Genomic DNA, 137451 nt, shown 5'->3' with positions numbered 1-137451 from the left:
TCAGTCCTGATAACCAGTGTTAGCAGCCATTATTGGAAAGTGTTACCAGATGCTGCCAAACCTGACCATCACTAGGCAGGTAAAACAGTTTTTTTAGCCGTTACCTCAAATTTAGCATTAATACGGGAACATGAACAGAAAAAAACATCAAAATTGAGAAAATGTTTAATAACCAAACAATAAGGTTATTTCTGAAATATGTCAACCATTGTCAACTTTGTCTTTGGTTGATACTGGAATATCCCAATCAATGTACCTGCTGAAGAAACACAAGATCACATCATACTTAACAGGGCTAAAGACAATAATGCTTTGCTCTCCTGTGAATAACCAGGTTCTCTAACTCAGTTATTCATTTCTGCAGGAAGGTGCAGGTTTGTATGTATCTAGGTGCAACGGAAACCTAATCCATCAGGGCAGAACAAGGCGGGTGGGCCTCGGCTGTCTGACGATGTCCAGACACCTCTCTGACAGCGGAGAGTTCATTTCTGACACATGGGTTAGCAGCAACACTAGCTGGCATTGAGGGCCAGAAAACGAAGAAACGAGTCCTATCCATCTAAGAAAATGGTGAAATGAAAGAGTTGGTTGTTGTAGAGAGTGTTTAAATCATCTGTATCAAACCGTAAGCGGTGGAAAACCTCAAATAAATACTGTCACGCCACTTTACCTTTTAAAATGTCTACGTTTGCAGCATTGCCACTTTTAATCAAGAAAAAAAATTAAGCCTAGATTTCATTTGGTACATATATTACAGGTTCTTCACAAAGTTATATAGATAAAAGCAGTTCCTTATTAGTGCTGAGTCTCCAACAGATCTTTAATTGTCATATCAAATGTCTGCAGTGCCTCTTAAAGTCTCTAAGACTTAACAGGAGCACATACTCTCTTTGTCCAGACCCATCTGCTAATCCACACAACCAGCTTCCTACTGCAATCAGACCTTTTTAAACTTCACAATTTCGGCAAGATGGCCGACTCCGCTGCTTTATTTCAACCTCCCGCTGACCACAAATAGGTCTAAATCGGCCCAATTACTTAGTGCTTCCTTAAATGCTCCAACCAGATTTACTGATACATGCCAGCAGTGGCTCTCTGATAGTTGTCTGGTTTACCTGTTGTGTTGTTGTGAGCGTGATGTTTCATTGGGGAATGTTGAAGAACAGCTCTGCGATGTTTCCATTATACAAATGTGCATCCAGTAGATGGATGTTATGCCTGTATTCCACCTTGTGTTTTGCTTTCAATCAACTTCTTCCCACAATATGTAACATGTAAGCAATACAAAATAAATTTTCTATTAACACTCAATCGGAGAAAAATGCCATCATACTACATAAAACAAGCAAACCACTGAGAGACAGTGAGGGTGACAGATGAGACTGTCCTCTTTGAGTGGGCTGGCATATGGCAATAATCAGGGAAAGTGAGGGTCTGCTGGCCCAACAGTAATTAGCAGACGACCTCATGTTCATGTTTCTTTTAATAGCTCAACACAGCCCAGTGTGGACTAAAAATAAACAGGGTAATTTGGGGGCGGCAAGGAAGGCCATCATTTGAGGGCTCTGCCCTTTGAACCCGGGTCAGAACCCATATAGAGGTGTTCATGTGGACCACCTGTACCCCTATGGGTCGCTGGGGAAAGGAGCTGTTTTGTGTTTATGTTAGGGGTCAGCCACAGAGGCAGCCCACTCTAGGGTAAACCTATATGTGAGTAAACAATGTCTATTTATATCAGAAGGAGCCTTGCTGCATTTTAAGGTGTCCATTCAAAATGATCAAAAACTTATGATGCAGCTTTAGTAAGAAAAGGCTTATAGTTTACTGAAATAAAACACCTGTTAAAACATGACTAAAGATGACATAATATAACATTAAATAAAAAAAACGTACATCTAAGAATAAACCAGTATGCTCAGTTATTATAGTTTTAGTTTTTGTTTGTTTTTAATATTTGCATTTTTTCCTGCTCTAAATGTTAACTTCTTGATGTAAACATTCATTGTTTCCTAACCTTTCTTTAACACCTAAGCTACCAACATTCTGGTAGATTTCTTTAGGTCTTTATTTATGGTCTAAAAGTCTGAAATGCACTAAACAAGTGAACTAGAAAAAATATTACACAATAAGTTTTTGTGGGTCAACAAATAAATTCTAGAAGCGTGTGTTTAGAGATTTTGCAAGTTTCCAAATCTTTAATCAGGTCAGAAATTTCAGATTGACTCAGACAGACATGATGCATGGCACCAAGATGTTTTCCCCACAATTCCCCTCCCCGACCAAATGTGTGTTTTCTCTAAATTACCATGGGAGGGGAATTCAAAGTCCTCAGCTTCAGCCTGGCTCTGTTTCTTTGCACTGGCTAGCGGTCCTGCACAGATGTTCACATTAGTCCAAGAACAACAAGAACAGCTTTTCACACCTGGCAACTCTCAAACAGAACTTGGCACCAAAGAACCTGTAAGGTTGTCCCAGAATGACCTTTGACCTCTAGTGATGTCAATGATCCTCTTGACCAATTAGATGCTGGAAGCTGCCCTTGGACTTGCCTGGTCCCAGACACAAAGACAAATGATTCTATCAGATTAAATGTTTTTTAATGGCAGACAGAGAGGCCAAATGTGGGTCTTTCACTAAAAGCCACATGTGCATTTCTCTGGTTATCTTTCCAAATGAGGCTCATTTGGTGAATAAAATCCTAAACTCTAGCAGTAGAGAGATGTAGATGTATAGAAAAAAAATCTTGTTTGCTATGTCAGGGACGGCACTCAAGACCAACAGAGTAACAATTCACTTCCTTAAGTCAATATCACTCCATCATAAACATGTTCTTAAAGTTGATTGACTATGAGAATAACTGGCAGGCATAGGGACATGGAATCATATTATGCGGCTTTGAATATGAAGCAGATTAAGGGCATATGTTCTGACCTCAATTTGCCAAAAGAAACAGCAAGAGCAAGCCACACATCCAGAGCCCTCGCTATTTTTAAACCCACATTTGGACTCTGTGCTTGGTGCCTACCACAGTAAAGGCTGCTGGAGACATTATTGAAGCAAACACAAAGACAATGTCCCAGAGAATCAGGCTTCAAAGCAACAACATGGTCAAAATTGTATTTTGAGTACGGCTCTGGGCCACACGCTAGGGGCTAGACCTCATGTAACGGCTCGTCTTGATGATTTTTCACATATATGTGCACAGACCTGTGATCACTCAGCTATACTTTTATTCAACAAGGGACTTGCAGGGTCCTTCACCTGGCAACGTGTTGACCTGGTCACTCTGGTGGGCCCCGCCAGAGGTTTAATGCCGACCTCAAGAGAAGAAAGACCCCTGCGCCACTTATGAAGCGTTTGTTCTTCCTGTCAGCCTTCAATTGAGGATAATTGTCTCTTTTAGATCTGAGGGGCCTGTGATCTGCCATCCGCTAAGCCCAAAGGAGGTTGTTTCACTTCAGTTTGGATGGTAGATGATGGTAAAGACAGTCCCAGATTCATCAAGGAATTCCTTAATACTAATGTAAATGGACAGAAAGCTTTATAAGAAAATTAATATGCTCTAAAATTGCCCAATTTCTGACAGAGTGACAATGTGGAAAATATTCTGCACAGTAACAGAACAGGGCTTCTGACACCAGAGAGGCCTTCCTTCTCGTACACCTGCAGCTGCTGAGGTCACCTAATCAACTCCCAATGGCAATCCTGTAGCACAGCAGCTGTGCACCAGAGAGAGCTTCGTGCTGGAAATTAGCATAAGCTGAGCCTCTCAACTGATTGTTGTGTCTGGACAACACGAAGGCATGAAAACTTTCAAACTCGGCTCAAAACGTTGCATCGGCTCTCGGGAGTTACACACCCACAAAACATGCAGCGCGTCGCCCACCCCTTCTCCCCATCTATCACACGCACTGTCTAAGTGTGGGCCAGTGCCTCATGTGGCGACAATGTGTGCACTATGCTATGGTAGCGGAGGCAGCAGTCAGTCTGTAAATGGAGGAAGTGGTGCTGTATACCCTGGAGGAGTAGAGTCCCGGAGAAGAATGTTTATCCTGTCCACCGCCTTTGATCTTTTACTGGTAATCACTTCCTGCACACTGTACATGAACTAGGCAGATCTGCTCTGCAGTGCCGTGCTGTGCTGCTAGTGACACCACAGAGGAAGAGGAGGGGCTGCCGTTTTCTAAACACTGGATTTAACTCATGCAATAAATGTTTTGACTGTTATAATACCAAAGTTGACTTATAACAGAATTACACACATTAAGCTCACCGCAGGGTGTAGGATGCAGTAAGAGATTTGTCGAAAAGTCTCCAACCCTTCACCCCCACTGATGTCGAGAGGAGACTCACAGTGGTCGCCTCCATTTTTCCTTTTTCGTCTCAATGTCTCTTCTATCTCTACCTTTGCTCATTTCAAGATGCGCACCACCCTGGGTGCAAGGCCCCATGCAACACGCCCAACCTCCCAACCATCTGAGAGCATTTATGCAGCTTTGGGATCCAGCAGGTCCAAAACCCCACACCTGGCAACTGAAAGTAAGAGCTGCAACCAAGGGCATTCAGACTTCAATTAAACTAGACTTCAGTGCACAAACCCAGCCCAAACCCTTGTTCTGTATCTCACTGCGCTGTGCATATAGAACAACACACACAAAAGACTGTGACAGGTTGAAAAGCACTCGTCACCTGCTGTGGCAGTTGCCACTTGGTGAGTTGTTGTGTGCCAGTGGGTGGATGCATCAATGAAAGAGCATGAAAGCCTTTGTCTCCAAGTGATCGACATGAATTATAGTTGCTACAGCAGATTGCACGTGTCATGAACTGCTGTGTAAAAAGTGTCACCACAAGACGAAGAGACAGGCAGAGAAGCGAAGTCAAGATTTTTCCCTTTTATTCGTATTTGGGCTGAGTGTGCGTGTGAAGTTTTAAAGGTCTCTCCCGTCAGTCACACAGCAATACCCTGCAGCCTGTTCTGAAGCATACCTACACCCTGAACAGGCCTTCGCCTCCTCTCCCTATGTCTCACACTTCCTAGAAGCATTCCTTTAAGGACCCAAAGCAGAATTATTCACTGATCGCTCTTACTTAACTGTTTTGTTACTTTCTTGTGTTTCCAGCAGCCATGTCTATAATGTGCGACAGCAATACTTGAACACATAAATCATAGCTGCACAAAATGTGAAAATATTTTGGGTTTTCAAATAACCACAGAAACCACAAACACAGCGTTGCACAACATGTGAATTTACCATCCTGTGTTGCTGCCCTGACGCATTTTGTGTAAGCGTGAGGTTGCTGCCTGTGTGTTTTTCTGTGACTGTGTGTGCGCCTATTACTAATGGGGCTTGCGTGACTAGTGGAGAGTGAGCAGACAGTGGAAAGGTTCCCCCTCCTGCCTAAGGGAAATAGCAGTGCATGTGTGCATCTAAACGCTTTTAATCCCACAGAAATGTTAAAAAGGCTGTGTAAAATAAAAGGCTCCCTCAAGTAGCTCCACACAGAGGCATTATCATAGTGTGTGAACACTGAAGTTACCGCAAAGCCTTTAAGCACCATGTCAACTAGCTGTAAAAACAGAATCTATCCTAAATGTGAAAGATAAAGAACTCGAACTGTGCATACTGTTGGGTTTCTGTAGTTCTGTAGTGTGAGGTGTAAGGTGAATTGGCGCTTTATAAATAAAACTGAATTGAATTTTCAAGGCCAGGTTTGAAATATTCGAACCTCGCGTGCAGGCAAGCGTCTGTCTACGACTCAGGACAGCAGGTTTCAGCAGCTGTCTGTCTCCCACTGCACTTGAGGTGAGTCACACCACGCTGTTCAGAGTGACTCACTAACGTCATCTCCGGAGGTTTTTTATGACAATCAGTATTTATTTTGAGAAGCTTACCTGACGCTTTTTCTTGGCGCTTGTATATTTTGAAAAAGCTTCTCTGTGTAACCACAGTCATCTGTTGGCTGCATGAACGCTTTACTGGAGCAGCTGGGGGTTTAACGTCCTGCTGGAAGGTAGGCTACCATTTCACTTGAATTCAACAACGCTGGAAAGAAACTTAAACCTAGCTGGAAATAACACTGTGAAAAGACAATGTCAATAGAAATGAAATAAAGCAGATCTTAACTGTAGCTTTGTGTCTGGATCTGCTCCAGTTTCCCCAATTATAATCCAGCAATGAAGGATTATTTCTCACACACACACACACACACACACACACACACACACACACACACACACACACACACACACACACACACACACACACACACACACACACACACACACACACACACACACACACACACACAAAAGAAGCTCATCTTTTTGCTCTTATAAATCATTCATTCAAAAACGCCTCTGTTTATGAGTACAAGACATTTTCAATTGATGCTGACAGATAGAAACTGTTAAAGTTAAGTTAATAATGACTTCAGCTCGCAAATCTTCAAAAGTCAATTCTAGCATCAATGTGTTTACATGCTAGTTTGCATGTAAGCATGCTGCCATTTGGCAAATACCACTTACACAATAATGTGACATGTTAGAACATGCTGCTAATGTGGCTAAAAGCAACACAAATACATGGTGGAAGCAGAGCTTTGTTGTGATCACATGCTGCCAGATTCCCAAGGCTTTGCATTGACATTTGAAAAAAAAAAGGCAACAATTAATGCCACATTTTAGTCCCATATTTAGTGCTAAGCCGCTGTGGCATTTCTGAGCTGCAGATCCCCAGTAATCACTTGTTAATCAAAGAGTGTGGGTAGTGCTGTGGTGTCTTTTTTGGATTTTCTGTTAATGTTGTTTGTGTTTATTTGTCTGTTTAAATGTGACAGATGTCCCTGCTCACGCTAACTACACATTTCTTTTCAGTTCAAACAAATCAGCTTCACTATTGCTAGAAAAGCAACACATACTGAGCACGATGCTGAATTTTTAACAGCAAATGCAAGACTTTTGTAAACTTTATTAGTGTGACTTTTACATTTATATCAGTGTGGTCACAATAGACGATAACATAAAAAGAGTCCAAATAAAAACTAAACGAGGTTAGAACTTCATACCCAATTTAAGGGGGTGGCACTGAAAGAGGTGCAGGTAGCCCCAAGCCACAGGATGGGACTGAAAGAAGGGATGTAACAAGGTTGAAGAAGGGTGAAAGGTGGTGGGAGGAATAAAAGGGAGGCACCCTGCTGAGGCAGAGTGACAGGTGGAGGGGGCTGGCCTGTGTGTGGATTTGTGTGTCCCTGTGTGCAGGAACAACCAAATGAGAGCAGGGCTCTTGGGGATTCACCTGCTTCACTCATGTCCTGACAGGTAGGAAACCCCCACCTCCTGCCAAGGACCCCACTCCCTGAGCCCAACCACCACCACCCAGTCTCCTCAGCACCCCACAGGTTCTTTTATTCCATCACAGGGTTCAATCTGGTCAGTGTAGCTCCCTTATGCTCCTGTCCATAGATGGCTGTGTGGCAGCTTAAAGAGTTCCATCTGCTGTCCTTGACTCCATGCCAGTGAAGCTGGGAGTAGCTTTCTCTGCCGCAGGAAGGACAGAGAATTGTTGAGGTTTTTCTTCCTTGTTGATAGCCACGCTCAGGGTTAGAGAGAATTACATGATGTTTGGGTTGGAAGCAATAGAAAGTATTGATACTTACCACTGCTGCTGGAGCAACATGTTGTCCATCATTTTCAGACACATGTTAATGAGAGCGTGTGGGATCATTTCTCAGATGTGCTAGTGCAAGCTCAGTGTTTCCTCTAAAACCTTATCATTACATTACTTTAATCCTTTTATCTTTCTATAGTTTTGTCCATCACCCAATGTCGTTTTGTTCGGGTTTGATTTACATTTGTTTTGGTTATGTTGGCTAAGCGTAGTGGGGTTTTCTTTTGGTTTCACTTTGTCTTCTAACATTCTACGCTAGCTACAGAATCACAGCTTTAATATATCAGACGTAAGAAATGGGTTTTATTTTTATACAAAGAAAGCCTGTTACCTTCAAGCTGTAGTTTGCTAATGTGGAAATACCTAAACCACCGGTTTATGAGTATAATTTAGGTAGCTGTTCCCCTAAATAAAGAAATCATCCATTTAAATATATAAAAAAAGGTGTAAAATGCAAAAATAAACTTGTTATCTGACAATAATGTGCTGTAGTCGCTCTATCATAACGTCTCATGTCTTTAAGTGTCCCCCGCTGCAGGAGACAGGGAAGTGGTGGCCTGGTGCCAGCAAACACAGAGCTTTTGTTTGTGGGATTCGGCCTCAGGTGTAGTTGACCCCTGACCTTTGAGCCTGCAGGTTGAACAAAGAGCCATTAAGGGGAACTGGGCATGGCTCCACTCCAGGATGACAGAGACAGAGAGGTTTACAGAATGCAAGCAAGGGGTCAGGGCTTTGGATGAAGAAAGGTTGGGACACATATTATTATTATATATTGCTTATATATTGCTTATCCCTAATAAATGAGGGATACTTTATACCAATGTTAATCTTAGCTCTCTGAATCTTTGAATTTGTTTTCGTGCTTTAGGCGACAGCCTAATATTTTCAACCTGACTTTGTCTATTAGAATTTAGTTTCACTTATGGTTCATTTCTTCACTAACTTGTGGCAGTCATTCTGTTGTAAAGGTTTTACAAGATGGAATACACTACATTTCTACTAAAATACTGTTATAAATAATGCTATAGTCTTTGATTTAAAACCTTAATCAATTCACTGGTCCTTGTGAAGGACAGCAATGCATCAGACAAGTGGTGACAGTCACAATCGACACCTGTGAATCCAGACCAGGTCACTTCATCATCGTGTGATCACTGAAACAAGGTTCTCTTGGAAGTATCCTCTTGTCCCCCTGTCGCTGCTATAACAAAGTAGATGCATGGGGCTGATCCTTTGGGCTATAGCTGGTGACAGGTGAGTTTCTCAGATTCAGCAATAGTACACAATGACTCCAGTCTCTCATGGGTCCAGACCAAACAATGTGCTCACTCAGTCAGAAAAGGCTGGGATGTGTGGGGCATCCTGTATACTGATCACCTTTACACCTGAAGCTGACAGGTGGCTAGTGGCCAGGAAAACAAAATCATAAAATATCCACTGTAGAGTTATTTACAATTACTGCTTAGCATGTTAATGTAATGTGCAGTGGATATTCTGTGCTGTATGTGTATAAAACCAAAACACAGTCAGTGTGTCATCTCCTCCTCCCCCATCCGCCTCCTTTCTGGCTCAACAGTGCCACCCAGTGATCCCATTCTGGGAAACAACTCAGTCAGTCATCAGGCTTCAGTGCTGAGGCCTGTGGTTAGGCAGACAACATGACCTCACTGTCAGCAAAATACACAGGACAGGAGGGGATTTTCCATTTTCCCCTGAAGGGAGCACGTTCACCTCCCTACCCCCTTTATACTATGAGGTAACAAAGTGTACAACATATTTGGAGTCCAAACTGTAAGCTGAAGGTTCCAGAATCATCAGCAAGCCCTAAACCAAGAGTTCAGTTGATGACTATGACGACTATGACCATGTCGTCAAATATTATATAACAAAAGCCTAACCTGCAAATAATCATTAAACTCAATCATACAATGCCTAAGGTATTACTAATAGTAAAACCTGTTAAACACAAAGGTCACTTTTGGACAGACAAGTACAGTCGTCAGTTCAGGAGGCATTAATAAAGGGTTTATGCCACGCAAGTGTTTTAGAACACTGTCCTCTGCCATTATCCTAATAGAGAGTCTTTATTTGTGCCCTTCCTTAGAAGAAGTGGACAAAGTCAAAATGCAAATATAATTACTGATGGGCAGGAAACACGAGCTGAACAAGGCCACACCTTCTGAAGATGTAGGATACTGTAGGGAAAGATGGCTAAATAATTCACTGTGTGCATCAGTGACACTGCAGCGTTTCCCCCTCCCCTTAACCTGAGAACACGATAAACATCCATGGTGAAATCATTAAATAAAGCACTTGATATGAAGCTAGATTAGCTAGACAAAAATATATTCCAAACTGTTTGAGATATACGATTTTTATAAAAAACTATGTATCTGTTATTCACATATATGTCTGAATAATAAAAATGAATGGGACAGGATAAAGAAGGTCCACAGGTGGACAAATGTGATTAGGCACCTTGTGGTAAAGTAAGATGAAGCTGAAATAAACAACAATTAAATTGTAAATAAATAAGTACAAATAAATAAATAAAGTAACTCAAATAATTTTAATTCAAACACTATTATGTCTGAGCGATAGCAACCATGCAGATCAGCACTGCAGAGGATGGATGTGGTGTGTTCATGACTATTTGAACACAGACACAATTAGCAGCTTGCTGCTGAATACAGACATATTTATAAACTAGCACATCTTTTCCCAAATAATGCTTTATAAACTTCCATATATAATATCTTAAAATCCTTGGTCTATATAATATATGTTTTTGAAAATGTCTGTGTAATTGTATTTTCCAGGCCGCACAGTGTATCCTACAGTACCTGTGTCATTTCATGGGGATTGCAGGTATTAGTTTTCTTACCAGTGTGCAAAAGGAACCTGGAGCATGCTTGAGCATTTCTATGTAAACAAGAGCATGTGAAACCTGATCGTTATTAATAATTCATGACAACTCTGAAACCCCTTCACCTCTGCCCATTAGTTCCTCTAAGACCTCTGGCCTGACACTACTTTGGAACATCTTGAAAACAAGAGAGCGTGTCTTTCCACTGCCTCCACTAATGCGCTCTCACAGTGACGGTGGCCAGCGTCAGTTCTTACATGCACCCCGTCTGCTAATGAACTGCAGCTTCACACACCGCTCACTGATGAATGATTCATCAAGATTAAATTGATAGGCCTAGGACAGTAGGCGGGCAGTATACGGTAGCACTACGCTTTGTCTCCATTTCCTTAATTAATGTTTGCTTCTTTCTGCTGCCAGCTACACCAGAGGTACAAATCCTAGCTGCCAGCAATATAAGGTGGGAGGGTGCTGGAGGTGACAAGGGAACTTGCCGATAAATAATGAACACAGCGCATCTCAGAGTGTGACTAATCCAAACCCTGACATGAGATGGTGTACCCAAGACATCAACTATGACAGCTATGCATAGGAAATTCATTTTATGAATACATCTGTTACTTTGTATATATTTGAGCAAAGGAGGATTTCTCTGAATTCTTATTATGTTGCGATAGTTAAGCGAAAGTATCAAATTAGAAGAACAACAAAAAAAATGTCAAACTGAAATATCGCCTTCAGCAGTCTATAACCTTAATGAGTGAGGTTCATTTAAGGTGAACACTGTGTACATGCATTGGTTATGATCCAGCATGTCAGCCTGTTGCATGCCAAGAACACAGAGATCACCACACCCACAGCAACGCGGCTAGAGTACATTGAACATTTATTGTTCCAATTTCTTGTTTGTCCAAGGTCAGAACTGAGGCTACAAAAAAGGGTATCATTCGCCTTTTACTACAGCATTCACCCCTAATACGCAGGTAAAGGCACAATTAATATTATCATAACTTTGCTCACTCTCCCACCTGCTGAAATGTAGGTTTCCCCCGATAATTGGAGCAATTAGAGATTCCCCCGCTACACTATCACTGGTCGTGAAAGCGCTCTGCTATTAGTATTACACAACTAGGTCAGGAACACTCACCTCAGGGTCTACAAACAGTTTATCCTAATTATCATATCCGCTTGCTTCAGTTGGGCTCCTGCCTGAGCAAATATGCACGGGCTTCAAACACAGCACTGAGAAAGTGCAGCAATTAGAGTGTAATGAATACTATCATGAGACAAATAGATATGTAAAAGATATCAATATGCTAAAGATATGCTAGGTGACACAATGCCACACATGTAAAAACGTGAATATATAGCTCGAACAACCTGTTCCCTTGGACAGACATAACACAATGCAGAGGAAACATATTAATCCAGTTCTGTTGTCACTTTGACTCACAAAGGCAACGGTGACAGCTGAAATCTGAGAAATGAGCAGACTCCGAAATGTGACAGTAGGAGTTACTCTCTTCACCTGCCCTGCGACGCCTTTCATCTTTTGCCACCTGACAGCTCATAGCGTGCATTTCCTTTTGTTTGTCATGTAGTGCTGGTCGTCATTTAAAAGACCCCCCGTGTTCTCGCACGCGAGGCCTTTCTTCTCTCCTTCTTCTCTTCAACTGACAGCAAAAGATTAATAACCCTCACACACCTTTACTCATATTTGGGGCCACCTTGTTTCTGCTTTGGGTTGCTAACCACTTCACAGAAAACACTGAAAGATGCCATGGGAGAGGAAAAAAATACAAGAGGAATATTGTGAGTGATACAGTATCACTTCAACATAACCAAGACCGTAAACAAACACGAGCCTGGGTAGCAGCTCAGGGGTACCCCTTACATCCAGAGTCTCCGCCAAAGCTCTTGTTTTCCAGTACACAGTTACAGAGACAGCAGACGCAGTAGGTAAGTGTTTATGTCGGGCCAGGCCTAAGCCCTTAGACTTAGTCCCTTGACGTCTGCTCAGGTTCCTCAGGTTCTCAGGGTTGGACCTGTGTTCTGTTCTCTGTGCGCTACCTATGACACTGGCCCTCAGCCGCCACAGACACAAACAGTAATTGTATCACAATCACACAAACAGGCACATACGCACAAAGGTGCTCACACACTCAGTGCAAAACCCCTCCCTTTGCATAAAGTGCATCACAGAGGAATGTAGTGGTGTGTGTGGCTGACGCCATGCTAAGCCACCTCAGTCCTGCTGAGGAGTCTACTTTTGCAAGCCCTGTCGTCTGCGTCTGGCCATTACAATCATGAGAAAATCACTAGGTGCCTGTGGGGCACATCTCACAGGTTACAGGTATGCCTGTTGACACATGCCAAATCCCCCTCTTTCTCCCAGGTTGGCGGTGAACATGCTGGAACGCCCTGTCTAAACCGCAGACATCACATAGGCCGCTGAGCAGGGCAGGACATGTTGGATCACGTGGCGGGACCACTGGCTGAATCGATGCCTCGTAAACATACACAAGTGCAAGCCTGAATTTCGGTTCGGTTGTTGTCGGTAGTTGCACGCATGCATGGACACAAGAGCGCTCGCTGATTCGCCGGGTAACGTGCTGCTGCCCCGGGGGCTCTCCGAGACCTGCAGCGAGCCACAGTTATGCCTGTTCAAGTTGAACTGGTGATGGATGGGAGTGCTGGCACATTCCTCTGACAGGTGATGGGAGCAGCTCCATTTGATCTGCCACCAAGTGCAGAGAGAAGAGGAAGAACCAGAGAAACCCCTTGACTTATGTCTCTGTTGACAAACCTGCGAGGTGGTAACATGTAGACCTACAGTAGCTGCTGATGAAGATGCAGATATGAGAACACTTCCCCTCCAAACACTGCATGCTAATGATGTTTATGCATCTAATGGTGTGGCCACAATAATATTTGTGCTCATTTACTGCTGCTTTTCAGTCATGTCACGGTTGTTAAAAAAAGGACTAGTCAACCAGAGCCATTGCCATATTGTTTGAACAATCAATCCCATAGGAAACCACAGTCATTCACATGTTCATAATAGTTCCCATCACTTGGATTCCCCGTTATATGTATATGTTATATTCCCTACTGTTCTTATAAAACAATGACTGGACTAAGATGTTATATCATATACATTGTTTAAGCTTGAACCCAGATGTTTAATTTGTATAATTTGGCTGTGTCTTAGAATTTCGGGAACATTTGTCTAAAATTATCCAATAATGATTTGATTTTCTGTTTCTAACATTTATCCAGTCATGTGGATAAAGCTACAGTCCACTCTTATTACATTAAGTCATTCGGTGATTCGACCAGCAACATCTCAGCATTTCACCCAATCCCTGACATCACAAAATCCTCCCATCTATACACCGTTATGCTTGAAACCACAATGTGTACATCACAATAAGTCCTAAGACTACCAACCACAAACGCAAACAGAGCCGTGGTGCGTTATATACACCTTAATGTACCATTGTCTCCACTCAGAAAGCCTGATATCCTTTAATGTGGGAAATGTGGCTGAAATGCTACATTTGATATGAGTATTTGTTTTGCCGCCATGGTGACTAAACCCAGGCGTAGGAGGAAACAAGAACGAGCTTGGAAACAGGAACAAGGAGATTCCGATGATCAGGTTGGTATTATTAAAAACCAACTGGATGAAACTACTATCATAACATGGCACGGAGCTGACACATATATGCGAGAAAAGGGGAATGTATCAGTACACGGACAGTGTAGGCCTATCTGTCAGCACCAGCTCTACTCGTTTGCTTTCCACTTGCAAATATCTGTCATTCTAGGGCAGAGACACAACAAACTGTTGCTAGAAGCAGAGCCCTAAAGACATTTAAACATTTCAAGCATGCCTGACGTGCAGTGGTTTGGTAGTCAGTGGTACACAATGAAATCAAGATGAAACGTTTACCTACACCAATTTGCTACCGACCTAATTTGTCGCACGAGTAATCTTGTGACACCAGTCTTTCAGGTGTTAGGGTGCTACATGCACAGTCATGTGAACAAGGTCATCTTGTATTTCTTGTTGTGTGCCAGGCACAGAAGCTTCCTACACTGAATGTCCTGAAAAGATTGACAGAATGACAGGAGACATCTGTAGGTTTTTGTGTATATATACTTATGTGTGCTCATACGCTTCTGTGAAAATGTGCGTTCATGTGTGTTTGGGGACAGGGGTGGATGTCGGCTTGCGGAGGGAAGGTGGTTCAGCCACCGCCCTGACTGACTTCCAGGCTCCCCGGCGGAACAACAAACCCTGCGCCACCCCCGCCCCCCCCTTCTGCTCACCCCTGCAGAGGCTGATGCCAGATTCAACACAGCATCCATGAAACAAACACAAACTCCCACTGTTCCCCTCTACGTGGCCTGCAGTGGTTGTGCAAGACGTTTGGTAGAAAATCCTTGTTTATATCGGAACCATAATACAGTAGATCTACAAAGAGAAGTTCCAGCCCACGCCAGAATCACTCAAAACATTACTGACCACCTTCTAAACACTGAAATTGAACCTCATTACAATGTAAAGGTTTGGGGCGATGGAGGTTTGGCTCAGCCTGGAAAAATTCTGTTCATACTTTTTAAATGTAAGACCTGTTTTTTGAAGTCCTAATCGTAATTTTGTGTCCCTCACTATACAGCGATTTTGGTGCAAGTCATGTGCAAGTCATGTGTGGGAAATGTGCCGTACTATAAGTCTATACGTCAGGTTGTAAGAGGCTGAGGAGGGCTGGTCCCCTCATGTCCCAGCTCCTTCACGTCCCCCCCATAAACCTCCAGCACGCCTTCCAGTCTAAGCACTGCCACTCTGTAATTGTGGAGAAACCACAGCACACAGCCCCATATATAAATACTCTATTCTCCCAGCCTTGTCAAAATAAAGGTTGTGTGGGGAGAAAGAAATAGGACTTTCTGGTGGCCCTCTCCCCCATTTCGGGTCTATTTTTGAGCAAACTCTTTACCTTTTGGTGAAGCTGCTCTGATGAATGATGCATAAAGACAAATTGAGGAGGTTCCGTCTTTTCAGACTTTTTTTCTTTCTTTTCTTTTTTTTTTTTTTTTAAGAGCACTGAGTAACATCAAGAGAGCTAAAGATAAGTCCACAGACCTCTATTAAACAGTGAACACAGACATGGTAGCATTTTTATTCGTACTCCTGATTTGACCGGTAAATTTTTCGACACGGACGACATGGAGCGTTCTATGAAGAATTCCCAGCGTTATGTACACAAGGCAGTCTGTTGACACGCACGTCTGCTTTGAACTGTGCTTTTAGTGCGTGGAGACTTCCTCAGTGTGTTTGCCAAATCACCTGTCTCTGTGTACAACAGGTCACGTCTCCTCTGAGAACACACACACACACACACACACAAGCACACGCACGTACACGCTTAAAAATTCAGTTCATTAGTCAGCTTCCACTAAGATTAATATGTGGTTTTACGCTAGTGACTGGGAGACAGACGTATTAAAAATACATATAATTAATTTAATTAAATTCTTAGTACAAGTCTTACCTGTACCTGTACTTTTTGTAAGTGGTCATTACACTGTAATACAAGTATTACACTAAAAAGTCTTTTTTTTTTCTTATGTCTGTCACTGCAGGTTAGAAATTTACTTCATTTTATTTATGATTTAGTAACAAATTGTCAATAAAATTACATTTATATATAATAACTATTTTCAAGGCCTTTGCCAGATGGGCAGCCTGTCCAGGGTGAGCCCAGCCTCTCAATATATTACCAGTGTTTAAGAATTCTGTATATAAAGCAAATGTGTTTGTGTTTTCAGATTGGAACAATATGTGACATTGTAGAAACTATCAATGTCATGGTCAGAAAATTTCCTCGCTAGAACGCTAAAATACTGCAAATATAAAACATAACAATGACATAAATACACAGTGATTGAGAATGAATAGGCTACAACTGTTGATAGCTAACCAACCTGACTTCACAGCGGTGGCGACAGAAAGAAGGCCGTTCTCAGACGGACCTCCAATATAATGGCAGCTACTGTACCAAGCGTTTGGACGAACTCTGTAGTGTAATCTTCTGTGTTTTTGACTTTGGCTCCAACGTACTGCTAGAAGAACACATGATATGTACATGTTTTTATTCACACAGTGCATCCACCGAACATATTCTTTCCTTGCTCCGTGTCTGATACACAGCCATGGGAGGAGGGAATGCGAGGAATGCTCCAAACCCCGGGCTGGTGTTCTGACTCGTCCCAGACTTCATGCCGTCACCGCCGGGGTCTGTGGCCAGACCTCCCTGTGCCAGACCCACTGGCTCCAACACCCGTCCAGGCCAGCCGAGCTGCAGCTCGCGACCCATAATTAACCAGCAAGCCGCACTGCAGCGCATATCCCTTCCCCCCTCCCCACACCAGGGGCCCCTAGGAAGAAAGTACAGCCTCATACTGCAGCTTGTAGATAAGGATGCTCCGGAGAAGGTGCTATTGAGGGTGTACATGTGTATTAGCACCATTTTGTGTCAACGCTCAATCATTCGCTTTCAAGTGTCATGGATTCCCTGGTTGCAATTGAGCATGTGATGTTTAGCACATAATTATAGGCAGTAGGAAAACTCTTGGCAGAGATAAAAGTTGCAAAGTGAAACGATTTTCTGAAGATTTTTCAAACTTGAAGTACGAGAGAACAAGAGCATGGTGCCTTTTGATAAAGAAAAAAGGTAAGTATGTGTGCATCTCAGCATGTATTAGAAATAATGCCAGGGTGCCTGCAGTTCTCCTAGACTGGCATAATTACGGTCGAGACGTCTAGGGATACACCTGAGGAGTAAGCAGTGATCAACTTCATTCTTTTAAAGTCTACTCTCTTGTTGAGGCAGGAAAGACTTTTATTCAGGGTGAGGTTTCTTCAGATCAGCCAGAGGGTCTTGTTAAGGAATCTTATACAAGCCAAGTATGGTATGAATGAACGTTTGTGATAAAGCACGTCAGAAGTGCCCAAAGAAAATGATTTATCGCGTTAGCGCCCACTGAATGCCAAACCAATACTCAAATATCTCCTTATTGCCTGCCTTTGATCTAATATACAGAAAAGATACACAGCTCCAACAAGTGCTACGTAAGTAACAGAGATCACCTAATGCCTCCTGGTCAGAGGAGCCTCTTTCCCGATGATGTGGGGTCACGGCTTACAAATTTAACAGGGCTTCCTCGAGGAATACTTCATCCTTTGAAAGAGGAACAGGAAAATTACACGGTGGACAGCCCACTAGGTTTTTCACCCCCTTTCTTACACTGTAATTTGCTTCTGGAGCGGGTCAGCCTAAAATAACCTTAACCTAATATTCACAACATAGGGAGACTTTGAGAGATGCCGGAGGTCTCCCCTTGGGTGGCAGTGGACTGTCCTCTGCCTGTGGGCGTTGAGGGATTGTTTACTTGCTTACCTCTCTCAGATACATAAAAAGCATCTAGGCGAGGTACTCATTTAAGCGCCTGTGTATAAAACGTACCTTACCACAGCTTGACTATAAGCATGTCAACCTGGTCCTCTGATTATTCCCCATTCTAAATACAATGAGTCATGTTTGTACACAGTAGGCGTAATGTGGTTTATCACCAAAGTATTCAAAATATACATCATCCTGTTTCAGCATTATTCCACCAGTCTACAGAGCTTTACCAGAAAACCACAGAGCTCAGTTGATGGGCATCAAGAGAGAAATGCCCATGATCTCACTTGAACCAAAGTTTCCTACAGGCAGGTTTCTCATTAATCTGAGGCTCTGCTTTTCTGCATATGCTCATCGTATTTCCATGATCAGCAACCATGACGCCCCAGATGTTTATACAGGCAAGGTTAGAAGAGGATCGTCTTAATCTCCGCTCTGGTATGAACTCTCATACATACGGCATCCTTAAATCTGCGGTGATTTATGACTGGGGATTCAGGGGATTTGCAGTTGTATGTTCTTATTGTTCTGTGTAAAGGAGACGCATTGGTGAGCCAGTGCATTTAAAGCACGTTTACCTTTTCATGCTAATTGTTTTTTTGTTGCAGGTTTTAATCTAAGCGGACTTCTGGGAATAGGATATCATGGAGTTTAATAAAGCATTAAATACACATGCATCTGAATGCCAGGACACAGCACATGGCTCCAGGCCTAAATGTAAAGCCTGCATTTCCTCATAAAAGCACACATATTCACATGCACGCTCACACTCGCAAACGGACCCTGAATCCTCACACACACACGCATGCACACACACTAGTTCTCATATGGAATATCGTGGGTGGCGCTGGACCGGTAGAGGGCTCTGTAAATAGCTCGGGAGCAACCCCTCCATTTGAGCGACCCAAATTTCCTTTTCTGAGGTCTGCTGCCTGGGCTGGAAGTGCTGTGCAGCAAGCCTCCAGTCGCCACAGGAGACCACAGCGGCCACGTTGAAAGTACTTCACAGGGACCACGGCATGGCAGGGGTGACCAGATGGCCCTACATGCGCATCACATGGGCAAACTGATCCCTCACACGCACCCACACAACTAACTGTGTGAGCATGTATCACACTGAGCAGTGCATCGAGCTGTGCATTCATGCTCCTCCGACTCTACATACATATGCATGAGCCTGCGTGTGCACACGCACAATACACAGTTTTATGATTACAAGGAAATTAAAAAAAAACGTTGCACACATCCATGCACACTAACTATGCAATTATGTTCAGTCACAGACAGAGACAGTGGGTGGGAAGGTCGGAGGATGTGTGATGCATGTTTGTGTGTTAGATTTGTATCCGTGTATGCAGGACGCCATTGGTTGGCGTTACTGTCTGACCCTACATTTGTGTATTTACAACAGACATGTAAATAAAATCATTAAATTGGCCATCACACAACTAATATCCAGGAAAAGCACAATACTAATTAGACTGATCCTTTAGAAGAGGAAATGGTTTGGATGATTTGCTCAAAGGCACATCAGCAACACTCTCCTTTTCCCCAGCTGCTACTGTGTGGATTAAATGAGGGTAGTTCCAGTACCATTTAACTGGAAATGAAATGTAAATACTACATCTTTGGCTGAGTAATCTATGTGATATAACAGTTTGTCATACACATACCCATGATGTAAAAACCGAGCAGAACTGCTTTATATGCAGGGATGGCACTGGATATTTGAAACCCTAACTATGCCCTGGCAGTGCCAATAAACAGTTTAAGTGCTTTTCTCTGAGGTTATTACACCATATCAAGCAGAGTATCTGTGCCAGGAAACACAAAGCACTTACTAGAAGCACAACGTATGAGAAATGGTAAAACACGTGCATTTGGGCAGCAAGAAAGAAGCAAAAACAACAGTCACTACCACACATCTCTCCTTCAAAGGCCTTTTGTTTGTAGTGGAGCGACTGACTGTTGCCATTCATGGCAGCCATTTTTACCCTGGACAATATTTTATAAGGCCTTCAGAGAGGACCTTTTGCTTCCTTTTCCTGTGGTTTGGCCTGGGCTGAGCTGTCGGGAGAGAGGAACAGCCAAAACCCAAATGTAGATGCTCAACTTGGCAGACTCTGCATGGAGTGTCCTGACCAGACAAAAGCAGGGAGAGAAATACAGCCATTTATTTATATTCACTGTGGTTTTGCGTGTTGCGTCCTAGACTTCCAGACCCCGGGTGGATATTCCATGCGAGGAAGAAGACAGATGGATGGTTTTCCATCGACATACAGTACTTAAAAGAGGGTTAAGGATTAATGTCAGATCCATATGTGTTAATCGAGTGTGAGGTTCTGCTGTGTAAATTGCCTAACACCATTTCTTTTTTTAATAAAAAAGCTGTAGGTTTATCGTTCAGTACATATTATGGATGAAGCCAGAGGATGATCCTGTAAAGTCTTGACATTTTCTATAATGGAGTAGATAAACGGCAGCTGGAAGAAAACGAAATCTGAGCTATGGACAATTAGATTTTTTTCGATGGGAATGACCTCACAACGATCAGCCAAGATATGGAACCAATTTGGAAGAGCTCCCTTGGATTCCAGATTTGTCAAACTCAAATACATGTGATGGGACTACCTTCCCTTCAATAATATATATTCCTAAATACAGAGAAACTGAGAACGTAAGAGGGGTAAAAATGTGTTATTACAAACACTGAAATGAAACTGTGCTTTAGATTCTCTGACTCACACCTACGTACTGCGTCTGTGTAGGAGAGCTCATAACCAACACTATTTCTATATAGGCCTAGAAATCGGGAGAGGGAGGGCTATATATGCTCTCATACACACACACACACAGTGGCTGTGGTTAGCTAGACCTCTCTGGTCAGGAACTGGTGCCAAGAGCAAGCCCAACAGTAGAACACTGGGAGTCTTGTGCCTGATTTTGGAGCCTCTGGCTCTATCCCGACCTTGCTTCAGAATACACTGTGGCTTCGAGGAACAGCACTCTCAGCAGTAGGGTGGCCAGGCACGGAAAATTTAGACGCAACAAGAAAGGCGAAGGGGGGGAGCAGAATTTATGTGCTCATTCACATTTGCGGCCGTGAGCATTTTCTTAATGCCTTTACCACACGTACTGGACTGTACGAGGAACCGTTCTCACAAAGAAATCAAATTTGAAAGTGAAAGAAAAAAACTTACCAATAGAATACCAATAGTTGGTGACCAGACGAACGTTGGACTACACGTTATGAAGAAAAGTGATGACAGGTTACACAAGCAGGCATTTGAAAATGCCAAACTGTATCAGATCTATGTCAACACAATAAGTTCCTGCACTTTCCATTCAGAAAATATTTAAATACTTGCATCGCTGTTAATGTGTTTGTATTAGTCATTTGTTACTGAGTAAGCCTGCTGATCCAGCAATTGTAAGCATGACACAGACTAGCTGCTCTGACATCTCACCTTACACCAGAGGCATAATAACACCTTGTCTTGCTAATAGTGTGTGTTATTGCTGCTGTACCCTGTAATCTCTCTCCTTTCTGACACGGTTAATGACTTCAAATATCGAGCTGGCCTGCAGTGATACAATCCATATAGAGACAAATAGTGTGTCACCCAGTGACAAACACAAACGCACACAGGTTTTCACATTCGGTGACCTCATCTGAGACAGAAAAGGCAACTTACACTTTTGTTTTCATCTTCAGGCTATTTGCCTGGTGTTGATGCCATGTTGTCCATGTTGATCTAAAAAGTGAATGAGCATTACTTGGACGAAACTTGAGACGTCATTTGTCTCTTCTCATCTAAAAAGTCCCTTCCTCTGCATTAGAAGACGCCTTTTAATGTGTGACTGGTGTGTGATCACAGAACACAGGTAAGAAGGCAGCCACATAAGAGCAGGTACGGCTGAGGTACCATCAAAGTCAGTGGAAACTTTTTTTTACACCCCAGTGGAAGCTTCTATCTCCCTTTCATCATTTTATTTGCTTGACTGGAAGGAATCACTCAAAGTCAAACAAAGTAAAGACTATTCCTTTAACGTAGCATACCTGAGAGGGTGTTTGATCCTTTCTGTGAGGCCCCATCCTGTCTGCCTCTGCACTAATCAGGCTGCTCTGATACACAAATTAGTACACAAGCCCAACATTCCTTCAGGAGAATATACAGTTAAATATCTGTAGGACCAGCACAGAAATCCAGGTGTTTTATTAGGCTGTATGTCTGTAGCTCTCTGGAGGGTGTTGTTTTATGTAAAATATATGAACTGTAATATGGAACATATAAAAAAGGTCCGGCTGCTTTCCTCTCCACATGACAGCATGAGTTATGCCTAAGGTTCCTGAAATCAAACATGTTTTGTCTACTACTCACTCACAGTTTACAACTCAACACACCTCAACACACCTCAACACACCTCAACACCAAGTGAATTATGATGCACAGGCACGCCTGTGGGTGGGGGAGGCTGTCAAACTGAAAGAGGGAGGGGGGTGAATGCAGTCCGGGAACTTCACACGGCAGAAACTGGGTGCAGAGAGGAGAGCGCGTGATCGAACGGGTGGAAGGTGGGAGGAGAGGAGGAAAAAGGGGGTGGGGGGGGGGGAAAATGAGGAGTGAGTGAGTGAAGAGTTGAAGGAGAGGAGGATGAAGGAGGATGAAGAGAGGCAGAAGGAGGCGGAGGAGGGTGCTTCCTGTCGCCATTCCCGCTTGCCCACACCCGAGAGAGAGGGAGAAAGAATATCTGGGCGGACTGCAGGCCACATGACATTCTCTATGGGTCCCTTGCTTTTCCTCCGCGGCGAGTGATGTGCTCTCTCCCTCCCTTCCCGTTCCCTCCCCCTCTCCCTCCCCTCTCCTGCCCTTCAAAGCTTCGACATGTCATCTCCCACCACAAAAACAGAGGTGGGAAGACTCGCTGGCGCTACCGCTGCCTCAGGGTGTCTGGCACTAAAGCTGCCTGCAAATACAGCAGGGAGAGGAGGAGGAGTGGAGAGACAGACAGAAGGAGGGAGGGAGGAAGGAGCAGATAGAAAACTCAAAAGAAAGAGCACGGAGAGCAGCCAGGACAGCGAGCATTTCTCGGGGACTCTTAAAGCACAAGGCATTAAAGTGTGGAGAGTTGAAGTTATTAAGGTGGAGAGACTATGGGAGATGAGTGTTGGTTTTAAAGGGAAACTGCAACCACGCTTCTGCCTATTGCATCTCTCCAACTCATACACAGCAGCAGCTGACTGAACTAAGTCTGAAGAGACAAATTCTATGGGGGGAACCTCTATAAGTTCTTGCTGTGTGGCCTATCCCACTATCAGAACCACAAGAACACACTGACACCCATAAAATCTGAACAAATGGGATGAATTGTACTAAGCCTAATGTAAAATGTATGCAAACCACAGGCCCGCAATTGAATGTATCTTTCATTCAAATGTAATTTTCTCCAGGACACTAGCATTTTCTCTGAATCTAAATACACACCATGGACAAGCGTTCTTCGTGAATAAACGATTCCAGGCCAACTGTTTGCAGCTTGGATACCACGAAATTTGCAGATTGATTTAAGGAGCAATTATGCACTTGGCTTTTGAACCTCTGAGGCTTTGGGGATGAACTGGTGATTGGCTCTTCGACAAAGTAAGCACATCTGACCGAATGAGCCCTCACCATAGACCGAGAGTGTTGAAGAAGCCACAAGAGCCCAGCAAACAAGAACATCACTAACATGGCCAATTATGGGCCTCTGGAGACCATGGGTTCTGACCTAAGAACCAACAGATGAGCGCTGCATGAGAGGCTGGGAAAATACAAGAAACACTCGCACTGACACAGAGGGATCCAATAAAATCTTGACGCACTTAACAGCTAAGAATGGAAAGGTTTAACATTCTTGACTCCTGCTAAGAGTTAGATGATAGGAAGATAGGAAGTCAACGGAATAGTTACCGCTAACTTAGCTTAGCACAAAAGCTTTACCGCCTGTTACGCCTATTTGCACTGTTGTCAGCTTGAGTGTGTTGGCTCTGTGATGACCTGGCAACCTGTCCCAGGTGTACCCGGTCTCTCTCTAATGACAACTGGGACTGCCTCCAGCCACCAGTTACTGAGGAAGTGGTTAGGATCATCAATGGACGGACAAATAGCTGGCTCGGTCCTAAGGTAGTGCTGGTTAGAATCTCAACAACAGGACATACAACCTTTATTTCCAGTTAGGACAGTTCATTGTTCCAAGGTGCTTAGTCACGGTGAAGTGAAAGCCACACTTTGCTACTGTCTTAGTATTTTGAGCAACAATAACAGTAGCTCAATCAACTGGTGTTGTTATTGGATTACTGAACAGCGTTAAAGTTACATTTGCGGTCATATTTTGTTTGTAGACGACATTTTTTTCCAAGTGAGATAGATCTTATTCTGAAATACAGTATCAGTAATATATCGGAGGATGACAAATGTTTTCCCTACTTTGACGTAGAGTCTATGGTTTGTGGAAGAACATCACATTGTTGTGTAAAAATATTTTCTCAAGTATCCATTCAATGCCAGACAACTGGTCCCTACCTAAAAAGGGTGAAAAAATGATAAACGTTGTCTGTTATCTTTGGATACAGTTATTTCCCTTTCGCTTTGCTAAGCTACATTAGGTGGTTGGTAGCTGTAGCTTCACATTTACCTATAGCATGCAGCCATGCACGTAGTAGCAGTCTTACAAAATCAAATTAAGCGAGAATATTTCCACCATCTGCTTCTCCAGGCCAGGAGTTCAATCGTTTTTAAAAAACCAGTTCAACCAGAAATGCTCATTTAAATTCTAGCTAAACTTTTCACGTGACTTACAAAGTTAAGGTCAGTTGAGGTAACACTTCTATAGAGATATTTAATTAAGTAAGTAGACCGCAATTAATTACGTAACCACCCAGTGGTAAGAAACGAACAACAGAGCGCAAGTTAGTTTGCAGTGTAATCGTGTTCCCATTTCCTGAACTGAACCAACAAAACGCACGTGCAACACGTGAGAATTAAAACGAAATATTAAATTCTACTAAAAATACACCCAGGATCAGAAGGTGACACTGAAACCCTCGTAGTACTTACAATAAGGCAAAATCAGCTTATAACTCAGGCCTCTCAAGGTAAATCCGTTTGGTGCCGTTTGCGTTTGCAGAAGCAGACTGACATTATATCTGAAGTGTGACTGTGGTGATATAATATCTGCTATAACCTGCTGATGGCTGTGTGAAAGAGAAGCAATGTCTTTATTATCTATCATCATCCACTCTTTAAAAGAGCAGTGACACTGGAGCCCTTTCAGCTGTCTGCTCGCTGTCACGAGCATGGCCAAGCCTTTGCTCGAGAGAAAGTCGGCGTGGTTTTGCACTGGTGTTTGGTGGCAAGATGCAAACACACGAAATATTCATCCCATGCTCCTCTCGGTTGATGAATGGTGCAGCCATGACACCAGCTTGTCTCAGACACGGCTGGATATAGAGACAGAAACACCACAGTACCAGCCTGAAGCCCCCGATCTGAGCAGGCAGAGGCAGACAGTGGTATTTCATTCGCAGAAAGCCATGAAAAGCCAAATTTATGCCTCACCAGAAAAACCACAAGAAAGTGCCACAGGGCACCAAACGGGAAAAACAACTTGGGGAGCAGGAAAGTTAGGAGACACTCAGGCTAAGTGCAACAAATCTAAGAAAATGTATAGATACATGGGCACTAGGTTGGACCGCCTACCATTGTATGAATGGAGTCGTAATCATAGAACACCAGATCTATTCTAAGGTGCAACACAAAAACACTAAGTTTCATCTCACTGAAGGTAGTATAAGCAGGTAGTCTGTGAAAAAGCTAAACTGCATGTAACATGCAAGAATAATATTAAGAAATGTACATTTATCTAGTTTACCCATAATTTCACAGACATTTATTGTGAGGCAAATTTTAAAACTTTTTCCCAAGTGTCCACATGTGGTCTGAACAGATCAATGTATAAAACTGTAAAGCCGTTCTTCATTTATGCAAAAAACAAATTGCAGCATACATTCTTATGCTGTAAAAAGAGATAATTTAACACATGAGAACTTCTTCGGTTCACTGTGTGCCACAACAAATATTTAGATTTCTTTGTAGTGGCAAAATGCTGTATGCTGACACTTGAATGTGCCAGTTTGAAAACTTACAAGATGACACAGATGAACCACAAAAGAGAAATCATAATATGTGTCACATTGCCCTGAAGTTTTGCATTTCCCTGGATACAATAAAAACAAGCCAAGACATAAATTCATCAGCAGGACTAAAGTGCTGTAAGAACTACTCCAGTGAGGTGGTGGCAACATTATGGCAAGGAGCCAGTGAGCCTCAAGGATTTGGTGTGTTGAATTTAATTGTTGGACAACACTCCCACCTCCTGGATGAGACCTAAACTGCAATCAGGTCTGTACAGTGGTTTAAAAACACTTGTTTATGTCGTTATAATATATCCTGAATAGACAAGGCCTAACACTAAGTGAAGGATAACCTGTAGAAAACCTCTCGTTTGGTGGCTTATCAATTAAGTTTCAGCTCGTTTTATTTAAATACCACCAATTCACAACAAAATTTATCTCACTGCACTTTACAAAGTAAGGTTTAGAACCCTAAGAATTAAAACATTAATTGCTCACCCTTCAAAGCAGCTTGGAATCAATTTGCTTTAAAGTAAAAAAAAAAAAGTAACTTCTAACAGTATCTACAGTATCAGTGAACTGCAGCTCAAAGGAAATTGGATCATGTGGGTTGGCCTGAAACACAAAAGTTAATATTGCTGAAGCAGAAGAACTTTATTGTTCTGGAATAAATTGGAATAAGTCCAGACAATTCAAGCAAAAAAGCCACCCAACATTCCTGAGTTGAGGCTAAAATTCCTCCTCACTGGGCAGAAATTATTAAGAGATGAAAATCAGTGAGTGAGGCGTACGGCACATGTAGCAAATTCGAATCGCAATAATAGCTGTGTTCAATGTGTTCCTCCTCTTACTTGACCGATCAACTGCAGCTAAGTCCACTTAGTCCTACAAATGGCCATCAGTCAGTATTAAGATAGATACAGATTGGAGGAGATAGCAAGTCTAACAGTGAGCCTTAAACCAGTCCTGTCGAGCTAAAGAGGTGAGGCCTCTACACTCAGCTCACCACAGTGAAGTACCTGTGGGGTTTGACTCATCTGATAACATAGTATCTGTCAACAGGAGATTAAAGGCTCTCGGCTTCAACAATGAGTTGTCGTGGAGGGTCACCTAGTGTCATTTATCCGTATGAACTCGTGGTTGGTTCTCATGTTCAACTTCATTCAAGTGTAAACGAGATAAGATCTGTGTGATACACACAGATGAGACTAATGAATAAACACTGGTGGGATTTACTTTGCACAATGAGAGAGGAGGAACTAGACGTTTTTAGTTCATGTGAGGTTGTCAGAAAAAGCAAATTGGACAGACATGTAAAAATGTATAATGTATTAAGTCTAACTTATGTATGACAGCAAAGGCCACAAAACAAATGTACATTTGTGTTGTTTTAACAGAGAACCACATCCTGAAGACAAGCTTAGTACAGCAGAGTACAAAATTACATCAACAACCACAAATACGGGCACAAAACTATACACTCATCATTTTATATGCAAAGTTAGTCAATTATGCAGCAAAGTAACACATAGAGAAAAACGATGCGAACCTGCCACATTATCATTATTGTTACAGTAAAGAAGGAGGTGACCTCACCTTAGAAAGTGCGTAGCTGCAGGAGACGGTGCCGTTTACAGCAGAGCTCAGGCGACGTGGTTGTTGAAGAAGATAACCGTCGAGGACCCGGTGAATCCCTCTGCTTATGTTCCACAGACAGCGTCGTTCTCCCGACGACTACAGGTTTTAAATGAAGGTTATCCTAGTTTTCTGTTGATTTGAGTTTAAGCTAGCTTGGTAGACTAAAGCCAGACTTGTTTTTTGCTCGTCTTCCCCCTCTGTCGTTTTTAAAATACATGTTGGGAACGTGTTCTTCTTAACAGCGAGCGCCTTTTCATTCCCTTCTGCACTTCTATAATAATTTAATTTTTAGCTAGTCCACGTTCGTGTACAAACAGAGATGTCAAAGGTCAGCCCCGCCCACAGCGATGTCCCAGAGGTTCAATTACCCACAATTCACTGATGCTATGTTTACAAAACGAATAACTTTAAACGACAAATTGACATTAGATAGAAACATAATAAAAAATTACACTTTTACAACTTATTTGACTGCGTACCACTGGAACTAAAGTTATAGGCAGACACCGTGGACAATTTACCACAAAAGGTATTTTTCAAGATGAAAAACTAAATACTGACTGCTCCATTTACAGTGTGAAACAAAGTCTGTAGTGAATATTCCCTGCGTCACATGGAAATGCACTGTTCTGTCATTAGGGGAGCTCTTTGTGACTCAACCATTTCATATGCTAATAGTGTGTCTCTGATTCCTTTTGATTCCACTCTCCATGTTAGCTGTGGGTTCCACTGTGTGCACACGAGGGCTGTTCAGGTGTAATTGCCCTTCAGGTCTAATTGTGCTTTTAGAAGCACCTGCGCGTGGATCAAAGCATTTGATGTGTGTCAGCTTTGTTTCAAGTGGGTGTCCTCGCAGCACACACATTGTCAAGTAATTGCCTCTTGGAAATTTCTATAGCCAGAGTGTTGAGAAATAGAGCTTAGCTTTCATTAAAACAGAGCATTTAAATGGCTAAGTAAGTAAAGATCATGAAAAGGCCTAATAACAGCGCAATTATCTCTGGAGACGGAAACTAAATGATCCACCTGACATATGAAACTTAAGTTATTCAGCATATTTAAGGTTATCATGTGTACAACCTTTTCACAGTACTTGACATGTCAAACGCGCGTTTCTTTTAATTTATACAAACTGATCACTTTTTCAGCATCATCTTAAACTTTTATACAAACTACAGAAGTAATCTAGACCTTCAGCAAGTCGTATTGCTGACCTGTAAAGATATACCTTCAAAGCAGATTGCTACTGTATATTTGCAAAGCGTTGCTCAAAGACTTCAATTTCAAAGAAGCATGTGCACATCAGAAGGTCACAAATGAGGAATATTTTTAGACCAACAGCAATCTAGATATGCAGTAAAAATTTTATTAAGGTGACCATGTCCTGTGTACATATTTAACTTTATTATCTCATGTGAGGCTTGCTTTAAATTTAAGGCTGCTGGTAAATTTGTACAGTATATTTTCAGTTTGAGTGACAGATAAACTGTATTGAAGTGTATGTTTTACTGTAAACTACAGTATATTTTAAATGTACCATTTATATAAGAAACGTTCTATGCAAAGACCGCAGGTTCCAAGTGATAAAGATCTAAAATAACATAAATTCGGAACTTTTATTTAGACCAGCAGAAATAAATGTGTAATCTGATGCAGGGAGGAGGAGTCTGGGAGCAGCAGACGTACAGTATAAATGCACCTTGGCCACAGATGAGACAGACATAAAAACACTGACTCACCTCTAAACAACATCACGTATGAATGTGACAACGAAATGGATAATCGGAAGATTCAGCTTTTTGTTGTGGCTTTTTGTGCTTTGTGGTACATTGGTCAGGGCCAGTCTCTTACTATGGCAGAGGGGAGAGGAATATCTGATGATTGGCAGGTGAGCATCACTAATTTAATTCTACTTTGACAATTTAGATGTTTGCTTTTAGAACAGAAGGAATTTCTTTAATTTAAAAAATCTAATTTATACTGTTTAATGCACCAAGTTAAAAATGTATTTATTAAAAAATTATTGACCATAGAAAGCATAAAACAGGAGCCTATAGGAAATAAATAGTTTCCAGATATTTCTACAACAAAAATAAGCGATTAAATCAAACTCTTTTGCCCAATTTTTTTTTCTTTTGCACAATTATATATTTCTGGCAGGATGAGTCACTGGAGAAAGGTGTGAGCCGTCCAATAGCAGAGCTGATGAAAAGAGCTAAAGCTCTTCGCTTCTACGGTCTCATGGGGAAACGCTCAGGTAGCTTTTATATATATTCTAAAAATATATTAATAATTGTTTTGCGTTAAATTAAATGTATGAATTTAAAAAAATGAAGATGGAGAGACATGACTACAAATTATAATTGACATTGGTTTGTTTTCATCCACAGGTGCAAACAAATCTTTTCAAGCTGACAAAAGTAAGAAGCTAATTTTAGAAAAGCAAAGTTTTTTTTACAAGTGTTTCAGAAATGTTGAAACAAAACAAAAATGAATTTTTTTTTTATTATTTGTAGGAAATAAAGGAGAGATGTTTGTAGGCTTAATGGGAAGGAGCATTTCCGGTGACAGTGAGTGCAAATATAAAACAATTGTCAAATTACTGTGAAAGCTTTATTGATATTAAAAATGTAAAATTGCTAATACAAGTAACAATTATAATTAAAAGTACAAGGCCAAAACAGACCCAATAAAACGTTTTTTTATTGCAGACTCATTAACCAGAATAAAACCATCTGCAACTATTTTGGAGAAACCACACAAGCAAGGTACGATTGTATCCGTATAAAAACCTGAGGTTGTTTATTTCAATGTGCATTCTTACAGTGGTATTGTCATTTTTTCATATTCATAGCAAATTAAAAATACCAATATAAATCTTTTTTATTATTTGGCAGGTTCATCTGAGGATTTGGTCCAAATCTTGTATTGATGGAGCTAACGGAAGAAAAGAAAATGTCCATGTTATCATGAGCTATACAATATTACACCAACCAAAGACGTTACCATACATCATACTCTTCAAAATACGATCTGCTTACAGCTTTGTTTCATGCTAACAATTATTAATCCTAAACAAAACAACTACCAACTTTAAAATGCACATTTCTGGAAAGAAATAAAGCCAACAGCCTGTAAATGCCGCTAAATCTAGCTATGTATTTTTTGCATGAGCAAAGCTAAACATTCATGTTATCCACCACATTTGGACCATTTATCATTTACCATTCAAAGCTTAGGAGACACGGGCAGTCTGAAAGGAAGCAAGACAAAAACGCTCTACCATTTTTGTTGACCATTTGCATCAAGAATCATTCGACCTGGAAGGTGTGGTGCTTGAAATATAGATGACAGAATATAAAAGTAAAAAAAAAAACACCAATAAGCAAAAAATTGGCATAAAAACAAAGAAGAACACTGCTCTCTTGACAGTTCGTAGGTCTAGGCTACTTGTGGCTGGTGAGGCTGAGATGAGTTATTCAGTAGCCTGAGGTTCTTAGTGCTTATGTCCCTTTGGGAGGAGTCCACTTTAGTGAGCTTGGGTCGATGGTTTTGTTGCTATTGCCTCGCTTGATTTCTTTTGCCTTCCACTCATCAATTAGGTCCTAGGGAAAACAACATTTAGAAAAGTAACTCTTATTGTTATTAGTTTTTTGGCTGATAAAAATGTTAGAAGCAGAGTGTGTGTGTGTGTGTGTGTGTGTGTGTGTGTGTGTGTGTGTGTGTGTGTGTGTGTAAAAATCTGTTTAAAAATAACCCTATTCTAATTATTTTTGAGAAATGATAATTAGAGAAAATGATCCTGTTTTTACCTGTCGCTTCAACACCAAGTGCTTTCCCTTCCAATACTTCAGCATCTGGAGCGATTGCAGCGTGCTCACAATGTCCACTGGATTGACAGCCGTTTCCTGACTGATCTCTGTTCAAGTTAAGCAAGTATTAGAAAACTAAACATTGTTTTATTTATGACTATATTTTGCTTAAACAATCTTTTGTTTTCCTATCAATATTCTTCATATACTGAGCTGGTTTTTGTACTTCATTGGAGTAGTAAACCAATGCTACAATGCAACATGCTTGGCTTTTCTTACCTTTGATGGAGATTTCTTTGCCTTGAAAATTGTACATATATCGAAGTAAGACTTCCTTCCAGTAGCTGCGATAGCTGATAAGGCCCAGGTCAGACAGAGGCCTCTCTGGTGACCCTACCTTCTCCTCAACTTTGGACAGCAGATAGCCTACAACAACAAATGTGTTTTTCCTACATTAGTCTATAAGCAAAATTACAAACACACTTCAACTATCTGTTAATAATGATTTTGCTAAGTGCCAAAAATGCAACAACTGGATTCTTCAGATGAGTACAATCAAAACGTATTGTACATAATACAATACAATAAACTGGTAACATATACATACTGAAGTCAATAAGCATCTTGCCGAACCCTTGCCTCATGTACTGTGGCATCGTCAGGATACAGGAAACATTGTAGTTTAGGAAAGAGTTCTTTTCCTAAACAAACAAAAAAAAAAGAAATATTTTGGTTGCTAAAAGTAAAATCTACCAAAGAATAATGAAAACTGCACAAAAAAACAATAAAATAAATAATTAAAACCTTGGAAAAGTATCCCACTAAGTGGCAGCCAGTGTTGTCAGCCTCAGTCATGACGTAGAAGAGAAAAGGCTCCACATCGTAGTACAGAGTTTTGTGGTCCAAGAAAAGCTTGGCAAGTAAACACAGGTTCTGGCAGTAGATCTGAGGACAAATAATACCTGTTAAAGGCCAAATAAAAAAGCAATTCTTAAGTGCTTTGTAAATTCACAGACCTTATTTTTTTTGCCATCAACTTCGAACACTGAGATGGCCCCCTTTCTGTACACTTCGTCTCCTGGAGGATGCTTCCACACACACTTAGCCTGAAAGACCAAGTAAAACAAAACAGTAAGAGGAATCAACCACAGTCAAAATAATCAAACCATTTTAGATTAAAAAAAAAAGATATTAATAAAAATACATTTTTGAAAAACAAGAACCCAACTCTCACCATGTGACGCCTGAGGATGGTTTGGCTCTTCATGTACTTGAGGCAGAACTCGCACACGTAGAGGCGACCCAGGCGAGCATACTCCTCAGGGTACGGTGAGTGGTACCAGGTGTCCAACTCATAGCGGCCGAACAGGATGGTCTTGATCATGTTGCTGCCCTCAGTGATCTGACCCTGGATACGCAGCTTCTCCTGCAGGAGGGAAGTACTTACTAATTACTTGAACAGTAGCTGTTTAACAAATTATTTGATGTTAATGAAATAGGTCATTACCAAGTCTTCCGATGCACGAGCCTGAGCTTTTCTAAAAAGCTCCAGGTCGTATTCACTGGTGATGTTCTCCAGCAGTGGCTCTCGAGTGTTGCTGTGCGTCTGCCGATGCTCCTGTGGTTCAGACAGTGAGACATCATCCCTACACTACATATTAGATACAGGAGGTAACGTGCTGGTAGTGATGATGAATTGGAGTGACTGCTCCTGAACAAGGGCATGTGATTTACCATGTGCTTCTCTTTCTGCTCCTTCTGCAGGCCAGAGTTTCGCCCTTTCCTCATCTCAGCTACCTGCTCTTTGTATCTGGTCTGTTTTGATGAGGGTGTCTGAAAATAAAGATAGAAATGAAGCACTCACACATATGTTCATATGAAAGCTGGCTATTACATATAACAAGGTAAACAGAACCCCCATCACACAAAGAAAATACCTGGTGACGCGTCGCATGGCGTGAGTTGCTTTCTTCTTGTGCCTTCACCTCCTCTTCCTGCTTCTCACGGCTGATGGCTTTCACCTAAAATGAAGAGTCAAGGATTTCATAGCAGCTCACTGCTCCCAGTATCCTCCTAAGAATGGCTAGTAACTGTAATCTTGCATGTGTTAAGTGTCTCTTGTGTTGCTCACTTTGCATTCATCTGCAGAAAGATTGTGATAAAGAGGGCAACCTGACACAGCAAAATGACGCTCATGTTTCCCTGTAAGGTGACCTAGAGGAAAAGCAAAAGTCATCCAAAAAATCTTTAACAGTTACAGTGAATCTAATTTTTAAATTAATTGAACAAGAATAAAAGTCCTACCAAGTGAATTACACCCTGGTGTAGGGCATTTCATGTTGAAGTTGTAGGTTTCATGACAGCGGCGGCGCTTGGGTCGATGGGACATGTCCTTTTCTGAGTCCCTGCTGGCTTGGTCCTTGGTCTGACTCTCATCGTGAGAGGCGTTGGGGCTGGAGATGTCCAGCTCGGACTCAGAGGAGGGTGCATTTCCTGTGGGTGTCAGTGGAGGAGACTCATCTTGGTCTGCAGCACGCTTCAAGTCTGGAGTGTCTAAAACAAATTTAAAAAAAACAAACAAACATTGGTATGACCAAGCCAATTAAGTTGACTGTGTTGTTTTATAATGCACGTGTAGAATACTTCTACGGACCCTGAGAGCTTTGGCTAAGGCGAGTAGAGGCTCTGGTGAGGCGCTGTCTCTTGGGCATGTTTCCATCACTTTCTGAGCTATTAGTTGGCTCTCTTTCAGCAGAGGAGTCAGAGTCTTCAGTTCCATCGGAGCCACTCCCGGCCATTTGTCTCTATAATGGAAAAAAATAAATGAGGTGCAACCTACACAAATTCTGTAATCGTTGCAGCCTAATTTGTAATTGAAGACCAAACATGTAAAAGCAAACGTCACTGATGTAGATTGAACTGGTCCTGACACAACTACTTGAAGTTGCTTTTAAAACCATACTCAAAATCAGAGAGACTCATGTGAAGTGAGCCATTTCCAATCGTTATCGATGGTTTTATTCAGCTGTGTAATAATCTGACACAGGCAACAATCAGCTGATAGCTTGCTGTTAGCTCTGTATTGTGGCACCCTCAGGCTAAACGAATTAAACATTTTGCTCTTAACTTGTTATATATATAAAATTGTGGGCATTTGGTGCGTCCATAAAAATGATTATTCAAAATATCAAGGCTATAACAGTTTCCCATAGTGACTGAGCACCAGAGAAGCTAGCCTGGTTAGCAGCCTGGTATAACTGTTAGCTTAGACCAACCATACTTCATTGACAACTTGGGAAGTTAAAATATTACCGTTTTCTGGTGCACTATACATCGGTGTCTTTTACACAGTGTTGTGTAGAGTTCGCATTATTGTCGCATTGTGTTGCGTTCGGCATAAACGTTGTCCCTAATTTTGGGTTAAATCGCGATATACTAACAATTAATAGATACATTTACATTAGCCATTTGTCACCGCCTACGACCTAGTTTTGCTAGAAATCTTCACTAAAAGCACAATATTCAGAAAACACAATAGGAACTACAAGACTTCTCATTAGAGTTGCTGATTACCGAGCTGAATGGCTAAAGGCAGCACAGTGGAACAATAAATGGGCACATTGCTCAAGAGAAGACGGTAGAACGTTCTTCCCAGGCGGAGCCTGAACGCTTAGCGCGCTAACGCTACCCTCCAGCGCGACCTACATTGCTTCTTACCGGTCGTCTGCGAGGCATTTTCTCCTATGTGGGCAATTATTCCTGTGGATCTGAAGTCAAGAAAGTCAAGATTCCGCAAAAAATTAGATGATCTTGGAAAGAAATGATCGCCAGAAGTTTATATGTACATAGCGCTGCCTGGATCTGTTGCGCCACATTCCCCATAGACAAAACCCTGACTTAGATTTCCGCTGAGAATCCACCAGGCCAGCAGGGGGCGCCACAAATAATTAGTTCTGTAGATAAATTCTACAGCAACTTGATAAGGTCTGTTTAAATTTGCAAAAATTACATTTAAAAGAAAAAATGTATATACAGATACAATTCTAAATGTCTAGTAGGTCCAAAAAATACAAAAAATCAATATGTACTCAGTTAGGCACTGTGTTACTTTAAAAAACAACCTTATTTATACTTTGTGTTGAGGTTTCTTGTAAAATCATAGTGATTTGGAATAAACAACGATACCTTTAATTCAATATATATATTAATATATATTAATATCTTTTTTTCTTTAAATTAAAATTAACCACACAATTAAGCTGGATTGTACTGTTGATACAGTTTGTAGGTATTTCATTTGTGATCCTGTGTGTTATGTTTTATTTTTTTAACCAACAAAGTGCTGGAGAACCCAGAAAAGGCGTCCGGTTTCCGGAGAGTTCCACAGACAGACTAAAAAGGGCAGGGGAAGGGGTAATGACGGCCAAGTCTCCCCAGCAGCTGATATATAACTATAAATAGCATCCAGGGACTGGCAACTGCACTACAGCACACACCTCGCACAAAGGAGTCACATGCTTTTTACTTTCTTGTAGTTTAGGAAATTCAAAGTTAAGTTGTTGGTTCTTTACAAGTTTTAAAATGAACAAGCCCAAAGTTGTCAGACCTGAAGAGAGGTAAGTGCCAAAAGTCTCTTATTTGAGGCCTTTTTTTATCGCTTTGATCTTAGCATTCCTGAATGGAACCAGCGGGTTTTACTAATTTTTAGAGATGGGATGAAGTACAAGTAAAATCATCTAATATTTCATACATTTTGATTTTCTCTGTGATTTAACAGTCAGCCAGCACATGCGCTGTGGTTTGACAGAAAGAAATATGTTACTGTCAACTTCATGGTTCAGAAGCCTAAAGATGTCCAGGTTCACATTCAGACAGACAAAATGATTCTATGGTGAGTTTACAATTTAGTAACATCCATTAAGTCTGAGTTGTTTTTCTTGACAACACTGCTGTGTCTTTACAACAGCTGCAAAAACGAAACAGACGACGTGTTCTACAATGAGCTGCACTTCTACGACAAAATCCAGATCAATGTAGGCATTACCTTTTAATAGATGAGGTGTGTGTGTGTGTGTGTGTGTGTGTGTGTGTGTGTGTGTGTGTGTGTGTGTGTGTGTGTGTGTGTGTGTGTGTGTGTGTGTGTGTGAGAGAGAGAGAGAGAGAGAGAGAATAAATATATATGTTGTATTGTGTTTTTTCACTGTTTAACAGGACTCCAGAGAAAGAGTTTATGACCGGACCATTAACGTCTTGCTAAGAAAAGTCAAGCCTGATTATGCATGGCCTCGTCTCCAAAAGGATTCTGCTAAGGTTAGTTTGTGTGTGTTTGTGTCAACTGATCAGTCACAAGATAGATGTTTCTGGCTCCAGAGCTAATTATTTTTGGTTGTCAATAAACAACCCAGTTGAGTGTAAAATCTGCCATTTACCACAGTCAGTAAAATCATCTGTGTCATTTCTCCTTCTTATCTCAGCCAAGCTGGATATCTGTAGACTTTGATAACTGGAGAGACTGGGAGCATGAAGAAGATGAAGGAAAGGAAGAGTACGACAGATACGTGGATGTGAGTGGAGTGAGCTCTGGAAACATTCACCTTAGTTCTGTGAGTGTTTGATGTAGGCTGTGTGTGTGTGTTTTTTAGATGATCCAAGAACTGGCAACCGACAGTAAAGGTGAAACCCCGGACATGGGCGATCTGAGTGACGTAAGTACAGTGGAACGCTGTTACTAAAGTGGAATCCATGAAACCAATATATTTTTATAGCTTTATGGAAAAGAGTTCCAATTCAAACTCCATCATCACATCTACATCTAATTTGATGCCAACAGACCATTAGGTCTGCTGATTTCTGGATAATATCAACCATCTCATACCTAACAAATATTACATTGATTCTAAGCCTACATTTCTTTCTCATTCCTACAGTCTGACTAAAACCACAGCACCTTTTGTCCCGAGTGACCTGAGGACAATGCTGTTACTGAGGCTTGTAATATTTGCTGATGATTTGATGTGTTATTGTTGAGATTGTTTTTAACAAATATGATGTTTTCTACGAATGTATTTATTACCATGTTATCAGACACAAAGGCAGTTTAAATAAAAGCAATTTTTATCAACTGTGATGTGTTGTTGTTGTGATGCTCGGAAGTATTAAAGTAAAGTTTATAAACTATTTACTACATGTATCACATAATAAATAGTTTTCAGTTTAACAATTTGTCAATAGGGAAACCTTATACATATTTTATTAACTATTAGATGCCGATAAAAATATTTCAAAATACTAGGTAATTAAAGGCACTTCAAGCGTAAACGCGATTTATTTTGGAAAAGTCAAAAAAGTCGAAGAAGCTGTGTTTGGACCATCCTGCGACCCGTACATTACTCAGCTGACAGCTGCACATTTCAAGCCTTTCAAATCACTCCTGTTAAAAAAGAAGTCTCAGATCCGAAATGGCCTTTCAGTGTCAGCGAGACTGCTACATGAAAGAGGTATGAACTGTTAATAATAGTTAATAATAAATAATCAGCGCCGAAGTGTGTAACAGCAAGAAAACGGCCCGAATATAGTCATTCATTCACTGAAGAAGCTGTTAGCATGTTAGCTAACAGTAGCAATATCGATACAATGTATGCTATAACATATCAGTGGTTACCCAGTTTACTTAACTAACGTCTAAATATTTTCGGGGATTATAGCTATGTTGATTGTCGGCATATGGTGATTAAATAGCGTTTAACAATACATTAGCTCTGTGTACATTTCTAAACGTTAAGTATTGAGAACTCAGCCAGAAGTACTGTAGTACAGTATATTCAGGCTCGAATAGTCAAATACAACAGTTTCTACTGTTTCATCACGTTTGTTTTGTATATGCTTTAATGTCATTTGTTTTTATTGTTAGTTTGTTACGTCCATAGTATCCTGTTGTCCAGCTGAGCTCAAACAAGAAGTCAGTGGAAAGAAAGAGACTGTCAAAGGTTTTAACGTGAAACTCCAAGACACCATCTTGTTTCCTGAGGGAGGTGGTCAAGTAAGCTGACATTTACAAGCAAATGCTATAAGCAAAGTTTAAGCACTGTTGTTTGGTTGAGTAATATCATTTTGGCGGTATGTTTGTCATTTACTTTTAACCTTCAGCCAGATGACCACGGGCTGATTGGGGATGTCCCAGTTCTGAGGGTGACACGACAGGGATCCGAGGCTGTGCACTTTGTGAGCTCTCCTCTAGAGGTGGGTCAGCAGGTGCACGTGAAGGTTGACTGGGAGAGGAGGTTTGACCACATGCAGCAACACTCAGGTAAAGCCCACAAAACCAATAAGACCAGGGGCAATCACATCAGGGAACATTTTTAGTTATCATGTTTCTCTTTGCCCTTAGGTCAACATTTGATCACTGCACTAGCAGATGCAATGTTTGGATACAAGACCACATCCTGGTAAATAATCCCTGCACAGATTCTGTTCCCTCAAACCCCAAATACCTTTACGTAGGTTTACTGGTTTTCTTTTTCCAGGGACCTAGGGCGTCAGAGAAGCACAATAGAACTGGATACTCCTTGTGTCAAACCTGCTCAGATGCAGGACCTAGAAGAAGCTGTAAATGAGAAGATCAGAGCTCATGTCCCTGTCACTGTCCAGCTTCTCTCTATAGATGACCCGGCTGTGGAAAAGGTACAAATGTTGTACTGGTGTTACAATACACAAATATCGAAAGTCTTATTCAATTGTGTGAAAAAACATAATTTACCAGAAATGCCAGTGAACTTTACAGTATGCCAAATGGGCATTTTTTTATAAATTAGGTAAGGAGTCGAGGGCTGCCTGAGGACCATGCGGGGCCAGTTCGGATCATTGATATTGAAGGCGTTGATGCCAACATGTGCTGTGGAACCCACGTGTCTAACCTCAGTCATTTACAGGTACAACTTTATTTGTACATGCTGATTCACAAGCAGTTTGAAGTCATTTCAATCCTTTTAATTTCAGGTAATAAAGCTACTTGGGACTGAAAAGGGAAAGAAAAACAAAACCAACCTGATCTTCCTGGCGGGAAACAGGGTTCTGAAGTACGCAGAGAAAAGCTACAGCACAGAACGATCGCTGGTGTCTCTACTGAAGCAAGTTTAAAGCCTGACTAACCATCAAAACATGAGTTAATGTGTGTCAGTCACGCATTCTGAAGTAATTGTATTGCATTACAGAACTGGGCCTGATGATCATATTGAGGCAGTTGACAAGTTGCAGAAATCAGTTAAGCTGCTACAAAAAGTAAGATTTTGTCACTGATTGTTTTAAATTCTCACTCATTGACTAGTTTTGAGAAGTTAATTTATATTGTTGCAATTGCTTATAGTTGCCAGAAGATGTCACTGATCATAACCTTTTTTTAAGTTTTTAAACGACCCAGCACATGGCACATATTACACAGAGTCGCTAACCTCATAAAAATGACTTTGTCAGACCAACCTGGGCCTGCTACGAGACATGGCTGTCCTCATTGCCCAGGACTTCAAGAATGGCCCCCAGAGAGGCAACTTTTTCAGCTTTCACAAGTAAGAGGCTCTTGAGCTGAAAGGCTGGTTTGTGGCAGTAATATTGTGCCCAGCTATTAATGTACATACAGCAATTGGGCATCCCCATAGAGATGTATCAATGTATGTATGAATGTATTTCACATAGGGTTTGCTTCTCTTTCTACAGAAAAGAGGGTGACAATGAGTTTATGAATATCATTGCCAATGAAATAAACACAGAGGTAAAGGCACAACCTGACTGCTTCCTCTTTGGTCTAACAGCCTAATGTATGAAGCTTTGTTTTGTCTGTTTTTAAGGAAACACTGCTTTTCCTAACTGTGGGAGAGGAGAAGGGACCTGGTTTGTTTCTACTGGCTGGACCCAGTGGAAGAGTCGCTGAGACAGGACCTCGGTAAAAAATACCACTGCACATTTATGTGGCTGTTCCTGTAAAAAATGAAAAAAAGTTAGTTGGTTGACATGGTATTACTCTATGTGCTCTTCAGTGTGCTGGAGATGCTCCAAGGGAAAGGTGCAGGGAAGAATGGGCGTTTCCAAGGCAAAGCCAACAGCCTAGCACGAAGAGACGAGGTGGAGGCTTTCCTGAGGGAGGACTGTAAACATCACGCCTCAGAGGAAGAATAGAGCAAGCAATGGTGCAATGCAATAAATTTACATTTGATATATTCAAAGAAAAAGCAAATAAGAGCGATCAACAGTAAATAGCATTTACTACAAGCAAGTGTTGTAAATTTATGTTAAATTGCAAATTTACGTTAAATTGTAAATAATTCACTAAGGTACAATATGCACTGTACATAGTTCATGCTCTTATGTTGGGGCCGTGCTGCCCTGTCCTTGATTTGTTAACACTTTAGTTTAGCTAAAGTTTTTCCCTTCAGTCTGCACTTCCAGATGCACAGCACGATTTTTGTTGCTGCCGTTTATCAATTTATCAATAAATAAAAATCTTGAATCATATTTGATATTATTTATTTTAAAAGGTTCGTGAAAACGTTACACAAGACTTAACAGTGTTTACATGGAGATTGGCAGGTTTTCCCACAGTTTTTGACGAAGTGCTGCAGTGGGAGCAGAGTCAACTCACAACATTAGTTAGCAGTCTTCTGTGCAGAGTTTGCACATCTTTTGTCTGTGTGGCTGCAGGTCAGCCTGCTAAGGGTGCAGGCTGCCTGCTGCTCGGTGGCATCAGGGGCTGGCTCCAGTATACAGGACGAGCAGGACGGGTGCAATTGTCGCGGTAGAGTAATAAGAAGAATGGAAGCTTTCTAATAGAACATTTATACGATAGGGCATAGAATAGTTTTGTTGTTCACATATACGAACAGTGTAAAACTGTTGTAGACCACAGAGCAAAGTGTGAGTAAATCCTAAGAACACAAAAGAACCACAAACAAACCCTGAAGAACTGAAATAACACCTTCTTAACACAGTGTCCAAAGCTTTTACAGTCATGTTTCTATTTTGTGCCTGCTCAAATGTTAGTGATAAAAGTATTGGTTCGGTGGCTTCAAATATCAACGCCCAGTCTATAAATCAGTGTGGAGCTTACTTTAAAATACAATGATAAAGTGATACCTTGTCCCCTCCCCATTTGTAAAAAACTAGACAGGAACATAAGATGGGGTTACTGTGATCATGTGGGTAGTCTTTCACCGATCCACTGCTCATCCACTGAAGGGTCACTGCAGAGGTTTCACTATCTTCATTGAAATGTAATTCTGGAAAAACAAAAATAGTTACTTCACATGTAATATTCACCTGCACTGAGAAAAAAGCTTTTGAATTAGTGATGTAATTAGAATGCTAAAACCAGTATTACTGAGTTCCTCACCGGTAACGAGTACAGCAGGATGGCAAGGAAGAGAACCACTATGATGAGGATGATGAGGCAAATGAAGAGACACCTGAACCTTTTCCATACGATGAACTTCATGGTCTTGCATGGGTTGGTGAACCAGAAGAAGGATGTTTCTGGCCGTCTGGTTGTGGAGAATGGAAGACAGACGGTGCATGTTCATTGCCGCTTATTTTACATTTTACAGGCGACAAAAAAATAGTTGACTGCTGTTGGTTCTTACTTGGGAAAGTCCAGTTTTGGGTTCATGTTGGGTTCTTCTCTGCCTTTTCCTGCCGGTCTCTCGTCTGCTTCTGTCTCATTTACGATCTCCAGTGTCATCTCCACTTTGCCCTAGAACACCACACAGACACAACATCACCTCATCATCATCTCCAACCATCTTGGGATGTTCAGAGATCTCTCCACTAAGGTTACGTACACCGAGGGTCTTCTTCCCATTCTGTTCTAAGGAACAGGGCCACCAGCCTCTGACCGACTGCTGGGCAAACAGAGACTTTGCATGATCTGTCTTGTGTGGGGCTCCAGCTTCCAGAACATCCATCATATTGAGAGAACATTTCTCTGGGGTCTTGGAGGGAGCAACAAGGTTACGCAAATCCAGCTCCACTGTGCCTGTGACAAAAGTGTATCAGGTTATAAGATGTAGCATGTATAAGGTGGTCTAAGTCAAACTCTCGTTTTGGTTAAAGTAGAAGTTTTACCAAGGTAATCATCCAGTGAGAACTTGTCATTGTCCCATATCTGAATAGTTAACCTGGGGGGAATCCTGAACTCAGTTTTATCAAGACTCCAAAAATGTTCCTGTTATAAAAAAGAATGAGAAAACGTGTTTTATAATTTACATGTGCAGAATTTGAATAGTACACATGTATTCATTCCACAATTCTCACCTTCTTGGACACAAGGCAGAGTTGTTCGGCCGGCAGGTACTCGAAACCAAAGACGAACCTCCAGTTAAAGTTGCCATCTCCGTCCAGGGACCTGTAGTGGACATCGGTCTTCTGCTTGTCGTCCTCCATCCCTGGCATCCAGCTGACACACACAGGAAACAACAGGTTGGATGATTTGAATCCATGGTACCTAATCAAACTGCTAAAACCTGCTACTACATGCAGTTTGAACCAAACTCTCAGCCTACCCCTTGACATAGATGTCACTCATGTGTTCTCCAGTGATGCTGGTCTCGTCTAAAATGACATCAGTGGTGTTCCAGATAACAGCACGGAGGAAATACCTGAGCATTCAAACAGAGCAGACGTTGGATGTTAGCTCAGTGATGTTTGAGCAATGATGACGAGCTGCACAGCACTCACTTCTTAGCCTTGCGCGGTGTGATGTCAAAGGGAGGTCCGGGGACGCCAATGCTTTTGGGGAAAACATCCACCCACATCTGAAGCTTTCCCTAGAAACCAATGCACAGGTGACACAGTAAGTCAGGGTGATGTGCATGTGCACCATGTAGCTTTAGCTTAGCTTTAGCTTTAGCTTAGCTTAGCTTTAGCTTAGCGAGGCGTTAACCTGGGAGAGGTTCGGCTGGAAGGTGCTGTAAAGGGTCCTGGTCTCCACGTGTTCTGGAACGAGTTTTTGTGTCCGGAGCACGTGCAGACTGAGGCGTTCTAGGGGTGGACCCAAGTGCTGATGGATTTCCTTGTTGTCCTCTGGATTAAAACCCATATTAGACAGTTTGTCAGAAAACTTGCAAATAACTGTATAAATAGTTTAATTTACATATTGAAACAAAAACTCTTACCGAACTGAGCCAGCGTGTACTCTGTGCCATTAAATGTGAGCGATGTGCCATTATCTTCACTCTTGGGCTTGGAGAGGCCTTTTAGACGGGCCAAGGTCTCTAGGATTTGAGATGGTTTGAGCTGGTCCCGCCACTGATTGACGCCAGAACTGAAATACAACAGGAAAATCCTGGTGAAAATCCTGCTGGTAGATCTTTGCAGGACATTTGTCCTTTCACCCCAGCGCTCACATGCAGTATGTCTGTGGAAGGCCACAGTAGGAGTTGTAGCGTGACAGCATGCGGTTCTCCAGGTCAATCACCGTGTCGCCGACCTTTTCATCACGGGTGAGGAGGTCAAAGTCATAGACAGAAATCTTTAGGTCCTTGTCCTGGGGCAGGAAACACGTCATCTCAAACATCCTGAACAAAATAAGGGTGTTAAACTAGGAGGTGCAACAGATCTAATTTAATTAAACAAATTAATTTCCCCTTTTACCTTCCAAACAAAGGATCAAGGGTGTTGGGTATGTAGTGATCTCTGTCATCGATCGTATTCTTGCCCAGGGTTATCTTTATGTACGGATCACACTGCGCAGAAAAGATAATGTGAGTTCAAGGTATTGTTGCTTTTATTGTCAGTGACATGAAAGAATCCTCACTTTGCCGTTGTTGTCTTTGGGCTGCAGGTCTATGCCCCGGACCACATAAATCCTGACCAGACACTCCTGGGGTCCGCTGTCTGGCAGCTCTCTGAACTGCTGCGGAGGAGCAGGGACCCCCGGGTCGTCAGGCAGAGGGTACACCTTGAACGAACCCTAAAAAGAAACAGAGACACAGATGAGATCCGGACGTTTTTCTTTTGTTTTTCAAACTTCAAGTGTTGATGTAGTGAAGTGACGCCACCTTGAACTCTCCAACCACAGTCGGGTCATCGTCGCCGTTTATATTCTTGCCTCCGAATAGTTTAAAGGTGTGGCAGAAATCGGTCAGGCCTTTGAAGTCTGCGACGTCCTCCAGTTCGCAGTCATAAACCTGAAAGTTCCCATTCGAATCAGAAGGGAAGCACCTGGACAGTGTTCAACAGTCAGCGGAAGGAAATAAAGCCGACTTACTTTGAGGGTGTCGTATCCTTTCTTCAGGTAAGGACCGCATTTCTGCAGGTCTCCAGTCGAAGCATAGAATTTGCTCCACCAGTCAATAGTCTCTTTTTCCTGAAGATTCAATTGCACAGTTTTAATTTTAACATCTGAAATGAACTGCATTTATATAAGATAAGATTAAAAAAAAAATGTCATGTTATGTAAATCTCACCTTTTCTACATGCTTTGGAGAAGAAAGAAGAGGGAGACACAAAAGGAACAAGTTACTAAATGCATTAACATACAGCAAATATATATATTTTGAGAAGACAGTAGAGTAATGAATGATGATGTCATCCATCGTCATAGTGAATCATGATGATGAAAACATGAAAACAAGGGTGTAACAATGGTTCATTAAAGTTCACAAATGCCTCTGAATTTGTGAGTGAATCAGCTAACGAAAATTTCTAATGAAATTTCATGATTACATCAGAAAGCATTTTTCTTTAGAATGTAGAAAACATTGCTTTCAGATGTCTGGGGTCAAATTCAATCTAAATGCCATGTTACTCCCCTGATCCAGAAAAAAAGCGTGCGCAATGAATTAGGTCGTACGGGAAATGGACAATCAGTTATCGTGAATATTTCCACATAATGAAAGGAGTTGAGCGTAACGTCATGAGGCGTCTGCCAAGCTTTGCTGGATTAGGTGTCATTGGAACCCAGGCCTGAGGATGAAAAGGCTGCAGTGACCGATCATACATACAAAGAAGGAGGCAGGCGTGGCCATTTTGGTGACAGCAGCTGACATGCTGTACATGAACTGTAAGCCAGAGTAACAACAGCCGTCAAATTTGACCGCAGTCAAATTCTGCACTTTTTAATGAACAGGACACAGGAGAGAAAAGGTTCAGTAGTAAACTGTTTACTTTGGCTTCTAGCAGGGGTCTGGACTCCTCCATGGTTATAGAGACGTGTTTGACGGGAGACGCCATCATCAGAGCCACTGTCGGCGACGAGAGGACAAGATTAGGACATGTTCATGTTCATGTGCGTCTTCTTCGTCTGTCCTTACTCTTTGAAGACATCGCCCCCTCTGCGGTGATGACGTATGGGTCGCATCTGAACTCCTCTAGAGAGGCGATGGTGCACTGGCCAACCACAGGCTTCCTGCCGAACGGACGATGGTCGATCACCTTCAGCACAATAGGAGGCGTGTACATTTCCTCCTTAGGAAGCAGCTGGAAGACAGTGACGATGACTTAAGGTACTGATCTATTTGCACTAGCTCTAGGATGCATCATCAGTGTGTGTGTGGTACCACTCGGATGAAGAGGACGGAGCTGGGAAAGTTGGGGCTCTTTTTCATGTTCTTGATGACGACAGACTCCACCCTCTGCCCTCCACACTCCACCACCAGGCTGGGGGACGTTACTGCAGCCAGCTGGTACGGCTTCATGTTCCTCAAGCCCCAGGCTAGAATCTGAGGGCAGACACGCACAGGGAATGTTACGAGGTCGGTCTAGGTGAATTCTGAGCGAGGGTGTGTCCCACGAGCGGTTTTACCTCCACGGCAGTGAGCTGCACCACGGGCCGGATGCCCTGGGGAACCATGTAGAGGTTCTCCGCTCTCTTTGGGGGACTTAGGGGAAGGTCAGTCTTACCCGACTACAGAGACAGAGACAGGAGATCATGGTTATCATTGTGTTTTTGCCACTACGTTTGCATTTAATCAGACCGGAGGCCCAGCTGGAGCACGCTGTTAAGATATCAAACTCTCAACTCCTCAAATAAAGCTCAACAGTTGTGTAAAAGTCTATTTTTTCCCAATCAGCCATTCCGCATTGCTTTGATAATCTAATACAACAAATTGAGCAGATTAAAGGTTTAATAAAACTGCATTTTCAGCAGTATTCAAATTCTTAGAAGTCCATCTATGATGATTTAAATACTGCGGTTTAGGAGAAGGACAGCTACTGGCCTTGTCTTTAAGGATGAGTTCAGCAGCCACCAGAGCCTCGCCGGCCTTGTGACCCTTTTGGAGGATGGGATGCCACAGTAGTTTAGGCGTCCCGTCTGTGCCTGGGGTCAACTTCACCAGTGGGCTGTAAACAGTGCGGCCCAGCAGCTCATCCTTTCCCTGTGGACAGGTTTACCAATTATACTAAGCACAACAACGAGCTTTGCTCCTCTGTGTATGTGTTCTATAACCCACCACTTGGTCACTGTCGTAGAACTCCACCACGACTTTGGGGGGTCGGTTCGCAACCTGCTGCGGCTCCCCGTAGATCTCGATGTCATTGAAGATCAGGGTCTGGTCCCAGGTCGGGTTCAGCGTCGCCCGCAGCGTCTCTGTTGTCTTGCTCACGTGCAGGAAGGAGACGTGGGCGTAAGGATCTGCGAAGGAAAAGAACACACTGACGTAATGCTGCTGATGTTACACCACAAAGTGCAGGAGATACCACCAACATTCTTACCAGAAAAACTATCATTGTCCATAGCAATCATATTACGCGCCTGATAGATGTAGACACGAAGATGGTACCTGAAAGACTCTAAAAGCAAACATTAAACCTCATTATGTGTCCATTCATCTTCTGATAACTCGGTTCCTAAGGTCACTCACTGGTAAAAGTACACGACACAGTGGGAGTGTTGGCACCAAACAGCTTGGTGGAATCTTCCTTTGAGCCTTTCTCCTTCTCCTCAGTATCAACACCCTGCAAGGTAAACCGATCACATCTTAAATGCCTCCATATTGAGAGACGTATTAAAACAGGAAGTGATCTTGCTGGAATTCCTACCAATGCCCCTTCTAGCTGAAAAATGGCGCAGGACCCCAGCCGGTCTCCTGGCGCCATCTTCCGCCTCCAGCGCCTTCGACGGAACGTGTCGGATGAGCGTTCCATTCTGTGGAACTTCCAGCCGATCAGTGAGGAGAACTCCCATCCCTCAGGGTCACCTTGAATCCGCCTCTGCGCAAAGATAACCATCCAGCGTCATTATTTGGAAAAATAAATCGTACAGTATATGGGACATTTGAATTGTGCCGACCTCCACAGGGGTCCCTGCAGGGACAGCGCTTCTCTTGCGCGGTCGAACCACCCTTCTCCTGCGGTGGACGTGGTAAACCTTCTCTGCAGGGACCCAGGCTTGGGGTTTGTCGTTGGGGGGTATGGTCACTCCATACTCCCAGCCTGGAAGGTAGACGCACACACTCATAATATCACTGAGCCAGGAGACATAATCAGAGCTTTGGTGGTTTACAGAGAATTATCAGAAGAAAAACCTTGATCATCCACGGCTCTGTTGACGTCCACGGTCCACTCGTCTTCCCAGGTCCAACCTAGAGGACAATCGAACTCTGTAGGGCTGCGGCTTTTCTCCCCGTTCTGCACAAGACACAATCTGTTAGATTTCCACAGGTATTACCCATGTTTAGCTCAAAAAATCACTGTGAGCAAGGATCTAGGGAGCTACACTATTACACCAATGGGTCCATGTAGCATTGGATGGACAGCATTCACAGTAGCACAGTGGGCGGGTAACGTAAACTTAATAGCTCCACCCTCATCATGTGAAGCCTCACCACGTCGGTGTACGGCTCAGACGCAGGCTTCCACTCCCCGCCAGGGAAGCGGGTCTCATTCTGGTAGACTTCGTCCATGAACTCGGTGTGCCCCGCATCCGCTTCTGTGAGCAGACTGAAAGGCAAAGTCGAACAGAGTTGTTTAACACATCAGGTCATTAGATACCCAACCTTAATGTGAATAGATAATAACGCATGCAATCATTTAATACTTATTTTGCATTGACTAATCCTGAAATGGACAAAGAGTGCTGACAAGGAAAACTACACATTTTAGATTTTTTAAATGCAGACTGAGGCTGTTCTTGAATCCACATTAACAGATTAACGCTAAATCCTTAATGACTTTCAGTTCACTGATGCAGTCTGGTCCGAGGCATGAGAGGAATGTAAACTAGAATGAGTCAGACTTCCTGATTTGGTAAAAAGATGTTGGCTAAAAGTCCCACTCACCCTTTCTCTGGGTCGACGAACCAGTCGCCCTCCCACTCCCACCCTCTGGGGGGCAGGAAGTACTCCTGCTTCAGCTTCAGCTTGCCCGTCACATCGGAGTATTTGTGGCGACCCACCAGGCCTGTTGTCCCGTACTTCCCGAACATCTTGGCCTGGTTCTCGTACTGCGATGCACATGACGCACAGACGTGTTTTTGATTCAAGATATACCAACGCTTTTCTACAAAGAATACATTTCTCATCAACATACCAACTCAGCGAACACGCTGAAGTTGCCCTCAGAGAAGGAGTTGAACTTTTTCTCATGTGCAGAGAGACCCAGCCACATGTTGACTCTAACCTGAACTGGCACCTTTAAGCCCTTGTTTTTATCCATGGGGTACTGAGGGGAAGGAAACAGACTGTGAGGCTCAGGCTTTAGGCTCCAGGACGGTTCAGACTAAATCAAATAGATTCTTGACACCAGACGTACCTTTAAAAAGACCGTCTGAGTCTTGCCACAGTGTTGACCACAGGCCTGCTCACTGTGGGTGGAGAACAGGATCTCGTGAGCGGGGATGCGGCCGTAGGCGACCCTCTTCTCCCCCCGCAGCATCCAGATGATAACGTCAGGCATGCTGTTCTGGGGCTGGACCAAGTCGTTGGGATTAGATCCCTAGATGCGACGCGTCTTTTCAACATCTGCTGCGAGCGGCTTCTCACCTCCACAGTCAGCTGTTTCAGTTTGTCTTCCCAGGCTTCAATATCAGACAGCGTCTCGCTGATCTCCGGGGCCTCCTCTCGCATGCGCCGGGCTGCCTCCTTGATGGTGGCCAGAGAAGTGTCGCGCAGATTCTTGAGCTGGAGGTCCAGCGTTGTCAGATTGTCGTGGCCCTCCAGCTGAGGCGTGGGGAAGCTACGAGCGGCAGCACACAGCTTGGTAGTGAACTCACTTCACTTTGACAGGTGCAACTGAAAACATTTCCCACATTTCCGACAACAGAAAGGATATTGACGGATTCTCTCCATTTACCTTTCTATGTCTTCAATCAGCTGATTGAGCAACTTCAGCCACACCTCAGCTAGCTGGTTGTCGGAGACTTTAGCCAAGATGGCGGTCCTAAATGCCTCCAGGTTGGATTGCTACAACAGCAGCAAAACATGGGTGAGGCTTGCACAAACACACAGACCGTCGTGTCGGCACATGTAGACACCCGCTCCAAACAGTGAACTTGGAGTCCAGCTTTAAGGAGCAGCATTACCAGATGTTGTGTGATGTAGAGGATGATGTTGACTGCATCTAGGCGGTGGCTGATGTCCTCCCAGAACGAATTCACCACAACCACCGGCTTATTGTCAGCCCAGGGCAGGTAGTAGTAGTGGTTCCCTGGTCATGATATAAACTCTTGGTGAGAGAGCAACGTGTGTGTGCATTATTGTGTCGACGGCAGCTTCCTGACTCACCATCAAACACAGCACAGCTGTACTGAGTGGTGGATGCCAACGGTTTGCAGGTGTTATCCAGCTTGTTGCCATAGTTACCGATGCTGACCTCAAACTGGATTGGCTCTCCAGGCTGCCGAATCATGGAGGCGCTGTAGAAGACAGCGCACAGACAGTACTTCCTCCTCCTCTGGTACTTCTGATGAGGGGAAGGAGGAGGAGTCATACCTGTCGCACGTATTTCCTACCAGCAACTGATGGACAATCCCAGTACTGTACCTGTGCCACCAGGATGTCATCGCTGCTGATGCTCTCCACCGCTTTGTCCACCTTCCCATCCAGCTTGGTGTCCAGCTGAACCAGGACCCTGCCCCTGTACGCCACTCCCTCTCCCTGCCAGACTCCAACACATCAGACAGGAATGTACAGTGTAAACCCCGCGGCTCATGTTTACGCCGCTACCTTGCCATAGTTGAGATCGTCGTAGGGGTCTGGAAGGCCGGTAAACTCCCTGGGGCTGCCGTAGAGGTTGATGTAGCAGGGCCCGAAGACGGGGAGGAAGCCCACCTCGGACTCCCCCGTGGTGGCTGCAGGGAGACACACAGACTTAACCTCTATGCGGCCTCCAGTGGCGCGAAGCAAAGCAAAGAGAGGCTCCACCGTTAGTACAGAGTATGTGATGCTACGCTTGCTAGGAACAGTGAGCGCTGGGGCAGCAGGCGGAGAAATGGTTAAACATTCAGGAAGTAATGCTCAAAACACACACACAGAGCTGTTTATCTGCCATGTGCACTACAGTACGTGAGAGTTGCTAATTAGCGAAGTAGCATGCTCTGCATACAGTAGTTCAAGCGGTCGGATCTCATGCAACACGGAGTTAAAAACCGCACAGGTGAACCTTCATTGGACGGCTTTTCACCTTTTTGGCCATGATCCTCTATTACGGGAGAAAAAGCACAATTCACACGTCAACAGCCAGTGGGAAAACAGCTTCTTTATGATGCTGCTGTTAAAAACTCGATCCTACCTTCGACCTCTCCACCAGAGGAGGCAATCCTGGACAGGTTCAGGTACGTGGTGCCAACAGCATCATTAGCTGTCAGACGATCCCTGCGATCACACACACACACACACACACACACACACACACACACAAACAACTCACTGCATGCAAATGTCACAGTCTAGACACACGCTTATATTTCTCCACATCTTTATAGAAATGTTTTAGTTTTCAACAGGAAAACCCATTGGATGAACGATCAGAGCAGCTGTCAGCGCCCCGTTTTTCAAACTTTTCCTCCCTCGCTCGTTTCCCTTCAGGCTTCCTGGAGCCGAGTTATCAGGCCGCCCGTTCGCCCAGAAACGACATGAAAATGAGAGACGTGCCAACAGGATCCCAGAGCGTGTTATTGAGGGGAAGGGAGGGGCGTCCACAGCGCACTGAGTCACAGGCCGCCGCATTATTCACATGTGGTTGGTGACTGGGACGGACTCGGCATAATGCAGCTGACTGCAGCGCAGGAATATTGTGTTACACTTCCTCAGACCCAAATAGCCCAACACAATAATGCTCCTCCACATTCGTGCTGAACCAAAACTAGAAGAGACAGAATGGGAACAGCAGTCGGGTCTCGCTCACCAGTCGAAGACGGTCAGCTTGATGCACTCACACATGGAGGGGAACTACAGCAAACACAACAGAGAGCAGGAATATGAATCGAACGCCTCCATGATATTTATAGGGTTGAGTCTCAACTTGCGTTACCTTCACTTGGAGCCTTAGTATTTGGTTCCACTCAGGGTTTGCATTCTTCTCCATGATCGTAGTGCACAGCTGAAGGCAAAGCAGCAACACGTCAGTGTTTTGTCTGTCGTACAGCGTCACATTACGCCGCTCACCACCTACTAAAGGGACGAGGGCCAACCTTTTTGCCTGCGAAGCTGGCTTCTACAAAAGGATCCACCAGATTCTTCCTGTTTTCCTCTGATCCAAACAGTTCCTTCACACTCTGGACAAACGCATCATCCACTAAAAAACACAACAACCTCATGCTTTAATCTGTCTAAAATGAGGAGGTTCTCCTGTACGCGTACTCTATTTTGCAGTTTTCCTACTTTGTGGGACATCTTCCGCTCTGAAGACCTTCAGGGACAAGGTGGCCCATCGCAGCGTCACGCCCGCTGGCAGCAGCAGATTACTCTCTATGTCGTCCTGGTCGTCGTTGGAATCCCTGTTCTCCATCTATGACAGATGAGACAGAGCAGATAATGGGCCCCGCACAGCGGAGGAGGAGGCGGCGGCAGCCGGAAGTGTCTGTCGGTCGTACCGGAGGCTCGTCGCCGGTCCCCACGATGAAGAGGCTGACTTTGAGGTACCCTTTAGCCCCAGAGCTGGAGTCATCGGGATCGTTCAACAGAAGCCACTTCCTCAGGACACAGTGAGCTGCGGGGTGGTGACAAGTAAACAGTAAATGTTCTTATTCACACAATCAGAACATATTGGGTTAAATTATTTGGTCTTTCTTCTTAGTCACCAACTTCTAACTCATGGCAAAAAAGGCCACAAGTGCACAAAAACTACAGTAAATATAATAACAGTGACCTAGATCTACTCTAACAATTATCCAATCAAAACTATTGCACAGGACTTCAACAATACACTATAACACCCTGCAGCAAAGCCAGCAATCATAATCTACACGTACAGTATCAGTTGTACAAACCAACCCATGCAGGTCAAACAATAGCCCCGTCTGTGCAAATGTAAATGACACACAAATCAAGGTTGTGGCTTGTGACGGGCTCACGGTACCTGGCTCATCATAAACATATCCCGTGTCCAGCTGTGGGAGAGAGCACAGCCACATCACACACATCAGACACACAGCGCACCCTTTTATGTGTGGAGTCATTTAGAAGAAAGGACAGAGATCACGTACTTTGAATTCGCCCATCAGACTGTCCGCCCTCAGCGAGTAGGAGTCGTACACCTGCACAGAGGAGGAAACGACCTCAGCTTCACATCCAAACAGAACTGGAGCTAAAAACGAAGCCAAGGTTCTCACCCGAAAGCTAATGTTCTCATCAAACAGCTCTGACGGCAGCATGTGGACGTTATAGAAGAACATCTGCAAAGAAACACACACACACACACACACACACACACACACAGAACTGAAGGACAGCACACGTGTGCACGTAGACACGCACTGGACCTGTAGGTGAGTTCACCTCATCGAAGAAGGGGTTGTTTCCTCTCCTGATCCTCGTCCTGTGCGTCTGTCCGGCCACGTTGACCTTCACCACCGGTTTGATGTTGTTGCCGGGCAACTGACGGGCCTCGATGACGCGGACACGGATCTGAAGCACACGCGGCACCAAACTCAGCGTGCGTGCAGGTAAACGCAGGGATTCAAAAGGGGCCGGGAACATTTGACCCACAACCCGTGAACGTCGCCCGACAGGCAGAAAACACACAATTCACCTCCGACGAGACAGAGTCGCACTCACTTGGAAGTCCTGGGGCTTGTTGGCCAGTCTGGAGCGGTTCTGGGACCTGGCCAGGCTCTGGCGGAGATTAACCGGCTGGCCGGGGGTGGAGGGACCCGGCGCACCACTCGGGCCTCCATCAGGCAGCGTCTCATCGCCGCCGCCGCCACCTGATCACAAAGACAGGACGACACAATGAGAGGGAGCTTTAAACTAGACACACAACTGTTGTCCTGGTTCTTCATACACTTAAAGCCACAAGCCGCGTGAGCCATCCGTGCACCAGTGCTCAGCAGGAAGCACTTCTTCTCCCGTGAAAAGGAGGAGCCGCGCCTCAACAGCGCCACCTTCATAAGGCGCTGCTTGAATCTGATTGGGCGACGGCGAGCGTCTGCGTTTGAGCCTTTAATAACAATGAATGAAGTGTGTGACGTACCGCCGTCCACGGCGGCGCCTCCGGCCTGCGGGTCGTTGGGGCTGGGAGCAGCGTTGGCTGGAGGATCGTAGCCGATCACGAGGTTTATTGTGGCCTGGAAGGAATTTATATTATCTGCGTGTCTGTGATTTCACTTTAAAGCAGCTCATTGAACTGTACAAGCAAATAGAGACAGGAAGGCAGACACTTACTCCAGTGTTCTGTCCACTTTCGTTGGCCAGAGGCACATTTTTGGAAGGCAGAGATCGGAGCTGACCTGAGGCCAGGTCCTTCAAAGAGATTTTGGTTGAGCCAATTAATCTGAAACAGGGCAAAACAGAGAGAGCTGTGGATCCATTGGGAAGTCACCATTTACAGGTCGGGAGCTGCGTTTACAGGCTTCGGACAAATGAAGCCACGTTCATTAACTAACACACACACACACACACACACACACACACACACACACACACACACAGGTCACCGCCCAGAGCTAACAAACCCTGCCTGCTCAGACAAACAAGCATGAACCAGCACACGGCCGCCGACGACCACTGATTCCACAGCGACTTTAGCGAAAAGACAACTCATTCGCGCGTTCACGGGAGCAGATAAAGTCCATGAAGCCTCCACTGGTGAAATACTCGTCCTTGTATTGTGTCACTTTGTGTGCAGCCGAAAGCATCAGCTCGCTCTGATAAGAACGAACAATTAATATATTCTGTCTGACTCCCACTGGATGAAACGCTTGGATGGAATGCAGACATACACAGCATCTACATACATCATTCTGTGGGTGGATCCAGTAAGAAAGTTTGGGAAGGTTCTCCGTCTCTGCAGGTCAGTGAAGGCTGAGAACCACACGCTGAACTAAGGCTGACACTGTGAAGTAACAGCTGTGGCTCCAGCATGGACGCGCGGCAGCGGAGGCCGGATTGTGGACAGATTAGGAAAAGTTGTCGCTCTGACCGACAATTTCCCCATTGTTTCCTCTGTCAACACACAATGGAATGAGAAAAACATGCCCTGGTGTGTCATCAGGGGAGAAATGCCCGACAATTATACAGAACAGTAAAACTATCGTTTTATTCATTTAACACTAGTGAACTTAGAACTGAGATCCTCTGAGGTCTGAAGTGAGGTTCAATCAGTGAAAGGATTTTTCTTGAACCACACTCTTTCACCACTTTTTACATTTCAGATATGGCTGAAGTTCAATTCCGTGTCAGCACACTGGTTCAGTAACGTTTGAAAGTCACCTCCAAGTGGGGACAAAGTTCATCATGCAAATCAAGTTTTTAAACAGATTTCAGTAAAAGACTTTCAATAAAAGTCAAAATTTTAATTTAAAAGATTTAGAAGTTCTTGATAATAAAAATACTTCAAGCCTTAATTTACAGTACGTGTTCTTTCACATGAATGAATGAATGAATGAATGAACAGCGTGAGTCTGATTAGTAAATTCCATGACCCAGACTGATCATTTTAACACATGGGAAGTTTGCACTGCAATCCTCCGATTCCTTTCCTACAGTCGTACGAGTTAAGAATCCACAGACTGCCTTCTGGTCCACCCCCCTTAGTTGCCACGACGACAGGGATCTCCCACAACAGCAGCTGGAAAACTGTGTCAGAGAGAGAAGTCCCACTCTGGTTCTTGTGGAGTGTGCGAGTGGCCAGTGGAAAACTTTACTCAGCGTAACATGGACTCATGCTGGAGACACGTTTGAAAGCTCCGCCCTCCAGTCATGACTGTCTCACGTACTAGGGACATTTATACATGGTAAAACAAACACGGGCACGAAGACAAAGCATCGAGTTTGAAGACGTTTGATCATGCAATTAGTGACGTTTGGAAACGCGCTCTAGATTAGTCCCACATGTGCCTCTGTCTTTATTTGGACCGAACAGGCCTCAAACGGGCCGACGGCGGCACCTTAATCCTGCTGAGCGACAAGACAAAAAGGGATTCATCCGCGGCTTCTTGCCCAATCAGCACCATCCCACTCGGCCCAGCAAGTCCCAGCACGACGTGCAGGGCGTGAGTGGGTACAGCCAGCACATAACTCCAGCACCGCGCGCAGCTCCACCGTCCACATCAGTGCGAATCCACTGGACTGTTAAGCAACTGGGGCACTGGAAGCGGCGGCTGCTGTTTCGTGGTCTGAAATAAATCATCACCGCCGCTAAGGACACACGCCTCCAGAACCTGCCCGCTGAGTCAATAGACCTGTTTCCTGGAGGTTCAGACAGGAGTGAGTTTGTACTGCGAGGCGAGGCATCCTTTCATCATTTCACCATCAAGCCCAGCACTTACTTGTCCTTCCCGATGGTTTCGTAGTCTTTCACAACCACGTCTATGAAAGAGCCGGAGTCCAGGGCCGAGCCCTTCAGGTCGAACTCCAGCACCTGCAGGAGAAGCAGGATGAAGGCTTCAGCCCGGAGGCGACGGCGTCACCGGTGTCAACATTACAAATATTGAGTTGCCACCTCAGACACGACAAGTCAACACCAAACCAGATCCTCAACTGCGCTTTATGAGTGACGCTGTCCTTGTTCACACTGCAGTTACAGAAGTCTAGAGTTGAGAGACTCTTTGAATCACTTCTGGTTCAGTCAAAAAGATGAGAAGTGAGGTTTACCTCATTCCATACGGGATTCAGCTCGTTGTCAATGGCTTTAGTCTTTTTCTTTTCATCTGAAAGTCCATGAAGAAATAAGTCATTATTTAGTAAAACATTTGCAGTTCGATTTTACTGCATTCATCAATTAATCTGTCGAAATATTAGATAGGGCCCATCAGGCCTTTAAGCCAGGATCCAGTCTGTGTTTGAACCCTTTTCAATTAGCTGAAGGCTCATTTTCCAACAGGCTCCAACCTGCACCCTCTTTTTTCTGAGCTCATATAATCTGCACAGTCTTTGCATTGAGAATTCTGTCACATGATGGGAGACGTTTCATCATGTGCTCCAAAACTGTGAACTGAATGCACAAGTGCAGGAAAACTACAAAGGGTCTCCACTGTGTGCATGGCTTCCTATAAATACCACAGCAGAACTATAAAAGTGACGTCATGCTGGAAAACATAATTACCTGTAAACTTGCATCTTTCTTTAAGGCCAATACATTTATACAGAGATTTTTCTTTTACCTAAAACAACGCTTACCTTTAAAAGTCACACTTGTGATCGGGTCAGGACTTCCGATCTTCTTCTTGGGCAAACCTTTAGCCGATTCCACCAAAACGCGCAACATGGCAGCAAAGTGTATTAAAATAAAGGAGTTCAATCATAAATTGGCAAACAACATGTAAGAAGTGTAGACAGGTCCGCCGGGCTTTGTCTTTCTCACTAGCCCATCACTGAGCACACACGGGACGGACGAAGAATGCGAAGGAATAAACCTCCCGGTTCCGATGGCGAGACTGAGGGGGAAACGAGGGCGGATCACGGGTAAGTAATTACTCCCCGCAGGAGCGAGCAGTTGCTGCCATCCTGCGAGTGAGTGGACTCGCAGCCTGACAGCTTGAGATCGAAGATGTGCCTGTGGCGCCACCTGTCGGTCAAAGCGAGTAGCGCAACGAGAAGACTTACTGTAAAGCCTCTTGGTTCATGATTCCTGATTCCACTTACACTGTAGCTGAATTGAAAATGAACTGGTGAACTGTCCACTACTGGTCTGGTGTTACATATTAGTTTAAATATGCAGGTTACTGGAGCGTATAGGTCTAATTTTAGACCAGGTATTACCCAGAGGACCACATTTCCCAGGGAGCTGGGCGGCTACGCTGGATAGCAACCATGTGTTTCCTGGGAATGGTTGCAGTGTTTTATTTGTTCAGAATCTATTTGCACATAAATTATTATTATTATTACAGTCCTTTAAGCAGCAGGTCTGTGCTTGTGCATAACCTTCTGTCTTTCCTGGGTCCTCTCTAACTTTGCTTCTTTAAATCATTAACCCAGTGAGGGTTTGTCTGTTACCCCCAGGAGACTTCCAGGTATTTTGGAAACTCATTTCTCCATGGTTTTCTCTTCTATACTATGTTGACTTTCCTCTCGCTGGAGCGAAACGCTTGTGACAAATGGCTTGTTGGACATTCCTTCCTTGGAGACAAGAGGCTTTGTTTGAGCAAATTGGGGATTGCATGAAAAGACAGAGGACAGGATGGAAACAAAAGCCTGGCGAGTTGGGACTCAGATCTCAGACTGGACGCAGCTTCTTTGTGGGATCACTGCTCCTGCAGCATCTCTGTTCGCCTCCAGGATTTGGACTGGATCATAAATGTGGATGAAATATTTGACTTAAAAAATCTGTGTATGTGGATTATTAATTGTTTTAAAGTGAAAGGCAGTTTATGAGAATGAAAACCTTAAGAAACAGCAAAGACCCGTGGTTGCTTTATTGGAAGGAAGTTCCACACAGCAGGGTCTGGTAAGTTTCCTTTAATCCTTTCTTATGTCTTTAATTGTGATTATATATATGATTATATACAAACCTATTCACTGTGTGACCTGGTTTTCATTCATTCTTCATATTTCTAGATGAAACATTAACGGTACATTATCATTTTCTACCAGTACCGTTTTAAATCCTTCAGTCAAACTCCACCAAATTTTATGGTTCTGTTGGGGGATTGTGAGAAAGGTGCGTGATGTGAGGGACCACTCATGTGTGTCCAGATGGACCTGGAAGAGAGTTCACAATGCGAGACATGTGACTTTTTTTTTGTTCCCCTGAGCAACAGGGCCACACAGGAGCTGCTGGTGGTAAGAAACAGTAACTTATGAGTGAGTCCCCATTTGTAACACAGGACACGAATTAATTAAACCCACAATGAACAATTTAAACACACTTTTGGAGTTGCATACTGTATTATGAAACTTGAGGCCTTTTAAAACGGTTTTAAACTGTGTGTGCTGTCCTACTGCTGCCACTTGGGGGCGCTGCATTTATTATGCAACGAGTCTAATAAGCTGCACTGGTAAAGCTGACTGCCCCACAGCTTAATGCATGAATGAAGGCTCTGCACCTGTTCCTTCAGGTTGAATGCAGCTCTAACACCATAATCTGTCTTTCAAGTATAAGTTAAACGATCATTTCAGCATCCTATAGCATTTTCCCATTGCGTGATTATTCTCCTCCATAGTGACCCAGTCCGGGGAGTCAGTCCTGCAGACACTCTGAGCCCAAAGCACCTGCAGCTCCTGAGGAGTGCATTCATGTGTGCAGAGGCCGACGGGCTCGAAGGAAGTGAGAGAAAAGAGAGAAGCAGAGAGCCTGGAATGAAGCTGGAGGAGTTCAGGGATGTTCTGAGGTCTGTGATTGGTCCGGACGTGGAGGACGCTTGGGTTGAGAGATTCTTCAATGAGGTGAAGACAAAGTCAAAGTCAGCATTGCAGCTCAGTGTGAATAACACTGCTAATTGCATTACAGCTAATTACTCACTGATCCACGTCACAATGATGTCCCTTCTCCACGTCCAGGTGGATGTGAGCGGCTCCGGGCGGGTGTCATGGCAGCAGCTGTGTTCCTACCTGCTCCTGGAGTACACTGAGAGAGCCTCCATCCCCACGCCCGCCGTCCTGGACCCCCGGCCCGGACCCCGCACTGCCCTCACAACAAGGTAGGTGTCTGCCGGGCCTGACTACCTGCTCGGAGGGTGAGTGTCACTCACAGGGACCCGTAGCCCGCTTTCAGCTGTGATGCTCATTTTTCCTCAGCGTGAGCCGACCGTGCGCGTGGTGGCCGTTCCCCATCCTCCTCCACTCCGATACCTCAGCGTCAGCAAAGGGTGTCACATCACCGTTTTTAAAGAAGCCCTCCAAGAAAGACGGCGTCCCGCACAGGATCTCCTTCACAGTATGTTGTTAACTTAGCGTCTGGTTCCTGCAGACAGATAAATGCTGAGCAGGTGACACCCAGTAGTTAGTTTAGTCTCAAACAGCAGGTTGTGATGGTTTTGACACCAGGACCAAAGGTGACATCAGGGTTCTGTTGACATGCGGCGGTCGCGCTGATCCGGTCAGGCTGATTCGCAGGAACTGAAGGGGGTCAAAGGTCAAGTCTATGCCTCCGAAAAGCACGTAGTCACTGCGGAGAGGAGACATGAAGCAGTTGCGCAGACTCCATTAAAGTGGGTGGTGCTGCTTCCTGTTTGAGCTGTTCCACTCGTTTTATGCTGCAATTAAACCGTCTGGACTCTCATTTTTATTAAAGTGTTTCCCGTCGCTAACAGGGAGTCCGGTGCTTCGACTGCAGCGCGTCCTGGATGTGGCCGTCTACCAACCCGCACATCCTCAGCTACTCCAGAGATGCAGTGAGGCACCAGTAGAGACCCTGACACGCTGATAGCTCCACAGCCTTAGTCCGTTTCTCTCCCCAGGAACTGAGGAACGGGGACATTTCCACCCACCAGTGCGTGAGAAGAAGAAGGCTCGCAGCGGCGCCATCAAGGTGCGGAGCCCACTGAACGGCCTAAACCTGCACAAGCTGCGAGCCGGTCACCGACTCGGAGGTCGCCGGCCTGACGTGTCTCCGTGGCAACCGGCTGCTGGCCGTGGGGTGGAGCCAGCGCATCGTTCAGGATGACATCGCAGCTGCAAAGGTAACATTAAACAGATCATGGACATCCCCCTGTTTGCATGTGGTGGATGATGTCATATTTTGTATATTCATTTCAGTACAGTGAGTTGTTGATTAATAATAATTTAAAACTGGCCTCTTGAATATGATAAATGTGACTTGTTACTGTTGTCTAGACTCTTCTCAGAGCACAGAGGCTCCACAGACTGCACCAGCGTGCACCCACACGTTTATACAGCTCTGTACAGGAAGTCAAACCATATACACTGTGTCTATAGAGACTGAGCCAACGTCTGCATATTTTAACACTTCACTTCTCAACCTTTGACTCCCATCTGCTCCGTGGTTAGTTTCATCAGTACAGCGGCCACATTCAGGGATTTGCTCAGTCCATGTTTCCTCAGAAAACACCGCGAGCGAAGCCCGACCGGCGAAAAGCGGTCGAATATCGGTGAATGACGTCAGCTTCCACTCACGGGGACAGAGAAGATCCGCAGCGGGACTTTTTCTTTAAACGCTGACCGTGCTGAGGTTCCAGACTTTGAAAGTGTGGCGTCAACATTTTACCCCCGGGGTGTAAACAAAACCAGCAAAGCCACAAAAGGAGTGGAGCACACCCAATTACGCTGCTTTGGCCCATTTATGCAGCGTCACAGGGTTTAACGATGGGGAGGTGGTCGTGTGGAGGCTGGAGACCCGGTCCTGCAGCGCCGGGGTTCTGGCGGCGTCGCAGGGCGGACGTGTGACCGCGTGCAGCGTCGGCGTGGAGACGCGCCCGTACGGTGAGGGAGGGACGCAGCGGACGGAGCGGTGGACGAGCAGCCGTCAGCCCGGGCTCGGGTTTGAAGCGGGCGGCGCTGGGCTGAACAGTGGACCGGGCCTGTCGCCGGCACCATTCCTATCCACCCGCAGCTATGTCACTTTCCAGATCCCATCTGTGTTTAGTGGTGTTGGACCCATGCATGCGACTGCTGTGAATATGTATGAACGTGTGTGTGTGTGTGTGTGTGTGTGTGTGTGTGTGCAGGTTTTATATATGCGTCCATCATTTCACAGAGAGACAACACTTGATCTATAAGTGATTTGAGTGCATGCAGCTGTGTGCAGCTGCTGAGCCCAGGTGGGTTCTACGCCGTGCTGAGCGTGAGCACGGATCGGTCCAGGAACCACATCCTGGCTGCAGCGGACCCCGCAGGCGGCCTCCACATCTGGGACGTCTCCACCTTCGGACTGGACGTCCAGCGCCAGGTGAGCTGCTGGGACGTCGGCGCCGGGTCCAGCGCTTCTCCGGTTCTTCATGGTCTTCCTCCACACAGCCTCGTCCGCTGGGAGGCTCATGAGGGAGAGACGGTCAGCGTGGAGGTGACTGAGGTGTGTGACACAGTGTTGGTTCTAACCGGGGACCAACACAGCTGGACTGTGGACGAGACACGGGGACCATTTGGGTTCCTTCAAACATGGAGCCACGTGGAACCTGACCGACCTCATGGTCATTTGTGACCACTGTGTGTCTTTGGGGAAACTGGATCGTTTCATTCCTGAGTCAGGAACAAAGTCCAGTCAATGTCAACAGCACAGATCCCAATGAGTTTAGGCCAAATCTGATGGAGTGCGTGCTGTGTGGAGGGCTCACCGTGGCCCAGTGCTGCCTGGAGAACGTTCCCCTGGTGTTTCAGCAGCTGCTGGAGTCTTTAGCAGAAACAGTGCGGTTGGAGGTCATAAACGCTGGCTTGGCTCAGACCTTTGTTATGTTATTTCTGTATTTCCAGCACATGTGGAGTGAAACGGGGCCGTAAAGGAAGGAGCTGTCTAGAGTCATTTACTGCAGGAGGACAAGAAGTAAAAGGCGGCGCAGGCACACGCTCAGATACATAAATACATGGGACTCGTTACGTTGTGTTTGTGTGGTCCTGTCACCAGCGTGTATTGACTCAGAGACGAGTGGTGGCGGTGATGCAAGTGTAACTGCAGTGTTGGGAAAACGTCAGCTCTGCAACTCACCTATGGCTTCACACTGGATGAGGAAGTAAAGTTCCTTAAAATAAGCCGTTTGAGTGTTTACGTTTTCAAATCAGTTTTGATTTCCCTCATTGATCAGCCTTCAAATCGAAAAGGCTGAATTAACAAGAACAAGATAAATAGGAAGATACAAGGTGTGAGGACGAACGGCGATTAGGTCAGAGGGAACAGGAAGTGACTCAAACAGGAAGTGGCGCACTGACAGTCACACACTCAACATCACAACAAAGGTTTCAGGACCAACGCTGAACTAGTGTATTCCCACGAACAGGCGACCTTCAAAGCGTACGATTCTGTCACCCACAGGAAACGGGACGACGGTGCGGCGGCGAGAACCGGTCCTGACCCGCAGAACGCAGAGGGGGCGGGTCTCAGGGCGACCGGGGGAGGTTCTGACCCGCTGTACACGCGTGGGCGAACAGGAACCTGCCGAGGACGTCCAAGTTAATTAAACCCCCCTCATTCAATCATGTCCAATTTCACCACATCACGAAGAGGAGCGCAGTCGGAGCGTTCTTCGCATTCTCCTGCTGAGGCCGGTTGGGGAACATTCAGGTTCTGTTCTGTTCTGCTCCAGGGACACGGGCCATTTTTTTTTTAATAAGCGCTCCAATACTTCTGCGAGACGTTTCCTCCACTTTTCCTCTCCCTGCCGGCGCCGCCACTCGGGACCGGCCAAAATAAGCCATTAGCCGTGTTTTCTGTGCGGCCGCACCCGCGCAGACTCACTTTAGCGCGTCTCCGTGTGCGCGGTGACGGGCCGACGCACGCTCGCCCTCACCTCAGTGCTCCGTCTGCACGCGCACCCGCTCCCCCAGTGTCTGTGTGAGCTCCAGATGTGCCACATCAGCCGCCGCAGTCACCGCGGATGTGACCGGCGCTGCCGGTGATTGTTGCACTGATTGGAGAATCCTTTTTAAATCTGTAATAAAATATAAAGTCAAATCATTTCTTTTAATAAACGCTTCGCATGCTCTACTTCACTCTGCACAGAGGCTTTTTATTCCGTCTGCTTTCTGCTTTTTCTCCAGCATGAAAACACTGGTCAGCACCACTGGACTATAAAAGGCTGGATCAATTCTGGAGGAATGCGACGGAGCAGTTGCACTTCCTCTGGTCCCGGGGCTGCGGCTCAGTCAGGCTGGAGCATGTGACTGATGGGAAGGGATAATGAAGGAGGGATAAACGCGGCGAGAGAGGAAGACGGCCTTTCTATTTTAGACACTTGATGGGAACAAACAGTTTCTTCCTTCTTCCACTGCTTCATCCTTTCTCTGGATCTGCCCCTTCTTCTCCTTGCGTCTCCTTCTCCCAGTCCCTGGAACGTGCAAGAGGCTTTTCGCAGTAGCTGCCAATTCGTGTGGACTGACCTCTGGCAGGTCAACGGCGGCTCGTCGGCTCACGTCCATGTTTCAGATGTTTTCTGAGGGAAGAATGTCAGAAATGCCTCGATTTTCCTGCTCCGCTTCACATTTATGATCACAGTAAAAAAAAGTCTTGTTTTACTTGGAGATCCTGCGTGTTCCAGTCAGACATGACCCGACATTAATGTTACTGTTACTTTCACCTGAGCTCCATTTCCTGTGTTCCATCCGTTAGTTTAGCTTAGCTTATAGCATGTAGAGGGAAATGCTCGTTAACCAGCTGCGTGTTGACGTCAGTGCTTCCGACCTTTTTAGAACCTTCCCATTATTCTGAATGCATCGCTTCTTTCATCAGCTGAGGGAAACGGCCCATTGTTTGGGACTTGTGGGTCGCTCGCACATGCAGACGTATCTGAAGCCCATCTCCACTCGCTGCATCCTCCCCGCTCTGCAGAGCGGAACACATCGATGACTCAGCCTTTGTTGACCCATTTTGGTTGTTTTTTTACATATTCTGTTTTGCATCTTCTTTGTATGTTGCTTGTTTGCTCATGAGTTTTAAAAAAATGGGTTATTTTAAGCGTTGGGGGAGGAAGTGGGCGCCGAGTGTATTCTCCTGTTTGCGTCTCGGGATAAACACAAACAGACACAGTTGGGACAAACAGGGTAAGTCATCTAGGCTGCATTTTCTCTCCCTCGGGCATTCGTAAGACAACACAAGCGTCACAGAATCTCACCAAATGTGCTGTGTTGTCAAGAACATCTTCTGTCTGTCTGTTTGATGCAGAGCGATTACCTTTCCAACCAAATCCTGCCTCTTTAGGCTGCAGAAATAAAAGCTAAATTAAAGTTTGTGACACAATCGCACATCTGAGTTTGTTGTTCCGACACCAGGATATTTTTAGATGTAAAAACCAGAGAATTAAATATCATCATTATTTCACTAGTTTTGCTGAGTTACCGGTTTGTGCGTCTCTGTTTGCGCCAGTGTTTGTGTGGGAGCAGAAGCAAAACAGGCGCCGTCCTTCTCCTCTCTGGCTAAATGTCAGGTTGAAGCGTCATTTGACTAATTTCCCTCACCAACCGTTTCTCTCAGCCAGACGCTGACATGCAATCATAGCCCCCCCCACACACACACACACACACGCACAAATGAACGACAGATGTTCCAGAATACTAGGATAACATCCACGCAGACGGAGGCTGGGAAATGCCCATGGAGGTCGTCGCTGATTCACCGTGAAGCTGTTTCAGGCTCTGGCAACAAGCAGCATGCGTAATGTATGCACTGTATGTGTTTTCACTGGAGGGGGACGAGGCAAGCAACAAGGGGAGGTGTTATTTCTCCCTGCGTGTTTCCTCAAGTTGTGTAAGAACTTGTGTTGATATTTTTTCCAGCGCCGCCGTCTCTGAGGTGAACGACGGGGAGAAAAGCAAGGATTCATGTGCAGGAGCTGCAGCAGGAAGTAAAGTGCAGCTGGGAGCGTTTTTTTTTTTTTTTTAATCCTGAAGCAACACGGACTGGAGGTCTGTGGCGAAGAGCCAGAGTGATAGAGAGGATGACAGCGGAGCGTCGGAACCTTAAAACAGGGATGACACCACGCCAGGGAGGGGAGGGGGGGGCGAAGGGTTGACGAGATGAGAGAGGAGTGGAAGTGGACCGCGCTTCTAAAGGAGGAGAGGAAGAGGATGACGGAGGAAAGCGGGTCGGGTTCCAACACCCCTGGTGGAGAAAAGGGACGTGGAGGCGAGTCACTCACTCAGACAGACGTCATAATGCATGTATCTACTCATGCACACAGTCTGCCTTTCATAAACCTGTGAGGAGCCCAGCCGCTTGCACACACACACACACACACACACAACTGAACTTGGACCTGCACACACACACACACACACACACGCACGCATTGCATCAGAGGGGATGTGCCAGCTGGATGTGGTTTCATTCATTCTGCCGTGATAAGCAGTCTCCACCCCTTCATGAGCTCCAGGAGTGAGCGCAGTGTGTGTATACCTGCCCACACACACACACACACACACACACGCGCGCGCACACACACGTAATGAGCGCTGAGACGCACACGCCGTCTCCTTCTGCCTCTCTTACACGCTCTCGCTCGCTCCGAGCAGCAGGTCCCTGGAAGCAGCCAGACTGTCGGTGACTGTTGCGCTCACTCTTTCTCCGGCTGCTGCCAAGGGAGGAGAAAAAGAAGAAGAAGAAGAAGAAGAAGAAGAAGAAGAAGTAACAGAAGAAGAAGAAGTGGGGCTGAAAGGGACAGAGTGAAGCCCACAGACAGAAGAGGACGACAGACGCTGGGACGGAGCTCCAGCCTCTGCCCGTGTGGGATGCGAGTGATGCCCGGCGCCCTCTGGAGCAGCACATAGTCGTCTTTCTGCCTGAAGGACTTTTGCCGGCTTCTGTTTTCCGATCTCCCAGCTCCAGTGATGAGGCGAGACCGTCTCTTATTGGCTGCGGCCCTCACAACCATCTTCTCGGCCGACTTCTACTTCATCCTGCTGCCGAAGCTGCGGCGCGTGGGGCGGACGGCGCCGCCGCTGTGCTCGTGTGGTTTGGGCAACCTCAGCCTCGCCGCCCCGCGCGCGTCCGCACCGGACCCGGACCCGGGCGGCGCCGCGGCCGACCCGGCGGAGGACGGCTCCAGGCTGGAGAGGCTGTTCGCTCACCCGCTGTACAACATCCACGCGCCGGCGCTGGAGCCGGAGGAGAGGCTGCTGCAGGTGGAGCAGCTGATGGAGTACTACAGGAAGAAGATGTCCCACTGGGAAAGGTTGGTTTACGCGTGTGAGGACCCACAGACACTGTTTAGTGTGTGTGTGTGTGTGTGTGTGTGTGTGTGTGTGTGTGTGCGGTCGACGGTGACTCTTGCCACTGTTACTCAACTGTATTATGAAAGAGCAGCTAGAATTCCAGCTGAACAATCGCGCTGAGAGCACATGTTGAAGTCGAGCTGCGGTCGACATCAGGGTCACTGACACCAGGTCCAAACGCAGTCAGGCAAACACACGCGCGTGCACATAAATACACTCCGCAACGTGCCTCGTAAAAAGCCCAGCGCCGAGTGGAACAGAGTGAGACTCTGAGGCTAGGAGGCTCTTTTTAGAGGCAAACGGAGGATTTAGAGCAGCTAAAGCCCGTCTTAATCTGCGGGAGCCGTCGCTGTCTTGGCTCGTGAGGCCGCGTGTCTGAGCCGAGAAATACAGACTTGGGCTCTAAAAGTGGAAAAGAAGAAGAAATACGAGCAATGCATCTTCCCCCTCCGCTAGCTCGTCTCGACAGTGCGACACACACACACACACACACACACACACACACTGACGGACGCACACACAAACACACACAGAGCGGCAAACAGCTTGAGTGACCTGTTAAGATCACATTTGCGTGGTGAGAACCGGTTCATCTGCTCGTCCTCTCCTCAGCAAACAAATCCACCATTTTCCTCTGCACCTGTGTGTGAATCCGCTCTTAAAACTGCGGTGAGGTTTTAATTCTGCGCCGCGTTTCGAGGCGAGGCGTTTAACTAGTCACGTGACTTTACGGGCGCTCCATCTTCTTCGCCCCCCCCCCCCCCCCCCCCCCCCCCCCCGCTCCTCAGGCACATGAAGCTCTACGCGGAGGCGGCGGAGGCCTCCAACGTGTCCGTGGTCCAACACAAGGTGACCTTTGACCCCGACGCCAGCTGGCTGAGGTTCCACCTGGGGATAAACCGCTACGCCCTGTACTCCCGTGAGGACCCTGCCATCCCGCAGCTCCTCAGCAACATGCGGGGCATGATGGTCGTCGGCGCAGGTGAAGATCTCTGCTCGCCAGTAGGAACGAAATCAAACTCGTCGTTACCGCTTTGCTCTTTTCTGCCTCTGGCCTTTCATCATCAACATAAACTGGTGGTAAAAACACCCTGAATCTTGTCTTACAGATTACACTCAGGATGAGAAAGCCCTCAAAGGAGCGTGCGACTGCACACAAGGTTTGTCCTGTATTTCACTGCATATTGAAATCTTCATTTTGTTGGGTTTTTTTTCTATTAATGTCAGGAAAAACACGCTGCAGCCTTCGCGATAATTAGGTTTTGCGTCTTTCACTCGGAGCCCGAATTCTAATTTGTCTCGCGGAAAAGACGCTCGCTTCGGGGCACGAAGCCAACAAAGCGGCTCTGTCGCGTTCAAAGGCGCAGCTCTTAATTAAACGTGTGACGCGTGCGCGCGCGGCCCACGCGCCGGCGCCGCCCACGCTGCCCGGGCCGATAACCGGCGGACGCTGGTCACGTTCCCCTCCAGATGTTTGCGCGTCCGACCGCACAAACATCTGTCACCGCCGGGAAGCGAAACGAGCCGTCGCCTCCTGCTCGAATTCAGCCTCGCGAGTCTTTCTCGTTATTTCTGTTGAGCTCGGTTTCACCTCCGTGATGCCGACTGTAAAGGCCGTTAATGGTTAATCCTCAGGGGACAACAGCAGGGGCCACAGTGTGCTGCTGTGTACTTAGCCTGACCTCCTGCTGTGACATAATACACAACAGAAAGCAGAGCACCAGCTGGGAGCAACCCCACAATTACTTTCTCACAGGAAAAGTAGACGCAGGAAATCTTCCACAACTGGAACTGAATTAGAGTGAAAAACAAATATTGACTCGTGCGTTTGCTTTCAGGTTATTCAAACACGGTTTAAATACACTGCACGTTACGACGCTTGCACGTTACAGACGTGTGTGTCTGTCTGTGTGTTGCAGTGGTGAAGCCCAGCGGACATCACCTCAAACTGGCTCTGAAAATGCACAACTTTGCCAAAGCAATGTTCAAACCGATGAGGTGAGAACTGCAAAAGCCCAATATAAGGCATTGAGTGGTAGAATATAGTTTATATCAATTACAGCTATGACTGACAGCTTGAGTGTGTGTGTGTGTGTGTGTGTCAGGCAGCAGAGGGACGAGGAGACCCCCGAGGACTCCTTCTACTTCGTTGACCTCCAGAGACACAACGCGGAGATCGCCGCCTTCCACCTGGACAGGTGAGGCCTCGTTAGCGCCCGACGGCCTCCGGCTTTTATGAGCCGCGCTTTCAGTGTCTCCTCGCGGGGCTTGAAGCTGCTTGGGGGCAGCTTGAACATTTATTTCGCACGTGCGACTTTATTGCCGGGGTGGAAGTTGGCAGATTCCGACGATAACGATCCCCGCGGGACGAAGTTGGCAGGTTCGAATTTAAATTTGCTGCAGAATGTCGTCCACCTGCATGCGATCTTTTTTTGGTGTTGGTCCTAATTAACAAATGATGAACCCAGGATAAAACATCCTGAATGGAGACACGTCCCCTGATAGAAACAAACAGCACACAGCCCACTCTAAGGTTGCAACACATCTTCCCAACCCAAGCTTTCCCAACTGCTGATGAGTATAAACCACAGGCTGTGGACACACACACACACACACACACACACACACACACACACACATCTAATTGTACATTAGTCGAGGTGATTCACTCTGGAACCCGGTCCTCTGGGCCAGACGTCGTCATTAAGGAGCCACGTTTGAGATTTACCACACAAGGCAGCGAACGAGAGCGAGTCAACAACAACATCGCAATCACCGAAGTTCCACTCAGTCATCGTCAAACATGCGAGTTTCTGTCAAACATGAGCACAGCAGGCGGATCAGTCCCTGCTCGCATACGTCTGTATTACACGCGGTGTGTTTTTAATCTGCGGTGGCTGCCAGAAGCCCTCACAATTATCCTTTGCAATCAGTAGTTGGGGAATGCCAGCAATTTAAGAAGCAGCAATTCAGCTTCTCACTCTCACACACACACACACACACACACACACACACACACACACACACACACACACACCCCGATTGTTGTTTGATTACTGTTTGTGAGACGTGACTGAAATATGGCCCTCGGGGAGGTTTAAGCTCTCGATGGAGCAGCTGAACAGCCTGCTTCATGACTCAGACACACAATATCAACTCTAGGCTCCCGTGAGGGGGCGCGAGGAGAGTTTCACTCCATTCCTGGGCGCGTGGCCTGTGTAAACGTGCGTTTTCCAACCTTCCCCGTCAGGATCCTGGACTTCCGCAGGGTCCCGCCGGTGACCGGGAGGCTGGTGAACGTGACGGGGGAGATCCTCCAGGTGACGCACAATGAAGACCTGCGCTCCGTCTTCTTCACCTCCCCAGGTAGGACGCCCGGACCACTTCCTGTCCTGTCTGACCCGCTGGTTACAGTCCACATACAGGTTTGTCCCTCCTTCTAGCAAACAACACGTGTTTCTTCGCCAAGTGCTTGTACGTGTGCAAGACGGAGTACGCTGTGTGCGGAGGCCCCGACCTGCTGGAGGGCTCCCTGTCCGCCTACCTGCCCGGCCTCAGCATCGCGCCCCGCCTCTCCATCCCCAACCCCTGGATCCGCTCCTACACCTTCACTGGACGAGAAGAGTAAGAGGCCCCTCGCACGCTTTTAGCTGAGACGCTGCTCTAGCATCCGCCGCTGGTGGCCTTTAGCTGTGATTATAACTTCTGGTAATTCTCCTTAAAAAATCGCATAAATCCTCTTAATGCTGAATCTAATTGGATGTTTGTCCATTTTTAACTCTGGATAAAAGAGCTGCTCTTATTCCACCATCCACTATTTTAGAAGCCGAACTAAACCCAGATGAACTGCGACCTCTTCCTGTTTTTTTCCACTAAATCAGACGAGCAGGTTATTCATTAAATCCACCTCAGTGACAGCGACACGCTTCCATGTTAAACGCCTGCTCGTCTGTGTTTTAAAGGTGGGAAGTGAACCCCTTCTACTGTGACACCATCAAGCAGCTGTATCCGTACAACTCGGGCAACAGGCTTCTCAACATCATCGACATGTCCGTCTTCGACTTCCTCACAGGTCGATCCCTGTTCTCATCAGCAGCAGTTTCACAATCAGAACGCGTTTCCCTAATTAGCTCCTCGGCTCTCGTTACAGGCAACATGGACAGACACCACTATGAGATTTTCACCAAGTTCGGGGACGAGGGATTCATTCTCCACTTGGACAACGCCAGAGGGTGAGAGGCAGATGATGAGCTTGATGACAACATTCTTGTGATAGTGTTTTATGGTGCGCCCTGTGTTCAGGTTTGGGAGGCACTCTCACGATGAGATGTCCATCCTGGCTCCACTGACTCAGTGCTGCATGTAAGTTTATCTCAATGTCCATTGGTCAGTGTCCATAGCAACAAGCCAAACCGCATCACCTTTCCTTTCCCAGGATAAAGAGCTCCACTCTTGTGCGGCTGAAGCTTCTGGCTGGACGTGATTTCAGGCTCAGCGACGTGATGAGGGAATCGCTGGAGGGGGACCCTTTGAGGCCGATCCTGACGGAGCCCCACCTCCTGGCGCTGGACCGCAGGTTGCAGAAGGTCCTCCGCGTGGTCCAGCGCTGCGTCCGGAGGCTGGGCAGGGACGAAGTGATCACTAAGGACTTCATCAAATCCACTGTGAACCCTCAGACCGCCACAGACACCGAAAGGTCCAGGTAGCAGAGGAAGAAATGCCCAGACCCCCTTCAGGCCACAGAAGACTTCATGATAAACCTTGTGAGAAACACCAGGCTCGGATGGATTTGGATGGTTTGGATTCGAGGAACGAGCCATAATGGGGTTTGATGGAATGTGAATCGCCACCAGTCTCATATTCCACCACCACCTTTAACTCCTCTTGCTTCTTTCATGGTCTTGTTATAAATTATGACAGGAGCACAAGTGCACACCTTCAACAGGAAAATAACCTTAGAGTCAGAGTCACAGGCAAAACATTTCACTCATACTATCACAGGAACTCTGTCAGCAGTGGAGTTAATATTAAAAGAGCTGAGATGCACTGGATCAATGACTGCGGCTGAACTTTGGGACTGAAACGTGTCCATGCGATAATTGGAAAATAAAGCTGTTTTATGTGCTTACATACTAGTAACAGAAAGGTTGGTTGGTTGGTTGGTTGGTTGGTTGAGTAAGTGAGACCGAGAATGAAAAGTGCCACCTATTAAATAACCACTTTGTTTACTCCACCTCGTTTTCCAGACTTGTAATCCGTCTGTCTCATACGAGTGATTAAAGAGCTTTACGACATCACTGTCATCCAAAAAGAGCTGAGGCTGAGAAATCATAAGTCTAAAACAACTACCAAGTATGTGTAATAATATACCATCCTAATAATGCTGAAGAAGCATTCAGCCAAGTTTCCTCCATTGTAAGTTTACTTTGTGAACATCTGAGCTTTGATCTTTGTTATTTTATTCGCTCTGATGCGACTACAACTATTTTTAAGAGATCATTACTTTTAGTAAATCAGATCTGACAAAAGCAGGCAGGGGGTAATAAATATCCGTAACATCTCGCAGGTAATTGGCTTCATAAAAATACTGATAGACAAACACAGGCACAATGAGGCATGACGGAACAGACCGAACTTTTCCATTCCCGAAAAAAAGAACAGCAACAGTTTTAAAGCAGCAAATGTTGGCATTTTCCAGAGCCAAGAACATTTGTCAATAGAAAAAAATGTTATATGAAAATATCACAGAATGGAGAAAGTATAGACAACACTAAAAACACCCATTAAACTAATAACCTTTATGTTATTATTACCCAGACAAAAGCCTTTTTATATCAAAGCCTATTTTTCTAAAGTTCCACTGTAGGAGTGAGGGTTAAGGATGAGTGGAGCATGTCTCCCCCTGGTGGAGAGGTTGGGTTATGCCTCAAACATGGACTACATTGGCTGCAGTAGCTGTAGCTGTTAATCATTACAGAATTTCAATAATTACATTTGCTGCAGCTAGAACACGGACAAAGTTGCAACACAAGAATGAAACAGGCCATCGTTTTTACTTTTTATTGCTTAAACTGCCATCTGGAACAATCTATACCAAAAGGATAAACATCTTTGCACATACAGGCGATCAAACTGAATACACGGTAGAATAGAAAAAGAATGGTCCTCTGATCATCTGCAGCTCTCTAGTGCCACAGGCCTAACAAACTCACTGAAGGTCAGGCCAGCAGGAGTCCTACTGAAAGCCCTGGTTAGGTAAGCTAAGGCAAACTGGGACGATTGCAATGTGGCTAAAAACAGTTTGGACTAAAACCGATTACGGTGTTTCCACATGAACAAAATGTCAGTGAAACCCTCGCCCCTAACGGATTTGTTTCCCGTGGATCAGGATCAATGGGATCTGCTGTCAAGTTGACGTGGATCCACCTGTACCCCACATCCACAGGAATGAGCTGAGGGCTGGGGAGAGCACATGAAGGTGCTTCAACTTAGAAAAGAAAATACACAAAAACTTGCATCACTGACCTGTCTACCTTGCAATCGGCACCAAAATCAAACGTTTTTGGACGCACAAACACGCCTTAATGTTGGAACAAATCAGAAAAATGGCTCTGCTAACAGACAGTGAGGCAGGAATGAAGAGTTTATGCCAATAATTCAGAAGTCAACATTGTGTGACCGGGTAAATTAACTTATAGGAAAATAACAGACTTACACTTTATGCCATCTAAATAGTCATGAAGCAGTTAAGCAAAGGAGGAACAAATCAAATCTGAGAGCTCCTGCTTCTGCAGGGTAGTTTTTTTTTTCAATTTACGCTTCCATCCACACCGAATCACTGGATGCCTAAAACATCATGCCAAGTAAACATAGAGAACAGATCACAAGCTACTCTGATGTAAAGACAGCCATCGTTTCAAATAGGCAATAAGCAATGACACTAGTTTTAGATAAATTTCAGCTCATTGATTCTCAGCTCACCTGTGAAGCTTCAATACATAAACACTTCACATGTCCCCAAAACCTGTTCTGTAATTACCACTTTCATCTATTTTAAAAAGATTCAACCCATGATGTTTTACACAATACAATTACATACTGTTTTGTCAGTTGACAAGAAGAAGCATTTATTTACTTTGTGGCACTGGACACCTAAAATAGAATTTATGGAAAAATAAGTGTTTACAAAAGACAAACATATTTTTAAGATCACCATCACTCCAAACCATAAGTTTAGTCAGTAATAATAATAGAACTATAATCATTTTAACTATACTATAACATTTTGATTACAAACCATAGCAGAAGAGTGACCAAGTTATTTGGTATATACTAAAAAAAGTTGAATACTGAAATACACTTAATACTTTTGTTTTTTTTGTTTTTTTTTTTCTTTTTTATTTTTTTCCTCAGAGTAGTCAAGGCAGTTCTTGTATTGTCGTTCTACAGATTAAGAGGACAGTAAGGGTAATAACTACTTCCTGTTCGGAGCTCCAAATATTCAGGGAAGAGATCACGCACTGCATTTCCACAGCTATACATCTTTGCATTTGTGACAATAATCAACATTTGGCACTAGCCCGGTAGCTGCACAATTAAATAAAAACCTTAAGTTGTACAAGCTCTCTCAAACTAAGCAAAAGCATCATTGTCTCATCATACTGATCAAAAGGTAATAAAAATAATAAATGGAGCATCATACCAAAGCTGAAACCTAAAAACGCCTGACAAACGTTGATGCAATCGTATTCTTCCTGCTGTGTACAGTATCTACGTTCCGCTTTAAATCAGGCTAACTGATATCAGAAAGGGAAACTAACCAGGGAAGAAGCTCTCTTCACTTCACTCCACAACTTAACAAATTCACCAAAAGCGCCATTTAAAGTTTGATTGTCCTGTCTCGTCAGCCTGAGACCCTAATGTCTTTCTGATCCCCCAACAATCCTGCTTGGTGTTCAAGTTCAAAAACAAAAGCGTAATCACAAAATACATATATAACATAGGTAACGTGATGCAACTGTGCCTACAAGGTAGCGTACGGCAGCTGGTACAAGCGCTGGTGAATGGCTAAAAGCCCCCTCTGTGTGACGGGTGGTAACAACAAAATGATGTGTGTGTGTGTGTGTGTGTAATACAAAGGGGGAGGGGGAGAAAAGCCAACAGAATAAGAAAGTGACAAAAGCAAATTGCATTAGTGGACCCTGGGTCTAAAAGGAGAGAAGGGAAAGAGGTGAAGAGAGAGAGATAAGAGGAAAGAGAGAGAGAAAATGGGTGGGGAGAGAAGCTCCCTGTTCAGACAGACAGTGAGACAAAGCTGTTGTACTGTTGGATGTTACGTTTGAGAATGTCTGAACAGGGGCCCAGGACGCGTTCAAAGCGGGGCCGATCCAGCTTGACACACTTCAGAGGCCCCCGGGCGACCACGGTGGCAGCACGGGGACGGTTCATCAGCAGAGCAATTTCACCTGGAGGACACACAAACACGTGCTTTAAAATGTCTAAAACCAGTCAAACCTGACAGACAGAATAATGAATGCAATTACAACATGTTTGACACTTATAGCTGCCTTCTTCTCTTTCCATTAAAAACTGCTGTTTCTTCTTACCAAAGTAGTCTGACGGTCCTAATCTCCCCACTTCCACAAACTCCTCATTCTCTGAACGACGTTGCAACACAGCTGCAGAACCCTGAAACACAAGCACACACACTGGTTTAGTGTCTTGTTCCCTGATGATGGTTAAAGGATAGGTTGTCTCCATAACAATGTATTCTTACTGAGCTGAAAGACAGAAATCATAAACTTGTGTTCTCATGTATTATTTACACATTACACTTTCATGATTAAGGCTATTTACCTTTAGAGTTACCAATTACTAAACAAATGTCAATTAATAAACATTACAACTAAAAACATTTGTGCAAAAGCTGAAACCCAGACGGTAAATGGGTAAAATTATCTAGAGCACGTTCAATCACACTTTACAGATCAATAAAGTGACTAATTGCTCAGCTCCAGGTCAAACGCATGTTCAGGGTGACCTAGAACAGGACACAGTGTATGTGAGGATAAAACAGTTAAACATCCACTGAAGCCCTGCAGCTGAAAATATGAAACGGAGATAAAACCCAGTGACTGATGAAACTGGGCCAAGAGCCAAATATAGACTGATTAAATAACAGTATCAATAAGGACGATACAAATTTAAACAAGCAATCCTAAAACACCCAACCTATTATGACATATCATTAGCGTGCTTTTGAGGTCAAAGGTGAAACATTGGTGTTCCACAAAAGTGGTACTTACCTCCAAGATGATGAAAAACTCATCTCCAGGCTCTCCCTGCACAACAATCTTCTGTCCATCCTCAAACTGGACAGGCTCCAAAGCATCAGCAACTGTCAAACGTTCCCATTTGTCAAGAGACTCTGAAGACAGAGGAAAGTTGTCAGCTCAAATGAAAGGTTAGGTTTTAAAGGAAATATTATTTTATATTTTCAAGGGGTTGTTTTGACTGTTTTCCATAATCAAATTTAGTGCCAGTGAAAATTAGCTGACCTAAAATGGAGACTTTCCGAAGGAATTCCTCGTACATCTTCCTCTTTCTCAGAGTGCTTCCCTAAAAAGAAACATTTGAGGATCAGTGTAAAATGGAATCAAAGAACATTAAATGTTGGGGCAACTTTAAAAGGCTCAGAAAGTCATTACACTTGCTCCCAGCATCACAGCTGTCCTCACCATAAGTATTCTTCTGTAACTGTCTCTGTCAATGCCCCACAGCTTGACATTAGTCTTGGCTCTGACGGTGGCTGCTCTTGGAGTGCCGTAAATCAGAGCCAACTCTCCAAAACTGCCACCTTCTCCAATGCTGGTCACCCAGTCGTTGTTCACATAGACCTGTCAGAACAGGGCGGAAGCCAACATACACTGTTACAGCTGCACAGGATCTGTAGAAGAACTGGACTATTTCCATGATGAGGATCAGATACTCACATCCATCTCCCCTTGGTCGATAACATAGAAATTGTCGCCTTCATCACCTGCGTGAGTATAACAATAACATTAGCATCACAGTCATCATTTTTTGTTCATTTAGATCAGGAATAACAAGAGTCTTACCCTGCAAAATAACCGTTTCGCCAGCAATGTAAGTGACTGGAAACATTGCGTCAAATATGTCACTGAAAGGAAGAGGATTGCAAAGGTGATCAGATACAAACAGTCCAAACTTTATTTTAGTAACCTTAGTTTTAGCACACTTTCTTGGATGGGTACCTCCTCTCATTGTCATCCAGGTGTGAGAAGAGCACATTCTTTTCAATAGCTTTGGCCAAGGCTGCCATCGTCTTGTAGTCTTTTGGAATAACCTTACAAAATAAAACACGTACATGTTGTTATGTGATATATTTACTGAGAGTTCAAACCAAATACAGCTATGTAACTCTTTAAAATGTCTGCCTACAGACTTATGTTTAGGCTAACTAAACATTAGTATATAAGTCTATATCCACCTTTCTGACATATGAGGCTGCGTCCTCCTCTGTGTAAACCTCTGCACTGAAGGCACCTCTCCGCCTGCGACCCTTTACCACAGGGTTCATGGGTGGAGACACCTCCTCATCGCGCGAGTCTGAACGGGAACTGCTGGCCTTCTGCTGGTTCTGAATCTGCTTGGCTTCCTCCTAGATAGCAGGGGCACAGAAGAGAAAGTATATTTTGAGAAATATAGAAAATAAAAATTGTATATTATATTATATTATATATATATATATATATAGATATATATATATATATATATATATATATATATATATATATATATATATATATATATATATATACACACACACACACATATATTTCAATTTGTTTTTTTAGCCTGACATGAGCCAAAAACAATTGTTCAATAAAAGAGCTCTGGAACGTCCAAAGCTTGATAATAAGTTAATAATAAGAAAAATTACCAAAGTCAAAACATAAGTAACAATTTTTAATACATATTTTTTCATATTTAATAAATAATTGCACAACATAATAATAACTGGCCTTGGTTAGGTGTCAGGTAAAAGTTAATACTCTTAATTAAAAAAAGAAAAAACACAAACCTTCTCCAGCCTTTCAAAGTACTCCCTGAGAAAGGCCATGGGCCTGTCTGGCCTGGAGGTGCACAGCTGAACAATACAATCCTTCAGCAGCTGCTGAATGTTGTGTTTCTGCACATACTGCTCACACTCCCTCAGGCTCCGCTCCTCTTCACTGCTTGCACTTCCAGATGCCATGACGACAACCGCAACCCTGTTCTGTGACCTCTAACCTTTACACTGCAAAAAAGAGGTTGTTATAGTATAGTATGTTAAGAATCCAGAGGGTTTTCAAAGAACATGTACGTGATGCAAAATGAAGAGAGAATGTGAGAGAAATTGAACTAGAGTGAGTAATGATGTGTGACACTAAGAAAAGTGTCAGAGATGAAAACTGGTCATATGATGTTATCACAAGTATCTGATTACAAACAACAAACTAAGTCAGACTCTGGGTTCATTAATTATACACACTTGATTTTGTATTTCTAAAAGCCTAAAACCTCTGTTGGAGTAAAAGCAACTGGTTATGGATAAACAGAATTATACTCTGCTTAATTTTAGATCAGTGGTAAAAAAGAGGCGGGTGAACTCTCACTATGAAACCACAGAGGCAAGTGCACTCGCTTGACGTTTCAACATTTAAAGCCACAATACTGCTGCGGGACAAAATTGCTTGACGTATCCAGATTGTCTGATTAACTTCTCTGTGATACAAGCTCCTTCACACAGCTCAGAGCTAGATGTGCAGTCTAAAACAGGAAGGCCTCTAAAACCCTGCTGTAACCAACATGTGCACTCAGATGAGCAGAGGACATGACAACTCCTGAACTCTAAAATGGTCGATCTATTCTGTCCGTGCAGGTGTATCAGTATAATAGGAGGCAGGTCGTCTCTGATGGGTGATTGTTAGACATGTTATCAAAGATCAAGCTGGCAGCTAACGACGCATGGTGGAAACTTGGCAGACTTGCCTACCACAGGAATAACCAACTGATAAATTATATGTTTTTTTAGTCCAGCCTTTAGAAGATTAATAAGCTTTATTTTGTTGTCAAGAAAGTAAAAAGAACCGTTCAAATATAAATGCTTTAATTAAGTTGCACAACTCCTCTGATGTCTAACGCCACTAAGCAGGCTTTCAATTACGTTCGAGGACACAACAGACAAAAATATCTTTCCTACCAAGCGTGAAGCATGGTGAAAAATAATTATTAATAAAAAGTATTTATTGGTTTACAAAGTGAATAAACGTTAGAGACACATGAAGCTAATGTCCTGTCTCTAACACCGTGTAGGTCGGGAATGCTTCGTGAGAAGGCTGACGGCTGCAGCCAAGTAACTAACAGCAAGCATAATGCTACGATAACAATCGTTTTTACATCTTGTAACGACCAAACACGATCTAATAATGTTTTATCCGTTTACCTAACTATCTTAGGCCCGCGTTATATCAGAGAGTGTGTCTAGTTTAATGCCTAGCTGGCTAGCCCCGTGCAAAGGCAAAGCTCTCCTCCAATGACGCCATCTTGAGTTCTATCATAAACAAACGAGAGACGAAGCAAACAAATTTCACCTATACAGAGGTCATGCGTAGCAACAGCTAAATCGCCGTAAATACTCACAGGAGCTGTAAATTCTTGCCGAGCCCTTCGATAGCAACTCGGGATGGATGATATTTCTCAAAGCGCACCGTTACCAGATCCTCCTCGCTTCGATTTTTTCCCGAGCCCTGGACCGCTGCCCCACCGGATACGGCTGCGAACCAATCAACAGCCGTCCGTGACGTCAATTCTCCTCGTTCTGACATGTGAGCGCGTAACCCCTGGCAACCTTAAAGGAGTAGGCACGGAAGCCGTGACGTCAAGGAAATAGTTGAGAAAAAAACGATTGATAGTTGATTTATAATAATCTGATTACAGGAATCTCTCTGAGTTGTCTTTACTTGGAGACGCAAGAAAACCAGTGTTTCGCTGCAGTTTTCAGTGTATCAATGTGACCAAATATTCTTCTATTTTGTGATACCATGAGAACAAATGCCTTAGGAGGAAACAAAAAAATCTAAAGTGAACTCCCCAGAGAAAGTACTTTTGGGACTTTAGTGAAACGTTCTCTCTTTCCTCTCTAGGGAGCAGAACATTTAAATAACAGGTTTCAGTATCAATTGCGCACAGTTTTCTTTAATATAGACTGAGATCAAAAACATTATGATTTTAGAATCATTTAATATTGTTTTTTGTGCGTGTTTGTCAAATAACAATGAAACATTAAGTGATAAAGTCGTCTGCTGTTAAACATTTCTCAGGTCGATGATGTGTCGCAGAACAGGCAGTAAAAAAATAGGTGCATAGACTTTATCCAATGAAAACACCAAAACAATTCCTCGTGACAAGACTGAAAGAACAATTGGCCAATCAACAGATTAGGCATCAAAAAAGGTGGGTCTTCTTTGACTGACGGCTAGGGTGTCAAATATATCGGATGCTTTAAACAACTAGACCAATCGAAATAACCAAAAAGAGGAGGTGACATCTTGCCGTCAGCCAATAACAATGCGGCTCAGCGTGATGTATCCTCCCATCAGCTGTTTTTGTTTTGCTATATGAATATTGGAAGTTAGCGCAAAAAAGGCAGCGTCGACCATACAGAATATAGAGGTTCATTGCGGAGTCGCCGTCTATCTCGCCTGACTACATTCAGGATACTTCGCTCATTGTGCAATGTGTGCGTTTTGAGCTAGTCTGTCCGGACATTCCTTTGCCTGAGGAGTGTGAGCGTGGCGCCTGGAGTCGGTAAGCAGAGGAGGGGAAGCGGGTTCCGGTTGGGATCGACCCGAACCCAAGGCCTCCGACCTCGACCGGCGAAAGAAGAGGGATTTTGGCCTCTCGGATGGAGTCCCAGGACGCACCGGAGGGTCCCGGACTGCACAGAGCCTTCATCTGTGCCTCGTTCAACCAGGACATCACGTAAGCGACCTGCGGGCTGGGCGATGCATTAACCCAATCTCCGTGATGCAGCTGATTGTTGCATAATTGTTTTTAGTCGCATTCAGACGCTCTGGTTCTTATTTTGGGCTTCGTAGCAAAGCACTGAGTGTGGTCTGGGGTCTGTGAGCGCTCCAAACCAAACCAAGCTATTTAAATTATGTTGTATACTTAACATACGTCCCGGGCAGCCGGGAGGAAAGTAGGCCCCTTTGTTATTTTCAAGGCCTGTTGCACATTAAAGTATACAGTTGGTAAGTAAACTTTTAAGTTTGGTATGATATGATGTTCAAGTTTTATTCAGTGTTCTTGTAACAGAGCTATTTGTGTGCCTATAGCACAGCTCTTACATGCTTATGTACTTGATATCTAATAATAAATAACAGTGTGGTTACTAAGAGTAAAAATTAAACAACTGGAAAATCCAAAATGTCATTAATATGTTATTATAACAGTATAAAATAGCTCTACAAATATAATTTCCTGAGATTTTTTGCCTGCCCAGTAACTTCACACTTTACCTTTAGGAGACTGTCAATAAATTCGAGCAGGAGAGAACAAACAACAAATTAACATACAAACCCAATGCTTCAGTCACATGAGCCCCCTTAAACAAACACCTGGGTTTGATTGTAGAACTAAGGAGGAGTCAACATGCAGCCTTAACTGCAGCTCTACACCATCATGTTGGCCTCATGTCCAGCTGTCATAAAATATGTCAGTTGACATACTTAATGGAAAGTGAAATATGGCTATGATGTCCAAACAAGATAACATAGGTTGAAGGTAGATTGAATGTTGCGAAACGAGCACCAAGTCAGACACAATGACACAGAAGGATGAGAATATAAGAACAACAACCGAACGTTCTGCTCATTCACATGAGCAGAACGAGGTTAAAAAACGGGAATTAAAATGAGTACAGCGAAGAGTGGCGGTGGGTCTGATCCCTGTATAGGAGAGGGGGTTGAACTGTTTTCTGTCAATGCTCTGGGACCCATTAGTTATAATCTGATCACATGTAAGATCACATGATCACATCACAACTGTAACAGAGTTGTCACATATTGTAACCACGCTATGATCACGCGGCCTCTGCATCATTTCCTAAAAGTAAACACAGGACCAGTGCTTCCATTCATTGCATTAGAACTCTATATTACAGTAGTTGAGGTATTTCAATAGTATGCTGCTCCTTTTCAGCAGATTTGTTTATGTGACAGTAGTTGATGTTATATGTATATAATGCCATGTCAAAATTGTGAGTGTGAGAGTGAGAGTACGGTTCACTGTAATTACAGTTTCATCTGTACTGTAAGAATGGTGGATGTTGGCTAACTGGATGGTCTGCATTTTAGCTCTCTGTCAGTGGGAACCAAAACTGGCTACTGGCTTTTCTCAGTCACTGCTGTGGATAAACTGGACTGCATCCATGAAGGAGGTAAGAGTTTAGCATAGTGCAGAAAATGGTTTGTACAAATCGGTTCTTTACATTTTTGAGCATATTTAATTATCGTTGGTTATATGAGCTGCGATATGATGTATGGTTTATGTCTGTCTTCTAGTTGAGTGTCCCGATGTCTATATAGTGGAGCGACTTTTCTCCAGTAGTCTGGTGGTGGTGGTCAGTCTGTCCATGCCTCGCCGCATGAACGTCTACCACTTCAAGAAGGGCACAGAGATTTGTAACTACAGCTACTCCAACAACATCCTCTCTGTCAGGCTCAACAGACAGGTACGAGCATAAATCAGATCCCCCCATGCCTGTGAATCACATCCGTCGTGTGGTGGTAACTGCTTTGTTTCCGTCACCTCCCATGTCTACGCCAGCGGCTGGTCGTGTGCCTGGAGGAGTCCATCTACATTCACAATATAAAAGACATGAAACTCCTCAAGACCCTGCTCAACACACCCACCAACCCCTCAGGTAATATTAAGATTCAGATTGAACACTGACGTCCAGTGTAGCAGCCAGTGCAGACCTAATGAAAAGAACAGCTAGCTGATGAAACAAGGTTAAAGTGAACGATATAAAGCACTGTTGTTCTGCCTCGCAGGTCTCTGCGCCCTCTCTGTCAACCAGGGTAACTCCTACCTCGCGTACCCTGGCAGCTCCACCATCGGAGAGATCACAGTTTACGATGCCAATAACCTGGTGAGACTGTCCGCTCTTAGCACAGCAACAAAGAAAACGTAAAGCTGTTGTCGTGACTCTTTGAAAACCCACGGGGAGAAGCAGCCCGGCTCATTAGAAAGCACTTGTTTGCCTCTTCAGAGCACTGTGACGCTCATCCAAGCCCATGACAGTCCCCTGGCAGCCCTCACCTTCAATGCCTCTGGCACAAAGCTGGCCAGCGCTTCAGAGAAGGTGAGCACTTGATTCCTTTTATCCTTCCTTGTGTCTTATTGCCCAGCCAGCCCTATCTGAGCAGTTTGTCCTCTACAGGGCACTGTTATTAGGGTCTTCAGCATTCCTGAAGGACAGAGACTGTTTGAATTTCGGCGAGGGATGAAAAGGTTAGTGTTTTTTAACCAATCTACCTAATTGTTAGGTTTCCAATAAAAATATATACTTCTAATCGGCGTGTTCTCCTCTGTCTGTTGTCTCTGTGCCAGATATGTTAGCATCAGTTCATTGTCCTTTAGTGCAGATGCACAGTTCCTGTGCGCCTCCAGCAACACTGAAACGGTCCACATCTTCAAACTGGAGCAGCACAGCCCCAGGTAAACACTCACTGTCTGACTTAGAGCAGCAGGTAAAGACCATCAAGTGTTTGACTAAGTAGCGTGGACTGTCCACAGATCAAATCAAACCCTGGCATCTTATTTCAGAGTTTTTTTTTAAATGAATTATAAGGACCTATAAGGAATTTGGTCTTTTTCCTCCAAAAAAATCAAAGCATCTTTTGCTTCATTTCTAATGTACAGCAATGTGGTTTGTTGAACATATACAGCTATGACCCATCATCATCTTCTTTCCAGTCACGAGGAGGAATCTCCCACATGGTCCCAGTATGTGGGGAAAATGTTCACAGCAGCCAGCACCTACTTGCCCACCCAGGTGTCAGACATGATGCATCAGGACAGAGCCTTCGCCACCGTGCGACTCAACATGTTTGGCTTGAAGAACATCTGTGCCCTGGCTACGTAAGGCGCCGTGTAGATAGAGAGGAGTGTTATTTAAGGCGCATTCATGTGTTCATTCGCATCTTGTGCCTTTTAGGATTCAGAAGCTCCCCCGACTCCTGGTGGCTTCCTCCGACGGGTATCTTTACATCTACAATGTGGATCCACAGGATGGAGGCGAGTGTGTCCTTGTTCAAAAACACAGGTGTGTTTCTCTAACATTAAGTCTGCTTAATAATAGGGCTCAAAACCATATAGAGCCGATAAGAAACTTTATATTTAAAAAAACGGACATAAAATGACAATAATATCAAAAATACTGTGCACTCACTTTGCATTTGTTTTACAATATTAACAGTGTTTAAATTCAGGGTAAAGGCTAACAAATGACTACGTTCATTTCACTGACTTTGGTCCTGCAGGATGTTTGACTCTGGTGACGAGCAGGTGGAACAAAGGGAAGAGGAGAAATCGGAAGAAGTCTCTCCCCAACCAGCCAGTCAATCATATGCTGCCACTGTGGCTCTTCCTTCAACACCACCTTCCTCCACCACTCTCATGGGTATGATTCCTCTCTACATAAGCACTAGGAACTTCGTACATTGTCTGTGTGATGATGTGCCTGACTGCAGAGGACCCTGGACTGTAGCAGTTAGATTCCTAAGTATACAGCAACATTCCTTTCCCAAACCTCGAGCAGCTGGTTTCCTTAGTTACCAGATGTTTGCAGACTGGTGTTAAGAGGGGATGCTGCACTGTGGAAAATGTGTGTTGTTGGGTTGTTTTAAGTAGACGTTTAAGAACGTAAAAACTTCATACACAGAAGTGGCCAAAAGTGGAACGTTTCTCTGGAACCTTTCTTCTCTCCCTAGGCTACTCTGAGGATGGTGGAGCCCAGAAGGGCGAAGTCATCCCTGAGCACGAATTTGCTGAAGGCCCCGTTTGCTTGGATGACGAGAACGAGTTTCCTCCAGTCGGCAAACACAGTAACTGACCAAACCGTCCCCTTCATGGACCCTCCTGTCCTCGTATGACAACCTCACCCACTGGTTTCAAACAGGAGCAATGGACACAAAGTATTTCCAACATGTTGAGACATTGTAGCAGCCTAATTTTCCAATGTGTCCCTGCTGGCCTAGGGTCAAATCTTCCTGGTGTTTCAGTATCCTGCATCCTTCCCTTTTTCAATGGAACACTCTAAAAAAAAGAAAAAAGAAGCCTCAGAACATCTTAAGCATTTTGCTTTTGACACAAATGTTGAAGAGTTCCAAATAACTCCAGGATTTCTGTTTTTATTTTATTTTTTTTACTAATGAATAAAAGTAAGGAGGAATATTACAAGGTAGTAGAGACACAATAGACAACAGGTGGGCCTATTCTGCAGCCTTTGTAGAGCAACCAGGAACCAAATTCACAAAAATGCCCTTAAAAAGGGGAGATGAGTCATCTGAGAGGTCAGTTTTAGCATTCTTCTTACCTTTTAATCTAAACTCTTAAAACGTTTCTGGTATGTACAACAATAAGGAATAACTATTGTTTGAGCCCCTTTATCAAGGGCATTATTGTCAATCAGGCCAGAGGGCATTAAAGGTGTCACAGAAAGAAGGAGTAAAGGAGAAAAAAATGTCTGAAGCGTGATACACTATTTAAATCATGATACTTGCAGTCAGTATTAAATGACTTGCAGATGCAGCTGTGATGCTAATTATGGTAGCGACAGACGAGACTGAAAACCTACAGCGTCACGATCGTAACCTGATCATATATCTGGAGGCTTGACGGCGGGCTGTACGTGACGAAGTTACACGTCCTTGAATTTCAGCGATATCTTGAAGACGCTTTTATTATATGATGCTGAATATGTTAACATGTACGTCAATATTACTTTGGTGTATTAAATATTTTATTGCAAAACCTTTAAGGAATTACACATCAACGCATAGACTTACCATGCGTAGATATATATATTGAGGATTTTTAAAGTGTGTATAATGTGTACATAAGTAACATTTATATATAGTACTGTTGTTTTAAGTAACATGGTCATAGCATCGTATTTGCCAAAAGGTGGCACTGTTAGGACTCCCATACACTGCATTGAGCAGTGCAGTACTAGACACTACACCAGAGACTCATTAAAGCCGATAACTGACTCAACCTCTGCACTGTCTGGTTTTGATTTAACAAACAGCATCATCACTTTTTCACGGCTGGATCGATTTGACCCCAGTAGCAGACTTTACACCGAACAACCCATAACTGGCCATGGTTTGACTTGCTTCTATTTACTCTATTTGTTTGCACAGCTCCTGCTGCATCTGGACATTGAACCTCCCACACAACATATTCCGCAGACACCCAGCTGCGGACTTTAGGGGAGAGATTTCTATGAATGTCTGTGTGATCGTCTTTGAGCTTTTGTGCGAGTGGGGTTCATTGTGGTTTACTGACCCTCAGCCCAGTGTGTGGCACCGGCAAACAGCCTGCGTTCGATCACAGCAGGGTGCAGCTGATTTGTCTACGCTGTAGTCTGCTGTGGACGCCGACGCGTCGGTGGCGATGTCCCACAAAAGCTCCTCCCTCCTGCGGGCAACGCGCTCAGCTATCGCCTTGTACTCAGGTGTCCTGGCGTCCAGGGGTGTCTCCTCAGACTTGTCACGCTCTAAATCGAATATCAGTGGTGGGTCATGGAGCTGATGTTTGCCCGTTGCACCGCCACACGACTCAGCTGCACCTACAAAAGACCAGCAACGTTTGTGTATTTTAGCCATAACATGAACTCCTATAAAATCTATTTTATTGAAGTTATTCCACTAATGAGTCCCTCTCCTCATGCTTCCTGTCAGCGTCTCCGCTATGAAAAGCTATCCTACTAAGGCATAAACAAACAAAGATAATATCTAGAATCCTAAGAGTCAGAAAGTCATGCTTAGACTGCATGTCTGCACACTCGACAGCCCGCTATCATCCGGTTGACAGGATTTCCTGTTTATTCTCTACCATAATGACTGGGCAAAACCCTACAGTGTGAATAGATGTATATAAGAACGTGTTATCTCAATGTTGACGTTAGCTCTGTGACAGTTCTAATTATAGCAATACGATTACATCTGTGACCTGTTAACGTTACCCGTCATGTAGAAAGCTTTGTGTTTCCCAGTGCGAACCGCCTGAAGGTCACCAAACCTCCCTGCAGCCCCGCTGTTAGGATGGAAGAGAAACTGCACCAAAACAACAGAACTATTTACTGCAGGCAGACTCTGGATGCCCCCAATGACAACCCGAGTATGAAACCAAGGAAAACTAGCAGTAAATACAGTTAGTACCTCATGACCGGTGTGTTGACTCTGCAGAAGGACATTTGTGGCGTCAATGCCATCATATCGTCTGCTTGAGGGGGGAGTTACGCCTGCCAGCGACAGGAGGGTGGGAAAGATGTCCATACCACTGCAGTGGAGTGTAGACAGGAGGAGGGATGGGTATGAATTTCATTTAGCTAATATCTTTTGACTTCTTGATCGGTTAAGAGAACTGCTATATGACAGGCTCATTCAACTTGACACATTCCTAGAGCAAAGATTAAATGCACATATCTGTCTAATGGATATGAAATACGCCATATGACATACAGTTTCTAAGAAAGTAGATGATTTAAAGTTATCCCTATAGGAACCTCAGCAGGGCAGAGCTGGTGGCGTTCGCAGGAATGTGTCCAGGCCAGTAGGCCACTGTCGGCACCCTGTGGCCTCCCTCCCAGGTGGTCCGCTTGGCTGAACCTCCCCCTAACACACAGGCAAACGATGATGTCCAGAATAAGCAGCAATTAAAAGTAGCGTTGATGCCTGGAAGGAGACACAAAGTTTGTCTTCATACCTCTGCTGGTTTGCCACTTTCCTGTGAAAGGTCCCACACTTCCTGCGTACTGACACTTTTGTTCCCAAGGGCCATTGTCACCTAATGAAATACAAAGTACTAACTACTATCATAGTCCCATCATAGTTAGTACTGATACTAACTATGATGGGACTTCATGACAACAGTAGCACTCGTAAGGTTGATGAGGACTAACCAGTGAACCAGATGAGAGTATTGTCTTTTTCTGTGTCGTCCGAAGCTCTTTTTACTGCCCCAACCAGACTGTCCATTTCGCGCAGGCAGGCAGTGTAAACGGAGCCATTATGTGAATGATACGTGGCGGAGGAGGGCTCTGAAGGGGGTGGTGGGGACAGAGGAACATGCATGTGAGCTAGCGCTATGTAGAGCAGGTACGGCTGTCCTCGCTCTCTGCAAAGATGGAAGTGACACCATGATGGAACATACAAAACAAAAAGCTTTTATGACTTTTGGCAAAATATGACACAAGACAGTTTTTATAGACGTTACAGATGTAAAGTAGGGAACTGCTGCTTAAAATGCTACAGTATCACTTGTAGGAATGTTAACTTTCAGGTTTCTACCATCAGCTGACACCTGCAGCTACAAGGAAGTGGGAAATACATTTGATTCCTTGACGCAGATTACAGAGGTATTATTATTGTTGTTGTTCTACTTAAAATGTGTTAAGATGATCGACAGCCTTGAGAACGATGTTGTTTTGAAGCTCTTCGAGCCTGTTTGAATTGTTCCTCTAAAAAGGTTGGCGACCTGCTCATCCAAAGTGCATTTGTCTGCGCCCCGTCAACATCTGATACGGGGAAAATCGAGCATAAACATTTAAGTAGGTCACACATTCGTACCTTGCTTTGTGTATAATTGTGGTGGCAGCAGACTTGTACCGGTCGGTAAGTGTCCACAAGTCCAGCGGTTGCTCCACTATGCTGCTGTTTTCAATCAGAGGAAGACCCACTTTGGAATAACAGCCTTCATGTGCACTCCTCTTTAACCTACATCGTGTTAACAAAGGAGAAAATCAATAAGTCATCTGCACAAATATCCTTTAGTTTCTCTCTCCGTATTAAAAGCCCAGTGACAGAACACAGGTAAACATTAGTTATGAAACGTTTGCAATTTAGTCTGACAAGTTTAGTTTACAATTTCTATTTATTCTATTATGTTCAACACAGACAAACTATATGCCAAAGTGAGATCTTTGTTACCACAGGAGCACAGATCCGTACCTGAACCTGTCACAGGGCAGGCACTGGGGCAGGTTATATCCTGGTGTATCAGTACAGCCCATGTCATTACTGTACGGAATACCTAGGTAGTAGTCAAAACCTGTCCAGGACAGAAAACCAGACACAATAAAGATGAGTTCATCCTATAAAATATGTTACACTGTAGCCGTTACCTTAACCACGTTTGCTTTTCATTTGCGTTTCATTCATATCCCTGCAGGCCTTAAGGTAATACCAGTATCAAAGGATTTTCTTACATTCAAAGTGAAGAGAATGTTCCTGGGTACTGAAGTAAAGTAGGGGGTAAGCAAAACAGTATCTGAGCACAGGATGTTAAAGCACCTGACCACAGTGACTGCAGCGGTGTCCGTGCGATGACGACCACTCCAGCGCTAACGGTGGGAGGCCGCCGAGTCAGCTCAGGGCCGAGTGTCAAGAGCAATCGTGTCATATCGCAATATCTGCTGCCTGCAGCGAGACGCATGGACTGACCCAGAGCGTCCCAGTGTGCCTGGAAATTCTGCACAGTGTGGGAGATTAAGTATCCAGTACGGAGGTTCGGAAACGGGTGAGGTAACACCGACCGACAGCACCTTCTGTTCTTGCTCCATGTATTAAACACAGATGCTACAATTTGTATTGTTCAATTCTTTTTGGGAATGAGCAATTCTCCAATTATTATTTATACTAATTAACGAGCCACACCTCACCTCTGTTAACGGGACTGTACGGCCCATTGTGGCCCAGGTGCCATTTCCCGAGCATGGCTGTGTAATAGCCTGCCTCCTGGAGAAGCTGGGGTAACGTGACCTCGGAGAGAGGCAGACCGGCCACAGAGTCCACCGCAAAGTTATGAGTCACGCCGTTTCTAAGGCCGTAGCGGCCGGTCAGGATGGCGGCGCGGGATGGGGAGCAGGTGGATGCTGGCGAATGGAAGTCTGTCAGTCTGGAAAAACAACCAAGGGCATCAATTTCCTGCAAACTGACATCAGGGCAGATTAATGAAGGACGTTAGTAGAGTCTCCACCTGAGACCTTGCGCTGCCATCAGGTTGAGGTGCGGCGTGTTGGTTGAATCCCCGTCAGGCTGGTTAACGTCCAGATCACCCCAGCCGATATCATCTGCCAGGATGATGATGAAATTGGGTTTCTGCTTGGACTCCTCATCCCTGACTCTATGCTGGGAGACGGCGTGAAGCAGGAGCCCGCACAGCAGCGTCCCGAGCAGAAGAGACAGGGAAAGAGCCTCGGCCATTTAGAGTCGAAACCTGCAGAGAGTTTTAATAAGCAGGGTTACAAACATGAGATGCGGCGCAAACCTGAGCGATACGAAGCTGACGCACGGGGGACGGGTTTTTGCTTGAATGCACGATGGGCTCACTTTTAAGAAGGGCAAAGTTTGTTTTACAGAGTAACTGTTTAGACAAAAGGTGAACCTGAACGCCGCTGCAGATTCACTAGTTAAACAACAAGCGGAACCAGCGGCAGCAGCTCCAATTGTGTACTTTCAGACCAATCAAACATAATGTAGAAATCAAGACTATGAAGATCAGCGATAGAGCTATTTATGTTGGCTGATCGATTGTGACAAAATAGGCCAAATGTGACTTTAAATTTAAAAATCACTTATGATCAGTTCGAAATATTGATCAAGCTACCCATCCGGTAGAGTTAATGACAAACAGGAGCGCGACCACCGTCCACGTCACAGACCCGCTGCGTGTCCGCTCTATTTACGATCTAAATAAATTTTGGGTGATTTACGAGGAAACACAGCGGACTCTGGCTTTAACTCAACAGACTTACCCCGCTGATAAGCAGTTAAAGGGGCTCGTAGAGTGTCTGCAGACGCTTATGAGCAGGCGGATCCCTTTAAAGCCTCTTCCTTCGGTGGTGCTGGCCGGAGGAGGAGGAGGAGGAGGGGGCTCGTAAATGCCCGCCGCTGTCGCACGGAGCGTGTTCGGACGCGTGTCTCGGTATCTGTAGGTCCGTGTGCGCGCGGACCCGTGGAGCCAGCGCGTGAGAACATGAGCAAACTTCGCCCGTTCGTCGTTTCGCGCGAACCGTGACTAAAAACAGTCGGCCGAGCTACATGATTCCGGCTGAAACTGGCTGCACACAGGTAAGAGCCGCGGCCGGAACACGTCGCACGCTCATTCATTGGGAACGGCCACAGCCGCGTTTGACGGAGGGATGCGCGCGACTCGAGGCGTAGTCGGACGCGGTTCGGTTTAATTGTGCGGGTCGAACCGGCGACCGACGTGTACTCACAAAGTGTTAGGGAGCAGTTAGTGAAGTAGAACAAAGACCACGTGAGCCGCCGCTGCCGCCGGGTCTCAGCGTTGCGTCAGCCTCGCGAGCGGATCGCGGAGCCGCGCGTAAACACCCCCATTCAGTCCGCTGGTTATAAAAAGTCATCAAATATAAGAAATTTTTTTACAAATTTAATTTAGCCCGGCAACATACAACACGTGTCTTTTCGTCTGTATTTTATCCTGTTTTAAAGTAAATCAAGTGTTTTATTAGTAAGTAACGTAATTCTGATCAAATATTTTATTTGGAAACTTTACGTTCAATCGTTGTTTGCCATTTGTACGTTTTTATTGACGGCTAAATTATAGCGTCAATGGCCGTCATAACACGGTGGCTAAGTTTTAGCTGTGCCGTGTCAGCTGTTGTTGTTTGCACACTGATTTGTGAATAGATCAAATGACTTTTAAAAGGCTTTTAAAAGCCAGGTTCTCTTTTGTGGTGTATGAAATACTCCCAGATAATAACAACATGGGCAATCAATAGAATTCAGTGTTGTCTCTTAAAATTAAACAGATAAGAGAAGTAACACAGAGTAGGTTCATTGTCTTGATCTTTTATAGTAACACTATGGGGAAAGATTATGTCTCTCACAGCTGCAGGTCTGCTTGGAAAACTGTCCCCAGCTGCTGATGCACAAAACATCCAATTTTACTCGAGGCTCCAAAAGCATAAATAATGAATGGGACCCAGCCCTGTGCGAGCGAGACGAAGCCGCATCGGTGCATGTGGATGAGCTCAGCATCAGATGTCCCACGGCATCACGTCATTCCTGGAGCCGCAGACAGGGACCGGTTCGGGCTTGTCTGCGCTAACCCGACATGTCATGCGAAAATGAACCGCACCGAACCCGGAGGTTCTCCTCGCCGCGGCCAAACCTTGATGCTGACTGCGGCAGGCTACGCTGCGCGGCACGGGAGCGCGCACGGGCATCGACGCTGGCTAGTTTGTTGTCACGTTAATTAGAGGCGAACTGCGGCGGATCTCCACCGGAAAAGTGACGAGCGCAGCTCCAGTCGTGACGCGCATGAGTTCGACGATACGTATTCTATTAATGTAAAGGAGCGCTGTTTGGGTTTGCAGCTACTTGCTGCTGGTTCTATTGTTTGAAGGAGCTATGCTAAAGTGGGCTAATCCAGGTGGGATGCGCGTTCACGCTTCATCCACAAAGCTCAGGGCTTCACAGCTGCTTCCATTGTTTCCGGTCCATGTGTTGCTCCTCTAATCACTTAACTCAACTAGTCAGACTGAAAAATGGTTAATTATTATTATTTTTTACCTTCTCTCCATTTCCGTCTAGAGTCATGGGGTTGTTTAGAGTAAAGGCGAGGCGTTTCCTGGGGCCCAACGTGTACCCAGAGGCCCCTGATGGAGGATGGGGGTGGGTGGTGGCGGTGGCCTTCTTCTTTGTGGAGGCTTTCTCCTACGGCATCATCAAGAGTTTTGGCATCTTCCTCGAAGACCTCATGAACGAGTTTCAGGAGACAAACAGTCGGATCTCCTGGATCGTTTCCATCTGTGTGTTTGTCATGACGTTCAATGGTAAGTGGAGCTATTAAGGTTAAATTGTGGCAACAATGCAGAATTAAACTGGTTATTGACAGTAGCATTGTCTACACCTTAGGTCCTCTCTCCTCCATGATGACTAACCGCCTTGGGTTCCAAGTTGTTGTCGTGATTGGTGGAATACTCATTACCGTGGGAACCATTGCCACCAGCTTTGCCAACTCTGTTAATCAAATGTACATCACCTATGGATTGATTGCAGGTATTGCCTCCCTCATTGCTCATTCACAGAATTTCTTTTAGGTTTTTGGCAGCTTATTTAGCTTTTATCAGAATTTAATTTAAAACACTTGTCATCTTGTCCTCGGTGCAGGCATGGGCTACAGCCTGACCTTCCTGCCAACTGTGTCCCTCCTGTCGCAGTACTTCAGTCGCCGACGGTCTCTGGTCACAGCTGTGGCGTCCACTGGAGAATCTCTGGCCATCTTTGCCCTGGCACCAGGTGAGTGCAGGTTTACAGCTTTGTGCGCACTGTTAAATACTAAGTTTTGTTGATGGTTACTGACTCGGTATATTCTTTTGCCCACCAGCCTTTTCTGCACTGAAGGACCATATTGGATGGCGACATACTATGGCAGTAATAGGAACTTTACAGAGCACTGTTATCATTTGTGGTGTTCTGCTTCGGCCAATCGTTATCAAACCCAAAGAGATCCATATGAATGGCAACGCATCCTCAAAAGAGGCGGAAGCCCTCACTACACAGGAAACCGATGACATCCAAAGAACGGATGACTCACGCACACAACCAAATACCTCAAGCAGTCCGGACAAAAAGTCCAGCACTGGAGACTTAAAGGACACAGCGAACGGCTACCCAGAGGGGAAGAGTTTACTAAACAAAGACACTGGGTCAGAGGCAGAGCAGAAGGAAGTAGAAAGTCAACTCGCAAACAAGTGTGAGAAAAAGGACAAAGACGCAGAGAAACAAGAAGTGCAAGATGAGGAAGCTCAAAAAAGTGCTGAGAAGATAGTTGCAAAGAACTGCAAACTACTCGATTTCTCCGTTCTCAGGGAGCCCAGCTTTATTTTCTACTCTCTGTTTGGACTTTTTGCCACGCTCGGTTTCTTCGCGCCTCAGCTGTACGTCATTGAGCTGAGCGCGAGTCGAGGTGTGGAGCGTGCCACCTACATGCTCTCCACCATGGCTGTGGCTGAAATCGTGGGCCGCTTCACCATCGGGTGGGTGCTGACATGGAAGCAGTTGGCCGATAAGAAGCTTTTTGTTCTTCTGGCATGCATCATTGCACTGACTGTTGACCTGGTGGGATTTACTCTGGCTACGGAGGTCTGCGGCCTGGCTGTGTGCTGCGCGGTGTATGGCTTCTTTATGGGAACTGTGGCATGCACTCACATCCCCATGCTGGCTGAGGATGATGTGGTGGGCATAGAGAGGATGTCTCCAGCCGCTGGCGTCTACGTGTTTATACAAAGTTTCGCCGGGCTCGCTGGACCCCCACTCGGAGGTTAGACTGGTATCTGGCATGACGTTTTAGAAAGAAATATGACTGCTTCACTGATGTAGGACCATACTACTGTACATAATGTTAAACATTAACAGTTAGTTTAGATATGAATCAAAATTAATGTACAGCATGACCTATACCAGGGTCTGATCTGATTAAGATGTAACTTTGATTATTAGATCATTACTCAAAAAAATTTTTAAGTAAAACACAAAATATTTGATGACTCTTCTCAAATGTGATTCACAGTGTAATCACAGTCACTTCTGTACCCTGATCCCTAATTAACGCTTCCTTTGAATTTTGCTCTATCTCCAGGTGTGATTGTGGACGTGACAAAAAATTACGGCTCAGCCTTCTACTCCTTCGCAGCCGGCATGGCACTGAGTGCGATATTCCTGGGTTTGGTAAAACCTGCAAAGAGATGGTTACTCTGTAATAAGACAAACTCAGAACACCCAGAGGATCCAGACCAACATGAAATGAACAAGGACTGTGGAGAACAGAGCCCAGTACTGGAGCCGCACAAAGGAACGGACAATATTCAGGACTCCTTGAAAGTCAATGGTGACTTGGACCACAACCAGATGGGGGCCACAAGCGACGTCCAGGATGTTATCCGTTTTGCTTGAGCTGTTGACACATTACAAGTATATTAAAAGAATGAAGCCATACGACTGTAAATTATTAGCTAAAGAATGTTGGACATGTGTTGTCTTCCACTGTAGGTCTTCTGACAACAATCTCAAAAACCTCTAGATCACAGTATGTATGAGAACGCCTTACATACCTGATAAATGATAATGTTCTACTAGAGTCAGTACTGTAGAATTATTATTACTATTCAATTGCTGTTAAGTAATTGTGACATACGAATGAATGGGCATAGAAGTCTTTAAATGGATCATCAATCATGATGGAAGTGCCTTAGTATTTGATGTTCCAGAGGGAAGATTCACATACTTGATGTACTAATTACTTACTACTACCATAAAGTTATTAAAAACTGTGAAACAAATGTTGCTGAAATACCAATAAATTGCACAGACTGTACGTTTTTTAAGAAAACACATACAACTCAGGAGCATGTAATTAAATTTTTTTAATCAAGTTGTCACCAAGTTGATGTGTCATTAATTATAAGATGTCAAATATATTTTTATATTAAAAATAAGTTCAATCACAAAGCGATTTAAATCTTTTAACTGTATAATAGTTCTTCTTTTACACATTTACTTTGACAAAGCGCTTTTGTATTTGTCAGATCATTCACCGACTTTTCCAGTTTTCCATCTCCAGAACAAAGTAAACGAGAAAACTTAGGATAAATATTTACAGTGTGCCAATCATGTGAGTTCACAATAAATGTCAAGATTCTGCTTTAAATATATAAAAAAACATGCCCAAGCTACATGTGTATTCTCACATCCCCTTATTCTCCATTATGTCCAGATTCAACCCCGTTGAATGGGAAAATGGTAAAGTTCATCATCCTACCAGTACGTCCAAGCACCGATAAAGCCACAGTTTGGATGTCTGGAAGGCTTCAGTGGGTTTAGGAACAGAAGAACAAGCAGCAGCTGGGCTCTGATCCTCCTCCATCCAGTGAAGTAAGGCCTAGCAACGATAAATGAATATAAGTGTATGTATTCATAACTTTATGTAATTAATTTACTATCGATGAGCAAAACAAGAACTCTTACAAAAAGCCCTTGTGGACAACGTTTTGGAGAGATTTTTCTTTTATAGTTAAAATTTAACGTGTCCCTCTTAAACATTCACATTTAGTATACAATGTGTGTCAGCACCTAAAGGAACAGCCTGTTGGGTTAAAGTTCAATTTGCCCCAGGAGGTCTACATGAACTCAGGCATGTCAGGCAGCTGAGCGCACTTTCAGTGCAGTGCGTATGTGTAGACAACAGGCTGAAACCATCAGGATCACTTTGGCATGTGAGACCAAACCCGTTGAAGAGAAAATATTAGTAAAAGAACAGCACGGTGATCAGCCAACTAATTATTATTACATCTAATTACTGCAATAATGGTTGTTTTGCTACCTTGTATCTTTCAGCTATTTTGAAGTTGATTGAAACCTGTAGCTTGCGAAGGCAGATGGGACAAAAATCCAGGGGCCTGCGATCAGACTCCTCGAGATGGTTGGAGCCCTGCATGACACAGCTCAACCACTGGCAATGCTTTATTCCAAACATATGGCCAATCTCATGGGTCATCGTCTGCAAACAGCAATTGTACGTTTCCAGTTTCTGATAGCAGAATAAAATGTATGCGTCTTTATCAGCAAACTAGGGAGAAAGTTCAAGGTTGGAGTCGAAGAGCGTGATTTTGCAAACCTTGCAGGATCGTAGAAGCAGAGTGCTGGTGATGGGTGGAGTGTAATATCCGTCAAAGACAGAATAGTGCCCTGGCTTTGGCTGAAGCTGTGTCTGTAGCCTCCCAGCGTAGTTTCTGGAGTAGAAATTGTCATCATATCTTGCAAAGCTGAAAACGCCAATTCCTGTGAAGAGTCGTGGAACAATTTATTTTATTTATATAGCGCCAGATCAAACAGTGTAATAATGTATTTATTCATAGCACCATCTAGTGGCAGCTCATGTGTATGACACATTTAACAGTATTGAAGTATTTCAACAGCAGTTTGCAGAACACTACGGTGTAGTGGAGTATTTTACCATTATTAGGCAGATAACATTATTAAACACAGAAATTATCTGTTTTTTATTAGCTATATTATTATCTTACCCCTATTGAGGGAGGCCTGTCCAAACACAAAGTTCCAAGAGTCTTTAGGATATAGGTCAATCATTGTTATTCCAACAATACAAAAAGCATCTTCTGGTTTCTGTTTGCCCAGAAACTGTAGCAGGTCACCTACAATTCAAGAGAAGACCATAACAAAAAAGCAAAAGTCCAGTGGGGATGAATAGATTGTGCTCTTAATAATTTGATGTTTCTAATTAGAATTGATAAAAAAAATCAGCCAAATGTAATAAATAGAAAATTACCAGTGAGGATCTGAAGATTGTGTGAGTTACTGTTAACTCTGAAAGCGCATCCTGTGTCAGCCACAGAAACTGTGGGCAGCAACTTTACAGAAAGCCCATAGAAGAAAGCCTGGCAGTACCCTCTGAGCCACTCCACATACTGGTCTGTCTGGAACCCTGCCACCCCAATGGAACCTAGACAAACACGGGACTAAATAATACTCAAGCTGTGATGTGACATGTTACACAAACGTTTAAGTTTCCTGCATATGTTGAGATTTGAGATCAACTAATAATAATGTCTTGCATCACAACTAAAGGACACACAACTAAAGAAAAGAGGCCATAGCTGCACTAGATGTAAACACACCCACCTATAGGTTGAATATAAATAGTATTGTGGTTTGCATTGGGAGTCATGCGGTTGGGGTCTCTGTAGAAGCTCTCAAAGTCCTGAGACTTTTCTGGATGAGCAGGAATCCAGTCTGAGTCAGAAAGCACTGTGATGGCTTGGAAAATGTGAGACGGCCCTGGGTGGAGTCCTTCTTCGAGGAAGCGCTTTTCCTCATTTGTGTACTTGCTATAAAGTTTAACCAGGTCCTGACGCTTGGAAACCAAAGCTGTTTGGAGTTCGTCCGCAGAGCGCTGAATCACCTCCATCTGTCAGATGGAAATAGGTGCAAAAACAGAAAGATTACCTGACTGGGGAAATAGTTCAGATTTAGTCTAATGCTACTGCTAATGCTTATGAAATAACTCTTTGACAATACATTGATGCGCTTGAAACCCTAAAGTGTACAAGCAGTCGTCCATGTTCTGAATGCCGGAAGTGGTTGGATGACGTCATGTAAACATTGGGGTGGAGCTTTCCGCTGACGACCAGCAAAGACAAGTTCGCTACTGTCACGCCTAACGACTGCGGAGTGTATCGGTAAACTTAAAACAACGTTAGAATCGGCTACACTTTTATTTATGCTTTTTCGCCGTCTTTGTTGTGACCGCTGTCACGTACAGGCAAGAGTTAACCGCGACTAATGGCGAGATGCGAGTATACGAAAGCGGAAGAACTTTGAGATAGCATAGTAAGCTAGTTAGCCTACCGTTAAGCGGTAGCAGCTAGCAGGTTAGCTCGCCTCCTGTGCTGTCATGCCTGGAGCTCCTCGAGATTTCACTGCGTAAACGAGAGTATCTAGCAATTACACATCCAGCGGCAGCCTGTACCACCTCTAAGGCGTAGGAAGGGTTGGATTGGACTGGACCGGACTCGAAGCAGTGACAAGGCTGTTTGTAGAGCGAGCCGGTCAGAGATAACGATTAGCTCAGTAAGACGTACTATTCTTCCTGGTAAGAAGAGAGCGAGCCTGCCGTCCTGAGATCATACGACATGGTCGTGGACCTGTAACCCATCCAAAGCTTTTTAATAAAAGAAAACACCTAACAAGGAGTGTCAGCCTTTCTCTTTGCCAAAAAACACCCACCAACGTTGCAGAAATGCTGACTGATAGCAGGTAAGCGATAGATAACCTGTATCACTAGATTTAAATGCTTATTAACATGTGCTCATTATGGCAGAACATTGCATCTACTGGTTATGTAACATGTAATCCCACTTTATCGTTCTGCAGCATTTTATATAAAATACAGTCACAAGAAGCTAAACCATTACAATAGACTGATTTTCCAGTGAAGTAATATTATCTATATAGGTCATATTGGGTGTTATAATAAATGTGTTCTGTGCCACATGTCTCGTCGTGTAACTGCCTGAGTGCATGTTGCTATTTTTGGTTTCTCTTCATGTTCTCCCTTTCTGACAGTGCCTTTCTCGGCCCAATCTCTCTCCCCCTTCCTGCGTCCTTGCTGTCACACCGTCTCTCTTAAAATTTTCCCTCCACAGGCCTGTGCACCGAACAGTAGTCTCAACCTCTATTTCTGGTTTGCATAGGAAGAGGCATCGTAGCTGTGACAGTGAGGAGGACCGACAGCTGAGTCCTCAGGCCAAGAGGTCAGGAGGTGGTCCCAGCTTGCTCGTGTCAGATTTAGACTCGGAGGTGAGACGAGTTAATCTTTAAATTGATCTTCAGTCAGTTACATAAGTTTAAATATTCTATCTGATTGTCTGATGATGGTTATCTTCTGGGTATATTTATACACCTTTCCATGGTTCTACTGTAATTCCATGTTGAAAATTTTAAATAATATTTTATTTATAGCTTCTGCGTCAGTGGAACTGCTATTAAGAGCCCATTATTGTTCTGTGTACAGTCTTCCAGCAGCGACAGCAGCAATGGGATCAGTAGTCCGGAGACACCAATAGTAGTCAGCGCGAGGCCATGCATACACCAGAGCCACAACAACCGCATCACCCAGTATTCCCTTAGCCCAAAGCCTCAAAACTCTGCCAGCTCCTTGCAACATGGTTTCCATGGTGATGGCAGCAATGCCTCTTATGACTACATAAACAGAGTTCTGAGGGAGGCGCATTTCAGCAGCCTGCAGACCAGAGGGCGTCCAGGCTCGACATGACCGTGACCTGTCACCCCTCTCCTGACCTTTTGTCTCTTGCCCATCAGTGTCATCATCACTGGCACAGGGCACAGTGACGCCTCCTTGAAAGCCTCAAGTCACACACTCGGGTCAGGGGTAAGCGGGAAATGTGTGGGATGGTCTGTAGATTTGGAGCACACAGGCTCATCCCCACCTTGCCATGTACCATTTGTTGAGACCATAAGCACATCCGCCTTTCCATGGCCCAGCCACTGTGGTTTTCTGTATCAATGTGTATGTGTGTTAGTGTGTGCGTGCACGCACATTGTGCACTTTATAAAGAGGTACCATTCTCTTTACATGCGTGCGTTGATGTGTGGACATTTTCATTGGTGCTAATCACAAGAAAAGTGTGATGATAATCGTAAGTGCTTGCAAAAATAAAGTTAAGCACTTTATTCAATAACTCCTCATTCTGTTTACTCTTGACTGGGGAAGCCAGTCATGTGTTTATATATGTGAAATGGGAGTTGTTGTGATCCCATTCACAAAGAAAGTAGATGGAGGCCAACATATTCACTCCCAAGGAGCATTATTAAAACAATCCAGTTAAACATTGTGTCTTGTCTATTTTAAGTATTTTCTAATTAGGTTTCTGTTTAAAAAAAAACAATCTTTTGTCTTGTGTGTGCAGCAGTGTGAATAGGTGGATTACAATGTGGCTCTGTAATGTTGGAAATCCACATTTTTGGTATGTACATGTATTTAACACCACAGAACAGAGCGGACCTAAAATATTAATAAAATAATGAAGGTAGGGCTGTGAAGGTAATCTGCTTTTAATTTGGTGCTCAACGGCATTAAACGCAGTTTTGCCAAACACAAATTCTCTCTTAATAATCATTTCCTCAATTTTTTTTAAATATAGGCGTGCACACTGCAACCACTCTCATGGGTATAGTCTCATAAATACAGGAAAGGCATAATAAATATTTTGTAAACTAAAACTCTGACATTATAGCTTAGTGGCAAAAATGATGGAAGACCACGCTCTAGATTTAGGAGTTCATAGGAAAAGAAACTAGTGCAAATTACAAATGGAGGGATTGTCCCTCAGAGGTTCAGGACCTGCTGCAGTAACAGTTGTTACCTAAAAGAAATCCTGAGATAAATCAGACATCTGTAATAACCTGTTATCTTAGACAACCATACTTGAAGCTTGATATAAACCTCAGGAACTACTGTTCTGAATCACTCTCTTTGCTCAAAAACAGATACATTTAGAAAATAATACATATGATGACATCACTGGTTTAAAACTAACAGTTTGAGCTATAAAAACTTGTTCAGTGGTCAAAAGTTGAGAAATGTGAAGGCTGATACTGTTTGGTTACCTCCCGATTCACAAACTGGAATGACCTTATTACCATCAGGGTTATGCACATCTGAGTTCTCCTTTAAATCATCACCCATTGTGCCCGTCTTTGTCGCAGATGATTCCTTTTCACACAGGGGTCTTCCCTTGGTCACCAGCTCCATACCACAGAACAGGGACGGTTTCTTCAGATGGGCCTGCTTGCTCTCAGCTTCACAGGGAGGTGTGTAGCTTCTGTCAGCTGCGGGTTTAATGTGAAGAGTCCTGACCGGTTCTTGCTGAATGAAGGAAGGGTCCTCAGTGTCATTAAGTCTGTCTGAAGAGACTCTCTGAGTCAAAGCCAGTACAGAACGCGAAGCTGGGCGATTTGGTTCTTGGGGGTCGTCTCCAGTTAAGGCGCTGGGCTGAACATGGTTCAGGTTGGCACTGGTGTGAGCAGAGTGGACTGGTAATAAAGGGTCGGGGTATATGGGTGTTGTTCGTTGATGGCTAGTCTTCGCTGTATCCTGTTTCTGAGCTTGTAGAAGTCCACCCATCAGTGCCTCAAATTGCCTCAAGATCTGAAAAAAAATTATTAATTACAAGCATTGTTTATTGCATTGTTAACATGTAAAGCATTCTCTCTGTGTCCTTTACCTTGGTGGCTTTGTTTCCCACCGGTCCAGGAGGACCCTCACTCAACTGGCGAAGCCTTCGCTGTGTGGCGTCAAACATTTGTTCCAGAGACAGAAGGTCAGAGGTCATGAGGCATGCAATAGCACACAGTGCTCGCTGTAAAAGTGGATAAAAACAAGATTAGTATTAGCAGTGAAAAAACATATGACAAGGAATATTATCAATAAATCTTGATGGTTGTTACCATCTTAATGGTGTTGGAGGGATCTTGAAGTTTGCTTGAGAGCAGCTCCACCACAACTTCACAGTTTAGAGTGGAACATCTGACGGAATAAATAACAAATTAAAAGATAATATCCAATACAGCATATGCATGCAAAAAGTCTTTTTAAATGCACTGACTCTTTGATGAGGTGGAGGCTTTCCTCCCTGGACAGGAACACTCTAGAGCCTTCAGTCAGTTTGTTGATAAGTGCCACCTCCTGGCCACAGTCCCCCAGTTGCAAAGCTTCCACCCTGAAGACCAGATAGAGGATAGTAACCACAGGAAAAAAAAGAAGACAAATTTACTTAAGGGTATTACGTAACAGCATTTTGTGATTATGTTATCTAAGATAGAATTTAAGTTTCACCTTTCTGATAGGTCCCCATTGCTTTCTCTACTGACTCCTGACTGGCTTCCAGTACCTGCAGACTTACTCTCCAGAGAGGCCCTACTATTTGCAGTTATGTCCTGAGAAGAGTTGTGAGAGGAGCTGTTGCCACTGTCTGTCTCTTCCCATCCACCTCCCACCTGCCCCGGGCATCGTTGGGTCACTGCTGGAATGAAGACAGGATAGTTTGTACCGTGACAGTGAAGTTAACTGGAAGTAGCAAGGCAAAGAGTGAGGTTAATCATACCCGCAATGTCTCACCTTTTGCTGTACGAGCAGGCACGTTATAAGCACATGCAGGCACAGCCACCTCTATAGGTGCTGAGGGAGCCACAACAGCCCGATAATAGTTGTCATGGAGTCGGATTCCTTGATGCTCAATAGGAGGAAGGACAGCACTGGCTACTACCTCTGCAGCTTTCTGGATCTTATCCAGTATGGAGTCACTACCTACAGAGAACAGTGGTGACTTATATATAAAAGATGCAGAGCATTACACAGAAACGAACTGTAACTGGGCTCACACACGCATGCACTGATGCATCACTCACTTGATGCCTGTTTCCCTGGACTGTACCCAAAGCCCTGCATCCCAGACCTATTAGAAGTTGCAGATCCCATACCTAAACAGAAAGACAGATCACTCCATCAGTACTACGTCAAGGACTTCAAAAAGTACAGTATTATGTTTCAAATGGGCCTCACAGCAGACAGTAACAACACAAGTTATTGATAACTTTAATAGCTTGTTCAATGACAACGTAATGCTGGAATGCAAATCTTTCAGCAGGTTTTAATTTTAATAACCCACCTATTGTTGCAGTGGCTAAAGTGAGTTGACAGATGCCACTTTTGGTTGATAACGTCTCTGTGAAAAGCAACTTGGCAACTTCCTGAACACACAATAAAAACAATGTGTGTTAGCAAAGCTGTTACAGATATATGAAGTATAACATATGTAGTCAACAATATAAAGTGTTGCCGAATGGAGGTGGAGTTCCTTCTCAGTTACCTGTGCTGTACTTCTGACTTTTTGGTACAATGCTGTGCCATGGATGGGATCAGGTGGGCCGCTGTAAACTAGGCAAAACAGAAATGTCCAATGGCAAATATGAAACATGAACAGAGAAACCACAGAGAGTTGACAGTCAGCTGAGGCTAAACGTGACCTGTGGCTAACCTGATGCCTGCTGAATGAAGGTGGAGTTCCTTCTGAGTTCTGTGAGGAAGTGGTTCGACCCATGGCCACAGAGATGGACAAAGATCTTCAGCACCTGTAAAACCAGAAGGACGATGTCACTCACTAACAGCACTGGACAGACAACGCTACATCGCAGGTTGATTATAGACAGGAACATCAGTAGGACACTCCTCTCACTTTGAGTTTGACATGACAGGACTCCACCTGCAGCCTCTCTAGAAGATACTCCAGCAAGCACTGACCACATCCTGAAGACTCATGGGAAATTTCTGCGGTGTGGCGAAGGTTAAGGATGGAATGGTATGTGTGTAAAAGTGTTCTTTTGAGTGACTGTAGGTCATAAACTTAATCAAATCAAGCCATGTAGGAAAGGATACTCCCAATCTCCTGGAAAAGGTAGCCAGGGCAAGGGTTTTCATCATCTGCTGTTGCCTTCATTAAAGTGGGCACCTACAGTAAAAGGAACGATAGAGAGAAAATCTAAATTATCTGTTCACAAATAGCGTCATACAAAGGGTACTCGACACTGCAGTTAAAAAAATGACAAGTAATAGAAAAATGTATATCTTTATGTTGTTAGCAAAGCAGGCTAACAGGCTAAAGATGGTGCACAACTTTACACATTCAACGAGACCCGCTGACGCTGAGTCTTATCGGACACGCCTCGCTCCACTGTTAAGAGTTGCACTAAGTAGAAACCACAATAAATAGCACTCACCTTCTGCAGGAAAGCGAATCGTTCCATAAATGTTGCCATGATTTAGCAATCCCTGCTGCGGGTTACTCATCTTCTTCCTAAGTGCACCAGAGGTGGGCGGGGTTCAAGGTGACAGCTAACCAATCAGATACAGGTAAATAGCAGTCTTAAAATCTATTGGTTATCACAGTACACCGGAAGTTGAAAAACAGCGTATCAAGTTCTAATACGCTGGCGCTGGCACTTTGATTGACAGGAAAATCCGCGAATTATCTTGCTGAATATTCTACAGACGTTTCCTTGATGACAGGGTCAACAACATGGCGTTCTCCATGCTTAACAGAGTTGTTAAATCTGTTTTTTGATATGTGTCTTTTAGTAAAATCGTCAAAGTGTGAAGGGTCCTCGGTGGCGGAATTATCGACCCGTCTTAAACGTGCTTTACGTTGACGCAAATTCACCAACGGGCGTCTGCTGAATCCTGATCTCCAAGAACCATGTCTGGGTCAAATGTGTGGAGCCGAAGTCGAGAGAAAATACGGATTTTCCCCGAACTTTTTGCACAGTGTACAACTGAGGTGAGGACTAAAACGAGTCATAACTCATAGCGTAACGAGTCAGACCTGAGGTGCCGCGAGCAGCCCAGACAACGCTGACGAGGGTGAAGGCTGATGATCTCAGTCGATGAAGTCTTCTACATGTGTTACTTTGTTTATGGCTGTGTTAAACAGGCAGCAGCGTATGGGAAGTGTGTGGCAGCTACCACGACAGGCAGACAGGAGTTGAAAAAAGACCTGTGTTCCAAGGAGTTTGAAGCGCTGAAGACCTGTTTTACAAATGCAGTAGGTGGAAAATCAGCCACGCTCCGACTGATCGTTTGTATTAGTGATTTAGTCATTATTTTAAAGTAATTGTTTTCATTACAGGCAAAGAGGAGAGGCAAATGAATGGAAGGCACGCGAGCCTGAATTCATTCAACCATCGGTTTGCTGCAGGAGGAGAACAACACCAAATACAATTAATAAATTGTTGGACATTTTCTCAGATTCTGATGCAGATGTGGATCTGGAATCATCTTTTTCCTTGCATAAAAGTCATTTGTTTCTGAAGCTGTAAAACAGATTGAATAAACAATATTTGCTGATATTGTTTTCGTCTTTAAAAAAACCTAAACTATAAAAATTACATTAAACTACTGTATTTATTTACTTTCAACCAGATGAACACAAATACAAAACACAGAAAAATATTCTTTTATAAAGCAAAGGTCCAACATGTGTGGATGAGTTAGCAGATGGAGGTATTGGCAACACTATAAACATAAGACAGTAATGTACAAACTTGACATTACTGTTTGACCACAATTTGCAAAACTGACAAGTTTTGTTTCAATAAATTACTACTGCAGCATATGGATTGAAAGGCACTAATACATCCACAAGGAAGAGATGTGAAAGATGGACTGAGTATTAACTGGTTCAGCCTCAGCTATACAGTTTATCAGTCTACACTGTACTGTACTCATAGCTCCAGCCCGAGTTTGACTTTCATTAGAAAATCCAATAAACATTTTTTAAAAGGGTCTAAACCTACATTACATTCAACATTTGCTAGATGCAGGTTCCACCAGATACAATATTTACATCTTTAAGTAACAGATTAACACACAAACATAACACAGCATAAACAAATTCTATTGACTAATTATTATTATAGATTGAGGTATTTGTAGGTAGAGCCCACTAAGCTGTTAAATGAAAAAAAGAAAAAAAACTTAAGGAGAATTCAATACATACGTTACATATTTGGTCTGTCTAGACATAGAAAGATTTTTGCATAGAATAATATACATTGCAACAGTAAACATCAAAAGACACCCACATAGAAATAAATTATTATTTACATACAGGTTGCACTTTAATAAACACTTGTGAGATTGTGTTTCTGAAGTATTCTAAAGTGCAGAATACAACGTGTCAAAGAGAAATATTCCTCTTAGTCCATATATTTATGAAGGCATCAGGGAATGTAAGGCAGTATTCCACAGTATAAGGAGGCTGGAAAGATGTAAAGTATGTTTGAAGTTGATGTCCAATCTCTTGGTGTGGGTGTGTGATGTGTTATTGTTCTTCTTGATCCTCTGAGGCCTGTTTTATCTGCCGTGAATGAACCATTGCTCCTGCCAGTAGCTGTCCCTCCAGGGCCGCATGTAGGTCTGAACCCCCAAGCTCCAGCAGGGGCTCCAACCCATGAACCCCCCTGGACCCCCCGGTCACCTCAGGGGGGCCTTCTGCTGCTCCGGGTCCCAATGCCCTGCGTTTCCTCTTTAGATCCATTCCCCCCTGGTCCCTGACCTTTTCTTGGGAACCCTGGGGGTGAGGCCGGGCTTTGACGGCACCGTCTTCCACACCTACTCTGGGGTCTGCCTGGGCAGCAACTTTCTCTTTGAGGTCTCGTCCTCCCTTCTTCAAAGCTCCATCGTCTTCCTTCTCAGCCCCCTGTGCAGCTTCTCTAGCGTTTTTGACCCCTTCCAGCTGGGCCAGCCTCTCTCGAGCCTCCTCTATCTCTGCCTCTTCCCTTGCTCTCGCCTGAATTTCATCGTCTATGTGCTGGATCTCCTGCTGGTTTTTCTCTAGTGCCTCTCTCCTCTCTAGTTGTCCTTTCTCCACTCTTGCCTGCACTTCTTTTTTCATCCTCTCCTTCTCTAATTCCAGTTCCTTTGACAGCTTTTCCTGTCTCTCTCTCTCCAGCCGTTCTTTTTCCAGTTTTGCCTGTACTTCTTTTTTTATCTTTTCTTTGTCTATCTCCTCATTTTTTTCCTTTACTTCCTTCTCAAGCTGTTCTTTTTCTAGTCTTAGCTGAACATTTCTTTCTGTTTGTTTCTTATCTTTTCCCTCATTTACGTGACTTTCTTTATCTACCTGTTCATTTTGAGGTTCTTTCTTACCCAGAGGCACTCCCCTTGCACCCAGCTCATTCTGTTTATGAGATTCTGCTGCTGGTGGAGCATCATCTTTGTTCACAGCAACATTAGCCTCAGGAGTCTTATCCCTGGCCTGGACTTGATTCTGGGCTTGAGGCTCTACCACTCCACCTAACAGAGCTCTAGCTTCACTTCCTTCCTTGGGCTGATTTAGGTCAGAGGGTAAACCAGGATCTTTATTAGCTCCATCATCTACCCCCTCCACAAGTTCTGGGACGCCTTTCTCTACTCCACCTTCAGCAGCAGCCCCTTGAAGTTATACAAACATTGTTACAATTTGAAATGAAACATGATCACCTCTGTGCTCTTAATCAAGTGTGTGAAACATTATGTAACGTTGTTACGTACCGGCAGGTTGTTTCTGGTGAATTTCTTTGTGTTGCTCTTCTATGACAGCCAGGAGTTTTTCCTGCTGGTCTAGAAGTCTTTTCTGTTGCTCTTGTTGCTCCTTAATCACTTGCAGTAGCACAGCGTGGTCAAGTTGCCCCTCTGCATAAAGACCCAAAAAAGTGAATGAAAATGGGTCAAAAGCCACACAGAAAAATTTGCATTAGTTGGGAATGTGTGAGAAGTTTAATTACACTGAGCCAGTAACTATGTAGGACAGAAACAAACAGACATGCATTCAGTCAAACCCATAGCTCTAGGTTGTAGCCTAAACATAAACTGAAATAAGCAGCTGTAGCAAACAAGCTACATTAGAAGAGGAAGCAATGCTTACTACTCAAATGTAAATATCTATCAATGCACTGCAAACAGCAGAATTTTAAGACAAAGCAGAAAAAGCAAGAGAAGGTTCATACCTGCAACCAGCTTTTTTATCACTGTGAATCAGGTGAAAAAAGAAGGAAAGAAAGAAATAGAGGTAAAGATGGAGAAGAACGCAGGCAAAAGTAAAAATCTGAAAAGTAGCTGAAAGTACCCAGGTCAACACCTCTTTGCTTCACACCTTGTGTATGTTAAACATCACAGTAAGCAAGAGCAGATCACATAATACAGTACAGTAAAATGAGAATAAGAGTCAAAGGTAAGAGGTATAAACAGCATGCAGCACGGTGCAGCAAAAACCTAAATAAGCTAATTGAAGTAAAAAAGACACTCATTGATCTTTTACAGTCTATGATCAAATGTTTGTTCTAGTTCCCACATTTTAAGCCGAGAAGATTATACATTGTGTCTGTCGGAGTAGAAATGTGTAAGCATTTACCTTCCATTTTCTCATCTGTGTCTGCAGCTTGAGCGTCTTCTGCAGCAGGACGATGCTCTCCATCTGGTAGTTGAGCTGAAGAATTGCCAAATAAGATAATAATAGGTGCAGTGTTGCACTTTTGCATCTATAACCCTGTATATGTTGCCTTGCGACAGAGTTAGAGTAGAAAGAACAGCAACAAATACTCACGTTTCCCTGCAGCTTCTGGAGCTTTGTCCGGTATCTCTACCTGCACCGCAACGGCCTGCTTGGCATCCTCAGCTACCTTCTCTGCCAGAGGCTCTTTGAGTGAATCAAGCTTCTCTACTTCCTTCAGTGGGGGAGCAGCTCTTTTTTGGTCGACTCTATCTGCCTGGTGATCGATTAGCTGATTGGAAAGGCCTTTGTGTCCATCCAAATTTTCATCCTCTTTCTTCGCAGCTTTCTCCAAACCACGATTTTCATCGTTCCCAGGTTGTTTATTGTCCTCCTCCAGCTCAGCATTGTTCTTTCTATTATCTACCATGACCTTATCGTGAGGGATAGGAGGTTCATGCCGATGGGCCTCTGCCTCTGGCACAACAACACCTGGGTAAACAGATAAAACATTCTGGACTCTAAACACATCCAGCTACAATAAAGATTCTTGCTTTGGTTGAGTTTCCTTACCAGCATCGGGGCGGTCCAACTGCACCTCTTCTTCCTTGTTCTGCTCAGGTACTTCCACTGGTCCTTTAATCTGAGGGACTTCGGCATGATCCTTCACTATAGGCTGTACCACCTCTGCAGGTGGTAGATCAGGTTTCTGTATTTTCTCTTCGTTGTTTGGAAGATTACCTATGAGCAGACATACAAAATTTGAGATCACTTTCATGAAATTAAACAAATTACCGCTACCCTTATTTACTCCATTTTCTCTGATAGCCATATGCAGACCCCTGTTCACTCTGACTGGAAGATCCACTAGATGGCAGCAAATACTGAAGGTGGCAACATTTACATGACTGTTGTTCATTCAGTGTAATGTAATGTAACAGAGATAAGACGGGAACAAAAGTCTTACCAATTAAAATGTAAGATGACAAACAGGAAATGTGCGCATAGGTCAACTACATATTTGGTGTGGAAAATACTGATTTCTTTCCATTAAACAAAAACATATGGATTCAGAAAAATTCTACTGTTTGGCAGATTGGCAAGACCACAAAGAGGAAGTGAAACTAAAAGTCTCTTCCCTCTACAAACCACTATCAACCCTGTCCTTTGCTCAACCAGATACACCTTGCAAGCGATTTATAGCTGCCACAGGAGATATGGGGGAAGGAGGGAGTGCAGACAGTGTATTTTGGGGGGAGGGGTGACAGGAGAAATGAACAGAGGTAGAGGGTTGCTGGAAATTGCTGGAGTTTGAAGGGCATCACTCTCGCTCCATCAATGTCAAGCACTCAGCCTCACTCTCAGATATTATCAAGAGGTTATCTCCTCAGCCTGGCTGTCTGTCTACCAGTCACTCTGTCTGTCTGCATCTTTTCTTCTCACTAAGATGAAAGGAACCCTCTCTTTCGCTGTGGCTTTGTGTTTTTGTTTTAATCTCTCTCTTGCTGCTGGCTTTGATTCTCTTTCTGTTGCTCTTCTAGGGCGCTGCAGTTTATGACTTTGAAAACAAAACAAGAAATAAACATGACTCATGTGCCATTGCCATTTGAATTTATTTTAATTCTAAGCAACACTGCTGTGCTGTTGAATCTCCAGTGCTAGTGACAATGGCTTTGCTCCACTTAGGGAAATGTTTCCATGGTTCATTAGAAAAAACACTTTCATGTCGTGATCCTTACCATTTGGCTCACTTGGCTTGCCAGGAGCTGGAGGAGGATGAATTTGGACCTTGTTGCTGGGGCCACTTGCTGAAATTGAAAGGGTGGTAAAGGTGCTGATCAGCAGAATGCCCAGACCTACGAAAAGCACCAGCTACAGGGAAGAAAGAAAAGAAATAGAAACATTTACTACACACATTTTCACTGAGCAAATGGTCAAGAAAGTGGAAAGTGTGACTATGTAACCTGAGCAACGATGCCATTCTTTTGGATCTTCCTGTAGATGAGAGCAGGACATATGAAGCAGATGAGACTTCCCATTGTGGCTCCAGTCAGACCCAGAATTGTCTCCACTGAAGGCAGAAGGTAAAAACGGATTAAAATACAGATTATCCTGTGCTGTACTGTTCACCATGGAACTGAAACAAAACAATACAAAGAAAGGTATAGAAAGACAAAACTGTAACACATGTTAATGATACAGATAAAATATTAAGAACTACTAAGTTCAACTGTTCTGCTAAAAAGACTCAAAGCAGTTTCAACCCATTGCTCTTCCTCACTAGCTCCATTTACACCTGTCTCTGCCGTTCATAACCACCACCTGCCCAAACCCATGCAGGCCCCCACACATGGAACACTACTCCTGGCAGCAGCAGTCTTGGCCCCACCCCAGTCCCCGCGGACCGGGCTGGCTGGGCGTCTAGCCCGGAAGCTCATCGTTCATCCCGACGATGGACAACATATTGTCTCCCTCAGATTTAGTGTCCATTCTCCCCAGGGTCCTTAACTCCCTTCTACTCAGACTATTAGTCTGATTAGATAATCAGAGTGCTAGCCAAAGAAAGTGTGTGTGTGTGTTTATATGCACGTGCATCAAAACCGTCTAAACAAACATTCACTATATGAAAGATGAATAAAACAGAAGCACTCTCAAAGTTTTACATCTTTGGTTTTTGGGGTCCACTGGGAGAGACACAGAAAGTAGACAGAAAATAGTCTGAGAGAAACAGTACCATTGTGTAGTGTGTGTGTGTGTGTGTGTGTGTGTGTGTGTGTGTGACAGAGAGAGAGAGAGAGAGAGAGAGAGAGAGTGTGTGTAAGAGAGAGAGTGAGAGAGTGACTCTGGGGGAATACAGTGGTTCCAGTCTACCCATCTATTAGGAGATTGTGACAAACCACTGGTTTGTCCCCACTGACAGAGCAGCGGCTCCGGACTGTACGTACATGCGCACGTCAGCATCATCTCCTTCCCCTCAACCACACAACAGGCCTCCTCAGCGCTACATAGCATAACACCTAGAGGAGGCTCCGAGACATGGCATGAACAAAGTGAAGACCGGCCAAAATGTCCTCACTTTGGTAGGAAAACACGTTTTTTGGTTCTCACTTTGATGCAAGTACAAGTACACACGCGATCGGGCTGGCATTTGGACATTCCACTATTTGGTCCCATTCGTTATTTGTGTTGTATTCTTTTGTTAATGTGCCTGGGGATTATTGGGGGAAATATGCGTTACTGATGTTAGATATATTGTATAGTGTTCTACAACGCTCTGGAGAATGGTTCCTCCCATTTGACCCTTAAGAAGCATGGCCAAACTCCATTGTAGGGGAGAGTAGCTTGGTTGGTTGGCAAGAGAAGAGACATTACTTTTTGAGCGGTTTTGGGTTTTGATTTCCACCTTTGACGGCTGTCCTCATCATTCCTTGTTTTTGTTGCACCCGTGGGTTTTAGGATCACCTGTACATACTGCACCTGGTTTTTGCACTGTACTTTTTGGGCTGAATAAACTCACCATCTGCGAGCAAGCCATCATTCCTTTGGTTGTTTTTTCAACGTTGTTCCACGCCTCGACTGAGCAGTCAGAGCTCACTCACCACAGAGATAAAAGTTAGGGTCCTGATTTAAGGACTGTGTTAGAGTGTGACAGTCACTGACTCGTAAAGTTCCATTCACACACATCATAAAGTTTCTCCGGATACCCGGCCCACATGGAGGAACACATGCACCTCAAAGACCTGGAGCTACACACGCACACACCATTGGGGATGAGGATGCCTCCCAACATGGTGCCAAAGACGATGCAGAGGGTGATCATCTTGAAGCGCAGAGGGGGCATGTATCCCCCGGCAGCAAACGTCCCATCTTTCTGCTGTTAGTAAGAGAAGTCAAAAAAGGAAGAAACAAACACTTCAGATAGTGCATTCCATTAATGTGCATAGAAAAACAGAAACAAGACCTTTCACATTTTTTTATTTTGTTAGGCTTGTTTATGTGCTTGCACTAACATCTGATGATAATGTAAACTGATAGACATCACAAGTTAGTTACACAGAAGCTATTTGTAGATGGGTTTACATTGACTGTCAAACTATGACAAGACTGTTCTACCTTTTGTTGGTTCAGTAATAATGAGTTTGTTAAATATGTACCTGGAGCCTATAAACTTCTCTTAGACCAACTACAGTCTATAAACATCTATGGGTTTTATTTGCACCCACCTGCTGCTCAAATAGCATGGTGTTTATGGCCTGGCGGCAAGGCAAGATCATCATGGGAAATCCAAAGGCCACAGACATCATAAAGCCCACACGGATCATCTCCGTCACCAGGTTGGATGGGAAGTTCATCAGCACGTTGCCAGCAATGTTTTCAGTGAAACTCACATAACCAAAAAATCCCACCTAGGAATGAAGTGGAGGGAGCAAAATGCAGTTATATTAATATTGATGAATATTAATTTATTTGTCATCTGATCTGATATCGGATGGAATGTAAAATGTAAAGACTTAAATTCTAGTTTAAATTTCAGATTCTGAGCTGGAACACTGAGACAAAAAAATAGCAAGTGGCAACATTCAGAAACGTTTAGGCTGTTTTGGTGGGCGGGTCTATAAAATCGCAGGCATTTTATCTTCCCATGTAAATGGTGATGGTATTTGTACTCACAGTGATGTAGAAGACGGTGACTACGTTGAGAGCTGAGGTGAAGATGGTGCTCATGCGTTTGACAGATGGCTCGTCCAGGCTGTCGTAGGTTGGCAGAACTTGCCTGGGAGAAACAAATGGCAAAAAACCTTCTATGCGCGCTGCATGACACAAGACCACAGCAGTGCTGATGTTGTACATTCATTTACTGAGCCATATTTTGTTTGCAAATACAGCGATTATATGACAGTCTACTTAGTTAAAATCTGATTCTGGAAATGGCTTTGTAGATTTTCTAAGCAAGCAGCCATATGGAGGCCCATTTGTGCCACGTAATTATCAAATGATGCATCTCTCTTATGTACTTGTCAGCATCCAACATGGACAAGTGATTCTTATTTGCTTTTTCAGAGCCTTAGATTTTTACCTCATTAAAGCAGTCACAGAGAACATATATTAAGATTTAAATTGTATGGAAATTGAATGGATTTTAATATCATTCATGCCAATATATTCATGTAAATATGCCAATACCTTCATTTTATCCTACAAAACATTGTTCAATAATTTGTCCCTGTGAATAAAAGTGAGGCAAAAATTTTCTTTCCTTTTCTCAAGCATTTACCCGCTCAAATCTCGTACACTCAGTCTGTCTGGCTCTGTCTGTGTGTGTATTAAATAAAAACAAAACAAATAAAAAAAAAAAAAAGAATTGAAACGGTTTATCTTGCACAGGAAAGCAGCACAGAATTTTACACACCATTCAATTTTCCATTTGAAACACCTGCATTAAAGGGAGTTGTTTTCCTAATTACAATAAATGGAAGCGATGCCACGGCGAGGAAGGAGCATGTAAAGCTCTGTGCACACAGTGTATGTGTGTGTCTGTGGCACAGACTCAGGGCTGGGGCTGAACTGGAGACTGTCTGTAAACCCCGGTGTCTGTGTCATTCTCAGTTCTGTGATGTAAGAGAGTGCGCTCGGGACCACTGGCACATTAACCACTGAATTTACAGGCTTTCTATGTAACAGGAAGTGCCCGGCCGATTTTAGGGCATTATAAACTTTCCTGGCAGATGCCCTATGCCTGTCTCCTCCCTTTCTTTCTCTCACTTTCATATACATGTGAAAAGCAGAAACAGAGAAGAGAAACAAGTACAAGGGGGAAACCATATATTCTCTGTCTCTAGTTATCCTCCTGCCTGATTCTCTTCCACACACACTGACTTTACAACCAAACACTGTCCCACGGCACTTTTGCTTGATGCTCGTTTAATCCGCAAACCAGTAAATCTTGTCGAGAGATTAAATAAAACTGCATATTGTTGGGGCACCCAATCAATAGACATGACCCAAATAATGTGATATTTGTTTTAAGCCTGTAATTTAACAGAAGAAACATACCAACCTGCCCCTCAATGCGAACAAGGGGAGGTGGGAGTGTGTGCTGCAGATAATATCATTACCGTGGATTGAACACATGTTGACAGTAGCGTCACAGAGGGACAATTTCAGTGGATGTTTGTCTTATGTCCCGCTATTATGAGCTAACTGCTCCTCACTATACTCAGTGTGCAGCCAAAAAACAACAGGGCCAGCTCCCGTCCCATCATAATGATAATGTTAAATAATGTTTTAACTGAAAGTAAACACATTTCATGATTGTAATAAACATCCAATGTGATGAGAGCCGTTTAATCAGACTGTGAATACATCAGTGTGTCTGTAAGATGGCGACAGTCCAATGTGTTGATTAGTGGTTTGGCTTAAGCTGCCTGCCATCTAGCAGAGCGCTTGCCTTGCTCGGCCTGACCACAGGCCAAGAAATCATCCTGCCAAGTATCACTCAGCACTGCTAGTAGGAGCCGACGTACAAAACACACGCACATAAACATACACAGGCTAATATTTTATTCTTCCTCAACGTGCAGACACATCACTTACTAATGAACACACCTATCATATCATAATGCTTTGTGTGATTACACTAATTGTCACATTTTAGTCTCAAGGCTACAATCACCCAATCCTGCTGCATACTTTGGTCCCCCACACAACACACCTATACATACACCACCACCAAACATCTGGCCTCTAATGACCTCATCATAACACCACCACATGCATCCTATTCAAATTTAAGGCTTGCACCGGCAACCCTTTTATATGATACCAAATTCCAGCGTAACAAGCATTTAAGCGAAAGGACAAAAGAAGCAGTGATAGAACAGGCAGTAAGGTGAAATGGAGAAACTAGTGAAATGGTTAATTCAGAGAAACTATAATTAGTCTATGATGGACATGCAGTAGTTTGGTCTGTAACAGAAACCGAACTGAGAAAATGAAAAATCGGTGTGAAACTCTGATGAATACAACATAAATAACATAAATTCCTCCCCTTGCAGCTAAAAGTTCCTCACCAACCACGCCATCTCCAACTCAAAAATACAATGCCACGCTAAACCTCCCTTGTGGCTTGAAGGAATGATGGAATAATGCATGCACTAATCGTGATATTTGCTCAGTTTTAAAATGCAGCAATGAAAGAGTCCATTCATGCTGTCTGTGAGTAGAAATGCCCACATTTTACAAATTACCCAGCACACAACTTTAGGTCTATATTTTGCCCATCGTAAGTCAATAATAGTCTTGCTTGATATTAATTTCACTACATGGTCCTGTGCAGGTGGCGGGGTGGGAGGAGTACTTACGACTGACAGGCGAAGGCCATCCCACAGATGGGGAAACAGCGAAACACACCCTCCCAGCGCACCACATTGACCTGCCCTATCCACCAGCCGCTGAGCAGCCCGTGTTTGAACGAGGACAGCACCATCTGAGGGGAAGGAGGGGGGTGGGGAGTTACAGCCCGAACCAAATGAAGACAAGTGAGGGGAAAGCACGAAGAAGAGGACACGGGCTGCATCCACGCCACTGGCTTACTGGTAGATAATTAAAGTAATGAATGAGGAGGGGGAAAAACAGAAAATAAAGAGAGGTAATAAGGAACCTTATACTGAAGAAAAACCTGAAGAAAAATGTGAATTCTAATGAATAAAATTATCCATAAATTTGATGAAAATGTGACTGATAAAATATATCAATTTAAAAAAAAAACTACCCTACAGGTTTTCAATCAGCATATGATTCCTACTTAATTCTCTTGTATTTGCTTGATAAATTCCCATAGGACAGAACAACCTACCAACCTTTGAAACCCAGAGACAGACAGCTCATCCTGGTGCTGGGTGGTTGAGACACCACCACAGATTGTTACACTCCTCTTCCACCAAACACACACACAAACAAACACTCACAGAGCTGAGATGGCTCAGACCAAACCCGAACTGAAGGTGAAACAAGGGGATGATTTAAGAGGAGCTGGCAGATGGTTGAGGTAGTTGGGGGGGTTAAGGAGTGTAGAAGTTGCAGGCCACACCTGAGGCTTCTTTTACGCTCCACCCCCCTCTGACTGCCCATAAGGTGGTGTTGCTTTGGGGGTGGTTTCTGTGGTTTACTTACGGGTGACAGCAGAAGGTTGTGGCGATAATGGGCAGGCACTGAATGACGCCTTTGAAGCGCCACAGGTGAACCTGCTCCATCCAGGAGCCCGAGATTAGGCCGTAGCGCAGAGACGACAACACTATCTACAGCACCAGCAGCAGAAAGTTCAGCGAGACAGAGGAGAGGCAAAGCAAATGGTGCAGAAGAAGTCGTAAAGTAGGGTGAGGGGGAGGTAGAAGGACAAAAAGGGAAAGCCAAAAAGGCCAAGTAGTGCAATGAGTAGAAGGGAAACAAGGGAACAAGAGAGGGGGAGAAGGAGATACATCATTGTTAGAGGGTTAGGGGTCTGGACTGGGCCAGCCCAGGCTAGGCCTGGATCTAAAGCCAGATACACACCACACAAATGCTCCAGGCTATGCCATGCTATGTAAACACAAGTGACATGGCAAAGAGAGACCGTAAAGAGCATCTTGAAGTCTGTGGAAACAGCACTACAGATCAGTAAAACAGCCACTGAGAAGGTTTGTTTTATATTTAAGAGTAAATAAGCTGAATCACATTAGACAGAAAACTGCTAGACTCAAAATTGCACAAAACATAACTGGAAAATGACACTTGTATAGTAAAGAAATTTTGACAAATAATGACCAACATTGTCTATTTACATTATAATATTAATAATTCCTTTTCCTGTAAACATATACAGTTAGTTGATAGCTAGTTACAATATAACTACATTAAAATGTACCAGAAAACCAAAAAATAAAAAAACACATAACCAACATGTTGATGCCTTTTTATGTTTCTGCACTATTTCCATAACTAAGTAATAAGTTCAGAATACCTGCAATCAGCTGTTGTAGTGTATAATTAATTGGAGGTATTTGTTTCTGCCACAGATTAGGTCTTTTTCATAACAAAGGATACAAATAGAGACAGATAATTCAGTAAAGTTGCAAAGCTTTGTGATTCAGTGTAATGAGCCATTTGACCTCCATTAACTTTGCACTTACACTACTTAAAATGTCTCTAGTGGCCATTTTCCGAGTATTATCCTCTTCCCTGGGGAACGCCTTTGTTTTAGCCTACAAAGAGCAGTGCAGCAGTTGTTTTCTGCCTGATGTGATTTAGTGCAGATTTGCTCTTTAAAACTGAGGGGAGTGAGACGGTATTGTCTTGGGAAGATACACAGTACTACTGTACAATGGTGTGAATTAGAAGGAGTTAGTACAGAATTTAAAAGGTGGTATATAGCTAAACAATACTGAAGTCATAAACAAAATATAAGATTAATGGTCTAAGCTACATGTTACAGATGTATCAACAGTATTTACATATATATTGTTTATTACAATAGACCTACAGCATAGAACACGGTGGCTTGCGAATCATTGTAGTATGTTAAGAAAAGAAATGAGACCTAACTCAAAGAAATGTTCTATATATCTGACTTTAACAAATTAATCAGCCTAAGAAAAACTGTCCTTTGTGGGTATAATTCTTTAGATTGTATTGGTCAAAATATACTTGGACAGTCAGGCTTGAAAGCAAAGCCAACATGTGTTCCATCTAGTGTCGGTTCAGATACATAGTATAAAGTGTAGCTGTTTGTGTGCCAATACGCTCACCGTGAACATGAAAAGGGTGTAGAAGATGAGAGCCATCGCTGAGAAGGACTGAATAGAGGACATCATGTTCCTTTGCAAACTCAAAGGGAGGACAATGACCAAAGAAACTCCAATCAGCAGCAGCACACGAAAACTGCCTGTCATCTTTAGGAAAGATAGAAGAAAGTATAACGTTGTTAACGTTACAAAACTTAAATTATTTCAACTTCAACCTTAACATTTAATGGTTACTACAGATTTGAACTTGTCGAAGAATACTGTCAAGGGAAACCTAAAAAGCAGTCGTTTAAAGTGTATGTTTAAAAATTGATAGTGGCTATAACAAACAAAGATATCAAACCTGTAAACCCAACAGCTGAGCAAAGAAGTTTGAGCCCAAATCAGCAATAACAACATAAAAAGCAATGCAGGTCCCCAACATTAAGCCGATCATACTGCAGGAACAAAGAGAAGAAATAATGGCACAGTTGTTATTACTATTATTGATGATATCAGATTCTTTGTTTTGAGTAACAATACCATAATGTTTATGGTTATTTGTTATTTGTTTTTAATCTCAAATGAATAGATGCCCTACAACAATTCAGTGTAATATCCTGGATAATTATTTGCAGACAATCATGTTATAAAATATTTACAGTATACTTTGTGTTAATTTGTGTTTTCAATAAATAATAAGACTTACCTGGTCTCCACCAGTGTTTTTCCTGGTTTCCCATAAGCATGAAAGGCTGAAAAAAAATGTGAATGTGTGAACAACCAGATGCAAGGGTCCTGAAATATTTCATGTTTTGATAAAACCTAAGCTAAATAAAACCACACATACTATACTAATCTAGAATTTCCAGGGCTAACCAAACATCAATAAAGTACTGGAATTTTTATCATTTTGGCTTGTGATGTGGTTTGTTACACAAAGTTAAAGTTTTAGTAGCAGATTTCTTCACTCTGTATATTAGGCCAAAACTGAAAAGGCAGCAAATAGATGCCATGTGATGTAAAACACAAAAACTAGTCTACAGTCTCATTTATTAATGAAGACGTCCAGACTACTTAAACTCACCCAGTCCAGCGTAGGTCCTTCGCTTGGTGTTGCTGGCTGTGTGGACCAGGAACATGCAAGATTTGTGGGTCATCCAGGAACAGAAGAAGAGCAGTATTGTTCCCAGCACTATGCCACACTGTGAGAGTGCAAACAGCCATTATACATATTCCCATATAGGTGCTGTGAAGTCTGGTATTCTTACTAAAAAGCAAAATAATTATGTGCTAAACTATCCAGGTAATCTTTAAAATATTTATATATAATATACATATAATAACATCATGAAGGAAGGATTGAGGACGACAGGTGACCCACCTGTTTAAAGCAGAAGGGCATCGTGAGCACGCTGACGCCCACGATGCTGTTCACCACGTTCATGATGAGACCCGAGTTAGACGCCGTCATTTCGAAGCGCTCCCCGCGTGGTCCTCCTCATTAAAGAAAACGCAAACAACACAGGCTCTGTCGCACCACAGCAGCGCCGCGGGGGACCCGTCTAATCTCTGGCTCGCGGAGCGGTTCGGTAAAGTTCCGCGTGCGTGGTTCTCGCTTGTCAACCGTTCAGTGACGTGGCGTTCTGGGGATGAACACAGAGACAACAATGTTAAACGCCTGACAAGTATTGACTCATTTGTTATGCATTTTAATGAAATACAAACTGACACATGCTCTAATACATTTTAATAAACACACTATATAATTTATGTTTGCTAGCAAGCTAAATTAACCGTTGGTCGGTCTTAAACTCACCTCTCACTTCTGCGCAGAGAACTGCCTTAATTACGTTATCAGTAAGTTTACCAACATCATTTAGTCGAAGTTGCGTTTTCTTCTGAGTATGAACAATAGGTTTATTCGGTAATAAATGATAATAACAAATCCGACCTGGCTGTTTTTTTCCGAACGCGTATCCAGGAAGTGCAGCTTATAGTCGAGGAGACGAACCAAGACGGAGCTGGTTTCAGGCGGAAAAAATATTTGGCGCCCCCTAGTGGTCGGTTACTGTTGTTGTTTAGTGCCGCAGGTCTAATACGTTACACCCAAACAACTGAAAAACAAGTGGAAGTAAAACATATTCCCTCTAAAAAATTAGCCTAAATGATCCTCTCTGATGTGAGAATGTCACCAGAATCCAGGACAGTCATCAGAAGTCAGAAAGATTAAAGGGATAAAGCACCTTAAAACATGCAACTCAAACTTGGAGTAGTCTGAACAACATTTAATACAAACATATGCAGTCAATAATAATTAATAATAATTAATGTTTGGCTGCACCTTCATTGTTAAAAAATTGAAACTACTTGTGATTGAAGACAAGAAAAGAATGTTCACAATTTAATAACATAATAATTTAAATATGACCCAAAATGAGGTAAATAAAACAATGTTTCTAGTGTGATCATACTGTGTTTATGACAGACTCACATGCCTAATATTTAATAACTTCAAATCCTTATTCTGACCTTTCTCCTGACTTCAAAGCAAAAACCTCCTCCGGGGGAAAAAAGCTCTAGTCTGATGTTGTGAATCACGTTATTTCAATTACACAGAACACAGGGTTTCAACTTGCAGCGCTCCCACTCATTAATGTTTATTGGATGCATTTGAGCTTCGGTGACCCCTGCTGCACCAGTTCACCCTGAAGTGGCTCTTTTCAGTTTCCTCTTAACTTTGTGTTGTCAGACATGAAGCTTCTGTCCTGCCAAAACAGCACGGTGGTGGAACGTAACTAAGGAACCTGTATTTACACAACAACACTGAGGCACTGTTTATTTTGCTTAATAAGATACCATCGCTTCTTGTTCTTGTGTATTTCACAGCTGCAAATTTGAGGTTTTGCATAAAGAAACATGATGATTAAGAAATCTGAAAGAATCCCTTGCTGTATTAATACCTAAATTCGACAAGTTCTGTAATCATAGCAGTTCCAATAGACACACATGGTTCCTGTTTTTCCAGATGCCCCAGAAAGTCCCTTCAGGAAGAGGAAACAGGCAACAGAGGGATGTGAAGGGCTAAAGGTGTGACGGGGAACAAAGGAGTATTAAAGCATAACAGGCAGACAGACGTCAGTAAAAATAGTCAGCACCAGCACCTGAAATACAGCTGGCAGCGCTCCGGTTTATTTCTGTCAGCCCGGTGCCCTCTCTGATAGACGGCTATTGTGTTGTCGGACCAGGAAAGAGAAGAAGGGGCGACGAAGGGTTGGAAGTAGGGGTGAGGGGGGGTGGGGGGGTGGTCTGACCTGGAGGCTTTCACCCAGCTGGGTGTGCTTTCCCCCCGGGGACGGAGGATTTTCAGAAGCAGAGACGCGATGGAGCTTCGAGAGGTGAACGGGGACGAAGGCGGGGATTTAAAACTGGGCAGGAAACGTCATGCCTTCGTCTAATTATTCCTCTCAGTGTTTTACCACTCTTGCGTCTCACCCCTATTTAATTTCCATCGCTTCCTTTTCATGTGATAAAGTTTATTGTAATTACGTGTGCGTGTGGGTGTGCGCTCATATGCGTGTGATCAGAGGGCTTGAGACAGGAAAACCCTGGCCATTGTGCACCAGTGACCCCTCAAAATCAATGTGACAGACTGGCTGATTGGCTGGAGGGTCCCGTCTCTCTGCACCTAATCCCTCAAGGTAGACCCTCAGCCAGCGCTCAGGAGCTGCTGTGTGTGTGTGTGTGTGTGTGTGTGGATGTATCTGACTTTGTATGTGTGTCTTTCTTCACCTAATCCCTCAAGATAGACCAAAGGCCACGGGATGAGGTATTAGTGCAGTTACAGAGGGTCAGGCAAGTGTGTGTGTGACAGACTACGAGAGAGCTGGAGTGTGAGCTCTGCTCCACAGTAGTCCAATTAGACGGCAGAATACCTGTGTGCTTCTATGGGACCCAGTCATGTGTGGAGCGAGTGGTGGGTTTCAGGGGGGCAGATTCTGGGGCAGATTTGGACGGATAACCCGGTTGGGGCAAAATTAGAAGCAGGCATCTAGATTTGACCCCGGGCCCTCGCCGCGACCCCGGGTCGCCCGGGGGTCACGGGGCACAAAGCAGAGCGCTGACCCCGCACAGGTCAAGCATGCGGGCGGCTGAAAGGACGCCTTTGTGGGGCCTGGCGCGCTCACTATTTCCCATGAGCACTAGGGGACCGCGTCTGCCCAGGAAACTGGAGCGGAGAACACGCCAGACAAGGTGTGTGTGTGTGTGTGTGTGTGTGTGTGGACGGAGAGCATAATTGATTGTTGTTTAGATTTCTGCATGTTTGCCTTCTGATTATCACTGACTGAAGGTCACCCAGATTCTTTTTTCACATTTTATTTATTCCTGCATTACATTGTTTGTTTATTTGTTGCGAGGTAAATTCCCATTGAACAGAAGGACCCTTGGGCTCCTTTCTTTATGGCCGATTTTTGTAACCTCTTTGTTTGTGTGTGTGTGTGTGTGTGTGTGTGTGTGTGTGTGTGCGCGCGCGTGTGTGTGTGTGTGTGTGTGTGTGTGTGTGTGTGTGTGTGTGTGTGTGTGTGTGTGTCAGATGGAGCGAGGGGGCTGAGATTTTGAGGTATGCCCGTGGTTGTTGCTTGTGTACATCTGTTAGCGCCTCCTTAATGAGCGCATGCACACTGCCTTCAGTCCTGTGTGTGGCCCTCGGAGAGGGAGCGAGAGGAGCCCTCTGCTCCAGTAATCACATTTAATTACGCACCAGCATTAGACGACCTATGAATAGGGTTTTTAGGCAGGCCTCTCACATAGAAATTGGCTGCATCCAGCTGAACATTGCCCACCTTTGTCCTGCCCAGCCCACTATATTCTATTAACACTTTGTCATTTGACCATCAGGAAAGCACTACGGTCTAGCACTAACCACTGGAGGACTAATGCTACACATTAAAAATGGGAAGGTAAAGTGAACAATAGGCGTTTTCTTGGCTGAATGGCTTGCATCTGCCCCATTAATGAAGCAAATGGACCACACATTAGACTCCATCAACAATTACATAGTGCAGAGGATCACAGATAAAGGACGTCCGATGTAGTCTCAAGAAAATCCTCCATGTCTGCTTATCTGAGGCCCCCCAAAAAAACCAGTTGGTGCTTCTTTTGGAGAGGACAAGTGGAATTTACTTTGTTAATCTCCAGGGGGGTTCTCGCGCTGTGAAATCAATTTGGAGGCAGAGCCTTTTTTTAAGATGACGTGGGATTTTCGCGTGGCAGCGCGCGAGACGCCGGGGAGGAAGCGGCTCCTCCTCAGACGACCCGGGTGTGAGTCAGCACCGCTCAGCATCACAACGGCGAGCGATGGCAGCGGAGAAGGCGAACTCAAACCTGTTGCCGCGGGTTTCCATTTCATTAAGCCCTGCACAAACACGTGCTCCCAGTGCATTGTGGGTACGTTCACACGTTTGCTCCCCGGGTTACTTAGCAGTACGTCAGCGAGGATGTCAAATACAGTAGCGTGCGGTGTAAAACACTGAACCATCTGATCTATTAGCTGCTGAGTCGAACAATGCATTAGCTCAATGTTAGATGGAAACACACACACATACAGGGTGTTGAGATCATGTTCAAACTCTTATATGCTCACAAGCACAGAGTTTTGTCTCGTTTGTACGAGAGTCATATTCATGTATGCATATTGTACATATATATATATATATGTATGTATGTATATTAACACAGGCGCATAATGTACAATATGTCAAGGTGTGTGTGTATATGACCACACACACACACACACACACACACACACACACACACACACACACACACACACACACACACACACACACACACACACTGGTGTCTTGTGAATGGTGTATTTGACTGGAACAGAATGACTGTGGGGATTCATGCTGGCTTTCCTCTATTAAAGTCTGCAATAAGGCTCACTGTGTATGGGAGCGCTGACGTCCCTGCCCACCTCAATGATCTAAAGCCTGCACATGTGTGTGTGTGTGTGTGTGTGTGTGTGCATGCTAAACCCTTTACCTGCTCTCAATGATCTATTGCCTCGGCAGCTTTTATAAACCATATACGAACATTTGTGTGCATTTCTGCGTGTTTAAATCAACGCTCGCCGGCGAGCGTGTCCACGCGGGCGTGCAGCTGCATGCTCCGCGGCTCCGCTCTGCGAAGGTTTGGGGTTTGGCACCCGGAGGGAGGGAATTCCTCCAGAATCTGACCAAGACAGAGGAGGGTCTCAGTGGCGACTCCAAACGGCCGAAGCCCTGAAAGAGGGAGGGTGATAATTTACAGTCGAATTGGGCTGCAACTGAAGGGGACTCAGTAAAGTGGTGGAAACAGGCCGGCCCGTATATATCACAGTAATTGACGGTGTTTGAGCCCGATGCAGAGTTCAGAGCCAGGAGAGACAGCGTTGTCCCCGGTTCTCCTCGCTCCCCGGCCGTCTGCGGCTGCTGGGCTCAGAAACGGGCCTTTCATTTCAAACGCTGCTTTATGCGGCTCACTGGTGCCAGCAGCATCATTAGGATTTTAGGAGTGGCACTTATCACATGAACAGCCGGGTCCTTAAGCAACGCATATTGGGATTATTCCTTATGGCTCCGCTGATTTATTACAGGGCCGAGACCAAGAGACGGCAGATTGAACAAACTCGCTGGGCAGCTTCGTATCGCACAGGCCGCTGTTTGTTTCTTCAGATGTACTTAATGTGCTGTTTGCGCAGAACGTGAGAAGAATTTCCCCGACCACATAGAGATCACATAGATGAGACATGAAAAGACGCGCGCGGCAATTTGGAAGCAGCGAGCTGAGGAGCGGACGGTTCGTCAAATGCGCTCCTCAGCTCACGCAAAAGAGAGAAGCTGGAGTTTTGTCACGCGCGGCGAAGAAGTGGAGATGAAGCAAGTTGATTTGAACAACAAAATCAAACATTAACGTGTGAAAATAATGTCAAAAAATAAATGTTTTGTTGGATGTTATGAGCGAGAACAAATGTTCATTCAAATCTACTGGTGGAGGCAAGAAAACCCTTTAAAAACTGTCTGGCTGGATATAAAGACAGGAGGAAGTGAAGCAAAGGTCAAAGGTCACAATCAGGCCCAAGAATTTCAATAATTAGAACCGAACCAGGGTAGAAGGTCGTCCTCGTTTCTGTCGCTCTCATATATACAAACACCAATAAACAGGAAAGGTCTCACACACACACACACACACACACACACACACACACACACACACACACACACACACACGTATTTGTACTTGTAAAACCCTTCATGACTTCAGCATCAACTCTCCCGCAGCCCGGTTCACTCGCACCCCGAGTTCTCCAGATTCCTCCCATTTCGTTTCTTGAAGGATATACTATCTTTCTTCCCTCTCACCCCTTTCACATGCCTTCCCCGCCTCTACTTGTTCTCCCTTCCTCCTCCTTTCTTCTGGTCTCATCGAAATTCAGCTGCGTAATTCCCTCTCCGAGGACGCCATTGATCTCTCCCTTCCTGCGCGTCGGAGCAGCGCCGGGCCGGGTCCTCGACGTCGGCGCGGGTGGAAGGACGATGGGTGGGGGGGGAGGGGGGGCAGGAAGCAGAGGGAGAGCGCTGGAGAGGGGAGAGGGGAGATAAAAAGGGGGAAAGTAAGGGGGGGGGGGGCAGACCCCCGTCTATAGTGGCTGCAGAAGAAAAGGCACGGGCTTTTCTCGTGATCGCATCTTCCGCCCCTCTTTTTGAAGCACAGAGAGACAAGAGAGCAGCTATTTACTGGAGCCCACACATAATGGCCACTTTTATTTACTTTCATCCATTTAGCTTCTGCCAAGGACTCTCTAGCGCGGGGGCCCAAAACAGAAACCCGAGGTGTTTTACAAAGTACCTCCCCCCTCCGCTCCTCCGCGTCCTCCTCCATATAAGTTGATGCTTTTCATTGATTCGCCCGTATCAAAATCTAAATGCGGCGGTGGATTGAGTCCCCCGCTCAACATGTGGGCACGTTTACGTCTGACCCCCCCCCCCAGCCGCCCCTCGGGCCGGGCCACGCTCACTCTGACACCACAAAGGTCATCTGTCTCATCCGGTCCCCCCGTCCCGAGGCCGGCCCGGTGAGCGACCGGCGCTCCACACCAGCGCCCTGCTCCGAGTTCAGCGCTGACCTTTACGGACGCTTTCGTTGGGTCGCCTCACACAAACTCTGGTTCTTAAAACGCTTTTAAATATAAAATTGGAGGGCTTCTTTACTGAGTCATTTGAACATGCAGGGTTTTCACTAAAATGACCAAAATCAAAATTACACCAATTACTACCACTTTTTGTGATTTAAATTGAATTACATTAACAATGATATGATTTTTTTTAAAAGAAATAAAAAAAATTTAAACATTTGTTTTGTATCAGCTTCTGTGCATTTGTGTGAAAATATTTTAACAGTTACTCATTAAATTCATAATCCCTTATTATAGCTGGAAAAGTGAAATTTGTAGAAACTTTAAGTAATTTAAAACCCAGATTTTAGGAACATTGAAGTCATGAGTGAAAGTTCCTCCAGTGCAAACAAGTACAGACTTTTCTTAGCAGACGCCAGAAATAAAGTCTGTGCGATGATTTACTTTAATAAAATTCTGTGATTATTTGATTTTAATTTTTGATTAAAGTTTTTTTTATGTTATGCACCTGACTATCTGAAGAAAGAAATCCTCCAACACCACATGTAAACTCCTCAGTGTTAATTACTGCCATACACTAGTGTTATTTAGTCTAATTGCTAAAGGGTTTTAGGAAATTGTGGCCAAATGTGTGTGAATTAAAACAAAAAAAGACTAAAAAGACTGAACAGATTCCACATTGAGAGAATATGACAGTAAACATTTAGGTCTTTCTGGAACATTCCTCAACTCTGGTGACTTTCCTTCTGTCACACACTCATCACACTCTTTACCTCCTGCATCTGCTGCAACTGATCATCCTGCTGTAGCTGCAAAAAAACAGAAGCTGCTTTCTCTCAAATGAAGCTCACAAGGGCTGATCATAAGACGGAGCAGCGAGCGTTGTTCTCTCTTCCTGCCTTTGTGTGTGTGTGTATGTGTGTGTGTTGACAGTACAGTGACAGACGCTCCTTGTGCCCTGTGCTCCGTGCCTTTAGTTAGGGGCCTCTGAGCCTCCTGCATTCAAAAACAAATAAGCTGCCACATAAAGATCATCTCTCATTTCTTCTGCAGTCACTCACAGCCCCCCCTCCAACACACACACACACACACACACACACACACACACACACACACACACACACACACACACACACACACACACACACACACACACACACACACACACAAAGATGCACCATCACCTAGCGTGCCCGACTTCCTCAGTAATCACTAACCTCCCTTTTAAAGCTGATGTTTGCCCTCTCTACGTACTCTGTCCTGACTGAGCACACACACACACACACACACACACACACACACACACACACACACACACACACACACACACACACACACACACACACACACACACACACAGCCCGGCACCAGAGGCTAACATCTGTTAGGGATTTGTACAGAGAGATGATACGCAATAATAAATAATGTGAACATTTGAAACTCATTTCGGTCCCCCTCTGTGTGACCCCAAACAAGGTCAGACCAAAGTGGATGCGTGCGCTTTGGCAAAAAAAAAAAAAAAAAACACGGGCCGACAGAGAAGAAGCCTGCGTGCACACTCACTGTATCACTGTATTATTCATGCGTGTCTATGATATGACGAATCTCACAGTCCCACAGGTGTTCCCAATTTTCCGTTACTGTGGCAACCTCACCCCCGTGTCCCCTCACTCACCCCTCACCATTTACCCTTTAAGACTAGAACACCTTCCATCAGATCGCACCCAGTCTGCTGACTACTAATCATATGGATCCTTTAATTGGTTCACTTAATGAGACTCAGATGATTCAGTGCCAGTGCTGGTGTTTTTCCTCCTCGCTGTGCTTTGGTATGTGGCCACTAGGGGCGCCGCTGCTTCGTCCTTTAGGATCGTTTGTGTGGCTCGTACGCGGCCGATCCGGCTGGTCAGAGGTCAGCGCGACGTGGCCTTCGATCGGCGATTCAGGATTTCAGGCCACAAACTTGTGGGGAGACGGGGAGGAGGCGTGAAGGATTGTTTCCTCGTCCGTCCTCCACCTCCAGCCTGTGACCTCCTGCCTCTCGCGTCCTCTGGGTCACGTCGGCCTGTTGAGTATTTTGTTGCTGGAGCGGCAGCTTGGAAAAAAAACATCTGTTACGTCAGATACACATGTAATGTGATATCATGTCATGGAAGTCCACGTTTGGCAGTGTGTGTGTGTGTGTGTGTGTGTGTGTGTGTGTGTGTGTGTGTGTGTGTGTGTGTGTGTGTGTGTGTGTTTGTGCATCGGTGCCTGATTTTATGCAGCTGAGGATGTGTGAGAGAAAGTGTGAGGTGGCACATAACATATATGTCAGTTAGTAAAGAGGAGGGGGTGAGTAGATGTGACCCTGTGACATTCCCCCCATCAAATAAACACACACACAGACACACACGCACACACACAGATAAATGCACACACACCTTCACATCTGGTTTGGTCATCGTTCTCATTCTCAGTTGACGTGCCCCTCCTCCAGCACACACACACACACACACACACACACACACACACACACACACACACACACACACACACACACACACACACACACACACACACACACACACACACACGTGTTAATTCTCCCCGTAGTGCTGTTCCTCACCCCTTTCTCTATCACTGGCAAAGTAAACCCACCATGTGAGAATGATGAATGGCCGATCCTGCCCTGGAAGCACACGTTAGAACCCCCTGCCACCCCGGCCGTGCTTCACACACTAACACACACCTGCACACAAGCACACACCCGCACGCCTCCTCTTCGCCTTCCCTCGGCCCGCGATCTTCTTTCCTCGTGCACCCCCCGCGCCCCCACCTCCCCTCTGTGACCTCATAAGCCTCCTTCCTTCCTTCGCAGACCGGCCCTCCCTGAACGCGTCTTTCTGTCTTTCTATGAGCGCGGGGACACGTTTCAGTCCCAACACTGTAGCGAGGACATTTTGTCCACTGTGCTCGGTTTGGGAGGGCTGTGTCAGAGTGGAAATGAAACAGTGGCTGCGGAGACGTGTGAAGTGCTCTCGTCAGTGTGTGTGTGTGTGTGTGTGTGTGTGTGTGTGTGTGTGTGTGTCATAGTTGAAAAGATTTGAGGTTACACAAATAAAAGCCAAAAAGTTTGAGGGTTTAATTCATATTTTAATACTTTTAAAACTTCACAAAAACACAAGTGAACCACACAATCCATGCAACATTATATTAGTTTAGTTCTGCAAATGACATATTACATCTGTCTTCTCTTCATCTACAGACATCACATGTATAGTTGACCTGAGGGAGTCTGAAATCAGCCAGGGGAAACGTTGAGACTCCAGGTGGTCCACAACCAATTAAATAAAGCATCACTGCAACACACACACACACACACACACACACACACACACACACACACACACACACACACACACACACACACACACACACACACACACACACACACTCAAGAAAACCCCTCTAGATGCAGAAAGAGAAAGCGAGAGGGAAGAAACAGTCTTTTTTTTTTTTTTTTGCTCCACAAAACCCCGGCCTAATGTTGAAGGGGGTGAAAAGAGAAAGAAACGAGTTTCATTTGCTATCAAAACATTTGTAGTGGAATTAAACATATGGATGCCACAGGCAATGTGAGGGCTGGAATATATTAGAGCTGCACAATGTTACACTAACCCTCCAGTATCTTACACCGCTCCGAGAGATTAATGGAATAAAGTGGAGAGAGAGGGTGAGCGAGAAGGAGAGAGTGAGCGTCTGTCTTTCTTAAGTCACTGCAGAATCAATATTTTTCCATGATACACAGCTTTTGCTTTTGGCCATATACATCCAGATACTCCTTTAAAAACTCTAAATATCATGTGTCCCCAGCTGCAATCTACCTTCCAAGTTAATTTGACATGTCCGTGTGAAATTGTAATATTTGACATGTTTATAAACCAGCTCCTCTGGGTTTTTCTATTTTTTTAATAAAACCCAGCATTGTCTATTAAGCTGTTCCATACACTCCTGCAGACGCGTAAGTGGGTCATCTTTCCTCACTTCAACGCAGCATTTTGCACCCAACATGTTTCATCCCATCACCGTCAACATGCTACTGTCTGTAAATACAAAAAGCCCAAGGAGCCTAATACAGCATTGATTTCTTTCTCTGTTCTATTAAATTAAATGTGTCTCAGCACGGTGAGGTAATTGGGAAAAAAAGGCCGGTATGAGAACATTTCAGTGTCTAAAGAGCGAGTGGAGGAAAAAAAAAAGGAATGTGCAGATATGTTCACAAATGAATAGTGGGCTTGTTGTTTTATGCCCACAGTAAAGGGAGGATTGAACTATGCGTTGAACGTCTCAAAGGAAGCACAGACTGCTGGGAGGCGTATTCGCCAGCTAAATCTATAGGTTTGCGTGGACGTGGACAGGCTCGCTGGCCCTTTGACTCCGAAGCTGCATGGAAAATCAGTTCCCATGTAAAAATACATCACAGTCTCTAAGTTCATCGTGCTTTTCACTTGGACTTCAGGGATCCTATAAACTCAACTGGCATCAGTGTGACTCATTGTGATATTTGCTATGAACGTGACTCATAAAAGCACTATTTACAAATCCACCAGGCGACTGTGGCTGAAAATCCACTTAAGTCATTCTTAAACAACAGCAGTCACCTTCCAGTTAATCTGTATTTTAACTATTTGTGTTGTAATGTGTATTGATAAATTAGCATTTCTTTTTATTAGAGAGGATTTATTAGTAGTATAGTGGGATTTCAAATAAAAACTCAAATTGAAATTTTATTATCTGATGATTAAAGCAAGAAATAAAATGAGATTTAGGCCAAGCCTTCACAATAAAATACAAAAAAGTAAATTGTAAAATTAATATTCAGAGGTTCTTTTATTGCTATAGTGATAAATAGATTGGCAAAAGAGCCTTTAAATCCCAGTTTAACTTGAATGACTAACACCTTTGTTTCCAGTTAGATTCCCAACAAAAGGCGGTGCAGCGGGTCAGCGACTTATTCGACGAACTTCCGATTTAGAGCAAACGCACGTGAATGACGCGCATGCGTTTAGAAAATGTTTAAAATGAGTTTATGCGCTTTTGTTCTGCAGATTGCTCCTGGGGCTGCAGGTAAAGAGCCGCCCCCCCCCCGCACCTCTCTGTTGGTAATTATTGTTTACACTGTTTACTGCTAAACCATCTTTTGCCTTGTACTAATTTCACGCTAGACAGACACCAAATTATTCAGCATTCTGGCAATATGTGAACGTCGTGGATACACATTTTATTTTGAAGCGGGCGTCCACTCTGGGTAACAATGTGGCAATTTAGCCCACGTAGCAGTTTGACCTTAAACACAGCTTTTAGAGACAAGCCTGGTTATTTGAGCAGGAATTTCCTAACAAAGGCGAAGACAGACAGTTGCCCCTCCTGGACTAAATTTGGTAAATGTGGGCCTATGCATATTTTACATAACGATTCTGCCTATTATTGCAATTTCAGAGATCCTACGGTGTGAGAACGACGACCAATTTATCATTCATTGCGGTAAATCGCAGCGGAGACTGCATTTAATTGAGTTTGTATTGTATTTCGTAGCTGGGTGCCTTTTTGCTGCAGGGCGGGTGGGGGGATTCTCTCTCAGGCCATCCTAGTGCAGCGGGGGCTGAGAGGGGAGGTGGAGGGTGGAGGGGATGAGCAGAGGTAAGGGGACCCCTCCTCCTCCTCCCCGCCTCGCGCACCCACCCCCACGCACTCACACCCACCGCTCAGCTCCGCCTCCGCCTTCCCAAACAATCAACTAGTAACGAAAATGAACATCTTTTCAGCAACAAGAATCTGCACATTCACGTGTTGAGTGTTTCTATTAAACCGATTACTGGTCCGTTTCCAGTCATCGTGATGGTAAGACGTAAAGAATTATAATCTCCATCCTGGTGTAAACAAACACGAGGAGGGCTCAAGAGTTCACTCTGTCCCTCATCCACGGGTACGAGGTTCGCCTCCACGTTTGATTTATTTTAAGCAGCACTGAGTTTATATTATTCCCAGTCCGTACTGATGAATCGCTGCTTGAATTATCCCACATTGCCTGGGCTGCGCACAGGACTCGGTTATATTCTACTTCATCCACTTTATAGGCCCACCACTTCGTTAATTGACGCCTTAATTGTCTGCGATGCAATATGGAGATATTGATGGTCTGCACGACGCCCATGAGGCGCAGCCCGTCAGACTCCGGTTCGAGTTGGTCTGTGGCCCTCACTGGCTCAGCGCTGACGTCCCAGCATGCTCTGCTGCCGCGGTCCGTCTCAACCTCACTGACAATCTTAAAGTGCGTCCAGAAAAAAATGCACCTATATTTGCACATTAGGCTGTATCAATAGAAGCCATCAGCTGCAGTTTGCATAGATTGTCCACACACACACACACACACACACACACACACACACACACACACACACACACACACACACACACACACACACACACGCTTGTTTGTCTTGCAAATTCTTAAATAATTCGGGTGGGCCTGAAACAATTGCGATCACGGGCACAGTGCACACACATGCACGCGCAGCATGCATTTAATAAGCAAATAAGAAACTAAAACTATTCAATCTTTACTTGTTTTATTTATATAAATAACAGATTTTCATTAGGACACAAAAACACAAAAATGACAATATGGCGAAAAAATATTTAACACATAAGTCATAGGAAAACTGTGGCTGTTCTGAAAGTAATGAGTTTTTTCCCATAATTTTTATTAAAAATTACATAAAGTCGAAACAAGAAAAACAAATAGACTGTCCCAACTTCTTTCTACATTATACTGAAAGAACATGAAACTATTTATTCGTGCACAGAGGTATGCTAAGGCAATAATTTTAAAAATGTTTCCAATATGAAATAAAATATTACTACACATTTATTAGTTGTTTACATAATAATAAAATATTATAATTATAACAACGAGGTAGACATGAAGATAGTTACTGTTAATATAACAATATATAACAATTATTATAATAACATATAATAACTATGCTTATTGTCACATTATTATTATTATTATTATTATTATTATTATTATTATTATTATTATTATTATTATTATTATTATTATTATTATTATTATTATTATTATTGCGTAAATAAACAAATAAAGAGTGCAGCATAGATTAGTGCTCGGTGATTCATGTCTACCTCGTTGCTTGTATATTTGCCCTGTGAGTGTGTGTCTTGTTATTACTGCTATTATCGCCTCATCGTGCTGCCACAGAAAAGCTGTCGGTCCTGCTGCAGTCACTTTGGATTAACTTCACTACCCACTGACTGTAGCAGCGCAAAACTGAAAAAAAACCAACTGTTTTCGAGCCAAACATGACCATAAACCAAGCGATGTTTACAGTTGTTTTACATTATTTGGTATTTTAAACTAAACTAAAGTAGCCAGTTGTGTTAACGGTGAGTAGGAATAAACCAACAGAAGAAAACGGAAGGTTGCTTTTTGTTAAAAAAACTTCGAACTGAATGACAAAAACTACGAACAAGATAATAAGGATAATATGTTTGCATTTTAATGAGCTGCTGTTGCACATGCTGCGATGATTAGTAAAACAAAAAACGTGTTCTTTAAAGCGAGCAGTCCAGTTCACTGTATATAATTATGTAAAGTAGGCCTGCTCTTGCAGCCAGCCTGTAATTTGACATTTTTCTGAAGACTGCAGACTTCAAACTAAGATACATGAGCAAATCAGACAACAAGAACAAGAAGACAGTTCCTAAATTTAATTTTCTCAGTGTGTTCCTCCGAATTTTTGACAAAGTTTTTTCTAAAGTGATAATTATAATAAATTTATATTTTTTTATTAAAACACTAACACTGTAATGATATATATCAAATTATTCCTATTAGCTATTTATATTTTGGGTAAAAATAAAAGTTATGGTAATGGAATGTTTGGACACACACACACTCTCTCAGACACACATACAAAGAATCTTAACATGGCGAATGAGGTTTGCCCTAATGACAGATTTTTGGTTTTACTGGTTTGTCTATTTAAGTATTGAACGAACCGCTGCAAGACTAAAACAATTAAATTACTTAAATAAAATTAAAAGGTCGGGAAAAGTTGTAATATTAAAGTAGTGCTGCATTTAAGCACCTAAACTAAAACTACAAATTGTGCAGTTAATTTAAAAAGTGGAAAAAAAAGTGGAAAAGTCAGATTATAAAACATCACTAAAGAAATTAATCATCTATTGGCAATTATATAATTGTAACTAGTTTTAATGGTTTGAGCTGAAGGCGACAGTGACCTTTTATTTTAATTTGGTACGATATTGAATTTTGAAAAAGGTAATTTATTATAATTATTCAACAAAGATTGGCACATCATCGTCTAAAATGTTTTCGATTTATTTTAATAAATTTAAAAAAATAACAATATCATTACATAAAACCTTAACGTCCAAATATCGGTCCTTTAATTGTGCAAGATTAGTAAATAATAATTAAAAAAACTCTCACCTGCGCGTGATATATTACTTAAAAATATTAACAGAGGCATGTCCCAGCTTCCGTTCAGAGTTCCTGTTTTCCTTCCCTCCGCTTCATATTCTTCTTGGGCAGATTTTCGTGTAACATGAGACGGCAGAGCCGCCGCAGCAAAATAAATCTCATACGCAAAAGGAGGCTTTTGAAAATGGCGCCCTGCAGCAAACGCCTCCCCGTCAGCGGTAAGGAGGTGGGGGCGGGGGGCGGGGGGCGTGCCATGTGGGCCGCGTCGCGCGCGGCGGGGCTGCAGCCTCCGCTCCCGTGTCGGCTGCGGGATCTGGATATGAACCCGTCCTCGGTGCTCGCCGGTGCGGCCTCACACGTCGAGCGCCGCCTCCTCCCTCGCCGCCTTCGCGTCAACAGCGCACGCGGCCGCCTGAAGGACGCGCGTTGTCGCTAAACGCCAAATAAAAGCGCACTTCTCGGGTGTCCGTGGATTCCGACCTCCCCCACCCCCCTCCCGCTCACCGTGGTATTCTCTGCGCAAACACGGATTAGGTTCGCCGTTTCGTTCGCAGTCTCCGCCGGCGAGGCGATCTCACGCGCTCCCCGTTCTCCCGGTGTCCCGTGTCCGTCCGAGCCCTTCGCTCCGTGGCCGCTTTCGCGCAAAACCGACCGTCTCCGCGTCAGTGTGCCGCCATTCCGGTGCGCAGGGCAGGCAGCTCGCGTAACAGCTGGGACTTCCAGGGGAGAGTTGTGAAGAGGGGATCTCTCCCTCTCTCTCTCTCTCTCTCTCCCTCTCTCTCTCTCTCTCTCCCTCTCTCTCTCTCTCCCTCCCTCTCTCATTTCTTCCCTCCGCTGCAGCTAGGGAGAAGACGGAGAGGAGGAGGGGGAAGCCCACGCTGATAGCTGGAGGGAGCCCCAGCGCTCTGAGCCGGTGTGTGTGAGCGCGCGTGTGCGCACGCACGCACGCGCTCATTATAATCGTTGCTAGGAAATCCTTTCTGTGGGTGTGTGACGGAGGATCTACAAGCAGAATGAGCAGGCAGCTGCAGCAAGGAAAAAGAATCCCGTGCAAGCTTGAAATCAACTTTTATCAAGTATAGAATTTATTTCTGTCTCGATGTTTTTTTTACATTATGGATTTGTACACAATGTGTGGGTTGTTCATTCGAATGTATATGGGCTTGTGTGCAGCAGTAAGGAATCCATCCAGGATGCAAGTGAAAAAAGGGCTTCATCCACACTGAAGTGTAGTGTGTGTGTGTGTGTGTGTGTGTGTGTGTGTGTGTGTGTGTGTGTGTGTTGGGGGGTGGGGGGTTACTGGTGGTATTTTTAGATAAATCACTCTGGGCTCGCAGAACAGTCAGTCCTCACCTATGTAAACGCACCCCTGAGGGCAACAGATTTATCTGCAAGAGGACGGTTCACCTCCTTCACACACACACACACACACACACACACACACACACACACACACACACACACACACACACACACACACACACACACACACACACTCTCTCTCTCTCACCCCCATCCCCTCAGTGTGGAGATGGATGGCCCATGTCCCTTTCGTCTAGATGCAAATGGACTTTAACCCCGAATTAATGGACAACTCCCCAGAAAGGCCTAATAATGCTCTGCTCACATGACGCACACACACGCTCAGCACTGGACTTGCCTCTGATTTGATAAAACATTTAGACATATTGCGTGCGTCTGCAGAACATTCACACTACATGCATCATGTTTTTGCAGCATTGCCTAATTATCAGTAACATATAGCGTGGGGGGGGGGGGGGTGTAACTCACTGAAATTGGCCATTAATTGCCATTAATCACCAAACTAGTGGTTTTGTTTGTTTTATCTCCGTTCTCCTTCTCCACGAGGAGCAGTTTCTAAATTAAATCAAGCCTTGCTGGGGGAATCTCACAAACCACACAACCGCTGCGGCCAATCCTTCACAACAGCAGACGGATCCCTGCGAGCGCGGGCCCCGGCTCCTCTTTCCCCTCCGTTTATAACCCCTATAACACAGAAATACCACATTGTTGTAA

General features: G+C 44.2%; 15 protein-coding genes and 1 pseudogene across 40 annotated transcripts; 9 read left to right on the top strand and 7 right to left on the bottom strand.

Moving 5' to 3' along the window:
• Positions 1-27766: 27766 nt before the first annotated feature.
• Positions 27767-31549, top strand: si:ch211-131k2.2 (uncharacterized). 5 transcript variants are annotated; one of them, XM_055504294.1, is made up of 7 exons: positions 27767-27921; positions 29657-29707; positions 29980-30076; positions 30210-30239; positions 30336-30389; positions 30531-30587; positions 30717-31549. In XM_055504294.1, the coding sequence occupies exons 2-7, from the start codon at positions 29672-29674 to the stop codon at positions 30749-30751; spliced, it is 309 nt and encodes a 102-aa protein (XP_055360269.1). In that variant the 5' UTR covers positions 27767-27921; positions 29657-29671; the 3' UTR covers positions 30752-31549. The 5 variants fall into 5 exon arrangements, with proteins under 5 accessions (XP_055360269.1, XP_055360267.1, XP_055360268.1 ...); XM_055504292.1 differs by having other exon boundaries at positions 27767-27934; XM_055504293.1 differs by having other exon boundaries at positions 27767-28348.
• On the bottom strand, positions 30506-35553 carry kat7b (K(lysine) acetyltransferase 7b). Of its 5 annotated transcripts, none has more exons than XM_029135570.3 (14): positions 35337-35553; positions 34285-34435; positions 33936-34184; positions 33763-33845; positions 33569-33652; positions 33366-33464; positions 33139-33282; positions 32866-33057; positions 32648-32737; positions 32436-32576; positions 32239-32332; positions 31911-32057; positions 31632-31738; positions 30506-31424 (listed from the first exon to the last, which is right to left on the bottom strand). In XM_029135570.3, exons 1-14 carry the CDS (start codon positions 35364-35366, stop codon positions 31323-31325), a joined length of 1713 nt encoding a protein of 570 aa, XP_028991403.1. In that variant the 5' UTR covers positions 35367-35553; the 3' UTR covers positions 30506-31322. The 5 variants fall into 5 exon arrangements, with proteins under 5 accessions (XP_028991403.1, XP_028991405.1, XP_028991404.1 ...); XM_029135572.3 differs by having other exon boundaries at positions 33139-33249; positions 35337-35552; XM_029135571.3 differs by having other exon boundaries at positions 35349-35552.
• A 362-nt stretch (positions 35554-35915) lies between these two features.
• On the top strand, positions 35916-37758 carry ptges3l (prostaglandin E synthase 3 like). The gene is made up of 7 exons (XM_029135575.3): positions 35916-36247; positions 36409-36522; positions 36598-36664; positions 36843-36941; positions 37106-37195; positions 37274-37336; positions 37559-37758. Exons 1-7 carry the CDS (start codon positions 36213-36215, stop codon positions 37565-37567), a joined length of 477 nt encoding a protein of 158 aa, XP_028991408.1. The 5' UTR covers positions 35916-36212; the 3' UTR covers positions 37568-37758.
• Positions 37759-37969: 211 nt separating this feature from the next.
• On the top strand, positions 37970-41135 carry aarsd1 (alanyl-tRNA synthetase domain containing 1). The gene is made up of 12 exons (XM_029135574.3): positions 37970-38128; positions 38542-38670; positions 38778-38937; positions 39019-39076; positions 39155-39311; positions 39443-39559; positions 39627-39757; positions 39842-39908; positions 40101-40192; positions 40341-40395; positions 40472-40566; positions 40661-41135. Exons 1-12 carry the CDS (start codon positions 38090-38092, stop codon positions 40797-40799), a joined length of 1239 nt encoding a protein of 412 aa, XP_028991407.1. The 5' UTR covers positions 37970-38089; the 3' UTR covers positions 40800-41135.
• Positions 41131-57656, bottom strand: myof (myoferlin). 6 transcript variants are annotated; one of them, XM_041068343.2, is made up of 55 exons: positions 57389-57655; positions 56864-56919; positions 56539-56630; positions 54434-54542; positions 54243-54336; positions 53828-53976; positions 53549-53677; positions 53383-53445; positions 53257-53307; positions 53130-53160; positions 52645-52760; positions 52433-52559; positions 52243-52346; positions 52083-52151; positions 51957-52000; positions 51342-51424; positions 51213-51251; positions 50777-50901; positions 50594-50707; positions 50336-50513; positions 50134-50258; positions 49905-50014; positions 49595-49787; positions 49365-49520; positions 49143-49274; positions 48893-49056; positions 48440-48554; positions 48140-48242; positions 47905-48047; positions 47655-47825; positions 47477-47570; positions 47328-47405; positions 47066-47247; positions 46832-46990; positions 46417-46518; positions 46172-46333; positions 45926-46091; positions 45780-45856; positions 45617-45673; positions 45080-45091; positions 44881-44979; positions 44672-44800; positions 44428-44583; positions 44265-44356; positions 44018-44188; positions 43787-43935; positions 43555-43694; positions 43350-43438; positions 43175-43270; positions 42927-43068; positions 42738-42837; positions 42455-42648; positions 42257-42366; positions 42010-42157; positions 41131-41896 (listed from the first exon to the last, which is right to left on the bottom strand). In XM_041068343.2, the coding sequence occupies exons 1-55, from the start codon at positions 57474-57476 to the stop codon at positions 41858-41860; spliced, it is 6216 nt and encodes a 2071-aa protein (XP_040924277.1). In that variant the 5' UTR covers positions 57477-57655; the 3' UTR covers positions 41131-41857. The 6 variants fall into 6 exon arrangements, with proteins under 6 accessions (XP_040924277.1, XP_040924278.1, XP_028991399.1 ...); XM_041068344.2 differs by having other exon boundaries at positions 51234-51251; XM_029135566.3 differs by lacking the exon at positions 45617-45673.
• Positions 57657-58258: 602 nt separating this feature from the next.
• On the top strand, positions 58259-65149 carry LOC114846259 (uncharacterized; annotated as a pseudogene).
• A 190-nt stretch (positions 65150-65339) lies between these two features.
• fam20a (FAM20A golgi associated secretory pathway pseudokinase) lies at positions 65340-72254 on the top strand. 2 transcript variants are annotated; one of them, XM_055504399.1, is made up of 12 exons: positions 65340-65470; positions 65588-66981; positions 67810-68003; positions 68131-68181; positions 68941-69019; positions 69127-69219; positions 70272-70387; positions 70465-70645; positions 70984-71093; positions 71172-71253; positions 71324-71383; positions 71457-72254. In XM_055504399.1, exons 2-12 carry the CDS (start codon positions 66638-66640, stop codon positions 71725-71727), a joined length of 1581 nt encoding a protein of 526 aa, XP_055360374.1. In that variant the 5' UTR covers positions 65340-65470; positions 65588-66637; the 3' UTR covers positions 71728-72254. The 2 variants fall into 2 exon arrangements, with proteins under 2 accessions (XP_055360374.1, XP_028989846.1); XM_029134013.3 differs by having other exon boundaries at positions 65394-66981.
• Positions 72255-73067: 813 nt separating this feature from the next.
• Positions 73068-79887, bottom strand: LOC114845686 (cAMP-dependent protein kinase type I-alpha regulatory subunit). Its single transcript, XM_029134015.3, has 11 exons — positions 79727-79887; positions 78126-78341; positions 77532-77702; positions 77296-77387; positions 77140-77201; positions 77014-77060; positions 76759-76917; positions 76579-76639; positions 76327-76448; positions 75628-75709; positions 73068-75486 (listed from the first exon to the last, which is right to left on the bottom strand). The coding sequence occupies exons 2-11, from the start codon at positions 78297-78299 to the stop codon at positions 75314-75316; spliced, it is 1143 nt and encodes a 380-aa protein (XP_028989848.1). The 5' UTR covers positions 78300-78341; positions 79727-79887; the 3' UTR covers positions 73068-75313.
• Positions 79888-80668: 781 nt separating this feature from the next.
• On the top strand, positions 80669-86368 carry wipi1 (WD repeat domain, phosphoinositide interacting 1). Of its 2 annotated transcripts, XM_029135371.3 has the most exons (12): positions 80675-81067; positions 82444-82526; positions 82651-82820; positions 82916-83012; positions 83143-83240; positions 83361-83453; positions 83532-83602; positions 83702-83809; positions 84068-84232; positions 84309-84416; positions 84634-84773; positions 85084-86368. In XM_029135371.3, the coding sequence occupies exons 1-12, from the start codon at positions 80991-80993 to the stop codon at positions 85203-85205; spliced, it is 1332 nt and encodes a 443-aa protein (XP_028991204.1). In that variant the 5' UTR covers positions 80675-80990; the 3' UTR covers positions 85206-86368. The 2 variants fall into 2 exon arrangements, with proteins under 2 accessions (XP_028991203.1, XP_028991204.1); XM_029135370.3 differs by having other exon boundaries at positions 80669-81067; positions 84634-86368.
• On the bottom strand, positions 84467-93046 carry arsg (arylsulfatase G). 3 transcript variants are annotated; one of them, XM_055504091.1, is made up of 12 exons: positions 92917-93046; positions 90356-90595; positions 90039-90274; positions 89329-89428; positions 88948-89094; positions 88281-88495; positions 88085-88165; positions 87885-87993; positions 87538-87658; positions 87342-87432; positions 86663-86945; positions 84467-85408 (listed from the first exon to the last, which is right to left on the bottom strand). In XM_055504091.1, exons 2-11 carry the CDS (start codon positions 90580-90582, stop codon positions 86665-86667), a joined length of 1608 nt encoding a protein of 535 aa, XP_055360066.1. In that variant the 5' UTR covers positions 90583-90595; positions 92917-93046; the 3' UTR covers positions 84467-85408; positions 86663-86664. The 3 variants fall into 3 exon arrangements, with proteins under 3 accessions (XP_055360066.1, XP_028991201.1, XP_028991200.1); XM_029135368.3 differs by lacking the exon at positions 92917-93046 and adding an exon at positions 91599-91743; XM_029135367.3 differs by lacking the exon at positions 92917-93046 and adding an exon at positions 91134-91274.
• On the top strand, positions 92942-95779 carry LOC114846437 (monocarboxylate transporter 7). The gene is made up of 5 exons (XM_029135366.3): positions 92942-93179; positions 93262-93405; positions 93517-93645; positions 93734-94669; positions 94988-95779. The coding sequence occupies exons 1-5, from the start codon at positions 92942-92944 to the stop codon at positions 95299-95301; spliced, it is 1761 nt and encodes a 586-aa protein (XP_028991199.1). The 3' UTR covers positions 95302-95779.
• LOC114846441 (archaemetzincin-2) lies at positions 94203-98567 on the bottom strand. 4 transcript variants are annotated; one of them, XM_029135372.3, is made up of 8 exons: positions 98443-98567; positions 98047-98332; positions 97694-97867; positions 97431-97559; positions 97022-97185; positions 96728-96934; positions 96167-96286; positions 94203-95302 (listed from the first exon to the last, which is right to left on the bottom strand). In XM_029135372.3, exons 2-8 carry the CDS (start codon positions 98330-98332, stop codon positions 95285-95287), a joined length of 1098 nt encoding a protein of 365 aa, XP_028991205.1. In that variant the 5' UTR covers positions 98443-98567; the 3' UTR covers positions 94203-95284. The 4 variants fall into 4 exon arrangements, with proteins under 4 accessions (XP_028991205.1, XP_028991207.1, XP_028991206.1 ...); XM_029135374.3 differs by having other exon boundaries at positions 96764-96934; positions 98047-98489; XM_029135373.3 differs by having other exon boundaries at positions 96728-96904; positions 98047-98483.
• On the top strand, positions 98557-100773 carry si:dkey-21c1.1 (uncharacterized protein LOC100150256 homolog). The gene is made up of 3 exons (XM_029135376.3): positions 98557-99180; positions 99618-99723; positions 99938-100773. The coding sequence occupies exons 1-3, from the start codon at positions 99164-99166 to the stop codon at positions 100196-100198; spliced, it is 384 nt and encodes a 127-aa protein (XP_028991209.1). The 5' UTR covers positions 98557-99163; the 3' UTR covers positions 100199-100773.
• A 209-nt stretch (positions 100774-100982) lies between these two features.
• On the bottom strand, positions 100983-105342 carry tepsin (TEPSIN adaptor related protein complex 4 accessory protein). Of its 3 annotated transcripts, none has more exons than XR_008693130.1 (15): positions 105324-105342; positions 104722-104798; positions 104381-104453; positions 104181-104272; positions 103983-104076; positions 103815-103882; positions 103614-103695; positions 103354-103425; positions 103064-103252; positions 102782-102965; positions 102552-102665; positions 102394-102472; positions 102171-102305; positions 101432-102094; positions 100983-101389 (listed from the first exon to the last, which is right to left on the bottom strand). XR_008693130.1 is itself a non-coding variant. In XM_055504090.1 (14 exons), exons 2-14 carry the CDS (start codon positions 104758-104760, stop codon positions 101513-101515), a joined length of 1806 nt encoding a protein of 601 aa, XP_055360065.1. In that variant the 5' UTR covers positions 104761-104798; positions 105324-105342; the 3' UTR covers positions 100983-101512. The 3 variants fall into 3 exon arrangements, 1 of the variants encoding a protein (XP_055360065.1); XR_008693129.1 differs by having other exon boundaries at positions 102782-102968; positions 105324-105341; XM_055504090.1 differs by having other exon boundaries at positions 100983-102094; positions 102782-102968.
• On the top strand, positions 104981-105846 carry ndufaf8 (NADH:ubiquinone oxidoreductase complex assembly factor 8). The gene is made up of 3 exons (XM_029135377.3): positions 104981-105278; positions 105432-105542; positions 105627-105846. Exons 1-3 carry the CDS (start codon positions 105198-105200, stop codon positions 105645-105647), a joined length of 213 nt encoding a protein of 70 aa, XP_028991210.1. The 5' UTR covers positions 104981-105197; the 3' UTR covers positions 105648-105846.
• Positions 105847-105882: 36 nt separating this feature from the next.
• Positions 105883-120727, bottom strand: slc38a10 (solute carrier family 38 member 10). 4 transcript variants are annotated; one of them, XM_029135358.3, is made up of 18 exons: positions 120546-120727; positions 120111-120372; positions 119814-119931; positions 119436-119481; positions 119091-119184; positions 118751-118894; positions 116330-116454; positions 113640-113742; positions 113192-113374; positions 112731-112842; positions 110933-111039; positions 110708-110840; positions 109542-109709; positions 109083-109460; positions 108891-108965; positions 108487-108507; positions 108032-108172; positions 105883-107932 (listed from the first exon to the last, which is right to left on the bottom strand). In XM_029135358.3, the coding sequence occupies exons 2-18, from the start codon at positions 120198-120200 to the stop codon at positions 106821-106823; spliced, it is 3150 nt and encodes a 1049-aa protein (XP_028991191.1). In that variant the 5' UTR covers positions 120201-120372; positions 120546-120727; the 3' UTR covers positions 105883-106820. The 4 variants fall into 4 exon arrangements, with proteins under 4 accessions (XP_028991191.1, XP_028991190.1, XP_028991193.1 ...); XM_029135357.3 differs by lacking the exon at positions 116330-116454 and adding an exon at positions 117141-117265 and having other exon boundaries at positions 120546-120726; XM_029135360.3 differs by lacking the exons at positions 108487-108507; positions 116330-116454 and adding an exon at positions 117141-117265 and having other exon boundaries at positions 120546-120726.
• Positions 120728-137451: the final 16724 nt, after the last annotated feature.

This window comes from Betta splendens, chromosome 19 (genome assembly GCF_900634795.4).
Source record: "Betta splendens chromosome 19, fBetSpl5.4, whole genome shotgun sequence".
Classification (NCBI taxonomy): domain Eukaryota; kingdom Metazoa; phylum Chordata; class Actinopteri; order Anabantiformes; family Osphronemidae; genus Betta; species Betta splendens.
This window is presented reverse-complemented; position numbering and strand designations above follow the sequence as displayed.

Bases quoted from the DNA above. Each gene is read 5' to 3' on its own strand.
- LOC114846441 (XM_029135372.3), bottom strand. From the start codon at position 98,332: ATGGAGGTGATTCAGCGCTCTGCGGACGAACTCCAAACAGCTTTGGTT. The intron at 97,868-98,046 runs GTGGGTGTGTTT...GTGTTTGTCTAG, and splicing joins TATTTATATTCAACCTATAG to GTTCCATTGGGGTGGCAGGG. The intron at 97,560-97,693 runs GTAATTTTCTAT...CTTGAATTGTAG, and splicing joins CAATCTTCAGATCCTCACTG to GTGACCTGCTACAGTTTCTG.
- si:dkey-21c1.1 (XM_029135376.3), top strand. The intron at 99,724-99,937 runs GTGAGACGAGTT...TTCTGTGTACAG, and splicing joins TGTCAGATTTAGACTCGGAG to TCTTCCAGCAGCGACAGCAG.
- fam20a (XM_055504399.1), top strand. From the start codon at position 66,638: ATGAGGCGAGACCGTCTCTTATTGGCTGCGGCCCTCACAACCATCTTC. The intron at 69,220-70,271 runs GTGAGGCCTCGT...CTTCCCCGTCAG, and splicing joins GCCGCCTTCCACCTGGACAG to GATCCTGGACTTCCGCAGGG. The intron at 71,384-71,456 runs GTAAGTTTATCT...TTCCTTTCCCAG, and splicing joins CCACTGACTCAGTGCTGCAT to GATAAAGAGCTCCACTCTTG.
- kat7b (XM_029135570.3), bottom strand. From the start codon at position 35,366: ATGCCTCGCAGACGACCGGTAAGAAGCAAT. The intron at 34,436-35,336 runs GTAGGTCGCGCT...TTTCCATTATAG, and splicing joins GACGACCGGTAAGAAGCAAT to AGACAAATGGCCGGGAGTGG. The intron at 32,738-32,865 runs GTGAGAGTTGGG...TTGGTCTTTCAG, and splicing joins CCATCCTCAGGCGTCACATG to GCTAAGTGTGTGTGGAAGCA.
- myof (XM_041068342.2), bottom strand. From the start codon at position 57,476: ATGTTGCGCGTTTTGGTGGAATCGGCTAAAGGTTTGCCCAAGAAGAAG. The intron at 49,521-49,594 runs GTGAGAAGCCGC...GACTTGGTCCAG, and splicing joins TGAAACAGCTGACTGTGGAG to CCCCAGAACAGCATGCCTGA. The intron at 47,248-47,327 runs GTAAGAATGTTG...TTTCCTTCGCAG, and splicing joins GGACAATGATAGTTTTTCTG to ATCCTTACGCCCACGTCTCC.
- arsg (XM_055504091.1), bottom strand. From the start codon at position 90,582: ATGGCCGAGGCTCTTTCCCTGTCTCTTCTGCTCGGGACGCTGCTGTGC. The intron at 90,275-90,355 runs GTGGAGACTCTA...TTGTTTTTCCAG, and splicing joins ATGGCAGCGCAAGGTCTCAG to ACTGACAGACTTCCATTCGC. The intron at 86,946-87,341 runs GTAACGTTAACA...GGTCTTTTGTAG, and splicing joins CAAAGCTTTCTACATGACGG to GTGCAGCTGAGTCGTGTGGC.
- si:ch211-131k2.2 (XM_055504291.1), top strand. From the start codon at position 29,594: ATGGATAATCGGAAGATTCAGCTTTTTGTTGTGGCTTTTTGTGCTTTG. The intron at 29,708-29,979 runs GTGAGCATCACT...TATTTCTGGCAG, and splicing joins GAATATCTGATGATTGGCAG to GATGAGTCACTGGAGAAAGG. The intron at 30,240-30,335 runs GTAAGAAGCTAA...TATTATTTGTAG, and splicing joins ATCTTTTCAAGCTGACAAAA to GAAATAAAGGAGAGATGTTT.
- aarsd1 (XM_029135574.3), top strand. From the start codon at position 38,090: ATGGCCTTTCAGTGTCAGCGAGACTGCTACATGAAAGAG. The intron at 39,909-40,100 runs GTAAGATTTTGT...TGACTTTGTCAG, and splicing joins CAGTTAAGCTGCTACAAAAA to ACCAACCTGGGCCTGCTACG. The intron at 40,193-40,340 runs GTAAGAGGCTCT...CTCTTTCTACAG, and splicing joins AACTTTTTCAGCTTTCACAA to AAAAGAGGGTGACAATGAGT.
- ndufaf8 (XM_029135377.3), top strand. From the start codon at position 105,198: ATGTCTGGGTCAAATGTGTGGAGCCGAAGTCGAGAGAAAATACGGATT. The intron at 105,279-105,431 runs GTGAGGACTAAA...TGTGTTAAACAG, and splicing joins TTGCACAGTGTACAACTGAG to GCAGCAGCGTATGGGAAGTG. The intron at 105,543-105,626 runs GTAGGTGGAAAA...TTTTCATTACAG, and splicing joins AGACCTGTTTTACAAATGCA to GCAAAGAGGAGAGGCAAATG.
- LOC114846437 (XM_029135366.3), top strand. From the start codon at position 92,942: ATGGGGTTGTTTAGAGTAAAGGCGAGGCGTTTCCTGGGGCCCAACGTG. The intron at 93,646-93,733 runs GTGAGTGCAGGT...TTTGCCCACCAG, and splicing joins CATCTTTGCCCTGGCACCAG to CCTTTTCTGCACTGAAGGAC. The intron at 94,670-94,987 runs GTTAGACTGGTA...CTCTATCTCCAG, and splicing joins CGCTGGACCCCCACTCGGAG to GTGTGATTGTGGACGTGACA.
- ptges3l (XM_029135575.3), top strand. From the start codon at position 36,213: ATGAACAAGCCCAAAGTTGTCAGACCTGAAGAGAG. The intron at 36,248-36,408 runs GTAAGTGCCAAA...GTGATTTAACAG, and splicing joins GTTGTCAGACCTGAAGAGAG to TCAGCCAGCACATGCGCTGT. The intron at 36,665-36,842 runs GTAGGCATTACC...ACTGTTTAACAG, and splicing joins ACGACAAAATCCAGATCAAT to GACTCCAGAGAAAGAGTTTA.
- tepsin (XM_055504090.1), bottom strand. From the start codon at position 104,760: ATGGCAACATTTATGGAACGATTCGCTTTCCTGCAGAAG. The intron at 104,454-104,721 runs GTGAGTGCTATT...CTTTTACTGTAG, and splicing joins GATTCGCTTTCCTGCAGAAG to GTGCCCACTTTAATGAAGGC. The intron at 103,253-103,353 runs GTGAGTGATGCA...TGTTCTCTGTAG, and splicing joins TCCAGGGAAACAGGCATCAA to GTAGTGACTCCATACTGGAT.
- LOC114845686 (XM_029134015.3), bottom strand. From the start codon at position 78,299: ATGGCATCTGGAAGTGCAAGCAGTGAAGAGGAGCGGAGCCTGAGGGAG. The intron at 77,703-78,125 runs GTTTGTGTTTTT...CCTGCTATCTAG, and splicing joins ACTTTGAAAGGCTGGAGAAG to GAGGAAGCCAAGCAGATTCA. The intron at 76,918-77,013 runs GTGAGTATCTGA...CTGTTCTGACAG, and splicing joins TCGACCAAGGGGAGATGGAT to GTCTATGTGAACAACGACTG.
- wipi1 (XM_029135370.3), top strand. From the start codon at position 80,991: ATGGAGTCCCAGGACGCACCGGAGGGTCCCGGACTGCACAGAGCCTTC. The intron at 82,527-82,650 runs GTAAGAGTTTAG...TCTGTCTTCTAG, and splicing joins GGACTGCATCCATGAAGGAG to TTGAGTGTCCCGATGTCTAT. The intron at 83,603-83,701 runs GTTAGTGTTTTT...TCTCTGTGCCAG, and splicing joins TTTCGGCGAGGGATGAAAAG to ATATGTTAGCATCAGTTCAT.
- slc38a10 (XM_029135358.3), bottom strand. From the start codon at position 120,200: ATGACGGCGTCTAACTCGGGTCTCATCATGAACGTGGTGAACAGCATC. The intron at 113,743-116,329 runs GTAAGTACTCCT...TGTTTCTCCCAG, and splicing joins ATGGCCTTCGCCTGTCAGTC to GCAAGTTCTGCCAACCTACG. The intron at 109,710-110,707 runs GTAAGGATCACG...GTCTGCTCATAG, and splicing joins CAAGCCAAGTGAGCCAAATG to GTAATCTTCCAAACAACGAA.